Source organism: Notolepis coatsorum (assembly GCF_963971535.1).
Source record: "Notolepis coatsorum genome assembly, chromosome: 11".
Classification (NCBI taxonomy): Eukaryota; Metazoa; Chordata; class Actinopteri; order Aulopiformes; family Paralepididae; genus Notolepis; species Notolepis coatsorum.
The window spans coordinates 32,230,926-32,375,104 of NC_140175.1; the positions used below are offsets into that span (position 1 = coordinate 32,230,926).

The window sequence follows — 144,179 nt, forward strand, 5'->3', positions numbered from 1 at the left end:
TGAGAGATCACCTATGATGGTGCCGTAGTCACATCTGCTGTCTGAAGTCAGGATGTGAGCACAAGTCCAGTAGTAGTTATTACAAAATGAATACAATAAAATATGGATGCTTTAAAGCATCATATTCAGGCAGTACCCACCAACCACGGTATTGACAGTCCTCTAGAGTGGAAAAAATTATGAGGAGGAGCACTTACATTTAAAATGTTTGCATATAGCATTTGGATGATTCATTTTCTGCAAAACTCATTTGATAAAACTTCCCTAATTGCCTAATAGGCCAGTAAAGCTGGATTAGCATACTTACTCCTGGAAACCTTAAATCAGTATAACATTTCTATAAAAATAAAACCTCTAATTCGCCGCATTTATTGCACTTGTATCCATGGCCTGGTGTCCATGTTAGTAGACTCATTTACATGGCACTGTATTCCATCTACACAATATTTGAGAGAGTCTTGGGAGAGAGGTATTCAGGTGGACATTTCAAGGGACAGGGATGAGTGCCTCTGCAGTGTTCACTCTTGCTCCATTAATTCCAGATATCAGTTAATTCAATTTAAGGTGATACTACGTACTATAGACTCCTCTATTCTCCTACTAGACAATTTACCCCTCAGTCTCACCACTCTGTACCAGATGTAAATCTGCTGAGGGCTCACTGGGTCACCTCTTTCAGTTTTGCTCGAAGCTCCAAACAGTTCTGGAGTGAAGTGTTTCAATGTTACTCAGATATTATGACCATGGCCTTCCATAGAGCCAGAAATGGCTATTTTTGGTCACACTGAGATACAGACATGTATGGCATGGTAATCACAAAGAAATACATTTTAATGGTATGGAATAAGGATAGAGAACCACTTTTCCAAACCTGGTAGACATCAATATGCTACATATGGAGAAAATATGTTATACGAGATCGCAGGGAGGCCCAGTAAATTCAAGGACATGTGGCCACCTTTTCTTGACGATATATCTCAAAATTGATACAGACTAGTGGGTGATTTGATAAGACCATGGTTAGCCGTCTTTGACGAGGAAGCGGATAAGTCCGTTTTGAAATCCTTTGGAGGGCTTAAGTAATTGTAGTTGTAGAGTCGATCCTAATCATTTAGAGCGTGAATGTGATGCATCACCTTGGGATACTCAATCTATGCTGTTTAAGAATTAACCTCTTAGTGTGCATGGGCCTGCCGTCGGGCCGCCATGCCCGTGCCAATCATGTAATATACCGTTCGAAACTTGAATTTGCCACCGTTCGAACGCCACCTCACTCGACCAATTCCGTGCCTCGGTTCTCGAGTTACATGACAATATGTCAGGCGAGCGCCTTTTTACAGGCCGCCCATCAAATGACCACGTCTGACTGTATGCGCTGGAGATCTGACCAATCACAGCTGATGGTGAAAATGATTGGTCAGCGTCGTAGCCAACGAGTGTGCGCTTCCAACGATACCACGCGTAGGGGGGGGGGGGGGGGGGGGGTGCGAATAGAGGAAGTAGGTGAAAGTTGACTAGCGAAAATTAGTTGTGACTGAATCTTCAGAACGCACGGAGGTGGATATCCATTTGGATTTGCTCGCTTATTTAGAATTTCCTATACAAGGTTTCTGAACGTATATATATATTTTTTTTGGACCTGTACAACATAAAGGTGCTCCCATAGTCGAGTGGACTGTACACGGACTGGACTCTGCGGAGGTCCACTGGACTCTTTGAGCTTTCATAGTCGAGCGGATCTCCGCGGACCAATTTCCTACATGTCTCGCGCCAGTTTACACCAGTTTACACCTCGCGCCAGTTTGTGTGACACCAAGTGGGCGCCGCAGACGTCCGCGCGTCAGAAAATAGGAGCTTCGCACTTGGACTCTGCTTTGGGTCCGCTTTGAGTACCCTTTGGGTCAGCTTTGAGCCCGCGGGAGTCTGCTCCGTGTACGGTCCCGCTCGACTATGGGAAGGGCTTAAGACTTCAGGCTATGGAACCGCAGTGTTTTCCAGCTCATACCTCTATGCTGGAACTTAAAAACAGGAATCTGGCAACCACTAAAATGTGAGTACACAAGTTCAAGTTCAACTCAAGTTCAAACCTCTGTTACTCTATTTCACTCTATTTCTTTTTTACTCTATCCTTTTTTGCTTTAGTAACTTCAGAATGTTACCTTTCAAAGGAGACCAGGCTCATGCATGTGCTATAAGTATAAAGTATAAAGCTAAGCTTTGCAAAAAAAGTATGCAGTCCTCAAAAACAAAAAGGGCCCCGTTTTGGGGGTGATGCTTAACTCATTGTATGCCAAAAACTAGTATGCTCGTTTTTCAAAGCCAACATTGGCCGCCAAAAACGTAAATACTCAGTTTTTTTTGTGTGATTATTATTATTCTAAACAGTCCGCCAGACATTCTTGTGTGAGCTCTGTGTGAATTGAATTGAAATGACGATCGAATCCCGATAGGTGGCAGTATCGCCTACCTTTTGAACTGGGTTAGTTTACTGTGGGGAAGGGGGTTGCTCACTCACTGCTGGCCAGAGTCGTCATAGCCACTAGCCTGCGGACTGTCTACTCTATGCAATGGTGAGCGAACTATTGGAGATTATTATGAGGACAAAACGATCACACTTATGGATGATAAGGTGCGTTTTCACCAGACTACATTGGACTTAGCACTTCTGGTAAATCATAAAAATACTATAGTCAAACCGGCCGAGCATGCAACATCTGTTCACCGCTCCGCGGTAGTCGCCGACACTAGAGTTGAGAGAACTCCAGACTAGGGACAACTAACGTTCGGCAATGGCGATCGCCTAGACTTCAAATTACTTTATTTTCCTTTCGGAACATCATTTGTGCAGTGGTTAAAAGACAAACATACAGTCACAATACATACTCACCACTATAAAAAAAACACCAGCTTCGTTAAAACTACAGTAAAAAGAACACTATATAAAAAAACACCAACTACATTAAAACTACAGTACTTAAAGCATGATATATTAAAATCCATGCGGAGCAGTTCTATATGTATATAAATAATAAATAATAGTAGTACAGGTGATATATGTCCATCAGGTGGAAGGGGGAGTCTATTTTAAGTACCGTAGTCCAAAGTCCAAAGGGGGGGGGGCAGTCCGGCCTCCACCAGACCTAGGTGTTCAGCAGTCTGATGGAGGTTGGCAACGAAGCTACCTACTGTAAGCCCCTTTTGTTCAATGATGAAGCTCTGTATCGACGGCCTGAGGGCATTAGTTTGTAATGGGTGTGAAGGGTGTGTGTGTTGTCCTCAACTATTTGGGAGGCCTTTTTAACTGTCCGTTTCTTGTGGATGCTGCTGAGTGGCTCCTGGTCCTTCCCAATGATCTTGCCGCTGATCTTAACGACCCTGTAGAGAGGTTTCCGGTTGATGGCACGCATCACTCCAAACCATGATGTAATGTTAAAGGACATTATCGATTCCACAAAGGAGTTGTAGAAAGCCTGCAGGATTGATGGTTGGACCTGAAGCTTCCTCATCTTCGTGAGGAAGAACAGTCTCTGTTGGCACTTAAGAGTGGATGTTATCTGTGTTGGTCTTGAAGGTGAGCTTATGGTCGATGGTGGTGCCAAGATATTTGTACTCCTCAACGCGCTCTATTTTCTGGCCATTAATCTCCAGAGCCGGGGGAGTTGTGGGGTCACGCCTGAAGTCCACCACCATAGACGAGCGAACTATTGGTGTAACTGAGGGGTTACAAAACCCTGACTGTATTAAAGATTGTGATAGATTAAACCACTGCTAGTTATGTACGTAGTATTACTTGCCAGACAGTACATCTAATTATGGCAGACACTCATAATAACACGGCACGGGGACAAAGAAATATCATTGAGGGTATTTATTGTTATGCATCAAATTGTACATATATGAGAATTAGGGTCGCGCTTGTATGGCGAAGAATATGCATAAGTCAGTCAGTAGCAGAAGTCAGTGGGAATAGAATAATTCCTACGATGGGGTACTAGGCTAACGCCGCCTGGCGTAGGATGGCAATTATAGGGGGAAACGCTGGTACCGCTGGAGACAAGGGGGTTCCTCCCAGAGATGTAAGCTCTGGAGGAGAGAGGAATGTTCGGATACTCAGTCTGATCAATTGAAGAAGAAGGGGGTTCACGTACAGAATCCAGTCCTTGTAATCCAAAGCTCAGCATCAAAGCAATAACTGTAATCCAATTGCACGATAGCAATGATGATAGCCAGCTAGCCTCAATCCACGAAGCCAGCCCGAAGTAGGTCCTCACGGTGGTTAAATCCAAACGCCAGTGGAGATTAACGATGCTCTTCTCCAAGGGTAGTACGTTCCACAATCACTATAATCCAACCAATACTGGTTCTGCAATCGCCGCCGTCGGTTCCAATGTGCACATGTCCAGTAGGTTCTCCGACTAGGCCTCCTCGGGTACTGGCACCAATGTATTTAGTCCACGCACCCTGGCTAAGGTCCACTAGCTAAACGAACGAACTGCTGGGTAATGCTACACACGAACGAACTGCTGTTGGCACGATACACAATAATTAACGACTCTTTACTTCACATTAAGCTAAGTCGAACTTGACGTTACTGCATTAAATCTGACACTTTTACTATTCACTTCGCACGTGGTTCTCAACGCTCTGTTAGACGAACTGCTTCTCACTACATTAGAATCACACTGAACTTGATGAACGATGAACAGCTACTGTTCGCACCTGCCGCCGTATATATACTTAAGTGGCGTTCTAGTGCCGAACCTCAGTTCTCGTCTCGAATCAATGCGCCTTCTCCAGGCATGTTGCAACATGCCCGGACTTGCCTTTGAACCTGACTTTAGGGGCTCGCGGTCTGGCGCCGATAGCGTTATCCAATAAGGAAAGCGAATATTACTAGGATTCAAACGCAGGCTTAAAGGGATATAACGTGTATATATAAATAATATACAAGGTATATAAAACAATAAATGTAGATTCTCAGCTTTAATCTGGCCCTTCACAACAATTGGAGATTATTATGAAACGGTGATGATCCATCCATAGCATAAGGTGTGTTTTCACCAGACTATGTTGGATTCTAGTATTTTCAAACAGGCTGTTTGGATGTAACAATAATGTTATCTGTTGGGCACTGCCAGGGCCAACTAACGTTATTTATTGTTCTGACCCAAGACACATCGGAGCAAGAGTGGACAGGGTTTTGGTGGACCTGCTGACAACGGTAATGTCTATTTTACCGAACCCCATCATAAAACATGCCTTTGTAATGATCCCAGCATCAGCAAACGATTCCGGGGACCCCCCCCCATGGTTTGAGAATCATTCTACTATGGTCATGTAACCTTTGACCTGGAAATAATATAGGTGGCAGGCGAGCAATATATTATGCGCACAAAACACGTCATATCTCGCGTTCCAGGAAACAGAACTGGATTATTTTGAAACAGGACGATTTATTGCATGGGATAGCGCAGGAACGAAGGTATGTAGAACTAAACGTTTTTCCCCCCTGTTGGAGTATACATATTTCCTTTCAAATGAGCCATACTATTGTCTCCATAGCTATAATATAGAATATAAGATGGGTCTGCAAACATCGTGAAAATGGTCAAAAAACTTTGGCGCCAGGAAGTACAGATGGAAAAACAGCGTGGCAGTCAAAGAGTTAAGAAGTTAAAAAAAGAATATGTCTAGGACAATTTGAACTCAGAGCACTTCTGCCTTTCTTTAATTTCTCTATATCTTCTCACTTTACCTTCTCCCCCTTGGTCCCATCATCCCCTTCTTCTAGGGGCCGTCCTCAACTGAAGGGATTCTTGGTCGCCTGATGGTCCTGGTACTTTGTACACTGGTTTTGTCGGGACTATGAGGACTGACTTGGCGGCTGTGAAGCGGTCTCCCACATGCAGCCATGCAAAAGGACCCCAGACTTTGGGTTGACTATATATGTACCCATCAGTCTTTAGAAGACACCATACATTTAACATTGGCAGGGGGCACAAAAGAGTGACTGGTCATCTGGGCGGACTGAGACCAAGCAGACCGATTGATTGATTGATTGGGAGGGAAACGCACCCCTTTTTTTGTATTTATTTTATTTGTATTTAATCAATTATTTGTATTTTGTTGCTGTGGAGCATGTCTGATGTGTTGTAGTGGGGAGGTGGGTGGGGGTATTAATTTTCTCAGGTTGTTTTTCCCCGTTTTGTCTGCTCATTGTTGAAACGTTTGAAAATAGTTCATGAGATTTCTTCGTGAGATCGCTTACTAATTAGTTGTACTTCTGGGCCTGTGGCACATAAGTACTTTGGAGGAATGAACGGCACATTTTAATGCCATTACAAGCGAGGGCAGGCACAGAGAGGGAGAGGGAGAGAGAGAGAGAGAGAGAGAGAGAGAGAGAGAGAGAGAGAGAGAGAGAGAGAGAGAGAGAGAGGGAGAGGGAGAGGGAGAGGGAGAGGGAGAGGGAGAGGGAGAGGGAGAGGGAGAGGGAGAGGGAGAGGGAGAGGGAGAGGAGAGAGAGAGAGAGAGAGAGAGAGAGAGAGAGAGAGAGAGAGAGAGAGAGAGAGAGAGAGAGAGAGAGAGGGGGCAAGCTGGCTGACCTCTGGGGATAGGCATTTCTATGGAGAGCACACACACAAACATCTCTCCCTCCCGGCGATGAACGAGAAGTGAATGTGATATATATACGGTATGTAAAAAAAGAAAAAGCAGACCCTCTCCCATCACTCGGTACCGGGCGGAAAGGGCTCGTCTCAATTTTATATGATTAAATATTTTGGATGAACCCAACTTGCTTAGACTCCCTAAAAGCCAAATGGGACGAAGATCTGGGAATTATCATTACAGATGAACAATGGGATCATATATTAGACCTTGTACACACTTCCTCTACTGTATATGTGCAAGACACAGTTTGCTGCAGTGTAGGATCCTGCATAGGGTTCACTACACCAATGCGAGGTTAGCAAACATATACCCGGATAGAACGGATGCGTGTAATAGATGTAAACAATCTCCAGCGGATTATATGCACATGTTTTGGACGTGCCCCAAACTCAGAGTTTTGGACTGCAATATTTGATACACTAAGTAGGGTCGTGGGCGTGACGTTAGACCCTGATCCACTCACTGCCTTTTTCGGTATCCCGAATACCCCTACGATTGCATCTAGGGCTGCAAAACGAGTTGTGGCGTTCACTACCCTCCTCGCTAGGAGACTTATTCTCTTTAAATGGATACACCCTTCCCCACCTACTCACAACAGATGGATACATGAGATACTACATTGCGTTAAGCTTGAGCGAATCAGATTCTCCCTAAAGGGCTCCCTTGAAACATTCCATGTGACCTGGCAACCATTTCTGCAACACATCGATACCCTGACTATCAATGAAGATACTTAGAAAGGATAGAGCTTTACACCTTTAACTGCACTTCCTTATTTTTTATTATTATTTTATTCCTATTTTCTAATTCCCTTCTAATTTTACTAGCGCCATCTCAGAAAATGGTCGCAAAATGTGACTAAAATGGTTGCACTCTGGAGCCCTGCATATAGAATCTGGATCGGTATGTGCATCTGTGAAGTCGCGCCGATATCCGATACGTGAATTACGTCAGTATCGGAACCCGATACGGATATTGGATCAGATCGGTCCCAACTCTTATCTAAAATAGGCAATTTGTCGCATCAAGTTCCAACCATTTGCGAGAAAACTTTGTTGAAGCACTACGGTCTCCGGTACACAAACCTGCCGAATGTAGGTCATCTGGGTGAAGAAGCTATTTCACGATATTGACAATAAATTACCTGCACATAAAAAAAAGAGGGAGGGAGACTTCTTTGTTGGAAAACAGAACCTGATAAGTGTCATTAGATAAAAAGGGTGGCTTTTCATCACAGACAGGAGGATGGGTGAATGGATACTTGCCAGTGGAGAGTGTCTTGTGGCACAGTGCCCACTGACTGCTCTCAGTAAAAGAAGCCTCGTTTGCTGGGGCCTGGCAGACGGTGGGTAGAAAACACTAATTTCCCTGTACGCTTATGGATCAAATCCATTAGGTGCCATTAAAACACCATGTGCCTGGGTGAACAGTCTTTTCCGATTGGCCGGCAAGTGTGCTGTTAAAACCGTTTTTGATGCATGCGTAACTTGCAACAATGACACTGTACTTGAGGCTATGACTGACCATACATGCTTAATGGCCAAATGTTGAGTGGTTCTTTGCCTCCACGTCGTGCCTTAAAACCATTTAATGCACACCTACTCATTGATTATCCCTTACTTAGGGTGCTGTAAGTGTATTTTTGTAAATATTTTTTTTTATAAATAAACATAATAGCTCTATATTCCAACAGCCATCACTGTTTGGTCAATTAACATGGGTCTTCGTTTTGCAGTAAACTGAAAATAAATGTTGTGGCATCCCGTTCCCACTTTATCCAATCAGGAGAGAGAACTCCACACTGCAAAAATGGTCTAACAAAAATAAGAACTAGTTTTAAGCAAATACAAGTAAAATAATCTGCCTGGTGCCAGTGCAGTAAGCAGATTTAGCTTGGCAAGATTTCTTGAAATGAGTCAAACATATCTAGGGTTCTCTCTCCTGATTGGATTAAGTGGGATAACATTTATTTTGTGTTTACTGCAGAGGAGGGACGGGAGACACATGTTACTGACCAAACACTATATATCAGTGATGGCTGTCCGAATGTAGAGCTATTTAAAATATATTTGAACAAAGAAATACCACTTAAAGCACCTTTAATTGAAGCCCTGATAATTGTCAACCTGGATTCCACAATGGATGAATGGAAGATGCAGTTGTCAAGTGAGCTCCAGATTAGAGGCTGACATGTGAGTGGATTTTGACTCCCGCTCATTCCCACTCCCACAGAAATAATCCCATCACATCCCAATCCCAAGTGAGAGTTTCGAAAAATCCCACTCCCACAGAGGACTGATCCCAATCACGTCCCAATCCCGAGCCAAACTTTTATAGAATCCCACTCCCATTTACCAATCCTGCTCCGTTTTTCTTCCTCAGTATAAAATATGCAGTACATGGGTCACATCATATCTGTAAGGCTGTACGGTAACTTTTTTTGCACATAGCACTGGTGCTACAGAGGTTGATAGTTTTGTAGCACAGGCCAAAATCTTGTAGCACAAGTATAAAACGTGTTATATTTGTAACAGTCACAAATGTGCCCATTGTATTTGTGTTATTTAGTTGCAGTGCCATGTTTGGCTGTCATTTTCATGCTGACAAGTTGACGTCACACAGCCAGACATGTTACGTGTAAGGAATTATGGGATTTGGTGTTGGATGTATGGACTCTACTAGGGGTGGGAATCACCAGTTTCATCACGATACGATATCGATTCTTTGGACAACGATACGATATTTGCCGATATCACGTCTGCCACGATACGATACGATGCAGGTGCCTGCAATCGATATGAGATGATATCATAAGCCCATTTAACACAATCAGTAACATTTAGATCAACTCAAAAAAGGTAACGAAAATATTATTTGAAAAAAATTCATTTAGCTCTTCCAGACATTTAAATGAAAAACAATCTATTGTTTCTTAATACAAATATACCTCCTGTTCACTGTAAAGTGCCATGTTTTGATATATTGAGCTTTAAACTTGAAATAACTAAGCTTAATTTTTTGGAACTCACAACACAACCTAAAACCCCTCCCTACCTCCCTCTCCCAAACAGTTCCTAATTTCTTTTATGTTGCATGATGATGTATACATTTATTATGCATTATATTTGTTATGTTTAAATATCAACATCATCTGGCCATCCTCAGTAAATACTATCAAACTCCTTTGACCTCACCTACTTAAAATCATTGATGTAGAGAGAGGGACAGAGAGAGGCTAAGGCTCCCCCGACCCCTCCCTTTCCTCACTGTTTTCTCTGCCTCTGAGCCGGGTTAGCTCAGCTTAGTTACCGGTAGCAGCTAACTAGTTAGTTTTGGTGAGGATGCAAAGCATGTAAGATGCATTGGAAGCGTTGCGGGGAAAAACAGGCAGGGACTTATTTCCTGGTCGCAAAATGAGCACTCTAACATAACTGTGCTGCCGGAGCTGCGCTTGGGAGGAAATGACAGACTTGCCACAGGATTTTCAAAATAAGAGTATCGATATGAACCGAATGTTGTTAGCTGCTGGAGCCATAGATATTATGGCTGGAGCTGCGCTTGGGTGGAAATGAGACCTGCCACAGGATTTTCAAAATAAGAGTATCGATATGGACCGAATGCCTATCGCACGGGTGCTAGTGCAGTAAATTCATTCATCGCACAGACCGATTTTTTCATAGCACGCTGTAAAGCCCTGATGTCTGCCTTAGTTAAATATAAAACCACCAAACATTTACATTAGTGATGCACCGATGTATCACTCCCGTCCAAATCCCGTTGATTTTGTTGTCATAGTTCCCACTCCCTTCTGCTCCCGTTGACTTTTACTCCCGGTCCTGCCCAATCACGGGAAAGAATCAAAGTGAAATTGACTCCCATCCCGTGGGAATCCCGCAGGAATCCCGAAAAGATGTCATCCTCTACTCCAGATCACGAAATGCTTTGAAGAGTCAAAGCCTCTGCTGTGCAGCAGACATAGTACCATCTTATCAAAGAATCCCTTTGAAACAGGTCATCCATATTCAACAGACCCATAAATCAAGAATCCTCGAGTCACTCCATCCCATTTTCAATGCTTTTCTGAGAGCCGTGGACTTTTAAGAAATACGGGAGTAGTTGGAGCTCATCATCAAGGTTAATATTATTGACCCGATGGTTGCACCATCTAAACTCATGATCTTAGAAGCTTGAGAACAGAGCGAACACATTGATGAAAGCTATTGCAATCCAATGCTTACAGCAGTGAAGCTTGCGTGCGTCACAGGTAAAAGTGTGCATAAGGTAAGTAAAGCTATTCCAGTCAGCTGGAGAGCAGTGACTGGGAGTGCAGGAGAGAGGGTTGAGTCGAGTCACAGATAGAGCGGATATGCGCTAGTCCCTGCCTGCGGCATCAACAGGGGAGAAACATTACAAATCCACTCACAAGATTATGGCTGGAAGCAAAATAGAGAAAATCGATTTAGGACAGACTGTGTACAGACAGAGGATAAAAAAAGAAAAGATGAAAAATAAATACATAAAAAAAGATTATGCTCTAAATCCCATGAATTTACATGAAAACTGAAATGGTAATGAAAGTGTGATGAGTCCGATAGTCAGCACTGGCATCAGAGAGGGTAGAGGAGCAAGGGTTAGGGTTAGTTTGATAGTCATCACAGGATTCAGAGAGGGTAGAGGAGCTAGGGTTAGAGCTAGGGTTAGTGTGATCGTCCTCACAGGCATCAGAGGGGGCAGAGAAGCCTAGAATGTAATGCTCAGTTGCTGATTTTGGAGCCAACAGCTATCTCAACTGTAGTTTAATTTGCTAATGGCAATAGTCTTTGCTGGCTAACTTCCTGGGTATGTATATAAGCCATCCCTCGCGGGAGCCGCTAATGATCTGCGAGGATCAATCGGGAACATGAAGGGTCTCACACCCAATAAGGGCACTGGTTTCATCTTAATTATAGACACTACACTAGGTTCCTTTGAAGTCATTGTGTCCTCCTACCAGTCTGGTTCGGCTGGCCGAAGGCCCCGGTGGTCTCGGTGGTGCCGAACGGGTTCTTGTTGGCGGCGTCTTCGCTGGGCTTGCCCCCCAGGCCGCTGAAGAAGCCCCCGCCGGCAGCGGGGCCCGCCGGAGCGGCTGTACCGGCACCAAACAGACCTCCACCAGATGACGGCTGCTGCTGCTGGAGAGACACAGGGATCTTAAGTGTTTTAACGCGTCATTTAACAACACGTTATTAACAGATGTTGCACCGATGGGCTGACGTTACCTGTCCAAAGACACTCCCCCCTCCGGCGGGCTGGCCAAACGCTGGGGCGGCGGGGGAGCAGCCGAAAGCTGTGTGTGAAAAGAGAAACACTGGGGTGAAGATAGAGATGTGTGCGTGTGTGCTATGGTAGTCAATTCTATGGATGGTGCCATGTGTGTGTGTGCTATGGTAGTCAATTCTATGGATGGTGCCATGTGTGTGTGTGCTATGGTAGTCAATTCTATGGATGGTGTCATGTGTGTGTGCTATGGTAGTCAATTCTATGGATGGTGTCGTGTGTGTGTGCCAGGGTTAGAAATTAACTTTTTTTTTCAAGGGCTTTTTTTGCCCCCCTTAATTGATTTTCGGGGGCTTTTTTTTGTATTTCGGGGGCACTGAATTTGTATGATGAAAATTAACATAAGGATTATAAAACATTGTTGACACTTTTTTTTACAGTCTTCGTCCCTATGTTTGATAATGTAATGTTAATGTCTCCATATATAGGGCTCTACGCTAACCTTTTTCCCAAGGAGCACATGTGCTCCTAAATAAAATGTTAATAAAAAAAATCTAAATAAAAATTTAGGAGCACACAAAGAAATTTAGGAGCACAGTGAAAATTGTTCAAGTAACACAGAGTTTATTAACTATTTATCTCATGCATTATTATACTGTGCGTGTGCACACTATGAATTGAAAATGGGGGACCCTGATGTAAACAAGACGAAAGTCTTTCTCTGGTCTGCATCCCCTTAACTTGTGTGTATTGAGCTGTACTGTATTGTACCCATTCTGCAATCTGTTAATAAAGTTTTCAATCAATCAAACGCAAAGGATATCGGTTGTCGAGCTGCTTTTGTATGTTGTATGTTATGATACCAACATTTTGACTTTGATACAGATAGGAAAGGTAAAGGAATATATTATTAGATGACAGAACATTGAAAATTCTTTATACAATTCTTTAATTCATTATGAAATAGAAATTCAGTTTTTGGGTGGAACGTTTGTTGCAAGGAGGGAGGAGGCGGGGACCGCTGGTGTGCACACAACACGGAGAAATGTTCAAGCGTCTAGCTGCTTCGGTGCGTCGTTAACGTTAACGTCGGAAGAAATTCCCCACTAAGCCCTAAATTCAGAGCAGAGCAGTATCCTAATGACTTTTATGCTTCAGTCGATAAGGTGTTTTGCGAATTCTGTCAACATACCGTGGGGACTGGACCCGCAAAAACACGTGCGAATATCACTTCAAAAGCCATGTCAGCCGGATTCCTCTCTTTCTCCTCGTCTCTCTTTTGCTCAAAATGAATGGGCTTCATGGCTGGCTGATTTTTTTGCGTTGTCTGATTCTGAATGTATAACTTGCCTAAGCCGGTACCGTGACTTTGTTTTCGGGCGCTACTGTGATTGGACGTTTATGCGCCTTGTGTAATGTGGGACTATTATAACAGCGGAGCTGTTTTGTAATCGTCACTCGTCTCGAGTAAATGATTTTTCCGGGTGGCGCACACACACATATTATTAGGGGCAAATAACAAGGGAAATGCTCGCACTGTAGATCATATATATAATTAGTAAACTGTCGGGGGCATTTTCTGCCCTCCTTAACTGATATTCGGGGGCATTTTGTCCATTTTCAAGGGCATTTTGCCCCGAGCCCCCGTTAATTTCGAACCCTGGTGTGTGCTATGGTAGTCAATTCTATGGATTGTGCCATGTGTGTGTGTGCTATGGTAGTCAATTCTATGGATGGTGTCATGTGTGTGTGTGCTATGGTAGTCAATTCTATGGATGGTGTCATGTGTGTGTGTGCTATGGTAGTCAATTCTATGGATGGTGTCATATGTGTGTGTGTGCTGTAGTAGTCATTTATATGGATGATGTCATATGTGTGTGTGTGTGTGTGTGTGTGTGTGTGTAGGTGTGTGTGTAGGTGTGTGTGTGTGTGTGTGTGTGTGTGTGTGTGTGTGTGTGTGTGTAGTAGTCATTTCTATGGATGGTGTCATGTGTGTGAGTGTGTGTGTGTGTGTGTGTGTGTGTGGGTGTGTGCGTGTGCTGTAGTAGTCATTTTTATGGATGTGTCATTTCAGTGGCATTACACCAACGTGACGAGAGCTCCATTTCCCTTGCAGGTTCTGGATGGCGGAGCAGAAAGACAGTGAAGCATGAAAACACTAATCCTCATCACTCTGACACTGAGAGTGGACAGACTCTGTACTAGGGCAGTAGGGCTGCACGATTTTGGGAAATAATCGAATTGCGATTTTTCTGACGGATATTGCGATTGCAATTAAATTTGCGATTATAATAATATTTTTTTTTAAGCAGCCCACAGAGGTTTATTGTAAAATGCGGCTTGCATCTGGCCTACGCACTGGGTCGGTTCAGGACACCAAGCCTGAAAATGTTTCTTTTTACCTGGGAATCGATACCGGTACCCAACGGTACCTTTTTTTCTGTACTTTACTCTCCCTCTCTGAAGTCTAAACTTCACAACACACAATCTAAAACCCCTTACCTCCCTCTCCCAAACCGTTCCTACAACAATAACAACAACTTGCAAAGGAGATCTTGTATCTCAATGGGACTTCCTGGTAAAAAAAAAAAAAAATTGCAATTTTTTTAATTTGCTAATTGCATAATTTTAAATTGCAATTTTGATTTAAAATCGATTAATCGTTCAGCCCTACTCTGTACACATTCAGACTCTGTACATCTAGCCTCTCTGTACACATTCAGACTCTGTACGTCAAGCTTCTGTATACGTGTGTGTGTGTGTGTGTGTGTGTGTGTGTGTGTGTGTGTGTGTGTGTGTGTGTGTGTGTGTGTGTGTGTGTGTGTGTGTGTGTGTGTGTGTGTGCGCGCGCACTAAGCCATCTCAGACAGCCAGTCAGTCCTTGGATATCTCTCCCCCAACGGCAGGTTCTTATTTCACTTTCATTCAGCTTCAATTTTGTCTGGCTTGTTCTTAAAATTGCCTGCTTTTAGAGAGCGACTGCATTACAGACAATAAAAATCCCCCAAGCCTCAAGTGCATTCTCTCGTAATAATCAAATGTATATAAGAGTAGCCTTCCTAATGCAATATTAGGACATACTGAACTGACGGTAAAAAGCGTTTGTCTCTGAAAATGTGCACAGGAAATTACCAGACCCCTCCACCCCATAATTACATATTAAATTAGCCTTGCCAAAATCGACACAGAAGCCAGACTGCAAATTAACTTTGAACACAACAGTGATCTAATTGAAGATTAACAGTAAAAAAAAAGAGTGTAGGTACCTAGTACCAAGCCATGAGCAGAGTTTGTGAAATAAAAACACAACAGTGGTTAGGGGCGAGTTGGCATACCTCTGCTCTGCTGACAGTAAGCTGCCCAAAAATACAGGCCTGCCATGGGCTGGACTAAAATTATAACTGAGGAATGAAGCCTGCATATCATAGAGACTCAACAGGAATTTCAGGACTGTTTATAGTAAAACACCTGTTTCTGTTCCAGCCGAGCCGGCTATTGTAAACGTACCGCCGGCATTGTAAATTCAAAACGGCGTCCGCCGCTTATAACAATTCACACAATATCACCGGAGAGGACACGGTACTTGTAACCCGACCGTCCACCCGACCGTCCACTCTTCAAAAACGATTCCCCTCCAACCGGCCCAATAACAAAAGCGGTTGAGGATAGTCGGGCTGACACTTGGAGAGAAGTGGTCCGGAGGGATACGAACGTATAGACACAAAAAAAACAATAGAAGTCCTGATGGTTACGTAAGGACTTGCTCCGGCCGAGTGCCGACACGTTCGTTCGTTAGCCACTTGAGCGTGGAGGAGGAGGGAGCGGGGGACCGAACGGTGCTTGTGAGACGAGCTCGGAGGAACTACCGGTTTATTCCACACTACAGCCATCCAGCGGAAGCTGGCGAGAGCTTGGGAATGGTGATGAAAAATGAAAATCCCCCCCAACAATGTAGTTTTGAGAGGAAGGGAGCCAATGTACTAAATGAGCAGGGTGGAGGGCTCCTCGCTGCTCTTATCTGCCGCGTACTGGCAGGCTAAAGGGCAAAAAAAACTGTTTAAAGCCACTCTGCCTGGCGTCTGCACACACCCGAGTAACACAATACTCTGCCTTACCAACAACAACAACAACAACAACAACAACAACAACAACAACAACAACAACAACAAAAAAATCATTTCCCAGACGTTCCAGCTTAAAAACAACAAGCGTTCTGCCCCTCTGACAAAGAGAAGCAGCCCGGGACCGTCCGCTTTGAGAACCCTCTCATTTGCATTTTACATTCAGTCATAGCCGATGCTTTCATCAAAAGCGACTTACAAATTGTGTACAACAAAATCAGCAGGAAGGGTACACCTCCAACAGCTAAGGGCAACTGCACGGACTACAGCGTATGACGTATATCATGCCAGTTAGGGTACCTTATGTATACTGCAACTGTGTATACTGTATACTTTACTTACTCATAGTATATATTTAGATTCTAGTATTCTATATTTATTGTAATGCATAATATAACTGATGGGGCATACAGACCCTCATCTGCACCTTTGATCCCACTGCCTACTTGCTCATATGCGTATATTCAGAGTTAATTATATTATTTACACAGCCTATTTTTACTTTTCTACTGTACTATATAATTGTATTGCCTGTGTTTATGTCTTCTACTATTACCATGGCCATACCTGTACCCCCCTCCCCTCCCCCATGCTGGTATGATGCCTGAATTTCCCCAAGGGGATCAATAAAGGAATATCTTATCTCTAAGGCTGTCAAAGTTAACGCGTCATTAACAATTCTGTTAACGCCACTATTTTTTTAACGCACGATTAGCGTTAAACAAATAAAATAATATATATATTTTTACTAGACTTCACTCAGGTGTATTATTGATACTCTCATTGATACTGTGTTTGTTTCTGACTCAAAGTGTGTGTGTGTGTGTGTGTGTGTGTGTGTGTGTGTGTGTGTGTGTGTGTGTGTGTGTGTGTGTGTGTGTGTGTGTGTGTGTGTGTGTGTGTGAGAGATAGAGAGAGGGGGGGGTGAGAGATGAGGAAGGGGCAAGAGAGAAAGAGAGCTAGGAGAGTGTGTCTCTCTGTTTTTAACACTGTAAAGTATTTTTGTTTTACACTGTAATGTAATTTTAGCTATCTTAATTGTTAGTTTCATTATGCATTAGAATGTATTATGTAGACTATTCTGTTTTTGTGTTTACATGTGATGTATTGTATATTGTATACATGCGCTTTTATTATGTTCTTGTGTGATGTATCGCACATTTTATTGCTGTCTGATATATTGCAAATGTTATTGCTGTCATCTTGGCCAGGTCTCCCTTGCAAAAGAGATCTTGTATCTCAATGGGACTAAAAATAATAAAATAAAATCAAATAAAATCTCTCACACACACTCTCCCAGCTCTCTTTCTCTCTTGCCCCTTCCTCATCTCTCTCACCCCCCCTCTCTCTCTATCTCTCTCACACACACACTTGTGTGAGTCCTCAGCCCTTGTGTGGGTGAATGTAACAAGTTCCTAACGTTTTCTTTCCCCTATTATTTCATGTACACTTTATTCATTGTTTTAAATTATTATTTTCTTTTAAGTTATTTTGTGCATCACTCTGTTTTGAATTTGATGCAAATTTGCAATGCATGAGGGTCATCCTTTTGTGTTAAATGGCTGCATAAAGCAGGCATTTGTTGACTCTCATGTTGATAAGAGTATTAAAACTCGAAAAAGATCCGTTTAAGGTAGATTTAGAAAAGGAATTAATCGCAAGTTAACTATGGACAATCATGCGATTAATCAGATTAAATATTTTAATCGATTGACAGCACTACTTATCTCATCTTATTGTTCGTCTAGCAATGATGAGTTTGAGTGCTACACACAGAGTGCATCATAGTATAGACTCATTAGCATAGTAGATAGTAGTATATGGGGCGACAGTGGCTCGGGAGGTAGAGCAGTCGTCTGGTAATCCGGAGGTTCCCAGTTCGATTTCCACTCCTCCCGGGCAGTGTGTCGATGTGTCCTTGAGCAAGACACTTACTTAACCCCTATTGCTCCCGATGAGCAGGTTGGCACCTTGCATGGTTGCCTCCGCCATCGGTGTGTGAATGTGTGAGTGAATGGGTAAAATGTGAGGAACAAATTGTAAAGCGTTATAGAAATGCAGCCATTTACCATTTAGTATAGACATAGTACATAATAGTAAGAGACGGTAAGAAGTCTCCTTCTAGGATCTATCATCTATGCCATTGTCTGGCGGCACTCCTGTTAACTGGAGATCAGTGTAATCCAATCCACCCTCAGCCAGAGGTGCTGGACTTGCTGGACACAATGAGTGTGTGACCCAGACAGGGGCTCCCTGGCCCTGACCTCATGAATAGAGTGTCTAATGAGACACGCGAGACAAGGGGGAGCAGTGGGCAGATGCAACAACTTCATTAACCTCCAGGCTAACCCCCTTCTGACTCGAGACTAATAACATTTCCCATCCGGGTGGGTGTAGAGCCACGCTTTGTCCTTGTACAGTCACATCTGAACTCTGTTGGAGTAAGTGTGTGTGTGTGTCTCTCGCTTTCTCCCAGTCCTTCTCATTGTCGTGGGGGGAGACAGAATCACAAAGAGTATAAGGCCTAACAAAATTAATAGTTGGTTTCAGGTTGGTTTGTCAGTTTGGCCATGGGTAGGTAGGGAATTTATTTTATTTAATTTTTTTATTTTATTCTTTCCCACGGCGACTATGGATAGGGAATTTCTTTATTTAATTAAAATGTTCACAACAACATGGATGCATGTACTCTGCCAGCATGTTTAATATCCATAATACTAAATGTTTGACTAAGATTTCTATGAAACTTTATTCTAAAATTTTTTTTTTTTTTTTTTTTTTTTTTTTAAACTCATAAAATATATTGGGTCGCACCTAAATCGGCAGGGTCGGTCGGCAACCTGAAACCAACTATTAATTTTGTTAGGCCTAATAATAATAATACTACTACTACAGTAGCTTAAGCACCAAGTCTATATGGGCAAAAGAGAAAAGAAAAACAGTCAATGTCAGCTGTGAAATTAGGATGAGCTGGCTGGGTCAGTGCGTAGCCTGAGTCCAGTGAGGAGTCAGGACGGTAGGGCTGATACATCCAGATCAGCTGTCCGTCTGAAGCCCACTGTGAGAGTGTGAGGGCTGGTTGGGAATTCAGGGAATCCCTGGGAATGGGAATGGGGCATGTCCCCACCCCACCCCGTTCCCTGCAGAGGCTGCTGCCCCACACCAAGTCTCACTCCTGTCACAACACCTCCACATCCCCCCCCTACTCCCTTCTATCCACTCTACTGCAACATTCACATCCTGTCCTCCCAGGCCAACCCTAAATAGTCTGAGCCACTCCACCAGCTGACCTCTGTAACCCGGGGAGGACACCCAGCTGCTGGACCGTCTGAGACACACTCCCACCCCTCTGACCCAGGCTGAAATACCGCAGCGATGCACCACTCGGGCCTGGTGTTTATGTCCTGCAGTCTTTGCAGCGCATCTTTATGGCCTTCCTGGCTATAAAGTCAAAACCAATACTGCTGAGGTGCACTCTGGGCAAAACAACCCAACTACCAAGGCACGTCAAAGGGCCACACAGTGACTTATACAAGTGGCGTAGGGTCGGGTATTGAGAACAGAGTACCGAGTGGTACAGATTCCAACATGGCTGATACTACCCGGGCAAAATCACACGTGGCACCAAAATCATGAGGATCCAGTGAGAGCCACGGAAAAAGAAGAAATACAATGGCTAGCAGAGCTCTTTATGCCAGCAGAGCTCTTTATGCCAACAGAGCTCTTTATGCCAACAGAGCCCTTTATATGAGCAGAGCTCTTTATACTAGGTCTTATGCTAACGGAGCTCTTTATGCCAGCTGAGCTCTTTATACGAGCAGAGGTCTTTATACTAGCAGAGATCTTTATGCCAGCAGAGATCTTTATGCCAGCAGAGCTCTTTATGCTAGCAGAGCTCTTTATGCTAGCAGAGCTATTTATGCTAGCAGAGCTCTTTATACTAGCAGAGCTCTTTATGCTAGCAGAGATCTTTATACCAGCAGAGCTCTTCATACCAGCAGAGCTCTTTATACGAGCAGAGCTATTTATACCAGCAGAGCTCTTCATACCAGCAGAGCTCTTTATACGAGCAGAGCTATTTATACCAGCAGAGCTCTTTATTCCAGCAGAGCTCTTTATACTAGCAGAGCTCTTTATACCAGCAGAGCTATTTATGCCAGCATAGCTATTTATACTAGCAGAGCTCTTTATACTAGCAGAGCTCTTTATACCGGCAGAGATCTTTATACTAGCAGAGCTCTTTATGCCAGCAGAGCTCTTTATACGAGCAGAGCTATTTATACCAGCAGAGCTCTTTATACTAGCAGAGCTATTTATACTAGCAGAGCTATTTATACTAGCAGAGCTCTTTATACCAGCAGAGCTCTTTATACCAGCAGAGCTCTTTATACCAGCAGAGCTATTTATGCCAGCAGAGCTATTTATGCCAGCAGAGCTATTTATGCCAGCAGAGCTATTTATGCCAGCAGAGCTCTTTATACTAGCAGAGCTCTTTATGCCAGCAGTTTCCAGGGCTCAACTATAAGTACAATCTACTTAGTGATGCATGATATATCGGCCGCCGAAATAATATCGGCCGATATGGCAGTTTTTCTACACATCGATATCGGTCCGATATCAATATGGGTTGATATTAAAAAATATATATGTTTTCTTTTCTTTTTTTAAGATTTTCTTTTCTTTTTACATGTTTTGGCCTTAAATAGTTTAAAAATATCAGTCATTTCTGGGGGGGGGGGGAATAAAAAAAATCGTTTTGGATAATAGCTCTTTATTTGATTATCATAAAAAAGTGTTTTCTATACAGAGATATCGACATCGGTAAATATCGGTATCGGCCAGAACAGCAATATTAACACTTTCAGTGCCGCCATTAACATGGTGAAGCATGGTTAAATGCCACCACCCACTTCAATGATAGCGTTGTGAACGCATAATCTGTTTTAAATTATGGCTGTGTCTAATCTGCCCGTCGCTTATCAATGACTTGTTTGCAGTCAACATCGTCGAAACGGATTGTTTTTTTTTTTAATCGGTTCATTTCCGTTTTATAGCATTTTGAAAAGCCCTTGTTTTCAAGGAAAATATATAGATTCCGTGATAAAAGGCATTTACTCGAATATTCTGGAATACACAAACACGTTGTCATTTTTCGGCCTATTTATGAATCGTTTTCAACTAAACGCTAGATTATCGATAGTATATGTGTACTTATGCACGCTATAGAGGCGGGCTGAAAAATCGATTCTCTCATTTCCTCATCAGCGATCACAGCCACACACACACACGCATAGGGCAAACGCTTATATATAGGTGAAAATAGCTCTGATTATCCTAAGACTGGTAAAATTAATCCCTTACCTGAGATCAGATGTTATCCAAAAAGATTATTCCAATTGCTGATCGCCATTCCAAATATCGATCACGCTTATTGATTACAGTGTTGGGTGCTGTAAATACATAATCCACGCGTTTTCCGGGCCGGCGAGCACAATGGATTCTTCAGTTGGCTTGAGGGAAAAGTTAAATGAGGAAACTGGCCACCCCCCCTTCGTCAGTGTAAAGTAATGGGGTGCAGTTACACAGGGAGAGACGATAGGGGGCGGTATCTTCCCAATTGAGCTCAGAGAGACTCTGCAGCACTAACCCAAGGCTCGATTGATGAAATATGAATTCAAATCGCCAATAAAAATAAAAACGACAAACAAACGCTATATAGCGTCGGGGGCACTCAAAGGTCGGCATGAACTAACGACAAAACGCATCCGTGGCAGGGTTTCCGTTAGAAAAAATTGTTGCCGGCCTCAGTGTCCGGTAGATTTCAATCTACCGGTCAAATGAGAGAAATTCCGGTCAGAGTTTATTGAGCTTAAAAACAATTGATAGGCAAAAGAATGACAACAAAACAAAAGAATGACATCATCAAGGCATGTAGATTTATAATATTTTTACTTAAAACTAGGCTACTTTAGCGTATAAAGTCATTATATTCCAAATAAAATAAGTCCCGAGACTCGTGCTGCTGCCGACTTTAAATCAAATAGGTGTCTGTGGGCAGTCGCCCGACATTAATAAACAACAGTCTGTTATAATCACATTTTTATGAGCTAACGAATTCCGTTATATTGGACATTTGTATTAATTATATCAAGCGAAGAACTGAGAAATTTGGCAGAGAGAGACGGCAACATTATCGTGGGTTTGCGTGACGACTCTCTCTCTCTCCACCTCCCAATGACTTATTTGCGAGAGTATGTCGATGCAGAGCAGCAGATTCAGCTGTTATTGGCTCTTTTCTGGGGACTGCACAGCAGCGCCCCCCAACCAACATTGAATTGCAAATGGCTGAATTGGAGTACTGCTGGAGTACTGCACTGTGCTGCTGCTGCTCCGGCTCTGCAGCTTCACAAAAGTTCGCACACCCAGCACTAAGCTCTCGCTGACAACGTCGTTGTCATTATTAGAAGCAACGATGAAACAAATGTAATGATTGTTTCGTTCATCGCATAGGCTATTTAATTTTAGCCTATTTTAATACAATTCAAATAATCAAATTGTGCTTAGACTCAGGGAATTATTTTCACCGGACATTAAGACCGGAGAGATTAAATATGTCGGACTTCAACAGATTTTGCCGGTCAAACACCAGTAATTACCGGCTAACGGAAACGCTGATCCGTGGCACTCAATGTGTTAATATCGGTTATCGGTATCGGCCACAACTTTCACATCGGTGCACTACTGGAAGAAGTGCAGTGCAGCTATACGTTGGATCCGAGATGCTGGTTTTCAGAGGCAGGTCAGAGGGACCAGAGCGAGAGTTACGGATGGCTCTCTGACAGCAAACAGTATGATATAAAACGGCTGCGCTTGTCCCAATATGCATTATACCGGGACAACATGTTGGATAATAAGTTCATTTTAAGCCTTGGAGAATCATCCCTATATATTAACTAGAATGCTTTTCTGTGTAGTGCCTTCCCATATCATTTGTGGATGTGCTGAGAGAAGGACGGGGGGACCCTACATGTACAAGAAGCATAAAAAGGATATCTGAACGAGGCCCAATAAATCTGTGTTACTGCTGACACATGCGCTGCCTACATCTTATCTTGCTGCCTGCCTTTGCCGTCAGACAGATCTCCACACAGAGGGATTTCTTTAACCTCTACAATACCATCATCCTTTTGTTTTCACATCTACTTTCTCAACATTTAAAGGAAGATTACAATTTTACAATGTTACAGGCAGCAGCTTTAAAGATGCACTATGGAAGATTGGCACCCTGTGGCCATGAGAGGTAACTGCACCTTGTTTAAACATGGAGGATAAGAGAAACTGCAACAAAAAAAAAATTCTTTGGGCACTGGTTTACATTTGTTACAAAGAGAACTGTTACAAAGAGAACTGTAGCCTTTTACAGATCTTGCAGTGCTGGGCAATTTCACCGTTTCATGCATCGCTGTTGGGAGATTTCTCTTGTTCAGCTCAACTCTGCCCTACTCCGTGATTTAACTTGAAAAATAAACAATATCTGTTTTCCACAAAAAAGGTTGCATGGGGCAGGTTTAAGCTAATAAAACCCACGAAAACAAAGATCTGCTAGAAAACACCAAAGCATTAGATCCCCAAACTGATAGTGAATCAGTGTATAGAAAGAGCAACTCAATAAATGGCAGCTAACCGACTTGGCCAGTGGGCATGTGTATCTACAGCGCGTCTCGCCAGCTGCCAGATTCAGTAGATGGGGCTGAATAGGATTAGATTTGTGGCCCATGTTCCATTATGCTAATAGCCTTGATAGATACCTTCCCTAAAGATAGAATTGATCCTGGTTAGGGATGGGTACCTTTCACATTTGAACCGATACGGTACCGGTACCTGTGAATCGATACCGGTACCCAACGGTAGCTTTTTTCTGTACTTTAGTCTCAAGAAATTTAATTTACCTACCTCAGTGAAAAAAAATAATCCAAACTTCAAATAACTACAATTTCGACAGTTTTCGGCTTGCCATTGCTCCGACTGCTTTGTTGTTGAATCAAGTAAAATCCTAGGTAAGCATATAGTGTGTGTGAACGTCGACATGAAAAGAAAAAAGGTAAAAAAAAAAAATGAAAGTTTTTTATTATTTAAAAAAAAAATTGGTATCTCACTTGAATCGATACTCGGTAGTACCGACGCGACGTGTTTCGGTTCGGTACCTCAAAAGTACCAAATTCGGTACCCATCCCTAATCCTGGTGCCATAGAGCCGACACAATAGCATAATCATCCCCGGCAAGGAGAGAAATTAACTTAAAACTGGAGCTTGCCAGGGACAGTTTCACCGGTCAACCCCATTAACACTTTGGGCGCCAGCCGCTTTAGCCATCTTTGTACTCAGTGTGCCACCGCTGTAAAGGATAGGGATTTTCACTGTGCGTCGTGGTGTTTGCAGGGCTATATCTATATTCTATATTATAGCTATGGAGACAATACTATGGCTCATTTGACATTAACTATCCATCGTTCAACATGTGTGAAAAAGAATAAATTTTTTCATGTACCGGTATACGTTTGCGTGTTATACTGTGGTGAATATTGTATAGTTTCAGAGTGATCCTGGCTAATTCCTGAAAACGGCGCTATGGAGCAATATGTGAATTTTGCTAAAAGCATTCGAAATGTTCTGGAAGTTTCAAGAAACCAAGTGTTTTTCAAAATCGTATAAAACGGAAATGAACTGATTAAAAAACAATCCGTTTTCGACACTGTTGACTGCAAACAAGTCATTGATAAGCGACGGCCAGATTAGACACATAGCCATAATTTAAGATGTAGTTTATGCGTTTGCAAATATGAGAGCGCTATCATTGAAGTGGGTGGTGGCACGCAACAAAGTTTTGAGACGGGGAGGCGTGGCATCCAAAGTGTTAAGAGACTAGATTATTATGGATTGTTAGTTTGTCCAAATACGTTTGGTCACTTAAAAAATATAATAAAAAGTGCACATGTAGAAACTGCTGTAATCCCTACACTGTTCACCTGATTTGGAAGTAAATACTCTCAAATTAAAGCTGAAAGCTTTAATTTCAAGTCGATTGTGGTGGTGTACAGAGCCAGAAATGTGGAAATTGTGTCAATGTCAAATAATGTATGTACCCGACATTATATGCAGTGGGGGGGAAAAGATAATTGAACTGAGCTTGTAGGATGTAATCTTTACTCGCACATGTGCTCCTAAATAATCTGATTCGCACACATCTATTGTAGTCGTGAATGTGAGTGAAACGCTCGCCCTGGAATGCCCCGAGGAGACTCCAGTCGCCCACCTACATACTTCAACCTTACTTCACGTCTTCGGCAATGAAACACAGAAGTGCAGAGACGGAGAGGACTACTCACGCTGGGTGGGCTGTCCGAAGGAGAACCCTGTAGACGAAGTCGTGGTGGTGTTGCTCCCAAACGCGGAAACTCCGAATCCGGAGCTCTGCTGTCCAAAGGCAGGGGTGGCGCTTTGCCCAAACACCCCTGTGCCTGTGCAGGTGGCCGTGCTGGCACTGCCGCTGCTGAAGGAGAAGGAGCTGGCGTCGCTGGCGGTGGGCGCTCCGAACATACTGCCCCCTGTGGCGTCACTGCTGGGGCTCGCTCCGAACGCCGACTGGCCAAAGGAGAAGCCAGCGGCCGTGCCAGTGTTGCTGGCGGGCTGTCCGAAGCCACCCACCTGCCCAAATACGGGCTTGCTGAAACCGGTTCCGGCGGGGGCACCGAAGGCACCAAATCCTGAGGCTGCTGGAGCTGAGGCTGCGGGGGCTGAGGGGTCAGCGGAGGGCTGCCCAAATACAGTGCTAGTAGGGGGAGCTGCGGAGGCTGGGACTGCAGCAGGCTCCTGCCCAAAGACAGTGCTAGTAGGGGGAGCTGCGGTGCTAGCGATGGTAGGGGTAGGTGCGGTAGCTGCAGGAGCTACCATATTGATAACCGGTGCGACTACCAGCGGGCTGCCATCTGCGTTAGCAGGGGAAGGCTGTGTGAAGATGGAGCCTGGTTTGTCAGAGCTAGGGGCCTGGTAGGGTGGAGGGGGTGGCTGAGTGGCAGCTTCTGGAGGCGGTGTGGCTGTGGCTGCCTCAGGTGCAAGGGTGGATTCTGGTATGGGGGCAGCAGGTAGCAGGGCTGCTTCGGCTGGTGGGGTGTTGAAGGCGGGAGGGACTGGGGTGGGGGCAGGCGAGGGTGTAGGGGCAGGTGAGGGCGTATAGGCTGGAGGTGTTGGCGCCTTCACTGGGGCTGCTGGTTCTGGGGTGATGGTGTCTGCTATCGAGGCCTCTGGCTCAGCTGTAGCAATGGGACTGACTCTCTCTACGGTGGGTTCAGGGCTGGGTTCTGTTTCAGGGGGTGGGGTAGAGTCCACTGGGGGCGTGGGGGCTTTGGGCTCCTCAGGGGAGTCTAGAGGCGCTGCTAGGAGACTACTGAATGACGAAGGCAAGGCTGACGTAGCTGAACTAGGCTGGGGAATGGAGAAAGCCGGCTTAGCGGTCAATTCCGGAGGTTTGAACACTCCGCCAGAACTCATCGACACTGTCCCCTTGGACAAGTCTGTCACTGTGGAGTCTTCTGCTGGCTTCTGGGCACCAAAGCTAAACTGTGCTGCAGACTTGCCTAAACCAAGCCCTTTAGCTTCGTCATCTCCATGGCCCACGCGTAGTCCGGAGAAACTGCCAAGGGTCTCCCCTCCGATGACTTTGGGGGCCTGGGGCTCCACCCTGAGTGCGGGGGTGGTGGACGAGGGTCTGACAGGTTCCGACGACATGTTGGGTGGTGGGGTGGGGGAGTCGGCGCTCCCTAGGGCAGGGGATGTGGACTTGGGGGTGAAGGAGAAGGACTCGTCCGCTCCTACACCGAAGACCATCTTTCCGCTTATGCCAAAGGAAAATTTACCAGGGTCTTTCACTGGAGGGGGGAAAAAGAGGGAGCCAGAGACGGAAAGAAAGAATTAAAACAACAGATCAGTTATCAGTTTGTTATGCTCACTCTGCTCCCAACTACACTACATCGATATGCCCCATCCGTTACCTTGTGGTGGGTTTCCAGCTCCTTGAGAAACTGAAGTGAAGCTAAACCCAGCAGACCTGCAACACACAACCAGCGCAGAGTAAGAAGCGGAAAAGTGTTATATGACCAAACTATTCAGACATGTTTTCAGAGGCAGTTGAAGTGTTACATGACCAAACTATTCAGACATGTTTTCAGACTCAGGCAGTTTGACGTTATTTAAATCGGAAAACTTCAAAACCCTGGCCAAACAGCAAGCAGTACATACATGTCATTATATCCCTGAACAACGGAGTCAGGGGATATTATGCCACCGCCGCAGACTCTTGGCGTGAGCGCGATAACTAACAGCTTTCATTCAAATCCTTTCAAATGTATGCCACATAAGAGGATGAACCCTATTGATTTTGGTGATCCCATGACCTTTCGTTTTGTGCCACCATCAGGCCAAACTTTCAATCTTCAAATCAGTGTATTTGGTTATAATCTTTTCAATTTATTTTTTGCACATTCCTGACCCCCAGAGCAAGGCGCCTATTGCTTTTGGTGACCCCATGACCTTTCGTCTAGCGACGCCATCAGGCCAAACTTAAAATTTTCAAATTAGACAAGTCATGAAACTGGTGTCATCTTGCCTCATGGTGGGGCGCTATTCTCATAAAACTAAAAGACATGAACTACTCCTCGCAAGCTCGGATTAGGGGCATGGTCAATGGGTGGACTGATAATTTGGGCTGTTCGGGGATGATATACCAGCTGAGCACATGTCTAGTTTCTCCCCAGTGCCTAGATACCATGTCAGACTGCCAAAACAAAGCCAAGACTAGAAAAACAAATTTTCCATAATATGTCCTCCCGTTAAGTCACTTAAGACAGGGGTTTCAGCTGGAAATCACTCAGATGTGAGCCCCGGCTCTACACGGGGGTGCCAGGTCTGAGGCAAGTGATCTCTGCACCATGCAGTGACTCACGCTGCAGCGAAGGAGAATCCTTTACTGGCGCTCTGCTCGGCTGAGCTCGACACGACCGCTGGGGCGTCTCCTTTGGGCGCACCACCTGAGAGAGAGAGATAGGGCGGGAGGAATGGAACGAATGAGACACTCAACTGGGAACCTAGTGGACGTTTGTAATGTAATGATCATATTTTTATACACACACACACACACAATCTTTAAAAAGTGTTGGATTTGTGGTTGAAAAATATAAGTTTTTGGGACTTTAACCATTGTCAATCAGAATAGGATCAAACTTTACTTGAATAGTCTACATCTTACCAGTGTAAGCGTGTATTGTGCGTGTGAACGTTGACATGAACGTGTGGCACACTTCATAGGTTTTGTGGTAAACGAAACGTTGACGCCATCGGACTTAAATTATAATTTCTTTTTAGCAGTACCGAAATGTGGATCTCACGTGAATTGGTACTCGGTAGTACCGACGTGATTCTGTCGGTACCCTTGGGGCGGCGTGGCTCAGGGGTAGAGCGGGTTGTCCAATGATCCAAGGGTTGGTGGTTCGAATCCCGCTCAAGCCCATGTCGATCCCACTGCCGTTGTGTCCTTGGGCAAGACACTTAACCTACTTGCCTCGTATGAATGTGTATGCATGTGAATGAATGTTGGTGGTGGTCGGAGGGGCCGTAGGCGTTGATTATTCGCCACGCTTCCGTGAGTCTGCCTCAGGGCAGCTCTGGCTGCAATTGTAGCTTACCACCACCGGTATGACTGTGTATGAACGAATAATGGACTCTGTGAAGCGCTCTGGGTCAGTGAAGAGCGCTATATAAATCCAAGTCATTATTATTATTATTATTATTAATTCAGTTCGGTTCCCATCCCTAGCGATTATACATGTGCAGGATGTAGTGAGATGTGTATTGGATTACTGTGTGTCGACCTCCGTTGATGAGGGGGCGAGACATGGCAAATACACACAGCTGCCAGGTGGAAATCTCCATCTCTTGATTTTATAAAAATAAATTGCCAATTTGGGTCGCAACCCGTAGTTTGAGAACCGCTGATCTAGAGATTCAACCAACCATCATTAGACCGGCATCCGTAGACTTAGGCCTTGTCCAGACTAAAACTATTTTGATCGGTTTCGTTTTCGTTTTGTTTTAAGGTTTCCGTAAAAACGAAAACGTCTCAAGATAATAAGTGCATGCCACAAATTTACAAAATAAATGTCTTTCCTGTTTCTTTTATTTTGAAAACCGGAAGTGTTATAGTGCCTGTTGCTAGCAGCTTAACTTGTGTCGGCCGGTTCTGTGCTTTTTGAGCTAACGTAACGCCATTAGTTTCCAAAGGAGAGGAGAGAAAGACCGCGGCTCACATGCAGCTCAAACTACCTGTTGGAATAAATTAATTGATTGATGTTTAACTTGTCCCTGTGTGTGTCCAGTCATTTCGACTAGCAAACTGGGTTTTCAGAAAAAGGCCAGCTATGTGACGCTAATCTCTAGTTACCGTAATTCCTCTAATAGTAACCCCGGCTTGTATTTGTTTCAACTGTAGCGGATACCAGGCTTGTATTAGGAGGAGGCATGTATAAGAGAGAGGCCTATATTTCTAATTTTCAAACCGATCATAATGAATAAATCAACATTTTGTGTCAGTTTGAACCCAGTAAAATGTACTGGGTTCATTTATTGAAACCAAGTACTGTATGAAATATGGTAGTAAACAGTGCAATTACAGGTGGTCAAAAAAAGTTAAAGGGGACATGTACTGCTATTCCTAGCACTATTTGGGCAACTTTACACAATTCCTGTTAGTCTATTGAAGACATCTGTAAGGTTTTTTTTTTCCAAAAAATGCATTGTTTTATATTTCTAATCAAGTACTCAAAACCATAATTTTCCAGCTTCAAGATTTCAGGCTGTTATGGCCTGGCTCCGCCCATAAGCACTTTGAGTGACAGTCAGCCCACACAGTCTGCGACTGACAGACAGAGAGAGAGAGAGAGAGAGAGAGAGAGAGAGAGGGGGGGTGGGAGAGAGAGAGAGTGAGAGAGAGGGGGGGGTGGGAGAGAGAGAGAGAGAGCTTCTTCCAGAGCGAAACCCGACACCTCTGCACACACTCCGGAGAGAGAGAGAGAGAGAGAGAGAGAGAGAGAGGGGTGGGAGAGAGAGAGAGAGAGAGAGAGAGAGAGAGCTTCTTCCAGAGCGAAACCCGACACCTCTGCACACACTCCGGAGGGAGAGAGAGAGAGAGAGACAGAGAGGGAGGGGGGGGGGACCCGCCGCGCGGCAGCTTGTGGGCCTCCCTTCCTCCCCTCTCCCGTGTGCCGCGCAGCAGGTCCCCCCCTCCTCGCAGCATGAGGAAGTGGCTTCCACTCGCTGTCTAGTCTAGGTAGAATGGGGGCGGGCATTAGCTCCAACCACAGAGCCAATCACATCACTGTCTGCTACCCAGAGCCCGAATGACGTGACTCAGGCCTTCAAATCAAGATGGCCTAATTTACTGGAGGAGGAAAGGGGCTGAGCTGAATCAGAGCAATCCGCCAATATGGTATTTAGACACTAAAACACATCGATATGAACTCCTATTACTATAATACAATGCTAGAGACTGAAAAATGACATTTATAGTACATGTCCCCTTTAAATAAAGTAAAATAGTGCAATCACAATACTGGTATAATAATAATAATAATAACTTCGTTTTATACAATTCTGAGGTAGGCTTACTCTCTTGGTAAACATTAACACCATACCATTATATGGTATTTACCACTGCTGCACGATTTTGGGAAATAATCTAATTGCGATTATTCTGACAGATATTGCGATTGCGATTTGCGATGCGATTATAACATATTTAAAAAAAAATTTACAAGAAGAATGTTGCTGCTTTCTGTAGTCGGGTCCCAACTGCAAAATTACTGTATTACCCTGTATTATACACTTTTACTATCATGTAGACTATTCTGCTTTGTGTTTACATGTGATGTATTGTATACATGCACATTTATTATGTTCTTGTGTGATGTATCGCACATTTTATTGCTGTGTGATGTATTGCAAATGTTATTGCTGTCATCTTGGCCAGGTCTACCTTGCAAAGGAGATCGTGTATCTCAATGGGACTTCCTGGTTAAAAAAAAAAAGATTTTTTTTTTTTTTTTTTTTAATTGCAGGCTTGGCGATTTGATAATTGCATCATTCCAAATCGCGATTTCGATTAAAAAACGATTAATCGTGCAGCCCTAATTACTGCACAGCAAGGGCTGAGGCCAGCATATAACAACAATAACAAAATATACCCGGCTTGTATTAGGAGGCCGGCTTATAATTGCTTAGCTCAACAGCGCACCCGGTCATTAATAGAGACCCGGTTTTTAATTGAATACCGGTTACTATTAGAGGAATTACGGTAGTATCGTGTATTGCATCAGTGTAATAAGTGTAAGCACAGCAGAGCCCCGCGCCGCTTCAGACAGATAGAGCACAGCATATGTAAAGCTGTAAAAGCCCGATCAAGCTCAATAGCTGTACATGCCATTGTTGTGATGTTTTCACATGCGGGGTAAGGGAGAGGTGGGCTAATGCTTCATCGGTTCAGGAGAAGACGCGTATCGCTTGTAAAGATGGTGACGCAATGGGGGGCGTCTTCAGAATTGCGCACTCTGGGAGCTGGTATCAGAAAGTATCGTCTTCAGGCTGCCAGAACGCAGTTCCGTGTGGCAGAACGGTGCAAACGATCAAATACTTTGCCTAAAACGACCTAAATCGTTTTAGTCTGGACATGGCCTTATTTATTTTTTATTCATAAGGTAATTTTGTGGTACGGCTTTAAGCTTAGCAGCTTGGCCAACAAGCGATCACCGGCCGGCGGCCCCTGTTGACATTCAACTGATAAGACAGTTGACGAGTTACTGACACACTGCTGATAATAGGGAGAGAGTCGAGCTGAAGTGTTACCCAGGAAAGTGGCTGCACTCCAATGTTGATAAACATCTCCGAGGTTAACAACCCTCACAGCCACAAAATACAGCAAATACAATTGATTTAAATTATCATATTTGCCTGTGGTCTAGTGTTGGTCCTTGTATCGTGAGCTCAACCAATCAACTAGAGAACAGAAACATCTCTAGTATTTACATTTCGTATTTATTAAAAAAAATAAAAATCTGGTGGTGGGCCTGCCAAATTGTTTTTGTCTGTATTACGGATTGGGCCTCTAAGTCACAAGAGCATTTAAATACAGGCTTTCCCAAATATGGGAAATTGGGAAGTGATGAAAAATGCTAGATCGGTGCCCTTGAAGATAGTTAATTATGGAGACATTGTGGGAGTATCTCATAACAGAAGATGATACAATATGTGTGAATTTGTATTTATTTATTTATTTGGCAATGTATTGACTTGCTTTCCATCTTGAAAATTCACGCTAGCTGCAAATTTTGTCTTCTATTCATTCCAAACAAAGCGATGTTGCCGCTGGCGAGGTGAAACGCATCACTTCCTGCGTGCCGGGGCGATTTTCCACTCACAACAGCAAATGTCAAAACGGGCATTTATTTATGTGGAAATGTCAAATACGATGATAGTACAGATAACTATAATACGAAACCTAGTGTAAAAGCAAGTATCACAGGCAAACCGTTGAACACGGGATTCCCGAGGAACGTGTAGAGAACGTGTTTATTTCCGTCTCGCGCTACTAGGGCGGGAAGGGGGCAGAAGGGCATATTCCATTCCACTTTGACTATGTGATGCGTGTGTAAAACAACAGTATACTCACCAAACACGAAGCTGCCCTGCTGGGACCCCATGAGGCCCTCTGCGGACACCTTCAGGATGCCTTGGGCTGGATTCTGAGGAGGAGACAGCGGCGGAATAGATTCACTGTCTTATGTCTCTCTAGAGAGGAGCCACGAATACACACAGCGCTTATGTAAGGGAATCCACGAGCACGTCGCTAATTACACACAGGCGACTATATGGGCTACGGTTACTTTTGGTAAAGCTATAGCCTCGTGGAAAGTACGGAGGCCCCGGGCTCGCGCGACTTAGCGAAGACAAAAGAAGTCTGCGCCGCCCTCGTCAATAATGCATGCGATGTGCCGTTCTGCACAACTCTCGTGTTTACCCGTATCCGGATACAATGCAAATTGGGAGTTTCTCTTACAAAACATCTCTCTCTCTCTCTCTCTCTCTCTCTCTCTCTCTCTGCACTTGCGTACGTGTGCGTGTTTGCGAGAGTGCCGTGTGCTCCGGGTCATCCCCCGTAAACTTGAACCTGGGCCTGTGGACATGTGGTGTGGAGGTGTGAGAGAGAGGATCTCCACCCGGTATGAATGCTTTCCCACCCATGTGCCACTTGTAGCGCTCCACTGCAGGGGAACATGGAGGGAGCTGGGGCATTTCTCACCCCCTCTGGTGCCCTGGAGCTCTTTACAGGCAGCCCTCAGACCAGACTGCAAGAACACTGTTCCAATTTGCACAACGTGAGGAATCTCAGGGAATGACAAATAGGTGAGCGTTACAGAACGGACTGGGATATCTCGCCTAGGCCTATTACGGCATATTGTTATGACCCTCGGGTCATTTATTGTGTAATGTGTTGTCATTGTCAATGTTAGTTAACCCGCTCCTCTTCCTTCCCAGTGTGAGTTTTAGTGTGTGTGTGTGTGGGGGGGGGGGGGGGGGGGGGGGATGAGCTGCATGAGTGGGGGTCCTCTGACTGGCTGGAGGACTGATTCACAGATGAGCGGATTGGTCGGGCCAGCAGATTTGTAACACAACTGACTTTGTGTGATGCTGGTAAGCCATGGCTTTCATTTTTGTAGTTAAATAACCTGTGCTGAAATGTTACAGCGATAGTTCAGATTGTGTAATCTTCTCTTTAACCATACAGGATGTAAACAAAACCTTTTTGTGTTTGTATCTGACCTCATGTATCCATCCACATCGTCAAGCAGTGACCGGTAACTGGGAGACCTGAACATGTTGGGCCCAGGTTCCAATATCTCAATCAAAAGTATTAAACTGCTGCAATATGCACCTTTTCTTACAGCGTGGCTTGAGCACCTCTTGCACATTTAAATCCCTCACACCATGCCCATTTGACAATCAAATCAGTGTTGTGTTGTGTTATGTTACTCTCTCTCTCTCGCTCGCTCTCTCAGCACTGCAGGAGATGAGCCCCAGAGATCCCATGTCTCATCACTCACTCAGCCAAGCAAAACCAGGAAGTGTTGCAGCCGGCTGGGTTGCTGGTTTCACCACTATAGGTTTGGATGGATGATTAGATATGGATGGATGGCTGCATATGTGTAAGGATGACTGGCTAAGACCAGTGGATAAGTGTATGGGTGGACAGTTAATGAAAGGGTGGATGAAATAAAACCGAAACCCCACCAATCTTTCGATGGTCTTCTACTATCATGCACTTTTCCACAAAATAATCTTCCTTGCCTATATTACTACCTACAATACTAATATGTCTCTACTACTATGCACTCAACACTGCAGCATCCAAGTTTCAACACTGTTTGGATAAAAGCGTCAGCTAAATGACTAAATGTAAATGTATTCTCTGTGACTAGCGGTGTAGGTGGACAGACTGAGGCTGGATGCATGATGTATGTAAATGACAAAAAAAAATGTGTTTGACTTTTTTGTTTGTTCTTTGTTATTAAATAGTTTTTTATATACATTTATTATTTGAACGGCTTAAGGCTCTATCTGTACTTGATGTTTGTTTTTTATGTTGCATATTTGAAATAAACTTCAATCAATCAATCAATCAATGATGAATGGCGGCCTAATGAGGGCCCTGATAGACAGGTAGTTGGATGGCTGGATGGAGGCCTCATGAGGGCACTGATAGGTAGGTAGGTGGATGGCTGGATGGAGGCCTCATGAGGGCACTGATAGACAGGTAGGTGGATGGCTGGATGGAGGCCTCATGAGGGCCCTGATAGACAGGTAGGTGGATGGCTGGATGGAGGCCTCATGAGGGCCCTGATAGACAGGTAGGTGGATGGCTGGATGGAGGCCTCATGAGGGCACTGATAGACAGGTAGGTGGATGGCTGGATGGAGGCCTCATGAGGGCCCTGATAGACAGGTAGGTGGATGGCTGGATGGAGGCCTCATGAGGGCCCTGATAGACAGGTAGGTGGATGGCTGGATGGAGGCCTCATGAGGGCACTGATAGACAGGTAGGTGGATGGCTGGATGGAGGCCTCATGAGGGCACTGATAGACAGGTAGGTGGATGGATACTCACTCGCTTGGCCTGGTTGGTAGCCACTGTAGCCAGGACCTGCTGGATCACCTGAGCAGCAGGGGCTGGAACTGAGGAGCTGCAGATGAGAGACACACACAGATTAAGGAATGCATACATTTCAAACTACTACTCCTCACCTCCTTCTCCCTTACCCCGACTCTGGAACACCCTCCCTCAGACCATCAGAGACTCCCTCACTCTCCACCTTTAGATCCCGACTCAAAACCCACCCGTTCTCCCAAGCATTCAACCTTGCCTACCCATAACCACCCTCCTTCAACCTACCACCTCCCTTTCCCCGTCCCTACCTTCTCTCCTGCCTCTCCAATTATTAGAAAGACCGACTTGACATCTCAAATAAAAAATAAATCACATGTCAAAATGTACGTTATGAGTCTTATCTGTTGCACCGTGCCAAGCTTAAAACTTCAGGGAGGGGTGTTTTTGGTCAACAGCTAGGCTAGCTGGTCCATATCCGCTTCCGTTCATTTGTGCTAAGCTAGGCTAGCTTGCAGCCGGATCACTTTCTACTGAACGCACAGAGAAGGAAACTGCTATCTATGTTCTTGTCTGACCCCGGAGAAGACGGCAAGCGCATTTCCCATAATGTTGGCGTGTTCCTTCAAAAGGAATTTAGAACTCTTATATAGTTCTATGGTTACCGTTAAAAAGGTGAATGAATGGGTTGGTGTATTGGGGGGGGGGGGGGGGTCCGTATCAAAAGTATAATATCCTCCCGTGGTAGTAATATCAGACCGCTACTGTACGACAGACTGGCAGTGGCAGATATGGATGACTATTCAGAGTCTTGTTAGTCCCCGTTATCAAGATGGCGGCAGAGTGAATCTTCTCAGAGAAACCTCTTCTTAGAGAGACCTTGAGAATACCTCCTCATAAATGCAACTGTGGGTTACATAGCAACCGTTGTTATCTCCTTCTATGATGCTTCTAGTTGTGTGTGTGTGTGTGTGTGTGTGTGTGTGTGTGTGTGTGTGTGTGTGTGTGTGTGTATGTCCATCCGTGGACCCATGGGAGGTTTGCATCAACCCATTATTTACAACCGCATGTGTAAACACAACCCGCTGAGTTATGAAACACACACAATACACAACACACAGTGTGTCTGTGTGGAGACACAAACGATAGCTGAAGCCAGCGATATGTTCTATATGCCTGTGGCCAGTCCACTACTACTATATTCAACCGAGCAGCGACAGCCAGAATTAGGGAGTAGTCAATGGGACAGGATGGGCCAATATTGCCACTGAATGATTATTGTGAATGGGGCTAATTTGGAAAATTGCCCAGGGGGAGGGGGCATTCTGCCCAAATATCAAGCACAATAGTGGAGCGTGGCCTAGCTGGGCAGAAAGAGAGGGAAGGAGGGAGGGAGGGAGGGAAGGGTGTGTGTGATGGTGTGAAGGGGGAAATCCATACCGAGGAAGGTGCTGAGCAGTGAAGGAGGGACGGTGAGACGAGAGACAAGGAGGGAGGGAGAAACAGAGAGATGCCAATAATTTACTGTACATCATCAGAGGGCTAGAGAGAGAGAAGGCCGATAGAGAGAAGGCCGATAGAGAGAAGACAGACAGAAGACAGATGGAGAGAAGACACAGAGAAGACCGATTGAGGGAGGAAAATAAAGAAAATTAAGGGTAGCTATGGTGAGAGGAGATGGTGAGAAAACAAAAGTGACATATGAACAGAAAGAGAGACGGAGCACAAACATGCTGAGGAAGGGGAGAGCGATGGGGGATGGGGGGGAGGGAGAGAGAGACAGGGCTGAGTCCGATTGGATGGATCCTGTGATATATGTATCCATCTTCCTAGGGCTGGGCGATATGGACTCTAAATGATAATGATATTTTTTGGCTATGTTACGATACACGATGTACATCACGATATTTTGACATTTCCTCTAAAGCCCTTAAAAATGCTTGATTTAACCCTTTTTAAAGATTTATTTTTTTAGGCGTTTTATCGCTTTATTTCTACTGGGCAGTCCAGTAGAGAGAGACAGAGGAGGAATGGGAGACAGAGTGGTGGGGGGGGGGGGGGGGAAGACATTCGGCAAATAACGACGGGTTCGGGAATCGTGGAACCGTGACGTCATCTTCAACGCGACAGAGGATTTCGACGCTAGCTATCAAGCTACTGTATGAATCCAGTGCCTTATTAGCTCAATTACGCTAGCTGCAATGCCAACCGTTAGAACGCGAGGCTACTACCAGTTCATCCACATCGGCGCCTCCATATTCCATTGACGTTTCTGAATAAAACATGTAGGGCTAACGTTTAAACTCGCGAAGCTCTCTCCACTTCTCTCACACTCTCGTATCCGCGGCTGTCTCCTCAAAACAAACCTGTGGCGCCGCCTCTCCGTCTCTGGGTGTGTGTGCGCGCGCGTAGGCGTGCGTGTAAGTTGGGGCGAGTGTGTGCAAATTTTTTTCTTTGAGAGGGAGAGACGAGAGACTGAGAGAGTAAAGGCAAGCGCTGCGCCAAAGTAAGTAATCTCAACCGCGGCGGCTTATAAACTGATGTGAGGGATTGTGAGAAACATCACGATGTCCGCGATACGTTTAAAAAGTGTATCGTTTATGAACTGTACCCGATATTTATTTAATATAGTCATATCGCCCACCCCTACATCTTCCATATATCTCGAGTCTCCATTTCACTTTACTGATGACACATGTGTGCACGCACACATTTGAATACTTTATTTGGTTCCACAAATTATATTACATAAACAGGGAATCAAATGTATCAGGGCCAAGCAGCACTGAACACTTAAGGGTACACATAGCACCTCCTTCTCCGCGTGGCTAAGCTGCCAATAATAGCTGAGACAGAGCAATATTTGGCAATTTGTTTGGCTTTTCGTTTAGACATTGCAGCAATTCTCAGACCGCTCATGGTGCATTTATATACATGGCCAAGAGTTCCAAATATAAGTACACTATATCTACACCTGTACCCAAGGCCGGCCATCACATTGAGCAGTGGTTGGTATTTTATATACAGATTGTATTTAGTAAGTAATACCTGCAGTGTTGCTTTGATGGTACATTTCAAAACATTCTCACCAACAGCGGCGTTCTTAAACACTGAGTGTGAGACTGAGTGGTCAGCAAACTCTAAAACAATCTGAGTCCACACCAGTGCCACACACACACACACACACACACACACACACAGGCTGGGCGGTTAATCGATTTTATCGATTAATTCGAATTCATGATTTAGGAAAATTTTCAAAAAATTCTAAATACATTTCAAGAGTCACCTTTTATTTTACAAAAAGTGATGTTTGGTGAAAGTTAGATTTGCACTTTATTAAATTCATTCTTGTTTGATGATCAAGAGGCACCTTTTATTTGTTTTAAGTGAAGTTTGGAGAAAAAGCAAGTTATTGCACTATTAATCCCAATAGGGACATTCATCTTTGTTTGATCAAGAGTAACCTTTTATATATATATATAATTATTTATTTATTTTAAGTGAAGATTGGCGAAAGTTAGGTTTGCACTTCAATCCCAATAGGACAATTCATCTGTTTTTTTTTGTCAAATAAAAACAAAGCCTATTTGAATGAGTTCCTTGGCGTTTCTAGTTTAAGAGAAAAAAATCGATTAAAATCGTAAATCGGATGTGGTGTGATAAAATAGAAATTTTTATTTCTACACCCACCCACCCACACCCCCGGCTTACACGCCCACACACACACACTATTAATTTATGTCTGAAGAATGCCTTGCTAACTGAGCAGCTACCAATAACAGCTGATACTGAACAATACCTTGCCAACTGCTTGGCCCTTCTATTAGTTCAAGTTCTTTAATAGTTGTCATACAGAAGTACAGAATACTTTCATACAAAATGCTTCTTACTGTTACGCTCCAGAGACTGTGCTAGACAAGATAGTATCAAATAACATAATATAGCATGTAATTTAGAAGAAGAAAAATGAGGTCACAGTGTTCGGTATAGACATATGTACAATGTTCTGAGTTACCATATAATATACAATACTATGCAGTGTACTAATGTACAGTACTATCTAGTGCAAAGCAGAAATGGGATGAGGTACAATTTTAGGTACAATTTACAGTAAGGTGTACGAGTTGTAGTGCAATCCTTCATCAATAAATATAAAGTGTGGGGAGTGGGTGCTACAGTGTGTTTGTTTAAAGTGGGTGTGTGCTATAAAGTGTGTGGAGTGGGTGCTACAGTGTGTTTGTTTAAAGTGAGTGTGTGCGTGTGGATGTGTGTGCTATGTGCGTTTGGTGGTTGTTGTTGTGTAGTGTTCATTCATTGTTCGTTTAGCAGCCTGATGGCCTGGGGATAGAAGCTTCTTCTGAGTCTTTCTGTGCTCGCCTTGAGACTCCGGTATCGCTTGCCTGACCGCAGCAGTTCAAAGAGGCAGTTGTTCGGGTGACTGGAGTCTTTAATGATTCTCTTAGCCTTGCCCTTGCAACGCTTGTTGTAAATGTTCTGGAGGGTGGGGAGCCCCCCTCCAATTGTGCGTTCGGCTGAACGTGTCACTCTTTGTAGTCTGCTTCGGTCTTGTGCAGTGCTATTCCCAAACCAGGAGGTGATGTTGCCGGTCAAGATGCTCTCTATTGTACATGAGTAGAAGTTCTTAAGGATCTTCTGACTGACTTGGAACTTCCTTAGGCGCCCGAGGAAGTAGAGGCGTTGTCGTGCCTTCTTCACAACACTGTCAATGTGTGTGGTCCATGTCAAGTCCTCGGCTATGTAGGCTCCGAGGTACTTAAAGCTGTTGACTCTCTCAACCGGTGCCCCGTCGATGCTGAGGGGGCTGTAGTCCTTGACCCCCGACCTCCTGAAGTCCACAATCATCTCCTTTGTTTTGCTGACGTTCAGGGAGAGACTGTTTTCCTGGCACCATCCCGCCAGGACCTTGACCTCTTCCAGGTAGGCCCTCTCGTCGTTGGCAGAGATCAGGCCCACCACCACTGTGTCGTCAGCAAATTTGATGATTGTATTGCTACTCCGCTGAGCCACACAGTCGTGTGTGTACAGGGAGTAGAGGAGGGGACTCAGAACACAGCCCTGGGGGGCCCCTATGTTGAGGGTGATGGATGAGGAGGTGCAGTTGCCTGCTCTCACCACCTGGGGTCTGCCAGTCAGGAAGTCCAAGACCCACTGGCAGAGGTCATAGCCCAAGCCCAGGTCCCTGAGCTTGGCTATGAGTATGGAGGGGACTATGGTATTGAATGCCGAGCTGTAGTCGATGAATAGCATTCTCACATAGTTCCCCTGCCTCTATTAGAGACTAGCCACCCGGAGGCCCCTCACTACCAGCTTGTGTACATGACCTAGGCTACCAAATATAAAAACTACAAGTTTACACTTGTAGCCCAAGTTGCCAACTGTGAAATGGTCTGCACCAGTTTCATCCTCTTGGTTATAAAGGCTTCCTCTAGTCTAGGCTGTAGTCAAAAGTACAACAAACCTCTAGAACAAACACCTCCCTAGGATTTTCATTGACAATAACCACATCAGGGGTGTTAGCCGTGATGTTAGAGAACACTTCTGAAGCAGCACTACACAGATTAAACATGTTGTTAGAGAACACTTCTGAAGCAGCACTTGTTAAGGAAGTTCAGAGTATCGGGGAAGATACTCCAGTCCTTCTACTCAGGAGCTGTAGAGAGCATCTTGACCGGAAACATCACTGCCTGGTATGGGAATAGCACGGCACAGGACAAGAAGGCCCTACAGAGAGTGGTGCGCTCAGCCGAGCGTACCACGGGTATTGCGCTACCTCCCCTGCAGGCTCTATACAACAAGAGGTGCAAATCCAGAGCCTGCAGGATAATGAAAGACCCCCACCACCCCAATAACAGCCTGTTCCAGCTGCTGAGGTCAGGCAGACGCCTGCGAACCCCAGCTACTAGGACGGAGAGGCTTAGGCTAAGCTTCTTCCCCCAGGCCATCAGAGCCTTGAACAATGAACATTGAGAGACACAGAAACTGAACTATCCACACACAAGCACACACTAGCACATACACGACACGCACGCTGAGCACGCTCACACACTAGCAGCCACTTTAACACTCATGCCGCACACACGCACACTTATGGCCAGAGGAAAGGCCACTTAAATTAGTATAACATCAGGAACAGTGTATTGCACTACTAAAGCTACCTAGCATGTCCTATATGCTCTGTAAATACTATGTACAGATACCGAGATGGCACACCATGTACCTGTTTATTGCACTGTTGTTTTTTATTGGATTCTATTATATGTTGTACCACTGTATTTTTATTGGATTCTATTATATGTTGTACCACTGTATTGCACATCGTCGCGGGCAAGACCAGCCGCATTTCATTGTATACCTGTATGCCGTGACAATTAAAACTCTTGACTTGACTTGACTTGACTACACAGATTAAACATGTTGTTAGAGAACACTTCTGAAGCAGCACTACACAGATTAAACATGATGTTAGAGAACTTCTGAATCATCACTACACAGATTAAACATGATGTTAGAGAACTTCTGAATCATCACTACAGATTAAACATGATGTTAGAGAACACTTCTGAAGCAGCACTACACAGATTAAACATGCTGGTGATGTTAGAGGACACTTCTGAAGCAGCACTACACAGATTAAACATGCTGGTGATGTTAGAGGACACTTCTGCATAGGGGTGTAACGATGCATCTATCCTAATGTGACGATTCAACTGCATCGATTTGAAAATGTTAGAATCGATAATAATCGATTAAAAAAAAAAAAAAAAAATGTATTGACCTATAGTCCATTCATGCTGAGTGAATCAGTTCCCCCAGCCACATTTGTGTATACAATTATTTTTGGGGAATTAACTGATTAAATTAATCGAATCGAATCGTGGTCAAATGAAGAGATTTCATGATGCATTGAATCGTAGTGAATCATCATGAACCTGAAGAATCATAATCGAATCTAATCGTTGTGAGGTCATCACTACACAGATTAAACGAGCGAGTGCGTGTTGCCTCTCTCCATGCATGGACCAGTAGTGTCTAGTGCTGATGGTAATTTTAACTAACTGAACTAACTCACATAATGACGCATGTGTTTTAGGCTGATAGTGGGTGTGTTTGGGAGTGTGTGGTTTCAGTTGTGTTTGGCTTCATGCTTTCAGATAATTCCAAATGTCCATGCTTAGTGGCGTTTGTGTGTGTGTGTGTGTGTGTGTGTGTGTGTGTGTGTGTGTGTGTGTGTGTGTGTGTGTGTGCGCGCGTGTACACATGGAGTGCGAGGGCCAAATTAACAAAAGCTCCATGCGACACTGCTGTGCAAAACACCACATGTATGTTGAGCTTCATGGCAGTCGATAAATAAATAACTTGATACAGTGGTTGTTGGAGCTTTTGAAACCTTAAAAAGGTGTCCGACTGAGTTGTTATAAACAACTCACTCTTGTTTATATTCACAATTCCACCCAAATAGACCATTTCCTGTTGTTGTTCTCTAGTCTACAAGCTGAATAAATGTCTTACCTCATATAACCTCATGCAAAGTCGATTTGCAGTTTTCTTTGCTCTCACAATGTTTACATCCCATCTGTGTTAAGTTTCACTTTCAGTTTTGGAGAAGATGTAATGATTTAGAGCTCCTTTGATTGACATGCTCTTAGCTTGTTCTATTTTGAGGTAGATTGTAGACTAATCAATGTGAAGCACAAGGGCATGTTTACACACCTCCAGTGCACTCTTTTTGTGTTTCTCCTACTGTGCGCCATAGAGCCAATTGCAGGACACAAGACCCGCGCTACAGGACACAACACCTGCACTACATCACACAAAACCCTTGCTACAGGACACAACACCCTCGCTACAGGACACAACACCCTCACTACAGGACACAACACCCTCACTACAGGACACAACACCCTCACTACAAGACACAACACCATCACTACAAGACACAACACCCTCACTACAGGACACAACACCCTCACTACAGGACACAACACCCTCACTACAGGACACAACACCCTCACTACAGGACACAACACCCTCACTACAGGACACAACACCCTCACTACAGGACACAACACCCTAACTACAGGACACAACACCCTCACTACAGGACACAACAGGGTAAGAGGGTAGAACAGGTTGATACTGTACAAAACCTTGTGCGGTAATTTTAACTAACTGACCATCACATACGAGAAGATCTGACACCCGTTAGCCATTGATCTGACCAAGCATGTGTTTTAGGCTGATAGTGGGTGTGTTTGGGAGTGTGTGGTTTCAGTTGTGTTTGGCTTCATGCTTTCAGATGATTCCATCTGTCCATACTTAGTGATGCTGGATGTTTTGGACAAATTCTGGTTAGTGGTGTGTGCGTGCGTGTGTGTGTGTAGTTTTCAGTATTCAGAGTAGGGGAGGGGAGGGGAGTGTTGGCCAGAAGTGTTTGATGGTGGTGTGTGTGTGTGTGTCTCCGTCTGCATGTGTAGTTTGAGTGTTCACAGTAGGGGGAGTCATGGCCAGAGTGTTTGGTGGTGACTGACTGTGTGTGCGTGTGTTTGTGCGTGTGTGTGTGTGTGTGTGTGTGTGCGTCTGTCTCCATGTGTCCGCCTGTGTGTCTGTGTGTAGTTTGAGTGTTCACAGTAGGGGGGGGGCGTCATGGCGAGAGGAGTGTTGGTGATGTTGATAACGAGAACTGCATCAGTATGACCAGCGCATGACCACAGGGCCCTGGGCAGATCACATACACACACACGCCTACGCACACACGTCAGCTTGTTAATTTTAGGACTGTTCCTGATTACCATCTTTTAGGCTTCGAAACTAGTAATTTTCATAAAATAATCAAAGCTTCATTCTTCTCTGGAGTTTCAATGCGGTGGGTAAATGAGTTGTCGGGTCGACGGGTTTTCTGAAAGTTCATATGATGTTGTCTGAGAAGGACATTGATATATTCTAAATTAATGTTGGATTCATATTTCTGTAAACAATTTCTAATACTGATGCAGGCATTTGCATAATGATTCTGACATGGAGTACCGTGGCAGCGATGCCAGCATTGGGGTCAGCCCTGGTTCTGTATTGTGCCTAATAGTGCGGTGGCTTAGCAAAAAAATTTGGACGTGCCGGACAAAAGCACCAAATTTTTTCCACGTGTTCCCCATCACCATAGCTTTCATTTTGGGGTAGGGGCCACATCATCATGATGATGGATTTCAAGATGGCTGCCATGTAAAATCAAGGTTCTGCCCATTAATAAATATCTTGGTCCATAGCGGGCTCAATATTTGAGCGAACACAAAAGGTATTGGTATCCCTGTAAACTAGATAAGCTAAGCTTTCCATTGGTACCATTTCCATTAAGCCCAACTGTTGGGAAGGGGGTTTTAATAGGCAATGATTTAAAATGATGTTAAATTTTCGCCTAGAAAAAACTGCCATGCTCATCTTCCAAAAGGTCCCTTGGCTGTTCACATGAATATATCAGAGTGAACATTGGTTTTATAGGTACCCACAAGCCTCTTCTTTCCAGACATACCCACTTTGTCCAACTTGCATGCTATTTGGGGCAATAATCAAGCAGGTTTGTGCATGTGGTACAAATGTGTCGAACATTGGGTTAGGGTTTGTTGTTAGAATGTTGAACATAGAAGAACAATTTTGGTGTCAAACTAGGGCTGGACGGTATGGTCTAAAATTTATATCACGGTATAATTTGAAGCATAGACGGTAACGGTATATATCACGGTATATTAACTTATCTTAAAATGTCTATATAAATGCTTCTGAAGGGGTAAAACACTGTTATTCTGTTACAGCTGCTGAGCTCTATACTATAGCTAATGTCCATCAATATCTTCCTTTTTAATTAAATAGGTTCAAGAATCGAATCAGCATTGTTAGCAGAGAGAGAGAGCGGGAGGGAGGAGGCTGCTAGAGTGGAGCTAACGTTAGCTTGCTGAGGCTAGTACATCGACAGGCTGCTAGTGGAGCCAGCTAAAGTTAGCTTGCTGAGGCTAGTACATCAACAGGCTGCTAGTGGAGCCAGCTAACGTTAGCTTGCTGAGGCTAGTACATCGACAGGCTGCTATAGTGGAGCCAGCTAACGTTAGCTTGCTGAGGCTAGTACAATGGTACATCGACAGTTAACATTACATAAGGTTTTAGCGTGACGTGGGCATTCCAGAATGGCGAGGATGCAAAGCATGTTAGACCATTGGACTCGTCGCAGAGTTTACATTACACATAGAAACTGCGCAACTTGCGAGAGAAGTTGTCACACAGCCTTCAAATGCAGGGTGGAAGAGCTAGTTTGCGTCTGTGTATTATGAAATGACAATTGCGCGTTGACACGCCCACTGCGTGAAGCCTCTGTGCTTTAGGGGCAAATACGAGTGAAATAGTCGCGCCCTGGCTGTGGTTACATGACGTCATTGCTATTTTAGAGCTGCTCTACCGGTTACAAGGTATAGTCAAAATCCATACCATAGCGCAAATTCATACCGTTTATACCGTCCACGGTCCACCCCTATGTCAAACTACACATTTTCTGGGTCAATAAATGTGTTAATGCTATGAAGAATATCCTGGTAGTTTGGTCATTAAGGTGTTGATGACCGGTATAGCCACCGACAGCTGTCATGAGACGTGCACTGAGAGTATGGCCACCGCAGGAATTTTTATGAAACATTCTGATATTTTCGCAGGTCTTGTGCAGTGGTCTCGTGCGTGCCACTGTCAACCAAGCGACCGACAGTGGCACGACTCGAGACGTGCACCGTTTGACAATGATATGCATGCATGCAGCATAATTTGCGAGTGCTCTCGTGAGTCGTGACTGAGAGGATGGCCCGCAGGCTGCAGGAATTTCTATAAACATTCTGATACTTTGATTAGTTAACTATCTATTCCGTTAGTTAACTATGTATTGATAGATAACTTATTACATATTAATATGATATTGTAAGGGGCAGGACCAGATAAGCTTTGCTTCTTTCTGTCCCTTCTCGAACAAAACCATTTGTCTTGAGCTATGTTGATTATTCCCTCCATAGGAAGGAAGCTATATTTAAATGTATTTGTTATTGTTGTTATTATTTTTGTTATTACAAATGTGTGTTTATGGTTGAAAATGTTCGAGATAAATAAAGATCAAATCTAACTGAAGAAGTTATCCCTCTTCTAACAAGAGAGAAAAACGTATAGTTTAGCTTTAAACTATAACGTCATTGCTTATTAGGGATGGGTACCGAATTCGGTACTTTTAAAGGTACTTACCGAAACACATCGGTACTACCGAGTATCGATTCACGTGAGATACCGTAAAAGAAAGAAAAATAATTCTTTTTTTTGCACTTTTTTTATTTATTTTTTTTAACCTTTTTTCTTTTCATGTCAACGTTCACACGCACAATATACGTATCAGGGCCGACGTTCCACTCTACTGGTTAAAGTCGCTTACTCGTGAGTAGTACGTTAGTTGATAAAGAAAAATAAGGTCCACAGCCGCTCTGGTGTAAAACAAAGATATCCAAATGGTTTATTTCTCTTCCACAGCGAAGTCGTTCTTTACAGAAGTGATCCTAAAGCTATTTTCCTAAATATTCACGTCACTACAAGGTAAGAAAACTGTATTTTCCCCATCTCCAAAATCACTGCCGACTTGACACATGAAAATTCCTCCTCACCTGAAAGCCGTAAATCAACTTGCCGGCTCTTTCCACAGCAAAACGGTCGGCAAGGCACCTTGGTTGAGAGATGCAAGCTTCAATCTATGTTGTTTAGTCTATCTGTTCAGTACTGCTCAGCACTCTTTCAAGATGCACAATGAGCTCTTCAGGTTCAAATGTGAATGGTACCCATCCCCCTGCTTATGTCCAGAGATTCCACCTTTGATAACTAAATAATGACACTTGACTTACCTGTTATATTATGTTTTGCCTTTTTAAACATGTCCCTTATCATCACGCTGTCCACAACAGCTGTCACGAGACGCACACTGAGAGCTGGCCAGTATACCGCGGGACCTTTTATGAAACATTCTGATATTTTCGCGGGCACGAGACCACTGCACAAGACCTGCGAAAATATCTCCATGACAGTTAAATACGCCTATACGGGCTAAAGAGTTATGATAATAATATAATAAATGTAACGAGTGATCCTAATAAAATGTCTATTCGATTCATGCATGTCTGACTGTTAAACAAGTAAAAAATTATGTAAATATGTTGTTAGAATGGTACAAATATTCATCTGGTGACATTCTTCATAGCATTAACACATTTATTGACCCAGAAAATGTATAGTTTGACACCAAAATTGATCTTCTATGTTCAATATTCTAACAACAAACCCTAACCCAACATTCACATTTTTGGCAGTTGTTAGAATGTTCGACACATTTGTACCACATGCACAAACCTGCTTGATTATTGCCCCAAATAGCATGCAAGTTGGACAAAGTGGGTATGTCTGGAAAGAAGAGGCTTGTGGGTACCTATAAAACCAATGTGCACTCTGATATATTCAGAGTATCGATTCACGTGAGATACCGTAAAAGAAAGAAAAATTATTCTTTTTTTTTGCACTTTTTTTAATATATTTTTTTAACCATTTTTCTTTTCATGTCAACGTTCACACGCACAATACGTATCAGGGCCGACGTTCCACTCTACTGGTTAAAGTTGCTTACTCGTGAGTAGTACGTTCATTGATAAATAAAAATAAGGTCCACAGCCGCTCCGGTGTAAAACAAAGATATCCAAATGGTTTATTTCTCTTCGACAGCGAAGTCTTTCTTTACAGAAGTGATCCTAAAGCTATTTTCCTAAATATTCACGTCACTACAAGGTAAGAAAACTGTATTTTCCCCTTCTCCAAAATCACCGCAGACTCGACACATGAAAATCCCTCCTCACCTGAAAGCCGTAAATCAACTTGCCGGCTCTTTCCACAGTAAAACGGTCGGGTTTAGTCTATCTGTTCAGTACTGCTGAGCACTGTTTCAAGATGCACAATGAGCTCTTCAGAGAGAATTGTTGAATATATATAGATACACAAATGTTCTAGAATGTTTGATTATGACATCATACTGTGCCATCACAAATGCTCTAGAATGTTCCATTATGACATCATAGTGTGACATCACAAATGTTCTAGAATGTTTGACTATGACATCATACTGTGACATCACGAATGTTCTAGAAGGTTCTATTATGACAAATAATACGGTTCAATGACTATCTAAATCCAATCAATATTCCTAATGCCGTTTCAATGTAAGGTTATAAAAATAAACATATAAACATTCATATAATACAATAACCTAAATATATAGCTTTGGCTCTTCTACAATACACTTACCTAGGATTTGACTTGATTCAACAACAAAGCAGTCGGGGCAATGACAAACCGAAAACGGTCGAAAGTGTAGTTATTTGAAGTTTGGATTTTTTTTTACAACTGAGGTAGGTAGATTACATTTATAGAGACTAAAGTACCGAAAAAGGGTACCGTTGGGTACCGGTACCGTATCGGTTCAAATGTGAACGGTACCCATCCCTATTACTTATGTCCAGAGATTCCACCTTTGATAACTAAAGTAATGACACTTGACTTACCCGTTATATTATGTTTTGCCTTTTTAAACATGTCCCTTATCACGCTGTCCACGACAGCTGTCACGAGACGCGCACTGAGCGCTGGCCAGTATACCGCGGGACCTTTTATGAAACATTCTGATATTTTCGCGGGCACGAGACCACTGCACAAGACCCGCGGAAATATCTCCATAACAGTTAAATACGCCTATACGGGCTAAAGAGTTATGATAATAATAATAAATGTAACGAGTGATCCTAATAAAATTTCTATTCGATTCATGCATGTCTGACTGTTAAACAAGTAAAAGATTATGTAAATATGTTGTTAGAATGGTACAAATATTCATCTGGTGACATTCTTCATAGCATTAACACATTTATTGACCCAGAAAATGTATAGTTTGACACCAAAATTGATCTTCTATGTTCAACATTCTAACAACAAACCCTAACCCAACATTCACATTTTTGGCAGTTGTTAGAATGTTCGACACATTTGTACCACATGCACAAACCTGCGTGATTATTGCCCCAAATAGCATGCAAGTTGGACAAAGTGGGTCTGTCTGGAAAGAAGAGGCTTGTGGGTACCTATAAAACCAATGTTCACTCTGATATATTCATGTGAACAGCCAAGGGACCTTTTGGAAGATGAGCATGGCAGTTTTTTCTAGGCGAAAATGTTAACATAATTTTGAATCATTGCCTATTAAAACCCCCTTCCCAACAGTTGGGCTTAATAAAAATGATACCAATAGAACGCTTAGCTTCTCTAGTTTACAGGGATACCAATACCTTTGTGTTCGCTCAAATATTGAGCCCGCTATGGACCAAGATATTTATTAATGGGCAGAACCTTGATTTTACATGGCGGCCATCTTGAAATCCATCATGATGACTTGGCCCCTACCCCAAAATGAAAGCTATGATGATGAGGAACACGTGGGGAAAATTTGGTGCTTTTGTCCGGCGTGTCCACATCCTTCTCAAATCTGGTGCTAAGCCACCGCACTATAACCAAGATGGCTGGTGCCGACCAGCGGTCATGAGCAGCCGATGCATCCGCCATACGCGGACACTGCGTCTCAGAATGTTTACCAGACATCAAGTACTGAGACTCCATACTCTGACTCAATTCAATTCAGTTTTCCTTTATTTGGTTGCGATAAAAATACTTTTCGGGACCATTTCATGTCCGTTGATGCGAGAACATAATTTGATCTTTATACAACCTTCCCTTTGTGGCGTTGAAAGAAGAAAAACACCAATGGTTACCGTTATCAATGCAATATTGCGTGGGTTAAGTGTTGTGATTAAGTGACATTGTGATTATACGGCATTGACCAATTCCCACGACCCTACAAATCAACAATAAGCAAACAAAAAGACACAGAACCAAATGACTACACTAAGTGTGTGGAGTCGTCCGTTTATACACTGGTGACATCTTTGATGAATGAAGCAAATCTTGTGAACGCCCAAATCTATGCAATAATAACTAAATCTCTCTCTCTCTCCCTCCTCTCCCCCTCTCTCTACCCTCCCTGATAAGAGCTCATCAAGTACACGCTAATGGAAAAAGATATGGATCGACGCGCTACAGAGTTGGAGAGTGCGGTTTAGCCTCAGGCCAGGTCGCTGAGTTTACATACAGTCGTATGAACAGACCAATAGAGAGTCAGATATATAATGTATGTAGAGAGAGCCCAGGGGGGCCGAGTGACTGACTGACAAACACAGAATCAGTCAAGAGTTATAGACAGACGAATTAGTGACAGAAAGGCTGAGGCAGAGAAACATTATGCAGGCCTATATAGACAGTAAGACGTAGGGATGTCCCAATCGGATGATCACGGCATATTTTAATTGATCATTATTGATCGGTATTGAGTATATTAAGCCCAATCAATTTTGTTAAAAGATTTATGAAAACCATTAAGGGAAAACTGTGATGTAGGATATTGTTTTCTACTGAACTATCAATTACCAAGCATAATCTTATATAGATTGATTTTTAATTTTTTTTTTACTAACTTTAATATACTTGCAGTGTCATTGTGCTGCTATATTATCTAGGAAAATACTAATATCGGCTCGGGACTTGGTTTTGGCAGATACTCAATATTAAATGACAGTTGTTTCTCATTTTATTCATTTGGTTTCATTATTGTAGTTAAAGGTTTAGCCATGGAGACTGGTAGCTAAAAGAGCTCTGCTAGCTAAAGGAGCTATTCTGGTCAAAAGAGCTCTGCTAGCTAAAACCGCTCTGCTAGTAAAATTAGCTCTGCTGCCATTTGTTTGAGGACATTGGCTATTTCTTCTTTTCCCCTGGCTGTCTCTGGATCCTCATGATTACGTGTTTCGTTCCTGGTAGTATATCCACCATGTTGGAGCCGGAACCACTCGGTTCTCCATACCCAACCCTAGAGGCGGTGGCCAGTTTAACCACATTATTATGACATTCACTGTGAGGTGTACAATGGTATCAAACAGTATTTTCAGCACAAATTACAATATATAAAGTATGTTATTTAATTCAAAATGGTCCGTTTTCTTTTAATAATGCGGCAAGGAATTTATATATATTCTTTCAACCACAAATATACTGTATTTACATATATATTCATTTGATTTTTTATTTTAATGAATGAATACATTTTTAAAACAATATGTATGTATTGTATATGGTGGACCACGATATGGTTGCATGGATGGATCTACCTCCCAGAGTTTTGCTAAGAGTGGCCATTGGAATGCTAGTGACAACAGGGCCCCCCCTCAGGGATGAGGGGGAAATGCAGCCAGACCGACTGAGTCTTCAATAAAACATCAATGGTAGCCATTGCAATTACCGCCCTGTAGCTCTAGTTATCAAAAACTATGGAACTGAAGTTATCTGTGTGTGTTATCCATCTATTGGCTTAAAAAAAAAAAAATCTAACCCTAACTAACCTTACTGTCATGCACTTGTCCTAATAAACTAACCTACACTGTAACACGCAACACTTTGATGAATATTGTTACTCAGCTGATAGAGTTGTATCCTTCCTGATGACCTGTCGTACAGAACTTGTAAGTCGCTTTGGATAAAAGCGTCAGCTAAATGACTAGATGTAAATGTAAATGTATTGGTTAAAAGTCACTCTTTCATCATGATCTGATTGGACGAGGACTACAAAGCTCACAGCTCTCCGTGAGTCCAACGTGAAGAATGCCAGACGTGAAGTTACAGCAATGTCACATCAGATGAGGACTGGGGTGTCACAGCTATCTCCATGGTATTGGTAACAGACATGTCATTAAAGTGTCTGCTGCAGTGAACACTCCTCCTAGCTCCTCCTAGCTCTGGCTGTCAAATAACACTCAAGTTATCCACTATATTTACTCGAGAATGCCGATTGGCTGAAACCAAAAAGACAACCCACGTCACTTCATGATATGATTGGACGAGGGCAGGCGTCTGTAAAGTAAATTACCTGTTGCCGTGTTGACGACTCCCCCTGGATGTTGTGATCCTCACACATAGTGAATTATTCAGCCTTTAGTTTATTAAAGTTGCATGGGACCAGAGCACTACCTCATAGAGGGACAGAGAGCGGTGTTCAGAGAACTGCTTCATCTCACACACACAGTTCCAACTATGACACACACACACAAGCCTAATCCTGGTTTACAGCCATCTTCCTATAGAAAGAACCTAGTGCAAGCACCGGTGGCTGTAGTGCCCTCCTATGCTAATTGAGAACACAGGCGCCCCCCCCCCCCCCCCCCATGACTATCACACAGCCAGTGAAGCCTGAAATTAAAAGGCCATCCACTAAGGAAGACCTACCGGTACATGGATTAATCTAGGGAGAGCGTAATCAGGCAGAGGCTGCGACGTCACGGCGCTACGAGGTGCCCTATAGAAGAATGGGACATAACACTCTGGATAAAAGCAAGACAAGACTTCTAGTGGACGTTGTAAACTTGTTAAGAAGTTTACCCTTCAAGTGCTTGGGTTAAAGAAAAGAGAAAGAAACAGACACATGCGCACACACACCACATCATGGGTGGTGAAACCGCGAGGAGCTCCTCTCCCCCTGGAGGAGTCACCCTGCCTGGGAGCTCCTCTCCCCCGGCCACGAGCAGCGAGGAGTCCCCCTGCCTGGGAGCTGCTCTACCCCTGGCCACGAGCAGCAAGGAGTCCCCCTGCCTGAGAGCTCCTCTCCCCCGGCCACGAGCAGCGAGGAGTCACCCTGCCTGGGAGCTCCTCTCCCCCGGCCACGAGCAGCGAGGAGTCACCCTGCCTGGGAGCTCCTCTCCCCCGGCCACGAGCAGCGAGGAGTCACCCTGCCTGGGAGCTCCTCTCCCCTGGCCACGAGCAGCGAGGAGTCACCCTGCCTGGGAGCTCCTCTCCCCCGGCCACGAGCAGCGAGGAGTCACCCTGCCTGGGAGCTGCTCTCCCCCGGCCACGAGCAGCGAGGAGTCCCCCTGCCTGGGAGCTCCTCTCCCCCGGCCACGAGCAGCAAGGAGTCACCCTGCCTGGGAGCTCCTCTCCCCCGGCCACAAGCAGCGAGGAGTCACCCTGCCTGGGAGCTCCTCTCCCCCGGCCACGAGCAGCGAGGAGTCATCCTGCCTGGGAGCTGCTCTCCCCCGGCCACGAGCAGCGAGGAGTCACCCTGCCTGGGAGCTCCTCTCCCCTGGCCACGAGCAGCGAGGAGTCACCCTGCCTGGGAGCTCCTCTCCCCCGGCCACGAGCAGCGAGGAGTCACCCTGCCTGGGAGCTGCTCTCCCCCGGCCACAAGCATTGTGTAGATATTGGCGTCTTGTCAAGTGAAAAGGTCAAACTGGCACTGGTATCTTGGCAGTGCCGACGGTAATCCATACTTTAGTCCCAATGCAGTTGAAAGGTGGATGGGCTGCACTGAAGGACAGTGGAACGCCAGGGCCAGCGTTTCCGTTAGCCGGTAATTACCGGTATTTGACCGGCAAAATATGTTGAAGTCCGAATATTTAAATCTCTCCGGTCATAATGTCCGGTGAAAATAATTCCTCTAAGCACAATTTTATTATTTGAATTGTATTAAAATAGGCAAAAATTAAATAGCCTATGCGATGAACGAAACAATCATTACATTTGTTTCATTGTTGCTTCACTCTGATAAAGCGCGGATGGCGCCGCTCAGATGTGAATCTTTTTTTTCTTTCTTTTTTTGAGCCTGTCTGGCCAGCCACCATAACGACAAACAGGTATACGAGCGAGAGAGAGAGATGGCCAAACAAGCTAAACTTAACAAATATTTCATGAAACCAAGCACAAGCAGGTCTAATAATAATGACATTGACAACGAAGATGAGTCTTCTGAACTTGAAGTCACAGAGACCGCCGATGCCGTGGTGGCTCCCGCGGAAAAGAAACAGAAATGTCGAGCGTTCAGGCCCGAGTGGAAAGAAAAATTCTCCTGGCTGAGGTGCGACATTATAATAGTCTAGTAGTCTAGCCTCTATGATGTATGAGAGATAACATTGATTGAACGTACACAAAGTACACTTTATTGATTGAACCACAAAGAGCATCCCCAGTCTGCCGCTACCGTTGCGAGCCTCGCAGACGTCCACCTGTTCCAGTGGGGATCTATCAAAGTCGAACCAACCAGACGACCCCGCTGTTCTCGCAGGTACAAAACGGATAGGCACAACGAGAGACGGGGTGAGTGAGTGTTGACATTTTTTTATCATATGCAACTGTTGGTTGACTGCCGTGTCACATAGTAATGCATATTATTGATTATAACTAAATGTAGGCTATAATGAAATCAACAAATGCGTTACGAGCATGTGGCTCGTCCTCTCTGCATGTGGCGACGAGCTAGCAAACAAGGCAATGTGATGATCAACTACAGTTTGCTGTGTGTGAAGTTGAACATTATGATATGTGTGACGTGTCTGATACAACGAGGTGAAGCGATGTCGACTCGAGATTCATTTGGGGGTGCGTGCGTGTGACAGCTGCTGCAGTGCGAGCCTGCGGGGCGGGAGCTTGATGCTGGATTAGCGTATCGCACTAACTTGGGAGGCGAGAGATAGTAATTTGATTCTGCAAATCAATTTCTCATTCTTCGCTTGATGTAATTAATACAAATGTCCAATATAACGGAATTCGTTAGCTCATAAAAATGTGATTATAACAGACTGCTGTTTAAAACTCTGACCGGAATTTCTCGAATATGTCCGGGGATAGAAATCTTGCAGGACACCCAGACCGGCACGAATATGTTCTAACGGAAACACTGGCCAGGGCAGTAAGTGTAACTGAGCTATCACTCTCTCTTTCTCCCGTGCGGATTACATACTGCCAATGTTTCACATTCTCAACTGAATCAGCCTGAAGATAAAAGATAAAGGGTTGCTATGGCAGGATCAGATGATATAGCTGTCGGAAAAGCCATGAGGCAATCGGTCGGCTCGTTTCGTCAACCAGAGGCCTTCTCGCTGGTTTTCCGTTAGCCTGGCTATGGCAGAGTTTTTGTCTCTTGCCTACTTCTTAAGTCTCAGCTCAAGGCATGGATGTCATTGTGTGAATATTTAATAATACAGTAGGCGAGATGAGCTGAGGAAGGCAAAACAGAAGCTCCCGTCTCGATAAGGAGGAAGAGCAATTTCACTCTTGCATTCAGACAAATATGTCTGAGACAAACCAAAAACTAGAACTGGTATTTGGGGCCAGAAAGAGGTCAATTACTTTCCCCAATACTCGGAGAGCAATGAGCAAACCCGTCCCCAAGAATGACAATTATTCATTATCCTCAGCAGAAGAAAGAAGTTGCTTACTCCTCCTCTGCTTGCACATTCATAACAAGCAGAAACCAATGCGGACAGCACAATTTCTAAGTTGCTCTTGTCCAGAGCTGCGACATTAATGGAGACGTTCTCTTGTTGTCGGGTTTACGGGCGCAGAGGAGACGCAGGTCTACACTAGAGCCATATGAAATCCGTTTAATTATTTTTTCCAAATTCAGTTTTTTTCCATTTTAATATTTCAGAATTCTGTATTTAGCTTTTTACGCTCATTTTACCATCAGAAATTGTGTCTAATAAGTGGGAATGAATAAATGTCCACAATTTAATAAGATATAACACTCCATTTAATGTTTTTAAGTGCTGCAATTGTGATCACCGGGGATCATCGTTAGAGAGCTGGTGTGTTTTGGGAAGCAGTGTTTTTCATTGTTCCCGACATCATTAGTCATTAGGATACTGGTCTGCTCTGAATTTAGGGCTTAGTGCGGAATTTCTTTTTTGACGACGTTAACACCGAAGCAGCCAGACGCTTGGACATTGCTGTGTGTTGTGTGTAACACGCTGTAGCGTCCCCAGTCATGTTTGCTTTGCACCAAACGTTCCATCTTCTCCCGAAAAGGGAATTTCAGTCCAGATTAGGGAAAATTCTGCAATATTCCACATTTTACAGTTGATTCCATATTGGTAAATTCCACGATTCCGTCAACGCGGATTTCATATGGCTCTAGTCTACACCCACTTCCAGGCTTGAGTGCCAACCATCAGCCCAACAGCTGTGGGGAGATGAGGTCCAGGGGTTGAGACTCCCCCCCCCCCCCAAGGGGATAGACATGCTGTGATGAGACCAACCCCCCACCGCAATTCACTTCAGATATACATTTTTTTTTATCCACTTTTTCTCCCATTTTCTATATTTTCTCCCATCCCAATTTCGTATCATCCAATTCAACCCTCCCCTGTCACGGACGCTGTTTCTTGCCTCCCACAAGCCGGCTGCAATGTGGACTAAGTCATACATAGCACAAGTCCCCTCCGGTACTTGAGGTAACAGCAGTCGCATCTTTTCACCTGCGCAGCTCGATCTCTCAGTGGCGAGGAGTAACGCGTGGGAGGCTCACGCTGCCCCCGACACATCCTGATTCTACTGCGCAGGCGCACCAACCGACCTGTAGGAGTCGCTGTCCACAACGCCCGATCCCCACCCATCAGTTTCCCACCCCCTAATACGGCCAATGTGTATTAGTACGGACGACCAGCTAAACTGAAAGCAAATGTGGAGCGCTGGGCTCGAACTGACGAGCCCAGCGTCTCCAGCATTTCGTGGCGAGCGCCTTGCCCACTACGCCACGTAGCCGCCCCTCACTACAGATATTAATATAGACTCTTGCTGGTGGGAGGCTTTGCACAAAAGCTGTGATTCAGATGAACAACTAACACCGGAATACATACAACATATGGGCATATACAATAGTGTACTAACGTGGGGCACACCTCTGGACGGATCTCACACACACACACACACACACACACACACACTGAATGTGGGTATTGAACAAGTTCAATAAGGAACACAAAGAGTGCATCAAACACCATGTCTGATGATAGGCCAATGCAATGCTGTTATTATAGGCTATCAACCGGTTTTAATAAACAAACAGAAACAGTAGCATGTGCATCTTTTAGATCAATTAGGCTATGACAATTAGGCTGCCTCTAAATATAAAAAGGAATGAAATAATAATGGTTTGCTTTAAAAAAATATATATATAGTATTGTACAAAAATAAAATATAATATATATTTTTTTTTTGTAGAATTTTTATTATATTTTTTTTAAGCAAACCAAGGCGCGGGTTAATTCGTTTTTCACGCTCCCTCTGCGGCTCCTACTCCCACCATCCTCTGATCTTTGATACTCGTTGAGCACATTTAGCTTCGCGCTACTTTCAGCCAAAGCAGTCTCCATCTCGAGCTCTTCCTTTTTAGCTTTGAGTTTAGCTTCTTCCAGCGCTAGCTGCTGCGCGGGGACAAGCCGATGTGCGAGCAAATATTATTTTGATTTTCGATTTCCGATTTTCTGACATGAAAATCGAATGTAGGTATGAGATCGAATATTAAAATTTTCGAATATTCGATCCCATCCCTAGCCAGTATCCCGAATATCATTGTCCAGTGTATGCATATAGTTCTGGACGGAGCCAGGTATCAGTACCACACCTGGTCGTATACCACGCACAGCCCTTTCTTGCCGGTGCTTTCATGCGTGAGCCTCAGATCCTGCCGCCTCAGCAGACCACTGTGAGAGAACCCTGACCTCCTCGCTCCTTGGTATGGTGCCGTGTGTGTGTGTGTGTGTGTGTGTGTGTGTGTGTGCCTGTGTGTGTGCATGTGTGAGAGAGAGAGCGCATTATGAGCAAAGCTTAACCCGCCCTCCCACATGCCCCTCGCACAGTGCGGTGTATGAATGTAACACGTCGGTTTTGTAGTTCGGTGCGCTTGCCTGCGTCTTCTTTCGTGCAGGGACAAGCCGATGTGCGTATGCGTGTGTTGTATGTTGTTGGGGTTGTGTGTGTTGTGTGTGTTGTATGTTGTTGGGGTTGTGTGTGTTGTGTGTGTTGTGTGTGTGGTGTGTATGCGTGTAATTGTGTTGTGTGTGTTGTGCGTGTTGTGTGTATGCGTGTGTTGTGCGTGTTGTGTGTATGCGTGTGTATGCGTGTGTTGTGCGTGTTGTGTGTGTTGTGCGTGTGGTGTGTATGCGTGTGTTGTGTGTAAGCGTGTATTGTGCGTGTTGTGTGTATGCGTGTATATGCGTGTGTTGTGCTTGTTGTGTTGTGTGTGTTGTGCGTGTGCGTGGGACCCTTAAGTTCCCCAAGGCCCAGAGCCGTGTCTGTCAGCAGACTCCCAGTACAAAGCAAGGCCAGCAGACTGGAGGCCGTAACCAGACAGATGATCATACATAAGCAAGCTGCTGAATGTGCGGTTTTCTCTCGCCCTCATTGCCCTCAGCGCCCCACAAATAAAATAAAATAAATAAAACATTTCAGTCCAGTAAAGGTAGAGTTACAAAATGTATTATTCTCCCAGCGAATCTCTTAGTTACAACAACAAAAATGTTGGCTGTAGTTTTGGGCAAAAAGGAGTTTGTTTATCGTGGTGACTCGCAGCCCCCTAGTGGTCAGAAAAGTGTTACTGCAGCTTTCATAACTTTGTGCTCTGAAAACGGTGTCATTCTAAGTTCTACACCACCTCCGAATGTGGTCTGACCGATGGGAGCGCAATGCATCCTCAATGCGTCTGGGGTGCGCACCTGTACTTAAGAGCTCGCCACTTGTGATTGGATCACCCAGATGTGATCTTAATGACAGTACTGACCGGGCCTATGGAATTTTAATTTTTTTTGTGCATAGATCACTAGATTTATCAGCTTATAATATGCATTTCACACGCAAACTTCCTGGTTGATAAGGAAGTAACAGAGGCGAAATGGGCTAGTAGCGAATACTTAAGCTACAAAGTGTTCCGACTGCACAATATTGATGCAACTAACATTTGCCGAAGACAGAAAAAAGCTTTTCGTGCATAGACCACCAGATTGATCAACTCCTCATGTGCACTCTGCCCACTGAAGCTCTGTGTTTTTAACACACAGCCTAACGTTAGCTGGTCTTGTTGCTCTCAATAATCCTGCCGCGAGCCCCTGACATAAGCGGTTCTTGGTATTAGACCAGCAAAGAGTCAGTGCCGCTCTCTGGACCCAGTTGTACTGGCAGAGGGCTGGTTCTTTTGCTGTGGAAACGCAAAAGAGGGCAGAACCGGCCCTCCTAACGCCTCGGTGGAAAAGGGGTAAGAGTCACCTTTACAACCTTTACCAGTTCATCCTCTATGGAGCTCAACAATTTACATTATGTGACATTGCAGGGTCACATTCTGACGCCGTTAGAAGTTGTCTCAAGATGTATTGTTTCCGTTTTATTCTCCACCCATTGATCATCCATAGCAACACTACCATCACTTGCATCTAAGAAGGGAGATCCCCCCTTGAACGGCCCTTCTAAGGTTTCTCCCCTCCACATTGCCTGTGGTGCTTTTTTCCTATTGCTAGGTTTTTAGTGAGTTTTTCCTTACCTTCGCTGGGGTATGTCTGGGAGTGTTACATTTTATTTTGGATTTCATGGTGTTTTTGTTTTGTTCTTGATTTATTGTTTTTTTTATTGATTTTTTATTGATCTTTTCCCCCCTCCTTTTTCCTCCGATTTTCTCCCATCCCAATGTTAGTCGTTATGCCAATTCCCAATCCCCTTCCTGGTCGCTGCGCACTTACCCCCCACAGTCGGTCTGGGAGAGTGGAGGCTATCACGTGCTTCCTCCAACACACATCCAGCCAATCAACCGCTTCTTTTCACCTGGCAGCGCGGACTCTCACTGAGAGGGTGTAACGTGTGGAAGGATCACACTACCCTCCTTAGATCCTATCCGCGCTGAGCAGGCGCCCCGACCGAACTGTAGGAGTCGCTGTTTACAACGACCCGGACCCACCCCGCCAGCTTTCCCACCCTCTAATACAGCCAATTGTATTAGTGTGAACGGCCAGCCAAGCTGGTGACAACGCCGGAGCTGTGAGCTGGATTCGAACAGGCGAATCCAGCGTCTCCGGTGTTGGTGACAAACGCAATCTCCGCTACGCCACCTGACCGCCCCTGTTCTTGATTTATTGTGATGTTTCTTCTCGACTTGTTTAAAGAAGACGTGTGCGGCCCATGGGGACATTAACGTGTGTTGTCGGGCCTTACAAATAAATTTTATTTGATAAATAAATTTGATTTGACTTGATTTCTGGCTTTGGGAGATAGTTGTTCATGTTCACAAATATTGATTGGGCAGTCCTAGGAATAACAAATGTACTAATTCATATAAATAAATTACAGAGGTGCATAAATACTCGTACCAGTAAGGGCCTGAGATACCAGGCTAAACTACTCGTACTCTGTATCGATGAAGGATATAACTGAGTACTAGTGCAATGGTATCTAACCATAATGACATGATATGCTTATCTGTCAGTTCCCTGGGTAAAGGTAACTTGGCCTTTGATCAGAGTCAAACTTAAAAATGTTGATGTCTGTATAAAGAACGTTTTCCCACACAATGTTGAACTGAATTGCTGTCAGAATGAGTCACTATAAGTACTTTGCGTTACTCTGTATCGGTGAATCCTCAAAAACAAAGTTATATCGTTAACGTGCACCTCTAATGAATTATATGATTATCATTAGGGATGTCCGATATTATCGGCCGATATCGGCATTAAAATGTGATATCGGAAAATATCGGTATCGGTTTCTATAACCTTTATTTATCCAGGCAAGCAAGTAAGAACAAATTCTGATTTTATTTATTGTCAAAAGTATGCATAATGTTGTGTTAATTCCACAACAAGAGATATGTAATGTTAATTACCTGAAATTATTCCGTTTTTTGGGGGGGAAACCCTGCTTATATTGGTATCGGTTGATATCGGTATGGGAAATTAAGAGTTGGACAATATCGGTATAGGTAAAAAAGCCAATATCGAGCATCCCTAATTATCATTAGGCTATATACAATTCTGAATGGTCCCTTTCTAGAAGCCCCCCGAGCCCGGGGCGTGATATTGATGGAAGTGTACCTCATGACGGTGGAGACAGGCGGGGGAGGACCTCTGTCTCTCAGCTCCTGGACGTTGACCACCTGAGGGACGGTCTTCAGGGTGGACTCAGTCAGGGATGCTGTCGCCAGAACACACACACACACACACACACACACACACACACACACACACACACACACACACACACACACACACACACACACACACACACACACACACACACACACACACACACACACACACACACACACACACACACACACACACACACACACACACACACACACACACACACACACACACACACACACACACACACGTTAGGCAATGTAACAGACTATCTGAATATTCAAATAATCATTGAAGTCCCGTGGTCGATCAACCTTTAAATCTGTCAGGTTGTATTTGAATGTTGTCAATGAAGACCAATTTAAACCCTTTAGTTGAATCAAAGTCCTTAAAACCCAGTGGAACTGCCCATGAGAGCTCTTCTGGTCGGGTAGGACCAGTGATGTGAAATCTTCCCAAATACGTGATTCACATAAGAACCATGTAAAAAGGCTATAGTCTCAGTTCTAGAGCATAAACATGAATGAAACATTTATCTTATCCTCCCTTTTTATTGCAAAAGTTACAAAGTGCAGGTTTAAAAACACAATTTCCGCTACCGCTGAACCGAGAAAGTGGAACTACTGTCGCTGTAAATGCAGCACAGGGACTCAAAGTTCCCCATTTCCAGTTAGTAGTATGCAAACAATTATATCCGTGTCAAAATAATTACAATTTTAAAGTGACGTTAATGCTGCCTGTCTAACATAGAGCCCATGTAGATAGACAGGCATCTTGTACAAGCGATACTGTTACCAAGTGAATTATTATTTTTGTTTGGAACAAACCAAATAATCATTCAGAGATTGATATAAAAGTATTTAGTACATTCCTAATTTGAACATGCGATTAGAGGAATGTTTTAGAAGTTGATACATTGTTTGAATTCTATTAAAAAAATCGATATACTATACCAATTAAAATTTTATTTATCCTTTATTTATCCAGGAATGTCCCATTGAGATACAAGCTCTCTTCAATCAATCAATGACAATGTAGTAGTCACTGGACTAAGAAACAAAGCCATCTGTTCACCATAATCTAAAGGTCTCTGTCTCCCCCTAGTGCCCAACAGTGTACATTACAATGATTCACATTGCACAAAATGGAACATAATGTAAATACAATGTAAGGTACTCCAGAATGTTCACACCTTTCCATAACGTTTGTGTGACTGACTGGTTCATGTTCTTTCTACCTGGTTTCTGATTGGCGATCTGCCTGCGGAGAGCGGCGGTGGCCGCAGCCTGCTGGACGGGGTTGGTGACAGGTGAGGCCTTCTCCGTGGGCGGAGCTCCGTGTTTCACTGTCTTAGTGGCCAGCGCCGTGCTGTCGGCCCCGCCTAGGCTGATCTTATTGGTCGGAACTGGGAGGTACAATACAGTGAGAAATGTTACACGAACGTGATCCATCAGTAAAAACGGCATACAGCGTAAAGATGCACTTCTAACATCTTTGATCAATTGAAAGATCACTTGAAATGGTCGGGGAGGACTCTCTTTACACTCAAGTACATACAATTACATAGATGTTTTTTTTTAAGTCTACATGGTCCTCATGTTAAATTATCCAAAATCATGTAATTTAGCAGACGCTTTTATCCAAAGCGACTTACAAGTTTCGTACAACAGGTTTGCAGGAAGGGTGCAACTCAAGTAACAATGTTCATCAAACAGTGTTGAACTCGGGTGCTACAGTCTCGAGTGCATAGTAGTAAAGACATATTAGCATAGTAGGTAGTAATATAGGCAAGGAAGAGTATATAGTAGCAAAGTGCATAATAGTAAAATACAGTACGAAGGTTAGTTTTATTTTTCTAAAGTTATTTTTAGTAGTTTAGTGCATTTTTGAGTGTAGGTTATGATCGCACGCTGCACCGATTCTAAGTGGTTATGAATTGAAAAGTGCTGGATTCTACGATCGCAGACCTGTAATAACGTTATGTGTAACGGGGAAGCTACGTGGAGCGGGTGTGAGGTGCAACACGTCTACTTACGGAGTGCAGTTAAGAGAATGCTTCCATTATAATCAATGAAAGAAGCTACGCAGGTCACGAAAGCTGCGGGAAGCAAGTGGTCTATTTATTCCCCCTGTACACGCAACAACCTAGTTAGAACTACCGTACATGAAACACCATACTTTCACTTTGGTAGCAGTCTTACCTCTTACCGTATCTAAGGTCATCTACAAGTAAGCTAGCGACCACTGCCGTCCCCGTTGTCCGCTGTCAACAACACCGTTCCTCCCAGGTGTCTCAATAGTGCTGAAGTATAAACAAACTATACAGCAACATTATTATGTCTAATATATTTGTCTGTGTCAACGGTACTTGTTTTTATGAGCTAATGTAGCCATTTTCAAATGATCAGTAAAATATCAATTTCTCGGTTGAGGTGTAGTTTGACCAACTATCAAATTTTCACAGAATGTTTAGAATGCATCTGCATCTTAAAAAATTAAAATAAAAAACCATGTACCGTTGACATTTGAATTGTCTGTTTAGTTGAAATCTGCACAGCAGTAGTTTGTTTGTTTTTACTTATACAGAAGTATGATACTTGGTCCTCAAAATCAATGGAAGTGAATATGAGGCGCCTGTTGGTAGTGGAATGGTAGCGTTGACAGCAGGCGACGGGAACAACAGTGGTCGCTAGCTTACTTGTAGATTACCTTAGATAGAGGCAAGACTGATGACACTTCACAAGTTCTACTAAAGTGAAATATCCCGTTAAAATGGCTTTGCTCCAATGGAACACATTAAACCTTTCAGTGCCACGGACGACATATCTCGTTTTATTAGCCCCCCCACTGAGTGCAGACGATGACAAATATAGTTTTATTAGCGTTCTGAAATCATATTTCATCAAACGAGTCTCCCGTTGGTACACCAGCTCCTACAGGAGCTCAGAATGGAAAAAAGCGCCCCCTATCGTCTATCCCTGTGTAACTGCAGGTCAGTCGCTTAGACTGACCTGGGATCTGTAGATATGTAGAGGCGGAGCCAGCTGGTTCCTTGTGCTGGCAAGAAGTCTGATCAACATGGAAGTCATCGCGGGACGGGAATCAGCCTGGAATATATATTCACAGCAGCCAATACTCAATCAATAAGCGTGATCGATATTTGGAATGGCGATCAGGAATTGGAATGATCTTTTTGGAGAACATCTGATCTGAGGTAAGGAATCTATTTTACCAGTCTTGGGATAATCAGAGTTGTATTCGCTGAGATCTCAGCGTTTGCCCTATGTGTGATGTGTCTGTGTGTGCGCGATCGCTGATGAGGAAATAAGAGAATCGATTTTTCAGCTCGCGTCCATAGCGTGCATACGTACACATATACTATCGATAATCTAGCGTTTATTTGAAAACGATTCATAAATAGGCCGAAAAATGACAACGTTTGTGTATTCTAGAATATTCCAGTAAATGTCTTTTATCATGGAATCTTTATTATTTTCCTTGAAAACGAGGGCTTTTCAAAATACTATAAAACGAAAATGAACCGATAAAAAAACAATCCGCTTCGTCAATGTTGACTGCAAATGAGTCATTGATCAAGCGACGGGCAGATTAGACACAATTTAAAACATAGATTCTGCGTTTTTAAGCTAACATTGAAGTGGATGGTGGCATTCAACGGGTAAATCAAGGTTAAGCAACGGCTCTGAAAGTGTTAAGCATGCCATCATTTTCTCACATAATATGGAGCCATGCCTACTATCCAATATTCAAAATATACACCCTTGTACAACCAAGAGATGGGTTTGTATTATACTTTATAATGCATGCAATTATACTTTAATAAGCTCACTTTTTAAAACTACATCATATATATATATTTTTTTTTTATCTATTTAATACTAAAATATTTGCACTACATACTGTACCTACCTCATTTTAGCATTTTGTACTTCAGGTTGCATATTTTGTATAGTGTTTGGTCTTTATTCTTTTTACTTTTTTTACTGTATGAAGCACAATCTCGGGGGGCTCATACAGAACCAAGCATTCCACTGTAATGTACATGCACCTTATATGTGAAAAATAAAACACTTGAAACTTAATACATGTTCAAAACATGAATTCACCATTGAAAAGTGTGTCTTGTTGCTCTACAACATGGCTCGAATGCGACCGGTGTAGCTGGTCAAAACTAAACGGGCCCCCGTACTCCGACCAGCTTCCGTGAGGCTGAAGTGTAATTATGTGAACAGCGCCGTGCCTCATCCTCACCTGGGCTTGAGAGGGGGCTGAGGCCCAGTCCGAGGCCCAGGCCCGGTTGCACCTTGGTGAACGGAGTGGACTGGATGCTTCCAAAGCCCGGCTGGATGGAGGGGGTCCTGACCACCGTGAGGTGGCGGGGGATGGAGGCCGCCAGGGGCACGACGGGCAGGGGGAGGGGCTCCGGCTCCAGGGACTGGGACAGGGAGGAGGTGGAGCTGACGTCGTCCAGGTCCTCGTAGTATTTAGGGGAGAGGAAGGCCGAGCGGGACAGGTTGGCTGGGAGGGGACAGAGGGGGAGACATCTGGGTGAGCGGCTGACATGCTACGGAAAAGTTGTGCTGCAGATATATATATATATATATATATATATATATATATATATATATATATATATATATATATATTAGGGGTGGGAATCGCCAGAGACCTCACGATACTATCGCGATACTTGCGTCACGATAGTATCATGATACTAAATACATCGCGATACTTCGCGATATTTGCGATTATTTTTATTTTTTATTTTTTATTACCTTTTTTCAACTGCAAAGTAACACTTTGTCAACATGTTTTATCTAATAAAATAAAGTTCAGTCTGTTCATCTCACTTCAATCATTTTTATTGCAGAACATGGTATTTTCTCAAGCAGACAGATGTCAACACTGTAATCTGTGTTGCATGTACCTGACAAACTGAACTGTTTGTATTACAGTCATATTCCAACTTAACTGAATGCACATGTGTGTGTGGACTACTGTACTATTACAGGTATTGAAATGAACAATGCAACTTCCTTATACAAAAAAAAGATAAAAGTTGTTTAGTTTTTTATGAATAATTAAATATAGATACTAGGCGTCCCTGTATCGATACAGTATCGCCACGCAAAGTATTGCGATACTACTACGTATCGATCCCCCCCCCCCCAACCCCCAATATATACACTCGGAAATTAAGGAGATCAGCGAGAGGAGTAGTTGGAGTACCTGGCGCGGTGGAGCGGACAGGAGGCATCTGCCTCTTGGAGAGGAAGCTACGCAGCTGAGACTGTTTCACCGGAGACATCTTGACTGTGAGAGAAACAACAGCAGAGAAACAATAATTAATTATGCAAATTCTATGTCTATTTTGTGTCTACATCACTGCACTTTAGGCTGCAATTTTTTTATGAAAGATGCTATACAAATGTTTATATATATATATATATATATATATATATATATATATATATATATATATATGAATGCAATTTGTGAATAAAATGTCCTTTTTTCATACCTGGAGACTTGGAGGTAGTCTTGGGAGATGCAGTCTCCAGACTGGCTTTCAGCAGTGCATCCCTCAAACTCTCCAACTCGCTGTCCAAACTGCAACACAAAACAAGGGTCATTCCACTCGTCCAAAGCGACACGTAACGTTTCCCTGTGATGTTTGAGGTCGGATCATAAATATCAGATTTTTATGAGATTATATTGTAACGGACCACAGACTGCTGTGCCTCAACACACCCTGACGCTGGTTACACAGGTATAAATGATCATTAGGCTTGGTAACAGTAATGTTGACAGATTGTAATCAACATTATTGATTACTTTCTCCAACTATTTCATGCATTTCACTGCAGCCCCTACGGACGCATTTTGCTAAATATTTTTTTGTATGGGTAAATGCGATTAACACAAACATGTATTAAAACATATTAAAAATGTAATAGACTGAAGACTAAAAATTAAATACAAATACACCACCATGCACCAGGTGTCTCTCTATGTCTAGGGGCCGCAATGATGAGGATACTCAAGGCCTATGGAGTCCCTCCCAATCTTCTCCGGGCGATAGGGACCACCAGACGGCAACAGTGAAGAATTTGACATCCTGGCTGGGGTGATGCAAGGGGACACCCTTGCCCCTTTCCTTTTCGTCATAGTCCTCGACTATGCGCTCAGGAAGGCCATCAGTAGTCCCCGCCGTAGTCCTAACAGACCTGGATTACGTGGACGACATCAGCCTGCTCTCTGACCACGTAGAGCAGGCACAGGAACTCCTCTGCAGAGTGGAGACGGAGTGCGCCAAGGTTGGGCTTAGGCTAAATGCCAAGAAAACCGAGGTCATAATGTATAACATCCTCCCGGATCATCCACCTCTAACGACAACAGGAGGCACTGCTCTAAAGGAAGTCGGTGACTTCAAATACCTGGGCTGGTGGGTCAACTCGTCCGAGCAAGACCTTAAAGTGAGGAAGGCGCTTGCGTGGAGGAGGGCTCTGAACGGCATGACCAGTGTGTGGAAATCCAACCTCCCCCATCAAATCAAGCTCAACTTCTTTCATGCAACAGTTGAGTCTGTCCTTCTGTATGGCAGTGAATGCTGGACCCTGAAGCCCTGCAGAAGTCCCTGGATGGGTGCTACACCAGAATGATGCGTGTGGTGCTCAACATCAATCAACAGGGATGAGCATGTCACTAATGCAAACTTGTATGGGGGGGTGCTAAGGGTGAGCGAGAAAGTGGCAGTCAGGAGAATGAGGCTGGCAGGTCACTGCCAGAGACACCATGAGCTGCCAACCAGCAAACTTGTGCTGTGGGAGCAAACACACGGGCATCACGAGGACGTCCCACATTAAAATATGTGGACGTACTCAGGAGAGATGCGGGAACAGAAAGTACCGGCGAGCTAGCCGGATGCATGGAGGATCGGGATGACTGGAAGCACCGATGGAGGGCCCGTCCGAGGACGACCTAGATAGATAGATCTCCTTTATGCTCATTTATGTAAATGAGAGCTATTTTATTGCACCGCTTTTATTCTGTATACACTTTTTGCACTGCTCTTATTCTGTCTATTTTTATACTCATTCTATGTCTGCACTGTATGCATTGTTTTTATTTAGTCAGAAACCTGCTAATAGTCCTTTATAGATTTGAATCTCAGAAATCTATCTCAATCAGTAAGAAATCTGTAAAAAAAAAAAAAAAAAAAAAAAATTAATATCAATTCTCTGCAATTATGGTATCTTGCCCATCTATAATTATGCCAATTTTATGTTCATTTTATGCCTATGTTTATATTGTGTCTACATCACTGCTGTGAAGCACTTTGTGCTGCAATTCTTGTATGAAAGGTGCGATACAAATAAAGTAGGGATGTCCGATATAATCGGCCTACCGATATTATCGGCCGATATTGGCATTAAAATGTGATATCGGAAATGATCGGATAAAAAAATAAATAAAAAATGTACATTTATTTAACCTTTATTTACCCAGGCAAGCAAGTAAGAACAAATTCTGATTTTATTTATTGTCAAAAGTATGCATAATGTTGCGTTAATTCCACGACAAGAGATATGTAATGTTAATTACCTGAAATTATTCAGTTTTTTGGGGGGGGAAACCGGTATCAGTTGATATCGGTATCGGAAATTAAGAGTTGGACAATATCGGTATAGGTAAAAAAGCCAATATCGAACATCCCTAATATAAAGTTAATATATTATCACTTTGTGCTGCAATTCTTGTATGAAAGGTGGTATACATATAAAGTTAATATATTATCATCATCATCATCACCCCCCCGCCGTCATCTACCCCCTCTACCCACCAGGCAGGTGTGGCCGAGGCTGACCGGCTGTGTAGAGGGGCCGGCGGAGGAGCGGGGGTGGTCCAGACGGAGGTCTTGTTGTAGAGGCGCAGGGAGGTGAGCTCTCGGACCAGCTGGTCCAGGCGGCCCTTCTGCTGGGTGATGATGTCCAGGTTGTTGGCCAGCGTGGTGAACAGAGCCTCACGCCCCGGGACCAACATGAGCCTGATGAGAGGGGGGGAATATTACACATTAATACATCTGCGGCGTTAGTATTATTAGTGTGGTTGCCTAAGGGCGGCCACGCTACTACTATTGCCAATTTAGATAGTGCTTCTATCCAAAGCGCTTTATGACATATTCCACACTAGGGCTGTCCCCGACTAAGGATTTGGATGGTCGACTAGGATTGGCCAAAATTTGCCGTTAGTCGACTATTGGTCGATTTAAAAAAAAATATATATATATATATATATATATATATATATATATATATATATATAATATTAAAAAAAAAATCATCATTCCATTTGGGCTGTGGGGGTGCTTAATGTCTGAAGGAGTCGACTGAAGGCTTCTTGTCCTCTGCAAAAGCATGCAATTGGTCCACTGATGGATACATCTTGATATTTGTCTAGTCTAGTGTGTTCATTAGATGGGTGAAATCCTCTTTCAGTGCCTCTGTGCCTGTTTTCGTAGGCAGTTAGCCTCTGGTATGCGTGCCATTAGCGTTAGCCACGCTTCTAGGCCTCTTTTCTTTTGGAGAGAATGATAAAAAAAATTAAAAATTATATATATATATATTATTTTTTATTATATTCGACTAAGAGGTTGGCCAGTCGACTACGGCTCCTTTCGACCGATTAGTCGACTAATCGATTAATAGGGGTCAGCGGCAGCCCTATTCCACACACACCGACGGCGACCACGGAAGGTGCCAATCTGCTTGTCGGGAGCAGTTAGGGGTTAAAGGAACATTATGGGTCTCCAGAGACAAATTCCCTCTCCGTGCGTTCAGTAGAAAGCTATCCGGCTGGATGGAAGCAGATACGGACCGCTAGCCTACTCCTGGAGGTGTCAACAACAGCTAGGCTAGTACGTATCCACTTCCATTCATTTGTGCACGCGATACATAATTTCCGAGGACCCCTGTTTTCCTACAGTGTGCAGTAGTGCCAGTTTCATCAACGAGTGGACAAAAACTCCACTGCACACCTTTAAGAAGGAGATAAAAAAACAATTCTTACTTCTGCTTCTTCTTCTTCTCCAGGTGGTTCTCCCACTCCACGTCCAGCACATCGTTCACGTCCTCCACAGCAAACTTCACGTACTGGTACAGCCTGCGAATCTCCTGGGCGACGGGACAGAATGTAGCAAGAAGCTTGTCAGCAGGACGCATCATAATTTTTTTTATTTATTTGATGAAATGAATTCAACTACCAAACTACAAGTCGAATGTATACCAATTTTTTTTATTTATTATTATTGATATGAGGTGAACTGAAAATGCATCACTGGTCTCTTTTTCATGATTTTGGAAAAATTTGCCTGCAATACAAGCCAATAAATGGGTGTTACAAAGCACAGCCCAATACCTGATTTGATTTGAAATCTTTATTTCGAACATGTAAATGAATACAAACAAAATAATACCTAATGATAGTTTCCTAATACTAACAATACACAATGACCTTCATACTTGTAAGCATTTTACACCTGCTTTGATGTGGTAATGATATGCAAATTGTATCATTAACATTTCATTAGAAGTTTGTCAGCCAATTCATAGTCGAATGGTGTTCTTAGGGACAAGACAGCCCAGTTAATGATACATAAAAAAATGGCAATTTCATGCGTTTAGCCACCTACTGGATTCATCAATCAATAAATCCGCGGCTCACCTTGCCTATTAAATTCTTAAGCAGCCTGACCTAAGTGGGCTTTCCGACCACCTAAATTAAAATGTGATGTGCCAAGTTTGTCGTGTCTGTACTTTGCACAAGGCAGCAGAATAGGTTCTTTCTTATGAGATCAGATCAGATCAGGTGAATTGGTGCTGTTGCACCACAACTGGACAGAAATTGAGCCAAGGTTCGGAAGAGCAATAATCGAAATTAAATAAACTATAACAATTTTTTTCTTTTTTTAAAGCAATGTGTTCATTTTCACAGAACTGAAAATGTTCTGCGTCTTTTCCTTACCTCAGGCTTCCTAATGGAATCCAAACTCCCTTTATTAGTTTGTAAAGGTTACCGTGTGATCTTAATTCAAAAGTCTATTAAAATCTTCCTAATTACTTAGCTTCTAACCTTGAGCTGCTCCTCGCTGCGGGGGTCCAGGGGCTTCTTGTAGAGCAGCTGCAGGTAGCCTCGGTCTCTGTTGAGCTCACTCTGGGCCTTGGCATCCTCCGCCCCGGCGAAGCCCTCCAGCAAGGTGGTCTTCAGCGTGCCCACGTCTCCGTGGAGAGACTGAGGAATGGGCAGAGATGAGACGGAAGGCAGAGTTGCCGCGGTGATGTGGATTTCCCCCATGACTAATAAACTCATGACGACACCGGTGTTACCAGCGCTTACTTTGATCTGTAACACTCTGCTGTGTCTGCCCATCTAAATTTTTTATTCATTTTCAATGATTAGTATCCATTTGTTGGACAGACAGAGTTGCAATTAGGTTCCAATTTTAAAATAAACCAACAGATAGTAATACTACCTTCAGTCACTTTTCTATCTGTTCATTGACGGGTGGATCAATGTAGCATATTGATCACATACTGCGCAAACATACTTTTGCTGGTCTAGATTGGTCCTCTGAGCTCCTCTCTAGTCAAGCTCTCGCTGTCGCAGGGTTTAATCCAAAATATTTCCATATGTTGTCTCTAGTCTAGAGCCTTCTTTCTCTCCTTCGCGTGAAGTTAAAACTATGTGAAAGTGAAACCTAAAAATAGCTGATGTCTGCACAGACACAGTTTAGAATGTTGTCTGACTTAGACGCTTGATAACACATTTAGTATTGTGCAAATTGGCAATTTTTTTTTTAATGTGAGCATTGAAATTAACCCTTTATCTGCCAGGGATTATTCCGATCTTAATCACCTCTCTGCCACCACTGTAAATCTATGGAGATGTTCCCCTTCTTTGCAGGGCTATAACTAAAATACGGTCTAAAGTATAAATATGTTTTTATCGTTTTCTGCAGCATTCTGCAGAACGTGAGTTATAGCCATAAATACATATATTAGATCATCAAATGTAGTTTGATACCGATTGACGTCAGATTAAAAATTTCAATTGTACAAGGTCCTAAACGTCATGCCTCATCATCTGCTGGTGACCGGAGGGGGGGGGGGGGGGGGGGGGTTTATAAGTCTGTGGCCGACGTTAAATCATTTATGTAGTATGGGTGATACATAGATCAGAGCAGTTTGTATGGACAATAATAATCAAACACGCTGAAACTCACCGCAGCTTCCTCGTAGCGATGGGGGATGCTACTGGAGCAAAAAGATCGTTATTATGGGATGTCGATCTTGTTGGTCCAGTTCCAGGTTGTATAATACTATATACGTCCAAATCATGTTGTTTATCGAGTTATTGGCAACGGATCGCTATCCAGTGTATCAAGCTGGAGTCCCGCGAGCGACAGCGAGTGGCCGGACGAAATATGGGTGAGCACCACTTCCGGCCGCTCACTTCCGGTTTTGGCACCTCGCCGATCGGCCACCAGATGGCGGTCTTGCACCGTTGGAGAGTTGAGAGGAGCTCTACAGCACCCGTCAAGTCTCTGTGGGTGAAATATGATTGCCATGACAGATTTTTGAAATATTGATCTCAAAGACGCTGTACGACGTCATTGGCAGATTACGCATGGCGAGGAATGACGTCTAAACACGTCATTGGCGATTAAAGGGTTAACTAAATGGGTGTTATTTCTATAATATAAAAAAAATGGTGGGGGGCGGTGGACAAGTAATGTAGGAACACTGAGTAACACTGCTATCTACAACTACTGTGGCAAACCTACAGGAAGGCAGTCAATTATGCCGCACGACCGCTTGTGTGAAAGGGTGGACCCACGCAAGTTAACCCGAATGACTGTCCTCCACACAGCCTGGTCAAACATGGTCAATATATGCAAAGAGAGTAGGCCTGGGCGATTGATCGACTTTCAATTCCAATTAAGGTTTTGGCTTCCCACGATCATAAAAACAAGATAATTGAGATAAAACTATTATTGTGCCACATGGCGTGTTGCTCTCATTTTGTGTTGATGCAGCGCAACCCTTCCTTCACAGCGGTGATATCGGAAAATATCGGTATCGGTTTTCAAAAACTACATTTATTATAATTTTTTTTTTTTACATGTATTTAACCTTTATTTACCCAGGCAAGCAAGTAAGAACTAATTCTGATTTTATTTATTGTCAAAAGTATGCATAATGTTGTGTTAATTCCACGACAAGAGATATGTAATGTTAATTACCTGAAATGATTCTGTTTTGGGGGGGGGGGGGGACCCTGCATATATCGGTATTGGAAATTAAGAGTTGGACAATATCGGTATATCGGTAAAAAAGCCAATATCGAACATCCCTAGTATGAATCACTCTTCAGGAAGAAACCTTCCGTCTTGCCTGCTCAGCCAATAGCTGCTTGCTTTACCTCAGTGGTCTCCTTGATCTCCAGCGTGAAGATGTGGAGGTCTTCAGACTCCTTCCGCAGCTCTCTCATCTCCTCGTTGGTGCCCACCCTGAAGTCCGTCCTGCTGCTGCGCACCTTAAGATCATCCAGCTCCCTCTGGAAGTGGGCAATCTGACCACACAAACAGAAAGAAAGAATAAAGTCAAAGGGCATTTCCACCACAGTGGTAAAGTTGTGGGACGTGACTAGTGTTAATCATACCTCAATCTGTTAATCATACCTCAATCTGTTAATCATACCTCAATGTATAATCATACCGTGACTAGTGTTAATCATACCTCAATCTGTTAATCATACCTCAATGTATAATCATACCGTGACTAGTGTTAATCATACCTCAATCTGTTAATTCTACCTCAATGTTTAATCATACCGTGACTAGTGTTAATCATACCTCAATCTGTTAATCATACCTCAATGTTTAATCATACCGTGACTAGTGTTAATCATACGTCAATCTGTTAATCCTACCTCAATGTTTAATCATACCGTGACTAGTGTTAATCATACTGTGACTAGTGTTAATCATACCTCAATCTGTTAATCATACCTCAATGTCTAATCATACTGTGACTAGTGTTAATCATACCTCAATGTCTAATCATACTGTGACTAGTGTTAATCATACCTCAATGTCTAATCATACTGTGACTAGTGTTAATCATACCACAATGTCTAATCATACCGTGACTAGTGTTAATCATACCTCAATCTGTTAATCATACCTCAATGTCTAATCATACTGTGACTAGTGTTAATCATACCTCAATGTCTAATCATACTGTGACTAGTGTTAATCATACCTCAATGTCTAATCATACTGTGACTAGTGTTAATCATACCTCAATCTGTTAATCATACCTCAATGTCTAATCATACCGTGACTAGTGTTAATCATACCTCAATGTTTAATCATACCGTGACTAGTGTTAATCATACCTCAATCTGTAAATCATACCTCAATGTTTAATCATACCGTGACTAGTGTTAATCATACCTCAATCTGTAAATCATACCTCAATGTTTAATCATACCGTGACTAGTGTTAATCATACCTCAATCTGTAAATCATACCTCAATGTCTAATCATACCATGACTAGTGTCAATCACACCTCTTTCAGACCAAAGCAACACCCCGGGTCGGACCTGGGATGACCATCGGCATGTGAAAAGGTACGTTACTGTAGGTTGACCCCACCTATCACTTCTGATCGAGTTCAGGGTTGAAAACGCACTTCTGCTCTGCTCGGTGTGAAAGGTCAGTGCTGTGTCAACAGACCACACCTCCTTGACTTTACATGCTCTGTGAGGCAAGGCGCAAAGAATACAACTGTGGTGTTAGAGGTTGAGACGTAGCAGCTGCGAGCCATAGCAGAGAAAGCGACGAAAGGATCTCTAAACTTGAGAACTCATTGCCATTTGAGGGGAAGAGATCCAGAGGGACATACGAGGGACAGCAGGAGACCCGAGTCATTTACACCAACATCGCTAAAATGACTGGCGGGGAGAGCCGTCGACAGCTCTCATAAACAGATTGTAAATCAAACTTAATCCGCATGATCCGCAATTTTTTTTTCTCTCCATCTATTGCTGTTGTGTTTTTTGCACCATATTGATTGTTGTCAGTCTTGAAAATCCATGCCAAATACTGAATTAGTCCTCTATTAATTTAAATGAAACTGCTGTAGCTGCTGGTGAAATGAAACATCCTATACGACAGATGATTTTCCTGGGAAATGTCCTACCAGACACAACAACTGTTTAAAACAGAAAAGGTAAAAGCCTTATTGTATTATATCAATTGACATAGAACAGCAAAATAGAAATGTATTTACATGAACATTTTCTTTTAGTTTTGTATCCACTTTTTCTCCTTATTTTTCTATTTTTTTCTCCCATCCCAATTTCGCTGTTTCCAATTCTCCCCTCCCCTGTCTTTGAACGTTGCTCGCATATGCCCCCACTGGTCGGTTGTAGGGAGGATAGAAGCCTTGCATCACGTGTCCCCTCCGGTACACGAGGAGGCAGCCTGTCACATCTTTTCACCTGCCAGCGCGGACTCTCATTGGCGAGGTGTAACGTGTGGGAGGCTCACACTACCCCCGCCATTTCCTGTCTCTGCTGTGTAGGCGTCCCCCAATCGACCTGTAGGAGTCGCTGTCCACAACGTCCAGATTACCACCCATCGACTTCCACCCGCTGACTCTGCCAATTGAGCCAGTATGACGGCCGGCCCAAGCCGGAGGCAACGCCGACAGACGGATTCAGACCCCCCCCCCCCCGGCACCGGCTGGTGTGAATGTCCTCGCCACAAGACGGACCAAGCTGCGCACGACGAGCTGTGTCTGAAAGGGGCGTCCGATGACTCACCTCCTCCAGTATGCCAGCCATGATGGGGTCGGAGTCTTTCTTCTGCTGCAGCTGCCTTTCCAGGGCCTTCACATTTAGAGCTGCCTGTGTGTGTGAGGGTGTCATATAGATGCATTACAGCCTGTAGTTCATAAACATTAGAGATCCAATCTGTATTACACAAACAACCTACTTTTCACTTTGTCAACATAATCATCACATTAATTGCTGTGCGGTGCTGTCGACAGTGACAAAAATGCCCCTCATGGGGAAAGTAAAAGGTCTCCACAAAGAAATTACTTAATTTATACTGCCTAAGTAAAAATAAATAATAAAGCATAACCATAAATGTGTTATGCTTAAATATATAATTGTTTTGTGTATAGTGTAATTGCTAATAGTGCAATCTGTTAAGTATGAGTACAGTGAAATGTTGCTTTGACTCTGTACTCCAGCACATTGGGTTATGGAACTAGAATGGCACTCGGAGAGATGCTTACACCAGTGAACCCTTCCTCCCTTCATCGTGGCATCACCTTTATTATTATTTTTTTTACTAGACTTCACTCAGGTGTATTATGTTTGTTTCTGACTCAAAGTGTGTGTGTGTGTGTGTGTGTGTGTGTGTGTGTGTGTGTGTGTGTGTGTGTGTGTGTGTGTGTGTGAGAGAGATAGAGATAGAGAGAGGGGGGGGGGGTGAGAGAGATGAAGGGGCAAGAGAGAAAGAGAGTTGGGAGAGTGTGTGTGTGTGAGAGAGAGAGAGAGGGGGGCGGGGGGGGTCCTCAGCCCTTGTGTGGGTGAATGTAACAAGTTCCTAATGTTTACTCCCCCCTATTATTTCATGCACACTTTATTCATTGTTTTAAATTATTATTTTCTTTTAAGTTATTTTGTGCATCACTCTGTTTTGAATTTGATGCAAATTTGCAATGCATGAGGGTCATCCTTTTGTGTTAAATGGCTGCATAAAGCAGGCATTTGTTGACTCTCATGTTGATAAGAGTATTAAAACTTGGAACTTGAAAAAGATCTGTTTAATATAGATTAAATAAAAAGTAATTAATTTGCGATTAATCGCGAGTTAACTATGGACAACCATGCGATTAATCAGATTAAATATTTTAATCGATTGACAGCACTAATACTGATACAAGCTTGGCAGGGAGTCCTTCAGGTTACAATGGTTCAAATCTCCTATTATGATGACGGGGGAACCGGGTGAGATAAGACTGCAGTTTCTGTGTCACTTTGAAAGATGGTGTCTGCAGCCGATTTGGCGTCTGCTCCTAGGATGAACGTAAATCACAGAGACAAATATTTGAGGGAATTCCGTCTGGGGGTAGAAAGGCCCACAGACGGCACCTCTACGCGTGCTACACAGAGACGTTCTCCGACAGTGCTGTTCATGTTACTGCACCATCTGTGGTTTATACACATGCAGACAGTGATGTTCATGTTACTGCACCATCTGTGGTTTATACACATGCAGACAGTGATGTTCATGTTACTGCACCATCTGTGGTTTATACACATGCAGACAGTGATGTTCATGTTACTGCACCATCTGTGGTTTATACACATGCAGACAGTGATGTTCATGTTACTGCACCATCTGTGGTTTATACACGCAGACACCTCCTCTTTGTGAATTCCCTGTTACCCGCCGGTCACGGTCAAGTCGAAAAGGTGTCCCAAAAGACATTCCTGTCCAGGGAGGAAAATCTTTTTTCTTAAAAGACATTGTAAAACAAAAAATATTTATTTAAAAATTAAAAGATGCTCATGGGAAATTTATTGAAAACACGTGACAGTGTACCGCTCATGGCCAGCAGGGGCTACAATCACACATCGTCATGGACTTCTGGCAGTCAAGGATTTTCAACCAAATATTAAATATGACAAACTAAATATTAAAGTTTGTTAATTTATCCAATTACCTTCTGTTCGCTAAAATGGGGGTACCATGTATAAAATGGGGGTACCATGTGGGGGTACCATAACATTGGCTACACTTCCTACATGGGTCACCTGATAATATGGATATAAACAGACTCAGGTTAAAGCTGAAAGTCTGCACTTTAATCCCAGTCACCGGTTCATTACAAATGTGCTACAGTACAGAGCCAAAAACAACTGAACATGTTTCACTGGACTAAGACTTACAGACTGTACACTGTGCACTATGTGAGGTCCTGACCGTCATGATGCCAGTATGTGTCACCGTCTATGTGTGGGAACATTTCACTGAGGCAATTCCCTCCCGAATTCAACGTACTTGCCGAAGACAAATTAAGTGATTCTGAAATGACTAGCCGCAGAACGCAGTACAACACTCAGAATAGAGAATAGCCATCAGAGTGCAACAGGGTGGGATGATGAATGAGACGGTACCTGTGGAGTGGGAGCACTGGCCTGGGCAGCGGGCTTCTGGACCACAGCAGGGGGGGTGCTGGTTTGGACAGGCCGCACTGGGGCTGAGATGCACAACAACAACAACAAGGGGATCACAAAGCAAACATCAGTTACTTATTGTTCAACAATAATTCTTTGTATTGGAATGAAACGTGGGAATGCTATACTGTTGCAGCGACAGTATCAAAGTATCTACAAAGTGAAGTCTGCTCACTCCGCCATCATCTTGATAACGGCAACAAAAACGAGAATAACAAGATCTGACCCCCTTCTACACAGACTAGAGTCCTTAGTTACCATGGCAACCAATCACTGCAGTTATAATTTTACTCAACATAAAATCATATTCAATTATTTTCTTGGAATATGTTTCATTTGTAGCAAGTGGTTTCGTTGTTGCCGCCATCTTTAGTGTAATGAAGTTACAGAACTCCCCAGAGTGCTCCATCTCTAACGACCCGTTTACCTGGCATGACAGGGGGTTTGGTGAATGCCGGCGGGGGGGCTGTCTGGCAGCTGGGCTCAGGGTAGGCGGGAGGTTTGGGGGTGGAGGAGGCGAATGAGAACGCCTGGGAGGCCGGCACTGGAGTCTCCACTGCTGCGAACCTGCAGAGAATGAAGAGAGAGAGAGAGAAAATGTTTACCATTGTTGCTTGGCACCCAATTGAAATCGACCCACGGTCCAAAAGTGTCCACCATTAACTACAGTTGGTATCTACTGTATCAGGGGCATCTTGTGGGATAAGAGCAAATGAATGACGCTTGGGGACCCATGACCTGAATAGATGGGGCCCTGCCAGCATCAACACAAGGCCTTGAGACATCTTTTTTTATAATTCCTGGCAACCCGATTAATACAGGCAACAGCTGCTAGAGAAACATCAACACCCAGAGACTGACCTCAGCCAAGAGATTAAAGAGTAGTTCTACCACGATCACACACAAACACACCTGTCATTGAGGTTCAGCTTCACAGCCGGCATGGTAGGCTCCGGGGTGCCCCTCAGCACAGTGATGGGGGACGCGGTGGCCAGGCGCTGGGGCGTAACGACCGGAGGAGCCAGAGCCGGGGCTGCCTCCGCCGGAGGTTTGACCGAGCTGAAGGAGAAGGCAGAGGCCGCGGAGGGGGTGTCGGAGGGGGGCTTGGAGGCAAAGGAGAACCCCGCGGAGGAGCCCGGACCGAAGGCCGTGGGGCCCCCCAGGGAGAAGGCGGAGGGCGCCGGGGCCGAGGGGAGGGAAAAGGAGAAGCCAGAGGATAACGAGGAGGGGGCAGGGGCCGGGGGAGCCATGGTGAACGGGGCGGGAGCCGGGGAGGCGGCGAGGGGAGGTGGGGTGGGGGTGTCCGGGGGGCGAAGGGGTGGGAATGCCGCCAGGGCAGGTGGGAGGGAGGCTGCAGGTTTGACAGGTAGAGGAGCCACAGCACCTGTGAACAGAGGAACATTGCTTTTATTACAGCAGTAGTTCTCAAACCCCTAGTTCACAACCCCTAAAAACAGAGGGGTGTCGGTTCACGACCACCCCCTACATAGTCAAGCATGGACGGAATGGTGAACTTTGATTTGATTTGATTAATTTATTAACACAAAGAGTTAAACAAAAGAGGAAAAAAATACATAACCATATTGTGTAGAAGTTTATAAGCCTAGAGGCTTATAGAGAACTTCCCCTGTTTTGTCAAACCAAACATACAAAAATATACATATTATTTAAAAAAAAAATACCAGTAATACATTCAAAACTTTGACACAAAATAATGATTATTATTTACCCTTTCAGGTTGTTTAACTTGATTAATAATAGGAGGGCTTTAGATTTTAAATAGTGCTCATTTCACAGGAAAAATGCATCTGTACAAAATATTATAAACTTGACTTATGTGTGACCCTGCAAAAACATCCACAAAAACATCCCCTTACACCCCCCTGCTTACAATTATATTCAGAATTTAAACTCATCCTCACTAGAAATTACCTTAACATCTGTGTGAGAGCATTGTCTACAAGCACAAATGAGCACAAATACAAGCACAAATAGCTTTCGTCTACCACTGCAAACAATGTTCTTCCAACAAAAGAAAAAACACAGTATAAGCAAAAACTGCCTCATTATAATGTGAGGTTACATTGTGGATGGATGGTTTTTAAGACTACATAAATAAGACAAAATTCATGTTCTCTAGGGCCAGAGAGTTTACAATGCTCTGCATAACATTGAATGTGAATGGGCCCGACAGCGAGAGAGTTACAGAATACAAATATCTTGGCATCTGGCTTGATGAGAGATTTACATTTAAATACCATAGACAATCTTGGCAGTAAACTGCGGCAAGAAATTGGCTCCTTGTACAGGAAGAGAAGCAGCTTCACGATGATCAGCAGAAAGAGGGTCATTGAGTTGAGTCATTGAGTTAATTTGTCTTGGATTATGGAGATGTGATTTATAGACATGCTACTGCCTCCTTTCTTAGGAAGTAGGAGGGCGCTCATCCCGCAGATCTATCACGGTCCACGGATGATAGTTATAGTACTCACTACTCACCATTGTATCCTGTACAATATGGTTGAGTGGTCCTCTCTGGAGGAGAGATGTGATTTGCATGGCATCTATTTCTATATAAAGCCATTGTTGGGAGATCTTCTCCCTTATATCACTTCGCTCCAATGATTGGCTTCACACCCCCAGAGTTTACGCTGAATTTAGGAAATCTGCTTTGAGCTTCTGTGCCCCCGACACGTGAAACGTCCTGAAATCGACCTAAAAACACAATACCTTAGTATCCTTTGGACAGTTTAAATCTTTAATGACCAACCATTACATCCAAGTCTACAGTTGCTTTTAATTGTTTTATTGTGTGCTGTATTTCTCGAGTTGCTCTCAATGATTTGACTGAGTAAAGGTTGAATGAATGGACCCTTCTTTAGTCAACGTCATAACTCGGCTTCCGAGTTAATATTCACTGGCGGTCTTGGGGGGGGGGGGGGGGGGGGGGGTGTCTATTGTGTGGTTTGTTAAAAAAAATTATCTAGTATTGATCTAGTATTTTGTATTTATTTAAGTTTTGGTCTGTATTTTGTGGCAATTCCAGGTGTAGGGGTGGCAGAATAAACAACAAACAGATGGGTTGTAGTTCCCAAAAGCGACAAGTGCGACAAGTGCGTCTGGAAGCGGACGCCCAAATATGGGTAGCGCCCAGCCATTGGGTCGCTACGTAGCGTCCTTCAATCACCAAGCCCCGTGGTGGCTTGGGGTTGTCACAATTTCTTATTATCTTGTCATTATTATTGTTGTCGTTATTGTTGTGTTGCCAAAAAATAAAAATAAAAAATACAAAAATTGATATCCACTGGAAACGTGAAATAGGCTTGTGATTTACTGTGGTCTCAACAGTTCTCTGGTGCAGTGAGCATCAGAGCTGGGTCAGGATCTTTGGTGTTGAATGTCCTTCAACTGGTTAGACTATTATTGCACTACCGTTGTCGAGTGGGAGAGACTCCGGACACATTGTGAATGAAGGTTCTGAGTGGAGACACATAACTAATACAGATACGTGTCCATGCAGGTGTACTGCAGGATACAATCAAGAAATTAACACACATGCTCTGTGGCATGTATTAAACTGCTGAGCAGGCCCTGATGGCCTCAATTCTGGATCAAGATGGCAAGAGGAAAAGATCCAAGTGACTGTGAAAGACTCATTACTGGGGCACGGGTGGCAAGAGCTTCAGTCACAAAGAACATTTCTATAGGGAGTGGTCTCTTGCAGGATGCCCCCCACACTGCTGCTTTCCCTGCCATCATCCTCAAGAACTCTCTTTCTAAAGTAGACCATCGTCTAGCCATCTATGATAAAACTCTGCATGGTTTAATAGATTAGTGTTTTCAGGGCTGTACGCTAAGCTTTTTCACTAGGGGCACAGGTGCCCCTAAATGAAAAATTTAGGGGCACAGAATCTTTTTAGGGGCACTTTTTTTAAATACAAATTTTACCATTATAGTGCAAAAAAATATGTTCCTCCTGCCTCATTACTGTGGTCCTTTTATTTAACATGTAAGTGCTTTTGTTTTCAGGTTTGTATCTTTTATAATGAACCAACTGAAGTATTACCACAGCTGCAAACATTTCTTCTTTCATTGATAACAGTCTATTAACAGTGTTCATTAGGGATGGGTATCGTTAGGATTTTATCTTTCCCCACGGAACACAAGTTACTTAACGTTACACGGGTCGTGCTATCTAACGATAGCCTTTCCGAACGTTTCGTTTTCTCCGCTCTGCTCTGCTTCAGCGCGGACATTACCTCTCAAGTACCCGTATGCATGTGTGAGTGTGAGCGTTTTAGTGTGTAACTAAAACAGCCCCGCTCCTGATCTGGCAGACGGAGAGAGACCGAGGGAGGAAAGATATAGAAACCGGCCAACAAGATTTGCGACGTTTAAATTCATCTGGAAAAAAGGAGTGAAATGCGAATGAGAGGGTTGAAATCCGTACTCGCAAAGGTGTGCCCAAATATTTGTCTCCACTCGCACAGGCCATATATAGGGGCATTTTGCGATAACTTTTTGACTTACCAGCCATTTGGCTGGTAGATTTTAAAAACTACCAGCCAGGCAGATTTTTTACCAGCCAAAAATTATAAATAGCTTTTTAGTATATCGCCATGTGTTATTATTACTATATAATACTCTCATATGCTATTTTCAATTAATATCATAAACAACATAAGGAATATTAGCATAATTATGAGTGGACTGAAGGAATGAGTCAGCGTTAATAGTTTTAAATGCAAATAATTTATTGAAACATAGAAGTGGGGTCGGGACACACACACACTGTTTCAACTCACCACCCCCGCATCATTGTAGTCTAGTCTTCAAACTTCCACTCCTCTCGAAACTTTTTTATATTTGAATATCAACATTATCTGTCCATCCTCAGTAATCCTCAGTTTACTATAATATACTCCTGTCCTGAGTCCTGACTAGTGACTTCATCGTCTTTCCAAACGCACGCACACAGAGAAAGGGAGAGTGCCCCCGCCCCATTTCCCTTTCCCCAGTCCACACTGTTCGCTGTTCTCTATGGATCTGCCTCTGATCAGGATTAGCTTGTTAGCTTACGCTACCGTAACGTTAATTTCAGGCGATGTGGGCATAAAGGAATGGCGACGATGCAAAGCATGCTAGATGCATTTGACCTGTTGTGAGAGAAAAAAAACCACAGACTTATTTCGGGTCGCAAAATAGGCGCACTGCTGTGTAGCCCTGCTCCTCTGCTTGACCGCCCTGCGCCACACAGACATTAGCACGGACTGGGCGGATATGACTCGTCGAGTTGCCACAGGGTTTTTCAAAATAAGAGTATCGATATAAACCGAACGTTGCTAGCTGCCGGAGCCATAGATATTATGACTGGAGCTGCGCTTGGGGCAGAAATGAGACCCGGCACAGGATTTTCAAAATAAGAGTATCGATATGAACTATTTTGTTACACGCCAGGTGGCGGGCAGACCTCTCATTGTTACTCGCCAAACCTTAAATCTGCCCGCGGTTGGCGGGTACTTATTTTGTTCCCTGCGTCGCACTGTACAGCCCTGGTTTTGTGTTGATGTTAGTGAATTAAACGTTTTGCGTGTTGACGTTATGGTTGTTGTGGTTCCTCTCGTGAAACATGCTCATTGCACTGCCCAGCATTAGCGTCCCTCCGGAGCCCAGGATCCAGTCTACTGGCTCCAGATTCTGGGATTCATATCTCTGTCATATAACCCAGTACGAGCTAGTCCCAGTATTCAGTCATATAACCCAGTACGAGCTAGTCCCAGTATCTAGTCATATAACCCAGTACAAGCTAGTCCCAGTATTCAGTCATATAAGCCAGTACGAGCTAGTCCCAGTATCTAGTCATATTATCTAGTCTTATTACATGGCGTTTTCACATTCGCCGAAATGCTTGCTTGTGATTGGTCAATAGCCCCCGACAGCGGTGAATTATTTTTCGATAACCACCGGTGATTATTGTTTTTCGCAGCTGGAGTAATCAAGCCCCACTGAGACACACTGTTTCATTGCAGCCAATCAGACACACCTGCCCGCGATAATAATAATCACTTTATTTGGGCTGACAGAGCCACAGAACAACTGCGATTTGTCAAATGAATTAGGTATATTGTTCGTAAGTTAGCCATGTAATAAGCGGGATAATATATAGCTATACTCGGTCATCATCGCAAAATAATTGACCTTCACTGACGTTTAAAACACCTCGCCGAGGCGGCTCGGTATTTTAAACTCTGTGTCGGTCAATTATTTTGCGACAATGACCTCGTAGCTATACATTATCCCTTACATATAAGCCAGTACGAGCTAGTCCCAGTATCTAGTCATATTACGACTACTTCATCCATTGCCTTCTTTGGTGTACCATTTGTGTCTTCAAATGGTTCTTGCTGCCTGGCCTGCATCTACTGAACACCAGCAGCTGACGGGCAGGCTGCACTGGGTACGTACTTCTGTTTCAACTAACTAAACTAACTAGTCTGATGAAGCTACAGCACCATGCCGGGCTACTACCATAACTGCATGTTATTCAAATCAAAGTACTGGTATAGCGTTGTAGTTTTTGCCAACAGCTGGCATATTGTGCCTCTAAATGCTCTATGCAGGAAAAACCCTGTATTAAGGGTCGATTGTGGATGTACTATACTACGGTATATAAATGTGTGTGGTAAAACCTCCAGACCTGGAGGGGGCGGTCTCTCTCCATCTACGGCCAGGTTGACGGGGGACGTGAACAGCTGCTTGGCCCCGGGGTTGAGGTTGAGCAGGGCGAAGGGACAGAGGACTCCGTCCGTGGACAGGATTAGCATGGTGGGAGCCGGGGGCAGCGTCTTCTCCTCCGCTGGGGGGAGGGGCAGGGGTGAGAGGGGAAAGATGGGGTTAGAGAGGCGGGGTCAAAGGTGACATCACATGTACAGTTGAATAAAAGATAAACACGCTCACAAACAAACACACGCTTACTGCTGTGCGCCCAGACACCCCCGCACAGAATCCATCACACCACAATGTATTCTACAGTGCCTGTGTTTGTTTGTGGCAAGTTTATACAAATTTAAATACAGAAATTTTAACAATAACATAATTTGTACTGAATCCAAAAAAGGCATGGTTTTTGCCCAAAACCACATAGCATAAATCGGGTGGTTCCATTGAAGCCCTTTCATTAGGATATCTTGAGGTCCGAGGTCAACATGCTCATGCCCATTTTATTTTTACTTTAGAGCACGATTTACCCCCTTTTCCGGTGAGCTGGCGTGACGTGGCTGGTTCCGTGGCTCTGACTCCTCCCAGTCTCTAGTTTCCTATGCTACCACTGTCTTTGCTCTAACAAATAAATGTAATAGATTTTTTATTCAGCCTATTAGTAGTAGTAGTTTATTCAGTCATCACACAATACAATATACACAATAATTTAACAATCTTTGATTCAGGCAGTGACTGAAAAGGTACAGACTGAAGCATAATGATTATATATGCCCGTCCTATATTCTTAACAAAATTAAGACTCAAACAGCATTCTAAAAGAAAATAACAAAAAAAGTATTCACATTTGTAATCTTCAAAAATAGCTATACAAACATTTTCTTAAAAACCAAAAGCGAATTACTCATTCTTAAATGTATATCAGCATTGTTCCACAAGTTAACACCAACAATAGAAATACACCTCCTTTTAATGCCTTTCTTAGCTTTTTGAACAGTAAATTTACAAATGTCAAATTACATTTTCATATTCGCCGAAATGCTTGCTTGTGATTGGTCAATAGCGCTCGTCAGAGGTCCGTTATTACTCGATAACGGACCTCTGCCGAACAATAATGGCCGCTGTGTGCAATCAAGGCCACTGACACACTGCATCAGTGCAGCCAATCAGACACACCTGCCGGCTGCACTGACAGCGGAGTGTGTGTGACGATGACAGCGGAGCCAGAACAGAACTGCGTCTGCATTTGATCTCGTCTTGTCGATGTAAAATGAATTAGGTATATTGTTAGTAAGTTAGCCATGTAATAAGCGGGATAATGTATAGCTATACTCGATCATTGTCGCAAAATAATTTACCTTCACTGACGTTTAAAACACCTCGGCGAGGCGCCTCTATTTTAAACTCCGTGTCGGTCAATTATTTTGCGACAATGACCTCGTAGCTATACATTATCCCTTACACTTACATAACCTTAACCACACTGTTACCTTAAACTAACCAGAACAACTTTGAGAACTAGCTTATGTTTCGAGAAGCTACATAACCTCAAGTTCCCGAAAACAAAAAAGTGTAAGATCACCTAGTATAGGAGAGAAAGAAAAACAAGCACGACATCGTGCAGCTCCACGGCGCATGTGTCCGACAAAAGGTCCTTGCCAGATCATCCATGACGGAGTGCAATTTGTCTGTGAATGAATGAGTGATGTGTGATCACAGTCCCTGCTCACCATGGGAGGAACATACAGTGACTAATGTAGTCATGACACAAGAGAGAGAGAGAGAGAGAGAGAGAGAGAGAGAGAGAGAGAGAGAGAGAGAGAGAGAGAGAGAGAGAGAGAGAGAGAGAGAGAGAGGCAAAGTAAAGCTCATCAGCATTCTGCTAACATTACATTATTGTCTGGGCTTTTGTGTTTGCTGTGGTCCTCAACTGGTATGTCTGACTCATTCTAATGCGTGGGCCGCCTGCACACATAACAATTCTCTCTCCATGTACATCCCCATACCTGCCACCTGCCCCCTTCTCTCTCTCTCTCTCCCTCCCAATGGTTCACTTCAGACAATGGGTTTTATCATAATACAATCATGTCCAAATGCTGCTCAAATTGTCGGTTCTGCTTGCCAGGGAGAGTGGGGGGGGGGGGGGGGGGGAGAGATGAGAGCAGACAGGAAACAACAGCCAGGGGACCGTCTGGCGCCGACCGGGCCAGGCTCGGAGACGATGCGGCTGAGACGGGCAGCTTATCACTATTCTTTTCACACGCTCCGATGGAGCACTGCGGCAGGGTTTGCTCTGCGCACTAAGTAACCTGATGGATTTCAGCTTTTGTCTGATCACTAAAGGAGGCTCGGAGATAAAGCGACACTGAGACGGGGTGGCTTATCGCTATTCTTTTAGCACGCTCCGACGGAGCACTGCGGCGGGGTTTGCCGCGCGCATTAAGTAAGTGATGGATTTCAGTGTTCGTCTGATCACTAAGGGAGGCGTCGGGCATAGCAATGTTGCAGAGGAAGCGGAAAGTTTCATAGGGGTTGTGTAAATAAATCGAATGAAAAAATGGTTTGTGTAAACTGCCACAGCAACACTGCTTCTTCTAGTTCAATCCCCCCAAAACAGCTGATGCGACCTTTTAATTGCTTGAATAGACAATGCCTGCCCCGCCCTTCTCACAACTTGACTGGTGTAAACTCTCCTCTTCATTCTGTATTATAAGTAAGGTGCTTAATTCCCCTGCTGACTTCTAGGAAATTAGTTATTTTTTTGTTGATATTATTTAGCTTTATCGCCATTTTTATGGGGAACTGTATGAACCCTTGTGTGACTCTTGACAGGAAAACAGCACAGCACGCTGAGAGAGAGACCAGAGGGGATCAGAGCACAGAGACCACCACGGGGCTGAACGTACATATTTGGATCTCCTCATGGCTGGTGTAGTCGATGGCCAGGCCCAGGGGCAGGGTGTCGTCGTTGGACTGGGACACCGGCAGCTCCGCCCTGCTGGCATCCTCCAGGATCCACAGCTCCCAGTTGGTCTAAACAGCATCAAATACACAGACATAAAGGACTGCATGGCAAGTCTTGAAATCTTTCTCATTTTGAGTGGGTTGTAAAGGTATATGACACTTAAAACAGGCCAACATTATGGGAAATGCACTTAACCATCTTCTAGAGTCAGACAAGAAGATGGATATACATTTCCTCCCTGTGCGTTCAGCAGAAAGCTATCCGGCTGCAAGTTAGCCTAGCTTAGCACAAATTAATGGACGCAGATACAAACCACTAGCCTAGCTTAAAACTCGGGAGGTGTTTTTGGCTAGCTGGTCCCTATTCACTTCCATTAACGCACAGAGAGGAAATTGGTATCAATCTACTCTGGAAGAAGACGTTAAGCGCATTTCCCATAATGTTGGCGTGTTCCTTTAACGTTGACTAGAACTAGTCTGATGTGATGTGAAATATATATAGCTACAATGTATATTATAAAGAAAATATAATATACATTGTGCAAAAATCTTTTCATGATATTCATGTTTCACTTGCAGATTTGCATGGACCTTCAACTTAAAAAATGCACGGTCATCAATCTGAAAATGAGGTGATTTTTCTTCATTCCTATGAAGTTGAGTCTTTGGAGACAAGCAGCAACATATGCAAACTCAGAGTAGTTAGTAAGGCTACAGTAAGGCTACAGTTAGCCATGTGTTCAGGTACCTTGTCCTCTTGCTTAGCAATGACACTGACTTCAATGGAAGCTGCTGATGCTGCAAAAACAACGTCCCTAGGTGAAAAAAGAAAAGAAAAAGTTAAACCAGTGGTCAGACACAAGGGCTTACAGGACATGAGATATATCAAAACATTAGGACTGTAAAACAACAGATAATTATGAGTGTGGAAATCCAACCGCGTCCATCTGTAAAATCGAAATTGAGATGAATCAATTTATATACCCAATGCCATTGTCATAACTTTGTGCAAAGTTTTAATTAACACTTTGATTGCCTAAGGCTAAATTCATGATATACCATCCGTTGCCAGCTCTATTTAACATGGATAAGTTCCCCTTCTTTGCAGAGCTATAACTTTTTAAATTCTATTGCCAGATTGCCATTATTAGGGCCCATTCAAGGTCCTATATGTATTGTTCATTGTGTAGCAACGTTAAACTTTTTCATTCACATATTCATAGTAAAATATGGTCTAAACTTTAGACCATATTTTACTATGAATATGTGAATGAAAAAGTATAAGTATGTTTTCATCTCTTTCTGCAGCTTTCTCCAGAACGTGATTTATAGCCCCAAATGCATTATATTGATGATGAAATACAGTTTGGTAGGAATCTGTGCGAGATCAAAAATTTCAATTGGACGTACTTCTAGAAGTTTCTACGTATCATCTGATGTTGACCGGATGGGCGGGGGATCGTTTATAATTCCGTGGGTGATATGATCATCAGAGCAGTTTATATCGAACACGTTCAAAAATAACGCTGAAATTACCGTATCTTCCTCGCGCCGTTGGGCGATGAGCGTGGAACAGACATTTTCCTATTATGGGATATAGAAATATCGGGTCCATTTCCAGCTTGTATAATAGTATATATGTCCAAATCATGTTGTTTATCGAGTTATTCGCAACGGATCGCTATGTATTGTGACGAGCTAGAGTGCCGGAACCTATAGCGAGTGCCCGGAAGTAATATGGGTGAATAGCACATCGTCCAAGTAACATCCTCTTTGGCGATTGCGCCGATCGGCCACCAGATGGCGCTCTTGAGCCGCTAGAGGGTTCTGTGGGGCTTTTTGGTGGGTCTCAGGCCAGCGGATGGGAAATATGAATCCGATCACAGATTTTTGAAATATTGATATCAAAGACGAGTTACGGCGTCTTCGGCAACTTGAGCATGGCGGGGAAGGACGCCTAAAAGCGTCTTCCGGCAATCAAAGTGTTAAGATAACGCTGCAGAATAAAAAAAAATAAAAAAATAAAAATCTTTTCACTAAACAACTAGGAGTATATCAATGGGAGAGCTTAATGTGTGCGGAGGTTCACGCCATCACCCCCAGAACAGGCGCCCGACCAACCAGTAGAGTCGCTGTTGAAGGCATTACAGAGCAAAGGGGAACCTATCCGAACAAAACTTGCTTCATCAACAAAAATAACTCCATGTTAACGTTTAGCAAAGGCTGTTCACCCTCCTCTCATCATCAAGATTAATCCTGTGCCGGCGGATGGGAACAAATGGCAAAATCGGCTTGAACTCTGAAAAGAGTATCAAACTAGAAAATAATATTGTAATTATAGATCTGAATATTGAAATGATGGTACTCCGTCATCAACTTTTCACACGTCTTGCAAATAAACTATTAATGGCAGAGTTCAGCTACATATAAGTGGCGTAAAAAGAGTAGGATATTTCCTTTGAAAATGTTGTGGAACAGATGTATTACATTTCCTGAAATGGTACTTAAAGCACTTAAAAGTCAAGATGAGATAAGATATTGCTTTATTGAGTTATTGCCGCGCTCACCAGTCCTCTATGTGGGACAGGAAGTAGTGGTGCTGCCTCTCGGCGCAGGTGCCGTACACCGGGTCGTTGAAGTTCAGGTATCTCTCCTCCCTCTTCTCCTCCTTTTTCTGTCAAACGAAACGGGCTCTTTGTCAAATTCATTCACTGCAGATTAGGGATGGGTACCGAATTCGGTACTTTTGAGGTACCGAACCGAAACACGTCGGTACTACCGAGTATCGAATCAAGTGAGATAAAAAAAAAAAAAAAATCTTTTTAATTTTTTTTATGTCAACGATCACATGCACAATATATGCTTACCTAGGATTTGACTTGATTCAACAACAAAGCAGTCGGAGCAATGACAAGCCGAACACTGTCGAAATTGTAGTTATTTGAAGTTTGGATATTTTATTTTTTTACGACTGAGGTAGGTAAATAAAATTTCTTGAGACTAAAGTACCGAAAAAAGGTACCATTGGGTACCGGTATCGATTCACAGGTACCGGTACCGATATCGGTTAAAATGTGAAAGGTACCCATCCCTACCGCAGATTGATGAGACAGAGCGGCTGACTGTAAAAGGAGCCTATTTCAGCCACTTACTTGAACAAAACCCCTCGACTGAAAAAAAAGAACCCCATCGTCATCAAGTATGTGTGCACTGAAAAATACAGTGCCGAATGTTGATTCAGATCAAAGAAGGCACAATTTATTTATCCATCTCTTGCCTCCAGCGATACCGGAGTCTCATGGCAAGCACAGAAAGACTCAGAAGAAGCTTCTATCCCCAGGCCATCAGGTTGCTCAACGAACAATAACACTATACAACAACCATCAAATGCACACACTCACTTTAAACAAACAACACACTGCAGCACCCACTCTACACACTTTAGAACACCTAGACACACTTTATATTTATTGGCAAAGAATTTGCACTACAACCCATACCTCAGGACACCTTACTGTAAATTGTAAATTGCACCTAAATTGTACCTCATCCCATTTCTGCTCTGCACTATATAGTATATTGTATATTAGTATATTGCATAGTATATTGTATGGTAACTCAGTTACTGCTATCCTGCATTGAACATTGTACATATGTACATACTGAACACGTGTGTCTACGTACGTGACTTCTATTTTTTTACTTACTTGCTATACTTATTTTATTTCATACTTATCTTTTGTCTAGCACAGTCTCTGGAGCGTAACAGAAAGAAGCATTTTGTATAAAAGTATTCTGTACTTCTGTATGACAACTATTAAAGAAACTTGAACCTAAAAAGGTTTTTGGTTAAAAGGGCTAGTTCCGAATTTTTTACCCCTAGCCCTATTTCCTAGTGAACAATGATCGATCGGTAAAATCCTTTCTCAGCACAATCCATGCCGACGCGGATGGGATATAAACATTGCGCGAGCAAGGAAAACTGAGAAAACGGACGTTTGCAAAAGTTATATGAGGTAGGAAATGTGTTCAGCTTGTGAACTATATTAGAACAACAATAGAACATTTTCTATTTGGGTGGAAATGTGAATATAAACATCATTTACGAGGAGATTTGGTTGGAAACCATTAACACAGGGTGCCAAGTGAGACTGTCTAGGACTTTAGTCTTAACTCAATCAGCGCCGGAAGCCTAGAGCATCTTTGTTCCTACCACGCCAACGCTCTAAAAGATAGGAATAAGTGGCGGTGTTTGCAGGGCTATATTATATTCTATATTATAGCTATGGATACAATACTATGGCCCATTTGACATCACCCATCAATCGTTCAATATGTGAAAAATTATTTAGAAAATGGTCAATACGTTCGCATGTTATACCGTGGTGAATATGAGTATAGTTTTAGAGTGGTCCTGTCTAATCCCAGAAAACGACGATATGCAGCAAAACGCGAATTTCACTAAAAACGTTGCCGTTTCTCGCCTGGACACGCTACTATTTCCAAATCAAATATATATAATAGGTATTATGTTTCATCATGAATGCATGAAAGGGGGGGGGGGGGGTAGTTTTTTGATGCTTTGATCGTAACCCTCTACACTTGTGATGCCATTCCATTATCTCCAAGATAGGCATCTATGAAATGCTCATCCATTTGTCTACCTGCATTTATACGAAGATTCTTACAACTATTGCCATTGGTGCTATACGTAGATGGGGGAGAAATAGGATATTGACGTAATTTTTTTTAAACATTGGGCCTCATTTATCAAGCAAAATAGTGAAATATTTGTATGGAGAGCTTTTTAAAATATAAACAAACTCAATTCCACTTAAAATTATATTATAACGAGTCTTTGGAAACAATCTGCATGCATATTTTCTGTTAAAAGTAAATTGCGACACTGTAAACTTTCAACACATATACGGAAATATTGACAAATGAGGCCCATTGACTGTACAATTGCTGATGAGAATAGTCATTGGGTGTAACTGAGCGAGTGAAAGATTATAGATAGCATAGCAGAGGTTTTCTAGGTTGGCTGTAGGATGTACTCACAGGAATGGAGATCACCACTAGATCAGGGGGCGTCTCGGGGGACCCGTCAGCAGCCGCGTACGCCACCGCAAACATATAGGTACTCAGCCACAGCACGTCCAGAACTAGGACCCGAGGAAAGGAGGGGGTTACGGAGGGAAGGGAGTCATCTCAAGTCATGAGGTCCTCGTGCAAGAACCTTCTCTTCAATTTCTCTTATACTTCTCTAAAATATGCTCTTGAGAGAAGTGCTATGAGAAATCAACAAGTCAAGTGTGCCTTTATAGACCCGTTCGCCGTATATACATCAGACTCTGTGTGCAGGCGCATCACCAGGGCAGAAAGGAACATAATCCTGGTCAGAACAACGGGGCAGACTACAAAATTTGCATTTGTTAGCCATGCTAGCGATCTAAACAATCAATCCATGCCAAAGCTAGATATGTAAAAGGTGAAAGACTCACTCTTTTGGCAAAATGACATCCAGCCGTTTTTGTTTGAAACAACTTTTAGTGAGTGCCATGGTTTCTCCATAGAGCCCTGTCGTATTCTTTTAGCACAGCAGCTCGCAGGTCCGGGGCAACTTAGTCACGTGACTCAGTTGGTATTGCTGGCTCGAACACGGTATGTTTGTAAACAGCGAACAGGTCTATTGATCCCCTTGGGGAAATTAAGGCGTCATAGCAGCATAGGGGACGGGGGAGGGGAGGTACAGGCAGGAAAAAGATAATAATAGAACGTTGGATTTAAGAAGTGTTCTTAACCCACCGAATTGTTCTTAGGCACATACAAATGCCAGATGTTCTTGAATTAAATGCACATGGCCGAGCATTTTTCAATTAGCATAATGAATGCCCCAAAATGACCATATAAGGAGAGTTGAAGCGACATAGAAGAGGAATTCTCACGGCTGGGTGGCGCAGCGGACATTGCGCTCATCACCAACGCAAGATACACCGGGTTCGACTCCGGCTGTCGGCGTTGCCTCCGGCTTGGGCCAGCTGTCATACTAACTCAATTGGCAGAGTTAGCGGGTGGAAGTCGATGGGTGGTAATCTGGACGTTGTGGACAGCGACTCCTACGGGTCGGTTGGGGGACGCCTGCACAGCATAGACAGGAAATGGCGGGGGCAGTGTGAACCTCCCACACGTTACACCTCGCCAATGAGAGTCGGCGCTGGCAGATGAAAAGATGTGACAGGCTGCCTCCTCGTGTACCGGAGGGGACACGTGATGCAGGGCTTCTATCCTCCCTACAACCGGCCAGTGGGGGGCATATGCGAGCAATGTTCAAGACAGGGGAGGGGAGAATTGGCACACTGGAATTGGGATGGGTGAAAAATAGAAAAAGAGGAGAAAAAGTGGATAAAAAATACAAGTGCTATTGTGCGGTGCTACTGAGCGTCAACAGTGACATCAAAGGACCGGCAAAATTACAGGACTGGTCAAATAAAAAAAAATCCGACATGATACTGCACTCCATGAGATGTATGCAAATACCAGTTGATCATAATAGCAAGAGGAGGGGTACAGAATGAAGTCTCCATCTATGAAATGGATTAAAGAATTGGCAATAGGCTATAACAAGAGGACAGTGATCAAAGCCAACTTATACAATAGAATCACTAGCCTATATTATGCCTTTTTTGTTTGCATCACTAACATAATCTAAATAGAGTACCGATATGCATTATATCCATTTGAATGTAATGTAATTTTTTTTTTTTATTATAACATGTTATTGTCATAAAACTTTTTAAACATTTAAACCAAAGCACAAATCCTAAATAAAATGCCACAAAATTGTTTAAATTGTTGGTATGCACAAGTGTAAGCTCCTATCTGTGCATCTGCATGGCTCTTGCATGAGGCCCGGTGATATTGAACAAGGATAAAGGGGACTGAGCGCAAACGATTAAATGACGAGTAAAAAAAAAAAGAAAAAAAAAGAAGAAAAAAAAAACCAAAAGCTCAATTAAGAGGTCCTGGATTAATAAAAGCTTTTTTAAGTACATTAAACCGTCTACACACTGTGCGGTTACAGTCTCACCTTTGACAGGATTGTCGGAGCTATAGAAGTTTGGGCAGGGAATCACTTTCTTCTCTTGCAGTGCCTATTCAGCAGAGGGGAGAGACAGTCGTGGGAATTCATGCAGACAACATTGTCACAGAGAAATGGGTTTCTCCATTTCCTATTGTAGAGAATTAATTAAACTTACCGGAGTATATTGGCTGACTGTGGCATTCATTTTCCCAGCAGCCACTTGCTTCCCTTTGGGACTCCAGCAAACTGCAAGAGGCAAGGAGTAATACATTAGAAAAGTTTTGCATAATGCAAAAAATGGAAATACGAGCAGTTCCTAATTCCATTTCCTGGAAACGTACCCGATAAGTTATGAAACAAACCAAAAAAACAGGAATGAAATGGTATTTAATCTTCCCCCAGACGGCAAAATACCCCCGAGTCTTGAAGACGTCAGGCAGAAAATGGTTATAGAGGACGTCTCACTCACTGCATGTTATCCCGTTGGAGGCAGGTAGCTGAGCCAGCAGCGTGACGCCGCCCGCCACGTCCAAAACCATCAGGCTGCCGTCCGACAGACAGGCGGCCAACATGGACGCCTGCACGGGGTTCCACTTCAGGTCCTGCACACAGGTGCCCGCGTTCACTGCTGGCCGGAAGGCTGCGAATGCGATCTTCTGCTGCCTGGCCTGGTGGTGGTGGTGGAGCACAAACAGGAAGGGGTCAGAGGCAATCAGCCAGTCGTTTTTCATCAGCGTGTTCCCATGTAAATGGTAAATGGTGCATTTATATAGCACTTTTATCCAAAGCGCTTTACAATTTGTTCCTCACATTTGACCGATTCACTCACACATTCACACACCGATGGCGGAGGCAACCATGTAAACCTGCTCAGCGGGAGCAGTTAGGGGTTAAATGTCTTGCTCAAGGACACTTCGACATGGTGCCCGGGAGCGGGAATCGAACCGGGAACCTCCGGATTACCAGATGACTGCTCTACCTCCCGAGCCACTGTCGCCCTTGTGTGGTATGAAAAACTCCTAGTAACTTTAGTTACATGTACAAGGGTTTAGTTACATGTAGTGGAGTAAAGAAAAGGTCATTTTCAGGGCGGCCGGGTAGCACAGCGGACTAAACGTCTGTCCCACTGCAGAGACACTGGTATCGAATCCAATTGTCAGCAGTGCCTCAAGGCTTGGCCGGTCGTCATACTCATCAGTGGGTGGGAGGTAATCTGGTCGTTGTAAACAGCGACTCCTACAGGTCGGTCAGGGCGCCTGCACAGCGAGGAAGGGAGATGGTGAGGGTAGTGTGACCTCCCACACGTTACACCTCACCAATGAGAGTCCTCACTGGCGGGTGAAAAGAGGCTGCTGGCTGTCTCCTATGTATCAGAGGAAGCATGTGATAGACTTCAGGGCTCCCTAGACCGACCAGTGGGAGGCACATGCGCGCAATGACCAGGAAGGGGAGGGGGGAATTGGCATAACGACTAAATTGGGATGGGAGGAAAATACAGAAAATAGGAGGAGAAAAAGTGGATAATGTGCTCTATAAATAAAGTGGATTGGATTAATTAATTAAATTAATAATGAGTCGGGAGCTGCGCTGCCAAACACCAATGGTTGTTTGTGAGGTGTTGGCTGACGAAGCATCCGTTTTCACACAACTTGGTAACACAACATTAGCCATAGCATAGGCATAGCTTTATTAATGTGTTGTGTGGCGTCGTGTACAACGATACTTGCATGTTTCAAGTGATTTGACAAACTCGTTGTAGAGTTGTGATATGCCAATTTCTTGTGGCATATCTGGCACTCTGCTTTTTGGGTGTCGTCTTTGCATAAAAGTGTAACCACACGGCACACGCCTGAGGACTTCTTAGACATGTCTGCTGCACATGTCCTTGTTGTATTCAACACAGAGAGGAGTTAGTGAGGAATCTCCACGTGCTTGTTGTTGTAGTTAACAAAGAGAGGCGGAGTTAATGAGGCATATGACGTTCATTGCATTGGAGGCGCAAGATTTTGCAGGTGGGAGGGGGAGGGGAAAAAAAAAAACAAATTTATATTCGAATTTTATTTTCCCGTTCGAATCCCGTGCCCATCGAACGAAGCTTCGAACTATTTAAGACAGCCCTACGATCTTTTATCTGTCATTTTTATGTAACTTGTTTTAATTGACAATTTATATATATTTTACGTAGGGCATAGGGGTGCAACAATCACCTTCATGTAAAACGGCACAGTAAGGATACATTTGCTTAGAATTTGCAATTTTCAAGGTTTTATGGTTGCACCCACCTGCATATTACCAAAAACCAGAAGGTGCTTACATAAGAAAACACAGACAGTAGGGGTGCACCAGTCATAATGTGACTGCAGTCAACCATAATTAGATGACTGGTGCATTGGGTATTACCGTCTGTTGAAAGCACAAATTCAACCCTACAGTAGCAAACTTTGACATGCTGTACTATTTATTTACTAGTTATGACGGTCAGTTGATTTTTCAAATTCAGATTCAAATTAAGAGTCATCTCCCAAAACAATACTGAGGCTCCGCTCCCCCTCTCATCATTCACATAAAGACAGCAGCAGTCCCACTTCCTGCTGAGCCTGCACCGCTCCACTTCCTGCTGCACCGCTCCACTTCCTGCTGCACCGCTCCACTTCCTGCTGCACCTGAACAACTCCACTTCCTGCCAAGCCTGCACCACTCCTCACTGCTCCACTTCCTGCTGAGTAAACTCCCAACCCCACCCACTGGTGACACACAGTAAACTCACAACCCCACCCACTGGTGACACACAGTAAACTCACAACCCCACCCACTGGTGACACACAGTAAACTCACAACCCCACCCGCTGGTGACACACAGTAAACTCACAACCCCACCCGCTGGTGACACACAGTAAACTCACAACCCCACCCACTGGTGACACACAGTAAACTCACAACCCCACCCACTGGTGACACAGTAAACTCACAACCCCACCCACTGGTGACACACAGTAAACTCACAACCCCACCCGCTGGTGACACACAGTAAACTCCCAACCCCACCCACTGGTGACACACAGTAAACTCACAACCCCACCCACTGGTGACCACAGTAAACCTCACAACCCCACCCACTGGTGACACACAGTAAACTCCCAACCCCACCCACTGGTGACACACAGTAAACCTCACAACCCCACCCACTGGTGACACACAGTAAACTCACAACCCCACCCACTGGTGACCACAGTAAACCTCACAACCCCACCCACTGGTGACCACAGTAAACCTCACAACCTGTGGGAAGCACTGAACCTCAGGTGCGGGAGACGGGATACAGGATAGTCTGATGAAAGCTCTCACCACATTGACGAAAGTACGGACGTCGTAAAAGGCCAGCGACAGCCCGGCCTCCTGGGACATCCCACACGCCGACAGAGTGAGCTCATCGGCGCTGAGGGCCAGGTTGTGCAGGGGTAGCTCCACGGGCACCTCCACCATCGCTGCTATACCCTCCACTGTATAGGGCGGAGGGGAGAGCAGGAAAGGGTTCAGTTACAGCAGGAGAGGTGAAAGCAGGAATAATAGTGTAGTATGTACCAAATTGAAACGTCAACAATGTGTTAAACAGAATGAAGTACTTAAAAGGGGAATTGCACCCATTTTAAGAATTCACACACAAGAAGTTCACTCTCGTCCAAAAGCTAGAAATCAAAGAGAGAACCCTCCAATCTGTGATGTCAAATCTCTGGGGTAAGTCGATAAGATAATGAATGTGGCTCTGGCTTTATGGAGGCCATAATATGTTTGTGTGTGGGCTCTTAAACTCAAATGATGTTTGTATTGTAGCTTTGCTAGATGGTCTGAACCAGAATTAAGTCATCATTTGAGTGTATGAGCTCACACAAAAGTTTTATTACCTCATAAAGTCAGAGCCCCATTCATTATTTATGGAACCGCCCCAGACTTTACATCTCAAATACATGACTGATTAGAGGATTTTTCTCTGATTTGTAGATTTAGGAGAGAGTGGTGCGTGTTGACTAAACTATCCTGCGGCACAGAAAAAATATGTGAAGGTGACATTATTTTAAAGTGATTTTTCCCTTAGGTAGAGCTTGTCAAAATTCAGCAGTCTTACCGTCATCTAAACGCGTCTAGCTAATTTTGACAAGTTTTACTGAAGTGAAACATCCCTTTATCCTTTAAAGGCTGCTCTTTTAGAGTCTCTCATACCTATTTCGTTGGAGTTGCCTTCGACTTTGTCCGCGGCCAGGATGTCCCTTGTCCAGAAGACTTTGAGTGTTCTGTCTTGGCCAACGAATGTTAGTCCAAATTTGTTGGAGAGGGCAAGGAGACTACATCTGTCTTTTGGCAAGTCTTCGGGAGAGTCAAAAACTCGCGTTTTCTTCATCTGACGAAACTGAAAATCCTAATAATGAAAAGAAATGAAAGAGGTGTAAGATGTTTTGAGATGTGTTCATTTGGTCGATTTTCTCTTAAACATTTGCATATGAGCCACTGTTTTTAGCTGCGACCAAGCAGCTAGTGTTAGTCAGTCGGTCTGCCTGTCATTTAAAAAAGTGTTGTTTGTCACGATAGAGTACATGATGGAGACATGCAATGATAGTCATGTTTCAATTCATCACAACAAATATCACACCAATTGGTCTGATTGTGAGACTATAATTCAAGGTAAAAATATCCAACTTTGAAAGGTCTTTGTTTGTACACATAGCAACCTAGCAGCAATGTTGTTAATGTTGTTGTTATGGTGTCCATTGTCCACCATATTGGACTTTACACTATTATTATAAAAAAATAATTTTATAAATAACCTTAGTATTTATTTATAAACCTTAGTATAAATAACCCCATAGTACTCCTAGGTTGTCATACTGGATACCCACAGCTCCTGCTAAACCAATTCAAAGTCAACGAGGCCTCTGCCGGTGTCATGAAATATCTCTCCAGAGTGAAATATCTTCAGACTGTGTCAAATGAATGTGATGCTATTCTTTATCTAGCAGCGAAGAGCAAAGAGGGGGACAGAAAACAGCAACAACCCCTGAATTAAATATCTTCCAATGAATTGTTGATCTAGCAGCAAAGAGCTTATAGGGGGGGGGAAACCTGCAACAACCCCTGATTGAGACACTATATATTTAAACAGATTTTTGATAACGTCTACTCCTGAGCTAGTAGCGTTTGATGGTAGCCTTCAATAATGTATACAGCCTAGGGCTATGTTTGAAGGGTGCCTTCTCCAGGCTGTATAGCCTACTTTATCTGTAGTAACTATTTGATAACCCTGGTGATATATGCTGGCTCTCGCTGCTAGGGATGGGTACCGAATCCGGTACTTTTAAGGGTACCAACCGAATCACGTCGGTACTACCGAGTACCGATTCACATGAGATCCACCGGTGGCACATTTCGGTACTGAAAAAAAGAAAATGTATTTTTTATATTTTTTTTAAGTCCGATGACGTCAACGTTTCGTTTACCGCGAAACTAAACCTATAAAGTGTGCCGCACGTTCACTCGCACTGAATTTTTTTTTTTACAACTGAGGTAGGTAGATTCCATTTGTAGAGACTAAAGTACCAAAAACATTTACCGTTGGGTACCGGTACCCAACCCTACTCGCTGCCCATCTATCTACAGGTTGGATTGTGGTGGCCATTGGGGGCCATGTGGTAGGTAGGGTATGTAGCATTGGCATTGACAATACCTGGAGCTCTCATTTTAACCATTTCCTCCTGCACCCTGAGCAGCATAGATGTGTGGCAAGGGGATTGGGTTTCTTCATTGAGCGCTTATCCTTATCCTTATCATTATCATTATGTTTTATTATAAATACTAGGGGGGATTGGGTTTGGGGCAGAGTGAAGCCTGGTCTGGCTCTTGATGGTGGTCCTCCTGGGTATTGGGTCACCACCCTCCTCTCTTCCCTCTTCTCAGTCCTCTGAATAAAGTGTATTGTGTTTTATTATAAATAAAGTAGTAGCTATTTACAATACAACGTTTTGGGATGATTTTTTTCTGGTGATTCGGTGTAAGGACGTAGCCTACTCTTTTTCTACTGCAAAATAAAAGTGTTTTGTACTAGCCTAATACTAAGCAATGTGTCATTTTGTCATGGATATTTAATACTTTCTTTGGCTGCTGTATTTGTACACTTGCATTTTGGAATAATTTGATTTTGCACTGTCTGAAGATATTTCACTCAGAAGAAATTTCACAACACCGGTCTGTGTAAACCATGACATAGTAAACGCTGAAGCCTATGCATTGTGGAGTAGATTGCAGCATATATCAGGGCTTGCAACTAACCAGACCTGCGGGTGTCCACTCCAGTATGAAGAAAATAATGGATTGTGCTAGCCCCTAAATCAAGACAACCACATCACTATTGACCATTTGGATGGACGCTTACAGAGTTGTCTCTACGCAGCCATCGTTGTTTTGTGGAGAGCATGCTAAACCAAATCTCATCTCAATCTTGAATTAGACTCTGCATGTACTTTGCATTAGGGCTGGGTGATAAAACGTTAATTATCACGATATATTTTAATAATCGATATCGATCGATAAAAGAAAATATCAATAATTTTATTTTTTTTGTGACCTACAACAGGGCAGCTTTAAAACCAGAGACAGTGGACAGACTTGTATTTCTTGCCTGCAACTTAAAGTAATGGCTTTGCTTGTCCAAAAGACAATACTGACCAAATTGAGATTTATTATTTTTGCTTTCTAATTTAAAATACAGTTAGTAGGCTATGTGTGCTAGCAGAGCTAGTCTCCAGTCACGAGTCACGGTGCACATGTGCGGTGGTTTGTCCACCAAAAAAGCGCCAAAAGATAGAAAAGAAACTAGCAGAGCCAAAACTGTTCAACTCCCCTGGAGCCACAGCCAGCAGAGAAGCTTGTTTACTTTCGCTTTCAAACCAGCTGCAGCCTGAGAACTGGAGTGTGAGGGGCTGTAACACTAAAGATGGCAGCAACGACAAAGAATTTCTGCAAAATAAACATACATTTGTTGTTTAAATAAAAATAAAAATATTAAAAAAATAAATTTAAAAAATAAATTATGTAATACTGATAAAAATATCGATAATTATCAATATTGAGTCATATGATAACATTATCATATCGTTATTGTGATAAACATTTTGGCCATATCGCCCAGCCCTACTTTGCATATTGTGTTTTTTTATTGTCGCAATCAATGTGACCGCGGCGTAACGGTACAGCTCCACCAGGTCCGGGATGGATGCCAGCGCAGCGGTTTCTATTAATTTCATATGGAGAGCAGAGAAGCAGGCAAGTAGTGCATTATGGTAGCGCTGTGGCATGGGATTGCACTGCATGGTCTACATGTTAAAAATAATAGCTCTACATTCCAACAGCCATCATTGACATAGTGTTTGATCAGTGACATTAGTCTCCCAGTCCCTCCACTCTGCAGAGAACAGAAAATACATTTAGTTGGTATCCCATTCCCATTTTATCCAATCAGGAGAGAGAACACTGAAACACTGAAAAAATGTTATGACAAAAATAAGAAATAAAAACAAATTTTAAGAAAAGATGTGAATTAGACAAGTAAAATAATCTGCCGATGCAGTAAGCAAATATGAGTTACGCCTCCGCACTTTTAAGCTATGCTACTTTGGGTTACGCCGCTTTTCTCTCCTGCATAGACCACTGCACTTCCGTGTTACATTGAGCTCATGGGAGAGAGAGCGGGGGGAGAAAATGAATGTGGATGAGAGGCTTGACGTAAGTGGTTGTACTAGCTACGGCTGTGCTGGAGACATGATCCAATAGACTTTTATATGCCCGAGTCTCCAGACCAATCCCAAATCGATCAGAACTTTCTCGGCCGAGCTATGGTCACTTTTTCAGTCTACTCCCCATGCGCAGATTGCCAAAGGAGTCTGAAGGAATTGGAATGTTCCATCAGAGGGGGGAAGCTTGTGCTGGGAATGTGAGCGGCAATCGGAGCATCATTACATACCTAAAATGAAAGAAGATAAGAAACTATGCCTAAAAATTGCACTTGTAAGCAGCCGGCAAGGTACTGATATAGCTAGCCTTTTTTAAAGTATCGTAACCTGCTGCTCACATTCCCACCTCTGATGGAACATTCCAACGTGGCTCCCCATCCTTCAGACTCATTTGGCAATCTGAGCACGGGGAGTAGGTGCTGAAAAAGTGACTATAGCTCGGCAGAGAAAGTTCCGGTCGACTTGGGATTGGTCTCTCCATGTTCAGGAGACTCAGGCGTATACAAGTCTATTGGATCATGTCTCCACCACCCCCACAACCACTTACGTCAAGGCTCTCATCCACATTCATTCATTTTCTACCCGCTCTCTCTCCCATGATTTCAGAATACCGGAAATGTTGCAATGGTCTATTCGCCGGTCTTGGAATAAAGTTAAAATGTTCCTACTTTATGCTAATTAATAGGTCCATCCAGCGGCGCGTGCATTGCTTAGCTCACAATACTTAGACTGTCAAACTAGGCAATGTAGTTCAAAAATGATTCAGCAGTGCCATTGCAAACCTCCCACTCAAAATGTTGCCAAACACATTATTTAGTAAACCCTCATTTGGTGGGAAAAAGAACAGATCCGCCATGATTGTTCAAAGCCTCACAGCCTGCAAAGAAGAGAACCAAGGACCGCACTGATTGGTTGAAATGAGAAGAGTCTGTTGCTAGGGTGACCCATCAAACGGATGGAGCGGCACGTCCCCTAGCGTCCTCGCCTGACCTGTTGGATGGAGCTGCAGTACCGTAGGCTGCGGCTACATTGATAGAAATATGACATTAGGTATTACGGTCAGTTTGTTTCTAATTGTATTTATTAAAGGCTAACGTGACCATGATTTTTGCAGAAACAACATATTTGCGGATGGTAAACGTATCCCGTCAGTTTCAAACGTTCACCCTCTCAAACCTGGCGGCGGGGACGGACACAGCGTCAACGCTGTCCAGCAAATGAATGAATGAATGAAAACTTTATTTAACAGATTGCAGAATGGGTACAATACAGTACGGCTCAATACACACAATTGTTAAGGGGATGGAGACCAGAGAAAGACGTCTGTCTTGTTTACATCAGGGTCCCCCATTTTCAATTCATAGTGACATTTATGACATATACACAACATATATGACATCATGACATTTATGGCATAGGAGGGACATACATGACATACAGGTATATAGTACTGTTACATGTGTGACATATACGATATGCAAATATACAGTACTGTTACCAATAGGTCCTGACAGAGTATATACATATGATGGGGAGGATACTGTACATTAGGAGGGGGTGGTGGGTGGGAGAGAAATATACATACAAACGGATACTCATCATTGATGAAAACCGAACACATACATCCAAATTGCCAATAACAGTTGTCTCGATTAGGAAACAGGACTGCTGAAAATGTACTCAGTATCAGTCGTTAGGTAGTCAGTATCATCATTAATTACTAGGGAATAGTGGTCAGATATCTCCTCCTGACAGTAACTTAAAGTTATATTGGATAACATTACGCAAAATACTACGAAGGCTCAATGGGTTGCTTACGTACAAAGTCACATAATAATTGTAGCACAATAAAGTACCATTAGTCCATTAGTTAACACAGCAGGCAATTAAATCTAAATTGACCATGGCAACTGGCGTGCTAGTACCAACTCATTAGCTTGCTGCTAATGTAAACAATGTGAAACGTTAGTCTGCGAAACATTGTTCATTCGCTGTTTAATGGGCTGGCTTTTACATTTTTAGATACGTTTATCAAATCAAACTGTCACTGTGTTATAGCTAACTTAGCCAACGAGTTAGCAGTGGTCCAGCAAGGGATCCCTCAGCAACACCGGCTAACAGTTCAACCGAGGTTAGCTTCACGCTACATGCTAATCTGCTGCTCATACCTTCATTTCCCTCTCGGGGGGAGAGTCCGGGTCGTCACTCATTTTGAAGCTGTGGTTGTTGATTAGATACTCAGTCTATACACACCCTGGGATACTTGTTGTTATTATTATATAACTAACGGCAAATAACTGTTCAGTTGAACCGAAAGGAAAACATGCCGCGCTTGGCTTCGGCAAGTGACGCAGATAAAGGAGAACAAGTCAATTCCAGAGCAATAGATGGCAAGGCCAATAGGCTATATCTGCAGAGCCGCAAGCCCAATGGCTCTGCAGATATACCCTACTTGGCAAGGGCCTCAACGTGGGCCTCGTTATCATCAACTTGCATAACTAAATCAGAAATAAGCCTACTGATTATAGTGTTTGTATCCTATATATAACGAGAATCCTTTTGCATGCATATATTACACTGAGTCAAGTGAATGTTATATGGCCAGTCCACTCATGAATCCTAGATTTGAGTGCCATTTATACTGCATAATCAATAAATAAAAAAATGCCACCCTATTAACATTAACATGAGACGTCTGTGCATTATCTACTTTAATAATACTATTTTTTTGGAGAGTTTGTGTCTTTTACTCTGACCTGGTAATGTGTAACTTTGTTGTTTAATTATTTTAGAAATAGCTTATTATTGAGTGAACCAGGATGTGTTTGTTACAATGACATCACCTATTTTCACCTTTTTCTAAATAAAATAATAATGTATGGCAGTATGCTTTGGTAGAAAATAGTTCCTACATGAAACTGCTCACAACAAGCTCTGTGAATTATCTTGAGTAACCAGGTCATGATTTCTGGAAAGAGACGTTTTTTTTCCTTCTTTTTTAAAATTAACTTTTTTAAACCAAGGGTCATTCAGTTCCATTGTATTGTGAGAGAGATCTCTACGGCAGATATCTCCAAAACTATCTGGATGGATAGATAGCATTCCGGATAGATAGTACACATATTTAGAATGTATCGTGTAAAAAGGTTGAAGCCTTGCAGTGGTAGTCCTTTGGTGTAAACTCTAAGTTAAATACCCTCTACTGCCCACTTTGACAACCTAAGATGGCTTAGAGTAGATGACAGAGTACAGAAACTTGCAATGGGCCTGGTCTACAAGATACACTACACGACTAAGGTACCCATGTACATGTCAAAATACTTCCCAAAGGTCAGTGAATACCACGACCACAACACCAGAGGGAGCTCCACAAATCATGTCAAACCCAGATTCGCCTCAAACAAGGGACTAAACGCGTGATTTTTAAACGTAGCCTATGTGTGCGAAGACGCTCTCTGATTGGCTAGCCGCGTACAGCGAAGACCCTCCAAAATTAACCCGCCCAAGTGTCATGGAGAGGGACCCTGTCGGCCACCCGCCCCCTGCGGACGGGTGTCCCCCAGGGCTCGGTTTTAGGACCCCTTCTCTTCTCCCTCTACACTAAATCACTGGGTAACATTATCACGTCTCATGGCTTCTCCTACCATTGTTATGCCGACGATACTCAACTCTTCCTCTCCTTCCCTCCCTCAGATATCCACGTCTCTGAGCGGATCTCGGCCTGTCTGTCCGACATCTCCGCCTGGATGACGTCCAACCACCTCAAACTGAACCTAAGCAAAACAGAATTGCTCCACCTGCCGGCCAAATCCTCCCCCCTAACCGACCTTTCAATCACAGTCGAGAATGCAGCTGTGACTGCGTCCCCGACCGCCAAGAACCTTGGTGTTGTCCTCGACGACCAGTTGAACTTCTCTGCTCACATCGCAGCGACGACCAGAACCTGCCGATTCCTCCTGAGCAACGTCAGAAGGATCCGCCCCTTCCTGACAAAAGAAGCCACCCAACTCCTCGTCCAATCAACAGTCATCTCCCGCCTCGACTACTGCAATGCACTGCTCGCTGGCCTCCCGGCCACCGCCACCAAGCCTCTTCAACTCATTCAGAACGCAGCGGCCCTCCTGATCTCAAACCTACCGAAGTCGGCCCATGTCACCCCACTTCTTAGGGACCTGCACTGGCTCCCCATTGCTGCACGAATCCGCTTCAAGGCCCTCGACCTAGCATACCGGGCGGCAAAGGGAACCGCTCCCGCCTACCTCCGGTCAATGGTCTCTAACTACACACCCTCAAGACCCCTACGCTCTGCATCTTCTGGCCGCCTCAGACCTACTCCTATCCAAGCTCCGGGAGGGTCATCAAAGAGAAGTCGCCTATTCTCAGTCCTTGCCCCACAATGGTGGAATGAACTACCCACCCCAGTTAGGACAGCCGAATCACGTCCAATCTTTCGCCGTCGACTAAAGACGCACTTCTTCAACCATTATCTGAATTTTTTTTTAAAACGACAAAAAAAAAAATCTAACCCTAACTAACCGTACTGTCATGCACTTGTCCTAATAAACTAACCTACACTGTAGCACTCAACACTTTGATGAACATTGTTGCTCAGCTGATAGAGTTGTGCCCTTCCTGATGGCTTGTCGTACAGAACTTGTAAGTCGCTTTGGATAAAAGCGTCAGCTAAATGACTAAATGTAAATGTAAATGTAAATGCTGATTGGTCCTTGTGCAAGACTAAGCGGGGATCTTTGATTAAACACCTGCTATCAGAAGAATAGACAGTCAGAGTGACAAGCTACAGAAGATGGCCACAAACGATAGTATGAAGTACGGAATATTTCATTGCCCCGGAATACTTTTTTTTTTTTTTTACTTTAACTTTTTAGTACTTAAGTACATTTAAAAGTAGAAACTTTTTGACTTTTACTCAAGTGTGTTTTTAGCCAGATACTCTGACTTTTACTTGAGTAAGATTTTGAGACGGTACCCATACTTTCACTTAAATATAGTTTCTGGGTACTTTTTACACCCCTGGAGTAATATAGCTAAGGTAGATTAGTGGAAAAGAGTATAAAAGCAAAAGACAGTGGAAGTATGAATTTCTTCTTTTTTCCCCTCCGTCATCATTTCAGATATTGATTGAAGAAGTGTGTTTTTAGTCGACAGCGAAAGATTGGTTGGGTTTCGGCTATACTATAACTGTGGTGGGATGTTTGTTCCACCAGACGTAGGGATATCACTGCCTGCCTTCCCACTGGGCTGCGGGGTCCGATCAGCAGTGGGATACTGGGCCACCAGCCCAGCAGTCACATTCCGCTTCCTGCCTCCAGTGGTCTCATGACTGACGACCTCAGGACCATCCTTGATACCCATGCTTTATATACAGAGATCAAAAGCATGGACGGGTCCATCGATGTGGAGTATGAGCTGCTAGACCCCTCTGGCAGTCTCACTCCCCTCAAGGACTTGGGCAAGGTCTCAATTCCGCCTTTCCGCCAGATCCCCATCCTCTTTCCTGGAGGAAATTGAGATGGATGAAAGTCATCATCATCTTCGTTTTACATCCCTATTTTCCCACTACAGTGAGGTGCCGCAGATTATTCCCAGGTGCCTTCACCTGTTATGTCCTCTTTGTGTGCTTTCTATCTATCTGAAACATACAGAGGACTTGGTCCCAAGAAGAGGGTCTCGTGTATTATTGGGTTAGGACTAGGGATGCTCGATATTGGCTTTTTTTACCGATACCGATATACAGATATTGTCCAACTCTTAATTTCCAATACCAATATCAACTGATATCAACCGATACCGATATATGCAAGGTTTCCCCCCCCCAAAAAAACGGAATAATTTCAGGTAATTAACATTACTTATTACATGGCGTTTTCACATTCGCCGAAATGCTTGCTTGTGATTGGTCAATAGCGCGCATCAGAGGTCCGATATTACCCGATAACGGACCTCTGTGGAACAATAATGACCGCTGTGCGCAGCTGTGCGCAATCAAGCCCACTGACATCAGTGCAATCAGACACTGCCGGCTGCCGGGGAAGCTGCCGGCGATGACAGGGCGGAGCGACGAGCCGAGCCAGAACCAGTGTTGCGAGTCGATGTAAAATGAATTAGGTATATTGTTAGTAAGTTAGCCATGTAATAAGCGGGATAATGTATATGTTACGAAGGATCAGATTAAACCGAATATATATATTTATTGATTGATATATATTGCATAATATTTGTATATCGTTTGATATCCCTTGTGTATTCCTTGTACATATACACGGAATATCCCTTTAGCCTAGTACAGACCATAATATTTCGTTCTCCTATTGGACAGCGGTCCCTTAGGCGCCATTGCCATACCTCCAAGGTCTGGTTCAAAGTCACCGCCAAAGACTTGCCTGGACATGAACGGTTCTGCGCAAGGATATGAGACAGGAATAAAGCTGGTACTAGTTTGTTCACCTAACGTATAAATACGGCGCAGGTGAATACAGAAGTAGAGTTACCCAATAAGTTGAAGCCTCACCCACGATACAACGTGCGGTGAAGTATGGCCTGTTTGGCCCCAAATAGAGCATTGAGACCGCGTGCGAATTAATAACTGAAGTATCAGAGTTTAACGCTGTACCGTCGAGTTCGACCTATTCTATTAATTCAGTAATAGTCTATTTATGTATAGTGTATCGTGCGGCTACCGTTCTACAGTGACCAGCATCACCAACGTTTCCTCGTACCAGCTAGTGTGCTTATCCAGGCTGGGCTGCTTACCCTGGCGCTTTCACCCGAGGAGCCCTAGACGAGGACCGTGTGGATCATGTACACTGGATAACCTACCGACGACTGCATAGCCCTTTTCGGCTGGATTATATTTGCTTTTGGTCCTGTAATTGATGGAGCGGAGAATCGCCTACACCCACAATTGTGTGGGATTTACCCTGTGAGGAGCCACGTCGAGCCCGCCTCTCAGAAGCCTGAGGCCGGCTAGCTTTCTTCCATGCAGAGCTGCATGCTACGGAGAACAGCTGTATTCGTCTGCGGATCAAGAGATTATTGCACCGTCTCCTGTACTTGGAGTCTCTTTATCATCGTTGACCCAGACTCTACTACCGACAAATCCTCTCCCCTTGCTGGCTTACGACCGGAGGGACCCTACCAGTATCTCCCGCTATCTTACCAGAGTACCATAGATATAATTCCTAAGATTCAGGTTGTATTATTATCTCCTGCGAAATATGAGAATGGACATACGTTATTGATTTGCCTACGCACATTCCTTTGCCTTATAAGCGCATCCAAAGTAAAGTTTATTATGTACTATCATTGCCTAAAATAGATCGCCCGCAGCGTAGACGGCAGACACCTCAGTACTTAGAGGATTACGTTGCCAGTATACTACCTAGCTTTCTACAGACGTTAAACGCGGAAAAAGTAGATAGTAAAATTATGTCCGACCCTACCGACCAGGCTACCCCGCCAGTAGAGACCCTAGTGGGTTCTAACGTAACTGACCAAGCTCACGGTGGGGACCAGGAGGGACCTGACATGACTTTACCCCCCGCCAAGACCGAAGAAGTAGTCCCCGGAGAGCTCCAGGATAAAGAAAGCCCTCCAGGGATGGAACCCGACCCACCACAAGAAGGGACGCGCACCCCGGAGATGGATCTCCTCGATACGCCACAAGAGAACGGATCTCCAACGAGTACTACCAGGAGCAGATCACCTCAACCAGCGTCTTCCCCCAGCGAGGCGGACAAGATGCTGGCGCAGGCCTTCATCGCCAGCCTGGCAGCCTCAACCGAGCGCGATCGACTCCAAGCACAGACGCTTAGCGAGCGCGAACATTCTTCCATGGAAAGAGAACGCCTTCAAGCGCAGCAACGGAGTGACGAAGACCGCATACGCCTAGAGATTAGACGCCTCCAGACGGAAGAGAATATGGGAAGAGACCGCGCCGAAGCCCAGCGCGCCGCCGCCGAAGCCCAGCGCGCCGCCGCCGGTGCCCAACGAGAAGCAGAGCGCGACCTCGCTCTCACCAAGCGTGAAGCCGAGCGCGACCGATTACAAGCGCAGATAATGGAGCAGCTGATTACCAGGGCAACCCCCCCTCCCTCCGCACGGGGCTCCAGGGCCTCGTCAAGACAAGGGTCAAGGGCACCCTCCCCTACCCGATCAAGCGACCCTGAGCCCGACCACCAGAGAGAGCCTATACCCCTCTCCGAACCCCTTCCCCGACCGGTCCAAGCGAGACCCAGCTACAGGGAAGAACCGGTCTATACCGCGGAGAGGCTAAATAGACGACTACAGGATCTAGATGACCTGCCAGAGGAAGAAGAAGAGGGAGAGGAGGAGAGTCAAGCCCAACAGCATCACAGTACTCCACAGGACCAGGAGGTCCAGTACAGCCCAGACTTTACCCCCGCGGCTCTGCGCTACAGACCCCCGACTCAATTCACGGGTGAGCTTGACTCACGACCAGCCCCGAGGAACAGCACCTGGGTACGCGGGCCTTGGTACCCAGCAGGTACCAGCCCACCACGACATGTAAGAGGAGACTCGCCTAGGAGGCCTCTCCTCCAACGCTCACCGATGTGCCAGCCATCCATGGCATCGTACCTTGGCACACCGACGTTCCCGGACTTCACACACGAGAACAGAGCACAGTACACAGAGCTACGAATGTGCTTAGAGACAATGATGTCCGATGTAGCTGATGAACCGTACAAATATGCTATCCTACTCAAGCACCTCAAGGTGCCCCGAGCGCACAATATAGCGCTGGCATATTCCACCTCTACTACCCCATACACCGCGGCTCTAGCAGCACTCGACCAAAGATATGGACGCATATGGGACTACGTAATACAAGAGATAAGGAATATTGACCGTCTACCCCCAGCCACAGACAATCGTTCACTAGATGACCTGTCTATCAAGGTACAATCCCTGGTAGGGATGCTGGGGGCGCAAAAGGAAAAGGGTATGTACGAACTGCACGCAAACTCTAATGTCGAGAGGATTTTAGAGAAGCTTCCGCCCGCCCGACAAGAGCGCTTCAGGCGGCAAAGAGACCACCGTGATCCTAACGGTCCCGAGCCATCCCTCCTAGACCTAGCCGACTTCCTGGCGAGAGAAGTCAACAGCCTACGGTTGGATACGTTCGTGCGGAGCACACCAAGCTCCAGAGAGGGACCTAGGAGAGCAAACGATGGCCGCAGACTGGTGACCGTCATGCACCAAGCAGAATCAGTACCGAGCAACAAGAACCACAGTACCCCCTCGATGAAAGAGAAGTGGAAGATGGTGTGCCCGTACTGCGAAAAGGAACACTGGCTGTCACACTGTGACACGTTCAAGAAGATGACCGCCGACGAGGTGAGTCAATGGATAAAGTCCAACCGACGCTGTTACCGATGTGCGCGCAGTCACATGGCAGCCGATTGCCGCTTAAAGAAGAGGTGTAGTCGGTGTGACGGAGCCCACTTGGACGTCCTACATGACAGTAACAGAAGAAAGCCTGCACCCTCAAGCAGCACAAAGGCAAGTGTTATGTACATTGACCCCGCCAGCAGCGGGGACGCCCGGGTGCTCTTGAAGGTGGTCCGTGTAACATTGAGTTACCAAGACAAGGTCATGGACACCTACGCCGTCCTTGACGACGGGTCAGAGAAGACCCTTCTCCTCGCGTCCGCTGCGGCCCAGCTGGGGCTGCGGGGGAGCGAAGAAACGATGACGATTCGGACAATAAGAAGAGACCTAAAGACGATAAAGGGCGAGAATGTCTCCTTCACTATCGCAGCAAGCGGGCAGCCAGAGAGACGGTATAGGATCACTAACGCTTTCACCAGCCAAGACATAGGCCTGTCGCAGTACACCTACCCCATCGCCAAGCTGATGGATAAATATGTGCACCTGCGTCAACTACCTATACCGCTCATAGACGGTGCCACCCCGACCCTGCTGATAGGATCCGACCATGCACACCTCATCGTCCCGATGGACCGGGTCCACACTGGGCCCAGAGGCTGTCCTGCAGCAGTCAAGACCCGCCTAGGATGGACACTACAAGGCCCCCTCGCTAGGTCTCCTAACCGAACAGCAGCCACTAGCTGCCTCCACTCCAGAGTGACAGAAGAAGACACCACCCTCCTACAGCATGTCGAGAGGCTATGGACACTAGAGACAATGCCCTTTAAGAACGAAAAGAAAGACATTCGTTCCAAGGAAGACATTTATGCTATAGCCCTCCTCGAGCGGGGGACAAAGAGAGTCAAAGTCAACGGAGTGATGAGATACGCAACTCCACTCCTGAGGCGAGAGGGTATGCCTACCTTCCACGCCCCAAAAGAAGCGACGGAGCGGTATCTATTGAACACAGAGCGGCGTCTAGCCAGAGACCCCGCTCAAGAGACTGTGTACCGCGCTGAGATTGACAAGCTAATCACAGCGGGACACATAAAGAAAATTGACATTAAAGAGGCCGATCAGACGAACGAATCATGGTACGTGCCGCACCACAAAGTCCACCACAACGGCAAGGATCGTATTGTGTTTAACTGCAGCTACCAGATCGGATCACAAAATCTGAATAAAGAGCTCTTGCCCGGCCCAACACTCGGCCCCTCTCTACTAGGCGTGTTACTACGTTTCCGCCAAGACAAGGTGGCCATCAGCGGCGACATCAAAGGGATGTTCCTGCAGGTGCGACTAGTGGAGGAGGACAAGCCCCTGCTGCGGTTTTTATGGAAAGAGAGGATCGGGGACGAGCAACCATCCATCTATCAATGGGAAGTCCTCCCTTTCGGAACCACATGCAGCCCATGCTGTGCTACGTTTGCACTGCAAAAACACGTCGCAGAGGACCCAGCAGCTGATGAAGAGGTCCGACAAAGTGTAGGAAATTGTTTCTACGTGGACAACTGTCTGCAAAGTGTCTCGACGCCAGAAGAAGCCGAGGCCCTCCTACTCAAGCTCCGCGCCTCCCTGATCTCCGGCAGTAGGCCAGCAGCGACCCTCAAGTATTGCGCAGCCTCTCCCCCGAGCACAAGGCAGCAAGCAGCGAGACCTGGATAGCGACCATCCCAGGAGAAGCGCAAGAAATGACATTAGGACTAGTCTGGCGCTTCAAAACAGACTCGCTCCATTATAAACACACACCCCTGACCAAGGAGCAGGGAAGGTCGACTGCACTACCGACCACAAGACGGAGTGTATACAGAACACTCGCCAGACAATATGACCCGTTGGGATGTATTCTACCTTACACCACCAGGGCAAAGATGATTGTAAGAGCGTTATGGGACAAGGACCAGGGCTGGGACGACCCCATACCCAAACACCTTGCCTCCACATGGAGAGAGTGGGAGACAGAACTCAGCTCACTCCCAGGTGTCAACATACGCCGCAGCTACTTCCCACCCACAGTGAGGCCGGAGACGTGCCAGATGGACCTGCACGTCTTCAGCGACGCCTCCGAAGTAGCCTACGGTTCGGTGGCCTACTTGCGTGCCCCGAGACGAGGGAGGAGAAATACATACTGCCTTCCTCCTGGCTCGCTCAAGAATAGCCCCCCGCAAGCAACAATCTATCCCGCGTCTAGAGCTCTGCGCAGCCCTAGCAGGAGCGCACACTCGCCACGTTAATCCAACGTGAACTCACCATCCCGGTGCAAAGAACAATCTTGTGGTCAGACTCCATGACCGTACTCACATGGATCCAGTCTGATTCGTGTAGATGCAAGGTCTTCGTGGGAGTCAGAATCACAGAGATCCAAGATTTAACAGAAGCAGCAAGCTGGAGGTATGTGGACACAAAACACAACCCAGCTGACGTCATCACCCGGGGAATGTCCCTGGATGACCTCACCCGTCACAATCTATATAGTGACGGGCCCGAATTCCTCAAGCTCCCGGAAGAAGAGTGGCCTACACCCACCCCACGGGAGGCGAGTGAAGAGGAGGCAGAGAACAAGAAATCTACGTTCTGTGGGTTGACACACACACTCGTCCCCACAGACCCCAACATAGACGACTGCCTCACCCTTGAGAGTGCGCAGCTAAAGACATTCCTGTGGCACCACCCAGAGGTTCAGCCCACTACTGACATTACTGCAGCTAACTACGAAGAAGCAGAACTTCTTCTGCTACAGCGAGCCCAGAGAGACTCGTTCCCCGACGAGCTAGACTGTCTACAGGGATCAAAGCCAGTCCCGTCAGACAGCAGATTGCTCCACTTAGCCCCTGAGAGCGACGCCCATAATCTCATCAGAGTGGGTGGTCGTCTGAGGAGAGCCCCAGACTTACCGGATGACGTCAAGTACCCGATAGTCTTAAACAGCCGACACAAGGTCACAGAGCTTATCATAAAGAAATACGACGAGGACGTGCACCACGCCGGGGCAGAGAGAGTCTTTGCTGAGATCAGACGTCGTTATTGGATACGGCAAGGGAGAGAAGCAGTACAACGCTTCCAGCGGACTTGTCTAGACTGTCGTAAATGGCGAGCACAGCCCAGTATACCCCGGATGGCTGACCTACCCCCCTGTCGCCTCCGACTCGGCGACAAGCCTTTTCACTCCACCGGTATGGACTGTTTCGGCCCGCTGTATGTAAAGAAAGGAAGAGGGACCGAGAAGCGGTGGGGTATTGTATTCAAATGCATGACCACCCGAGCGATACACATAGAACTCCTTCCAACCATGAGCACAGACTCATTCCTTATGGCCTTCCGAAGATTAACATCGCGGAAAGGGAAACCGTCTATATTATTGTCTGATCACGGGACAAACTTCAAAGGCGGAGAAAGAGAGCTGAGAGAGAGCTTCCAAGCTATGGGCCCAGAACTTAAGACCCACCTCGTTCCATACCAGATTGATTTCCAGTTTAATCCCCCGAATGCACCTCACTTCGGTGGAACTTGGGAACGAGAAGTACGTTCAATAAAGACAGCCCTGTACGCCGTGCTTGGGGCCCAGACCGTGGCGGAGGAAGTCCTAACGACAGTCCTCACGGAGATCGAGGGAGTATTGAACTCAAAGCCCCTCGGTTACGTCTCAAGTGATGTAGCAGATGTCGACCCAGTCACCCACAACACTCTCTTGATGGGGCGGCTGGACCCCGCGCTACCACAGACAGTGTACAGGCCTGAAGAAGCGAACGGCCGAAGAATGTGGAGTTACAGTCAAGTATTGGCTGACAAGTTTTGGAACAGTTTCCTACTCCACTATCTACCGTCTCTACAGACCCGCCAGAAATGGGTGAAAGAAAGAGACAATTTGACAGAAGGAACAGTCGTCATGATTATCGACCAGTCACTACCCCGAGCTATGTGGCCGGCCGGCCGCGTAAGCAAAGTGATCACCGGTGCCGACGGAAAGGTCAGAGCGGCAGAAGTGCTCGTCCAAGGGCGGATATACACCCGGCCCGTGGCGAGGCTAATAGAGTTGCCAAGGCTCCCTGACACTATTGATGACGACCATGACCCCCTGACTTTGTGAACTGCCTACCCTCACAACAGACATTGAGTAGTGGACAGTGCGGTTAATCTGTCTCTGCTTATCTAATTAGGTGGGACTAATTAGGAGGCGGCTGTTACGAAGGATCAGATTAAACCGAATATATATATTTATTGATTGATATATATTGCATAATATTTGTATATCGTTTGATATCCCTTGTGTATTCCTTGTACATATACACGGAATATCCCTTTAGCCTAGTACAGACCATAATATTTCGTTCTCCTATTGGACAGCGGCCCCTTAGGCGCCATTGCCATACCTCCAAGGTCTGGTTCAAAGTCACCGCCAAAGTCACTTGCCTGGACATGAACGGTTCTGCGCAAGGATATGAGACAGGAATAAAGCTGGTACTAGTTTGTTCACCTAACGTATAAATACGGCGCAGGTGAATACAGAAGTAGAGTTACCCAATAAGTTGAAGCCTCACCCACGATACAACGTGCGGTGAAGTATGGCCTGTTTGGCCCCAAATAGAGCATTGAGACCGCGTGCGAATTAATAACTGAAGTATCAGAGTTTAACGCTGTACCGTCGAGTTCAACCTATTCTATTAATTCAGTAATAGTCTATTTATGTATAGTGTATCGTGCGGCTACCGTTCTACAGTGACCAGCATCACCAACGTTTCCTCGTACCAGCTAGTGTGCTTATCCAGGCTGGGCTGCTTACCCTGGCGCTTTCACCCGAGGAGCCCTAGACGAGGACCGTGTGGATCATGTACATTGGATAACCTACCGACGACTGCATAGCCCTTTTCGGCTGGATTATATTTGCTTTTGGTCCTGTAATTGATGGAGCGGAGAATCGCCTACACCCACAATTGTGTGGGATTTACCCTGTGAGGAGCCACGTCGAGCCCGCCTCTCAGAAGCCTGAGGCCGGCTAGCTTTCTTCCATGCGGAGCTGCATGCTACGGAGAACAGCTGTATTCGTCTGCGGATCAAGAGATTATTGCACCGTCTCCTGTACTTGGAGTCTCTTTATCATCGTTGACCCAGACTCTACTACCGACAAATCCTCTCCCCTTGCTGGCTTACGACCGGAGGGACCCTACCAGTATCTCCCGCTATCTTACCAGAGTACCATAGATATAATTCCTAAGATTCAGGTTGTATTATTATCTCCTGCGTAATATGAGAATGGACATACGTTATTGATTTGCCTACGCACATTCCTTTGCCTTATAAGCGCATCCAAAGTAAAGTATATTATGTACTATCATTGCTGCTAATAAATACTTAAACCCAGTTTTGTGTGGAACCGAGTCATTGTGGGAAGTGTTCATCATAAGATACCTGTGTACTGTATGGCCAGTAGTAATGCACATAAGACAGTAGTGGTTTAATGATACCATACTTATTAATACAGTCAGGGAATTGTACCCCTCAGTTACAGTATAGCTATACTCGATCATTGTCGCAAAATAATTGACCTTCACTGACGTTTAAAACACCTCGCCGAGGCGGCTCGGTATTTTAAAGGGGAACTATCTTATAAATGGCCTTTTTGAGTGTTTAGCATTGTTTCCTAGCTATGTGAACTTATATTAATATGATCTATGTCTCAAAATTCTCATATTGGCGCATTCTTCCAATTCTCCTCTCACAATATTCACCCTCACTGAACTGAGTCGTTTGAAAATGTGCCTATATGTGATGTCATATAGTCACCGCTGCATGTTAATGTTCAGGCGAACACGACGCTCAGCAGGCCCGGCGCAGTGGTTTAGGAGCCCAGGCTCAAAACAGCTCGAGATCTTGAGGTAGAAAAATGCTGTTTTTGAGGACTTGATTAGAAATACAAAACAATGAATAAAAAAAATATATATATTACAGAGGTGTTCCATAGACTCACAGGAATTGTGTAAAAGTGCCCAAATAGTGAAAGAAATAGTAAAATAGTTCCCCTTTAAACTCTGTGTCGGTCAATTATTTTGCGACAATGACCTCGTACATTACTGTTATGGTTTGTAACCGACCCCAATCGCACAACACAAGACAGGTATGATGGTTTGCCAAGAAACAGATATTTATTTAGAACAGGGAAAAAGGGCACTGTCCCTTTAAGGGAGAAAACACAAGACACTGGAATAACACAAGAGGGGAAGGTAAAGTGCCTTTAAGAGGTGGGCAGGTAAAGGGAACACTATGGGAAGGTTAAGGGAACGCCTTGGGAAGGTTAAGGGAACGCCTTGGGAAGGTTAAGGGAACGCCTTGGGAAGGTTAAGGGAACGCCTTGGGACAGAGGACTAGGGACTAGGAGAGCTAGGGATAGAGGACTAGGGACTAGGAGAGCTAGGGATAGAGGACTAGGGACTAGGAGAACTAGGGATAGAGGACTAGGGACAAGGAGAAACTAGGGAACAGGTTCTGGGGAACAGAGGGCCAGGTTCTGGTGACAGAGGGAACAGAGGCCCGCGGAGGCGGGCTGGGGACAGGGAGGAACTGGGGACTGGTGGGAAAACATCTGGGCCGCTCTGCAGAACAGAGGAGAGGGTTAATATGCAAAGGGAAAAAACAGAGCAGATGCAGAACAGTCCAAATAACAAAGTAACAAAGTAAATACTATCTTCGTGTGAACAAACACACAGTGGGAGATGGAATGTCCAAAATAATATCCACGAGAGAACAAAACAGAGTGGGAGATGAAATGTCCAAACTAATAACTAAGTGAGAACTAAAGGAGGCAATACGCTGGGGAACAGCAGCGGGACGAGGGCAAGGGGCATTACGCTGAGTGAGTGACATCACAATCAAAACTCACCCAGGCGTATGCGTAAAGGTACAGGGACAGCAGCGGGAACGGGGGCAAAAAGCATTACGCTGAGTGAGTGACATCACAATCAAAACTCACCCAGGCGTATGCGTAAAGGTACAGGGACAGCAGCGGGAACGGGGGCAAAAAGCATTACGCTGAGTGAGTGACATCACAATCAAAACTCACCCAGGCGTATGCGTAAAGGTACAGGGACAGCAACGGGAACGGGGGCAAAAAGCATTACGCTGAGTGAGTGACATCACAATCAAAACTCACCCAGGCGTATGCGTAAAGGTACAGGGACAGCAACGGGGCGAGGGCATCGCCACCGGGTGGCTGGCTGTCCGAGCCGAGGAACAGAGCGCTGGAACAGCGGCGGTGACGAGGGCATCGTCCACCGGGTAGCCGCTGTCGGAGCCGAGGAACAGAGTGCTGGAACAGTGGCGGTGACGAGGGCATCGTCCACCGGGTAGCCGCTGTCGGAGCCGAGGAACAGAGTGCGCGCCACACCTTGGTGTGCGCGTCGGAACAGGGAGCTGGAACAGTGGCGGTGGCGAGGATGTCGTCCACCGGGTAGCCACTGTCGGAGCCGAGGAACAGAGTGCGCGCCACACCTTGGTGTGCGCGTCGGAACAGGGAGCTGGAACAGTGGCGGTGGCGAGGATGTCGTCCACCGGGTAGCCACTGTCGGAGCCGAGGAACAGAGTGCGCGCCACACCTTGGTGTGCGCGTCGGAACAGTGGCGGTGGCGAGGGCGTCGTCCACCGGGTAGCCGCTGTCGGAGCCGAGGAACAGAGTGCGCGCCACACCTTGGTGTGCGCGTCGGAACAGAGAGACGCCTCGGGGTGCGTCTGCGAGGAGGAGTGTGCCAAGCACGAAGGTTTGGAAGATGCGCGTCGGCGCGCTGAGGTCTGGAGAGCGTGCCAAGCTCGAAGGTCTGGAAGATGCGCGTCTGTGCGCTGGTACGGAGGAGCGTGCCAAGCTCGAAGGTCTGGAAGATGCGCGTCAGTGCGCTGGTACGGAGGAGCGTGCCAAGCTCGAAGGTCTGGAAGATGCGCATCAGTGGGCTGGTACGGAGGAGCGTGCCAAGCTCGAAGGTCTGGAAGATGCGCGTCTGTGCGCTGGTACGGAGGAGCGTGCCAAGCTCGAAGGTCTGAAGTGGAACACTGGAATACCTCCCGTAGAGGATTAGAGAGCGCAGTACAGTGTCTCCCTCCAGGCAAACGGCGGCAGGTGGCGAAGGCTTGAGCGCATCTGGCGCGCTGGTCTGGAGTGGAACACTGGAATACCTCCCGTAGAGAATTAGAGAGCGCAGTACAATGTCTCCCTCCAGGCAAACGGCGACAGGTGGCCAAGGCCCTTGAAGATGCGCGTTGCGCGCTGGTGACTGGAGAGCTTGCCAAGCCCGAGGGTCCGGGAGATGCGCGTTGGTCTAGATGTGCGTCAGGACGAACAGCTGCGCTGGGGTCTGCAGTGGAACGCTGGGGTGCCTCCCGTGGAAGTTACAGGGAGCGCAGAACAGTCTCCTCCACAGGCTACGGCGACAGCAGACGAAGGCTGGAGCAAACATCTCAAGGCTGGAGAGATCCATCTTACAGCATTGGTAGACCAGAGGATCTCCCGAAAAAGTCTAGATGTTAGAGAATATGACTCAGCATGAATACAACACGACCCCACGCCAAAACGAGGGGAAGCGCCCTGGTATTTAAAGCCCACAGGGGGACTAATTAGCCTGCCATCACAGGTGCGAGAGATAATAGAATATCAAACAGGTGTGGCCACTAAGGGTAAGGAACGAGAGGGTGGGGGCTAGAGAGAGTGAGTAGGGAATTCCTAACAGTAGGCTTAAAGAAGACAGAGAAAAGGTAGTGAGCAGCGGGCAAAACCTCACAGTACCCCCCCCTCAACGGGAGCCACCCGGCGACCCAAAACAAATACAGACAGAGTGGCAGGGGGCAAAACAAGAGGTACTGGCCAAGCCAGCAGGGGAAGCCACCACAAGAGTGGGGCTAGCAAAAGAAACAGGGTCGCCGAGGGGTAACTAGGGTAGCAGAGGGGCAACTGGTCTAGAGGAACTGGGTCTAGAGAACTAGTCTAGCGAACTGGGCAAGAGAACTGGTCTAGAGAACTGGTCTAGAGGAACTGGTCTAGAGGAACTGGGTCTAGAGAACTGGTCTAGAGCAACTGGTCTAGAGGAACTGAGGGGCAAGCAGGGTAGCTAAGGGGTAACCATGGAAGCACCGGGAAAGGGCTAGCAGAGGGAAGGTTAGCTGCCAGGGCACTGATAGCTACAGGGCCTATGCTAGCTGTACTGCTACATCAACATAGAGGCTGCGCAAGCTGCCGGAGCCAGGCTAGCAGAGGGAAAGGGTAGCTGCCAGGGCACTGATAGCTACAGGGCCTATGCTAGCTGTACTGCTACATCAACATAGAGGCTGCGCTAGCTGCCGGAGCTAGGCTGGCAGACAGGGCTGGACCAGCATGAGAGCACAAGCTAGCTGGAAGGACAGTCCTAGCTGTGTGAGAAAAACTGACCTTGCTAGCTGAAAGGGCAGTCCTAGCAGTGGGATAAACTACACAAAAAAAAGTGGAGGCCATGCAGAGGGACCGGGTTAGCTGCTTGGGCCTGGCTAGCTACAGGGCCTATGCCAGCAGCAAGGGCTGCATAAACATAGAGGCTGTGCTAGCAGCCGGGGCTAAGCTAGCAGACAGGGGCTCTGCTGAGGGACTGGGTTAGCTGCCAGGGCATGGCTAGCTACAGGGGGGTCAAACAGGGCAAAACGGGAAGCAAACAGGGGAGCTAACCGGGGAGACTAACAAGCTAAACAGGGGAGTAACAGGCTAACAAGGGAGCTAAACAGGACTAACAAGGAAGCTAAACTGGGCTAACAGGGAAGCTAACAGGGCTAACAGGGGAGCTAGAGGGAAGACTAACAAGCTAACAGGGGAGCTAGAGGGAACAAAAAAAAAAAAAGGCAAACTCAACATACACAGTCTGTGCTGGCTGGGGTCGTCGATTTGGTGGGGTCGTACTGTTATGGTTTGTAACCGACCCCAATCGCACAACACAAGACAGGTATGATGGTTTGCCAAGAAACAGATATTTATTTAGAACAGGGAAAAAGGGCACTGTCCCTTTAAGGGAGAAAACACAAGACACTGGAATAACACAAGAGGGGAAGGTAAAGTGCCTTTAAGAGGTGGGCAGGTAAAGGGAACACTATGGGAAGGTTAAGGGAACGCCTTGGGAAGGTTAAGGGAACGCCTTGGGAAGGTTAAGGGAACGCCTTGGGAAGGTTAAGGGAACGCCTTGGGACAGAGGACTAGGGACTAGGAGAGCTAGGGATAGAGGACTAGGGACTAGGAGAGCTAGGGATAGAGGACTAGGGACTAGGAGAACTAGGGATAGAGGACTAGGGACAAGGAGAAACTAGGGAACAGGTTCTGGGGAACAGAGGGCCAGGTTCTGGTGACAGAGGGAACAGAGGCCCGCGGAGGCGGGCTGGGGACAGGGAGGAACTGGGGACTGGTGGGAAAACATCTGGGCCGCTCTGCAGAACAGAGGAGAGGGTTAATATGCAAAGGGAAAAAACAGAGCAGATGCAGAACAGTCCAAATAACAAAGTAACAAAGTAAATACTATCTTCGTGTGAACAAACACACAGTGGGAGATGGAATGTCCAAAATAATATCCACGAGAGAACAAAACAGAGTGGGAGATGAAATGTCCAAACTAATAACTAAGTGAGAACTAAAGGAGGCAATACGCTGGGGAACAGCAGCGGGACGAGGGCAAGGGGCATTACGCTGAGTGAGTGACATCACAATCAAAACTCACCCAGGCGTATGCGTAAAGGTACAGGGACAGCAGCGGGAACGGGGGCAAAAAGCATTACGCTGAGTGAGTGACATCACAATCAAAACTCACCCAGGCGTATGCGTAAAGGTACAGGGACAGCAGCGGGAACGGGGGCAAAAAGCATTACGCTGAGTGAGTGACATCACAATCAAAACTCACCCAGGCGTATGCGTAAAGGTACAGGGACAGCAACGGGAACGGGGGCAAAAAGCATTACGCTGAGTGAGTGACATCACAATCAAAACTCACCCAGGCGTATGCGTAAAGGTACAGGGACAGCAACGGGGCGAGGGCATCGCCACCGGGTGGCTGGCTGTCCGAGCCGAGGAACAGAGCGCTGGAACAGCGGCGGTGACGAGGGCATCGTCCACCGGGTAGCCGCTGTCGGAGCCGAGGAACAGAGTGCTGGAACAGTGGCGGTGACGAGGGCATCGTCCACCGGGTAGCCGCTGTCGGAGCCGAGGAACAGAGTGCGCGCCACACCTTGGTGTGCGCGTCGGAACAGGGAGCTGGAACAGTGGCGGTGGCGAGGATGTCGTCCACCGGGTAGCCACTGTCGGAGCCGAGGAACAGAGTGCGCGCCACACCTTGGTGTGCGCGTCGGAACAGGGAGCTGGAACAGTGGCGGTGGCGAGGATGTCGTCCACCGGGTAGCCACTGTCGGAGCCGAGGAACAGAGTGCGCGCCACACCTTGGTGTGCGCGTCGGAACAGTGGCGGTGGCGAGGGCGTCGTCCACCGGGTAGCCGCTGTCGGAGCCGAGGAACAGAGTGCGCGCCACACCTTGGTGTGCGCGTCGGAACAGAGAGACGCCTCGGGGTGCGTCTGCGAGGAGGAGTGTGCCAAGCACGAAGGTCTGGAAGATGCGCGTCGGCGCGCTGAGGTCTGGAGAGCGTGCCAAGCTCGAAGGTCTGGAAGATGCGCGTCTGTGCGCTGGTACGGAGGAGCGTGCCAAGCTCGAAGGTCTGGAAGATGCGCGTCAGTGCGCTGGTACGGAGGAGCGTGCCAAGCTCGAAGGTCTGGAAGATGCGCATCAGTGCGCTGGTACGGAGGAGCGTGCCAAGCTCGAAGGTCTGGAAGATGCGCGTCTGTGCGCTGGTACGGAGGAGCGTGCCAAGCTCGAAGGTCTGAAGTGGAACACTGGAATACCTCCCGTAGAGGATTAGAGAGCGCAGTACAGTGTCTCCCTCCAGGCAAACGGCGGCAGGTGGCGAAGGCTTGAGCGCATCTGGCGCGCTGGTCTGGAGTGGAACACTGGAATACCTCCCGTAGAGAATTAGAGAGCGCAGTACAATGTCTCCCTCCAGGCAAACGTCGACAGGTGGCCAAGGCCCTTGAAGATGCGCGTTGCGCGCTGGTGACTGGAGAGCTTGCCAAGCCCGAGGGTCCGGGAGATGCGCGTTGGTCTAGATGTGCGTCAGGACGAACAGCTGCGCTGGGGTCTGCAGTGGAACGCTGGGGTGCCTCCCGTGGAAGTTACAGGGAGCGCAGAACAGTCTCCTCCACAGGCTACGGCGACAGCAGACGAAGGCTGGAGCAAACATCTCAAGGCTGGAGAGATCCATCTTACAGCATTGGTAGACCAGAGGATCTCCCGAAAAAGTCTAGATGTTAGAGAATATGACTCAGCATGAATACAACACGACCCCACGCCAAAACGAGGGGAAGCGCCCTGGTATTTAAAGCCCACAGGGGGACTAATTAGCCTGCCATCACAGGTGCGAGAGATAATAGAATATCAAACAGGTGTGGCCACTAAGGGTAAGGAACGAGAGGGTGGGGGCTAGAGAGAGTGAGTAGGGAATTCCTAACAGTAGGCTTAAAGAAGACAGAGAAAAGGTAGTGAGCAGCGGGCAAAACCTCACAATTACATTACATACATTATCCCTTACATATCTCTTGTCGTGGAATTAACACAACATTATGCATACTTTTGACAATAAATAAAATCAGAATCTGTTCTTACTTGCTTGCCTGGTTAAATAAAGGTTAAATAAATGTAAAAAAATAAATAAAAAAATTAAATAAAAATTTTGTTTTGAAAACCGATACCGATATTTTCCGATATCACATTTTAATGCCAATATCGGCCGATAATATCGGTAGGCCGATAATATCGGACATCCCTAGTTAGGACATTTACTGTACATTTACAGGGGCCAGTTTCGAATTGCAGTCTCCCGTAGGTGCTCTTTGAGAGTGGTTTTGAAAGTGGGTAGTGATTCACATTCCTTTACAGCTTTGGGTAGGGCGTTCCAGATTGATGTGGCATAATTGCTAAACGTGTTTAGTCCCTTGTTTGAGCCGAATCTGGGTTTAACATGATTTGTGGAGCTCCCTCTGGTGTTGTGGTCGTGGTATTCACTGACCTTTGGGAAGTATTTTGACATGTACATGGGTACCTTAGTCGTGTAGTGTATCTTGTAGACCAGGCCCATTGCAAGTTGCTGTACTCTGTCGTCTACTCTAAGCCATCATCCTAGGTAGTCAAAGTGGGCAGGGGTGAGGTGGGTTCTAGGAGTAAGGTCAAGTAGTAGTCTGACCAGTTTGTTTTGTGATGTTTGTAATCTTGTTTTTAGCGCATTTGAGGTGCTTTGGTACCATGAGGTGCAAGCATAGTCGTAGTACCCTTGAATGAGTGCTCCTGCCAGTCTTCAGGGTATTCTTGTTTACCAGAGAGGAGATCCGGTACAACAATCTAGTTCGTTGGTTGACTTTTTTTATTACATTGGATGCCATTTTGTCACAGGAAAGATTTGCCTCTAGGATGGAACCTAGGTATGTAATTATTCTTTTTATTATTGTTGTGAAGGGCCAGATTAAACCGAATATATATATTTATTTATATATATATATTTAATTGTATTTGTATATTCTCTAATATTCCTTGATATCCCTTGTATATTCCTTGTACAATATGCATTGAATATCCATTCTAGAATACTGAACATCCCATAATAGTCTCCATTCTACTATTGGTCGAGACCTTGGTGCCAGGCTGCCATACCCCTCAGACCCAGTTCAAACGTACCGCTCCACATGTACGAACAAGTCCTAGTTCCGCGTAGGAATCTGACTACCGCACCACTAATGGGACTATTTGTTCATAGTGCGTATATATACTGCGCTACTAAAGTAGGACTTCCTTTTCAGTCCAGTTTCTTACCCTCCAATAGAGTCACAGACGTAAAGCCTCCCTGCGACGCCACGTGTGGGAGTAAGGCCAAGTTCGCCTACCATCGGTATTGAGACATCGTGTATATTAATATTTGAATAGTCATATTTGGCACTATATCGTCGAGTTGGACGTAGTCTATTAAGCTAATAATAGTCTGTTAATATATAGTGCTTCGTGCGGTGAGAATACTACCGTAGTCAGTACCCCATCGTTTCGGGCAGAGAACTGGCTGCTTATCCAGGGTGGTTGACCCCACGTGAAGCTGCACCCGAGGAGCCCCAGAGCCGACGAGCGAGTGGACCTGTATACCGGATTATTCTACCGACGACAGCCCGCCTTCCCAGGCACGGATTATGCTTTGTATACGTTGATTATTCCATGGATAAAGACCCCCGACACTGCCGTGTGTTGGAACCCCCCCCCCCCCCTGGAGAGGACGCAAGGTGAGGAGACGCTCTGCAAGACGAGGTCGCTTCACGTCTCTCCCCCGTGGACCGGAGAGAAGCCGGCCCACAAAGAGTCCACCTGCTTTCATCTGTGGTCCAAGGATCGCCGGCGCATTGAACGGCACTACAGTGGGTTCACCTGGGATACCCTTGGCCGGATGAGGCAGCCGGATTCTACCCCCCCCCCCTCCTACTCCTGTCGGCTTACAAGCGACCGGATTAACCCCCCCTAGCGTATCCAGTATATAATCATTAAAGTATCATTGCTGTTATTCCTTAAACTATTCCAGGTCGTATATGTACCACCTGCGCCTTCAGAGATTGGACATTCTCTATTGATATACCGACGAATACTCTTGCCATAAAAGTGCATACTAATTCCATTCATAAATGTGATTGATTTGATTAAGTGCTTGCTCTACACACCATCGCTGTGTAGAAATAAAGACCTATTTCTAATTCGTACATTTGTGTTGGATCCGTTTCATCTACGTGACAGTGTTCATCATAATATATTTATGCCGTGTACTGGGTGGCCGAATATTAAGTACAAAGGTAGTGGTAGTAAGTATCATATCTAGTAATACAGTCAGGGAATTGTACCCCTCAGTTACAATTGGTCCTTCGAGCCGGAGGGTAATTAGTGTAATATTAATATAGTGTTATTAATATTGAAATGGCCTATGATGAACACTCCACGAAACGATCCTCCTAACCAACGCCCGCAGCGCGAACGACGGCTCCCTCAGTACTTAGAGGCTTACGCTGTCAGTCAACAACCTAGTCTTCTACTAACAGTAAACGCGGTAAAACTAGAAAGTAAAAGTATGTCTAACCCCAACGCCCAGACTACCCCGACCATAGAGGCCCCTACGGGCTCTAATGTAACTGACCAAGTTCACGGTGGGGACCAGTGGGAACCAGACATGACTTCACACCCGGCCAGTACTGAAGAAGTAGTCCCCGATGAGTCCCGGGAGGAATACAACGCTACCGAGAGAGAACTCGGCACGGAAGAAGACGGGGAGAGCACCGTGGAGATAGAGCTCCAAGGCTCCGCAAGGAGTACCCCGAGGGAAGGCTCCCCTATACAACCGCCTTCCCCCAGCGAGGCAGAGAGGACCCTACAGCAGGCCTTCCTCATCAGCCTGAACGCCGCTGCTGAACGCGACCGACTGCAGATCTAGCAGCGGAGCGAAGAAGAGCATATACGTCTAGAAATAAGACGCATTCAGAGGGAAGAGAATGTGGCCCGAGACCGAGCAGACAGCCAGCAAGCGCAACTAATAGAACAGCTGATCAGACGGACAACACCCCCTCCCTCCGCCAGAGGCTCCAGGAACTCATCTAGACACACCTCCAGGGCGGCATCCCCTAGCCGAGTAAACAACCCTGAACTTGACCAACAGACGAGGTCTATACCCCCCACAGACCACCTCCCCCCACCGGTCCAAGCGAGACCTAGCAACCGGGAAGGAGCAGCATATCCTGTGGAGAGGCTAAACCAGAGACTACAAGCACTGGATGACCTAACTGAAGACGAAGAGGAAGAGGAGGAGAACCACGCCCGACGACAGCACAGTACTCTACCGGACCAGGAGGTCCGGTACAGCCCAGGCTATACTCCCGCGGAGCTGCGCTACAGACCCCCGACTCTATACCCGGGTGAGCACGACGCACGACCCGCACCGAGGAACAGCACCTGGACAAGCGGGCCATGGTACACTGCCGGTACCAGCCCATACCAAGGAGCGGGAGGAGACTCGCCTAGGAGGCCTCTCCCCCAACGCTCGCCGATGTATCCACAGTCAGCGTCATACATTGGCACGCCTATGGTACCCGACTTCACCCAAGAGAACCGGGCCCAGTATACAGAACTCCGCATGTGTCTGGAGACCATGTTGGTGGATGTATTGGATGAACGCCATAAATACGCCATCCTACTGAAGCACTTAAAGGTACCCCGCGCACATAATATAGCGCTCGCCTACGCGACTTCCACCACCCCATACACAGCAGCGCTGGTAGCATTGGACCAGAGGTATGGGCGCATATGGGATTACGTGATCCAGGAGATCCGACACATCGACCGCTTACCCCCAGCAATAGACAATCGAGCACTGGACGACCTGTCCATCAGAGTGCAGTCCCTGGTAGGGATGTTGGGAGCGCAGAGAGAGAAGGGGAGGCATGAACTTTACGCCAACTCAAATGTGGAAAGGATCTTGGAGAAGCTGCCGCCCGCTCGACAGGAGCGTTTTAGGCGACAGAGGGACCACCGAGACCCGAATGGCCCCGAACCGAACCTCCTCGATCTAGCAGACTTCCTGGCGAGAGAAGTCAGCAGCCTACGGCTAGATACATTCGGACGGAGCACCCCTGGCTCCAGAGAAGGAACCAGACGACTAAATGATGGAAGAAGATCGGTGACTGTGATGCACCAATCGGAGTCAGTACCGAGCAGCAGGAGCCACAGTACCCCCTCCAGAACGGAGAAGTGGAAGATAGTGTGCCCCTACTGTGAGAAAGAACACTGGCTAGCGCAATGTGACTCCTTCCCCAAGCTGAACGCGGAGGAAGCAAGTCAATGGATAAAGTCCAACAAGCGCTGTTTTCGCTGTGCGCGCTCACACATGGCAGCCGAATGCCGCTTAAAGAAAAGGTGCACCAAGTGCGATGGAGCCCATCTGGACATACTTCACGACAGTAACAGACGGCGCCCTTCACCCGCACCATCCAGCAGCAAAGCGAGCGTCATGTACATCGATCCCGCCAGCAGCAGTGGAGCCCGAGTACTCCTAAAAGTAGTGCGTGTGACACTAAGCTACCAGAATAAAGTCCTGGACACTTACGCCGTCCTCGATGACGGGTCAGAGAAGACCCTTCTGCTCGCCTCCGCTGCGGCCCAGCTAGGGCTGCGGGGAAGCGAAACCCAAATGACAATTCGGACAATAAGACAAGATTTGAAGACGATAAAGGGCGAGAATGTCTCATTCTCTATCGCAGCAAGCGGCCAGCCTGAGCGACGGTACCAGATTACAGACGCTTTCACCAGCCAAGAAATAGGACTGTCGCGGTACACATACCCCGTCGCCAAGCTGATGGAGAAATATGCACATCTGCGCAAGTTACCGATCCCGCTCATAGACAATGCTATGCCGACCCTGTTGATAGGTTCCGACCATGCAGACCTCATTGTCCCGATAGACCGGGTTCATACCGGACCCCGAGGCTGTCCTGCAGCAGTCGAGACCCGTTTGGGATGGACTCTCCAAGGCCCGCTCGCCAAATCTCTCAACCGAAGTACAGCCACTAGATGTCTCCACTCCCGAGCCACAGAGGGAGAAACCACACTCCTGCAACACGTAGAGCGGCTATGGACCTTGGAACAAATGCCCTTTAAGAACGGAAAGAAAGACATTCGCTCTAAAGATGACATTTACGCCATTCACCTCCTCGAGACAGGGACCAAGAGAGTCCCGGTCAACGGCGTGTTGAGATACGCCACGCCACTCCTGCGGCGAGAAGGAATGCCTACTTTCCACGCCAAGACAGACGCCACAGAACGGTACCTGCTGAACACGGAGCGGCGCTTAGCCAAGAACCCCGCCCAAGAGAGTGTATACCGCGCTGAGATTGAGAAGCTCATCACAGCGGGACACGTCACAAAGATGGACATTAAAGAGGCTGACCAGACCACTGAATCGTGGTACGTGCCTCACCACAAGGTCCATCACAACGGTAAAGACCGCATAGTATTTAACTGCAGCTACCAGATCGGATCCCAAAATCTGAATAAAGAGTTACTGCCCGGTCCCACACTCGGCCCCTCCCTACTCTGCGTTCTACTCCGCTTCCGCCAGGAAAAGGTGGCCATCAGCGGGGACATTAAAGGAATGTTCCTGCAGGTGAGACTAGTAGAGGCGGACAAGCCCCTGTTACGGTTCCTATGGAGAGAGAAGCCAGGAGATGAGCACCCAGCCATCTACCAATGGGAAGTCCTCCCCTTCGGAACGACGTGCAGCCCCTGCTGTGCTACATTTGCACTACAGAAACATGTAGCAGAGGACCCAGCAGCGGACGAAGAGGTCCGACACAGCGTAAAGAACAGCTTCTACGTAGACAACTGTCTACAAAGCCTTTCAACCCAGGAAGAAGCCGAGGCTCTCCTGATTAAACTCCGCGCCTCATTGATCAAAGGCGGCTTTGATCTCAGGCAGTGGGCCAGCAGCGATCCGCAAGTACTGCGCAGCCTCTCCTCCGAGGACAAGGCAGCCAGCAGCGAGACCTGGATGGCTACAATCCCGGGAGAAGCCCAGGAGATGACCCTGGGATCGGTGTGGCGATTCAAAACAGATTCGCTTCACTACAGACACAAGCCCCTGACTACGGAGCAGGGAAGGCCGGCGGCGGCGCCGACCACCAGACGGAGTGTGTACACAACACTCGCCCGACAATATGACCCGCTAGGATGTATTCTACCGTACACCACCAGGGCAAAAATGATTGTACGAGCATTGTGGGACAAGGACCAGGGCTGGGACGACCCCATTCCCGCACACCTTGCATCCACCTGGAGAGAGTGGGAGATGGAGCTCCACTCACTCCCAGGCGTTAATATGCGCCGAAGCTACTTCCCACCCACGGTGAGGCCAGAGACATGTAAAATGGACTTACACGTCTTCAGTGACGCCTCAGAGGTCGCATACGGATCAGTAGCCTACTTGCGGGCCCAAGAGAAGGGGGGAGAGATCTACACAGCATTTGTCCTCGCCCGCTCGAGAATAGCCCCACGCAAGCAACAATCTATCCCACGTCTAGAGCTCTGCGCAGCCCTAGCCGGAGCGCACCTAGCCACGCTCATCCAACGTGAGCTCACCATACCGGTGTCTAGAACAATCCTGTGGTCAGATTCCACGACGGTACTCGCCTGGATCAAATCGGACTCATGCAAGTACAAAGTCTTCGTGGGAGTCAGAGTCACCGAGATTCAAGACTTAACCGAAGAGTTAACCGGAGAAACAGAGTGGCGCTACGTTGATACAAAACAGAACCCAGCTGACGTCATCACCCGGGGGATGCCCCTGGATGACCTCACCCGTCGCAATGTCTACAGTGACGGCCCCGCATTCCTAAGACTCCCGGAAGGACAGTGGCCCATGCCTATCCCGAGGGAAGCAAGTCCAGAGGAGGTGGAAAATAAGAAGTCTGTGTTCTGTGGATTGAGCACCGTAGCCTCCACCGACCCTAACATAGACGATTGCACGTCCATAGAGAGTGCACAACAAAGAACATTCCTGCGGTACCACCCGGAGTGCAAGTCCCCCGCTGATATGTCAGCAGCTAACTACGAGGAAGCAGAATTGCTTCTACTGCAGCGAGCCCAGAGAGACAATTTGACAGAAGGAACAGTCGTCATGATTATTGATCAATCACTGCCCAGAGCTATGTGGCCGGCCGGCCGCGTAAGCAAAGTGATCACCGGTGCCGACGGCAAGGTCCGAGCAGTTGAAGTGCTTGTCCAGGGTCGCACTTACACCCGTCCCGTGGCGAGGCTCATAGAACTGCCCCGACTCCCAGACACAATCGATGATGACCATGACCCTATAACCCTATGACTTTGTGAAGTTGACTGACCCCTACAGCAAACCCTTATGTGTAAATAGACAACGCGATTAATCTGTCTCTGTTTAACTGATTAGGTCTGGGACCAATCAGGGGGTGGCTGTTGTGAAGGGCCAGATTAAACCGAATATATATATTTATTTATATATATATATTTAATTGTATTTGTATATTCTCTAATATTCCTTGATATCCCTTGTATATTCCTTGTACAATATGCATTGAATATCCATTCTAGCCTACTGAACATCCCATAATAGTCTCCATTCTACTATTGGTCGAGACCTTGGTGCCAGGCTGCCATACCCCTCAGACCCAGTTCAAACGTACCGCTCCACATGTACGAACAAGTCCTAGTTCCGCGTAGGAATCTGACTACCGCACCACTAATGGGACTATTTGTTCATAGTGCGTATATATACTGCGCTACTAAAGTAGGACTTCCTTTTCAGTCCAGTTTCTTACCCTCCAATAGAGTCACAGACGTAAAGCCTCCCCGCGACGCCACGTGTGGGAGTAAGGCCAAGTTCGCCTACCATCGGTATTGAGACATCGTGTATATTAATATTTGAATAGTCATATTTGGCACTATATCGTCGAGTTGGACGTAGTCTATTAAGCTAATAATAGTCTGTTAATATATAGTGCTTCGTGCGGTGAGAATACTACCGTAGTCAGTACCCCATCGTTTCGGGCAGAGAACTGGCTGCTTATCCAGGGTGGTTGACCCCACGTGAAGCTGCACCCGAGGAGCCCCAGAGCCGACGAGCGAGTGGACCTGTATACCGGATTATTCTACCGACGACAGCCCGCCTTCCCAGGCACGGATTATGCTTTGTATACGTTGATTATTCCATGGATAAAGACCCCCGACACTGCCGTGTGTTGGAACCCCCCCCCCCTGGAGAGGACGCAAGGTGAGGAGACGCTCTGCAAGACGAGGTCGCTTCACGTCTCTCCCCCGTGGACCGGAGAGAAGCCGGCCCACAAAGAGTCCACCTGCTTTCATCTGTGGTCCAAGGATCGCCGGCGCATTGAACGGCACTACAGTGGGTTCACCTGGGATACCCTTGGCCGGATGAGGCAGCCGGATTCTACCCCCCCCCCCTCCTACTCCTGTCGGCTTACAAGCGACCGGATTAACCCCCCCTAGCGTATCCAGTATATAATCATTAAAGTATCATTGCTGTTATTCCTTAAACTATTCCAGGTCGTATATGTACCACCTGCGCCTTCAGAGATTGGACATTCTCTATTGATATACCGACGAATACTCTTGCCATAAAAGTGCATACTAATTCCATTCATAAATGTGATTGATTTGATTAAGTGCTTGCTCTACACACCATCGCTGTGTAGAAATAAAGACCTATTTCTAATTCGTACATTTGTGTTGGATCCGTTTCATCTACGTGACAGTGTTCATCATAATATATTTATGCCGTGTACTGGGTGGCCGAATATTAAGTACAAAGGTAGTGGTAGTAAGTATCATATCTAGTAATACAGTCAGGGAATTGTACCCCTCAGTTACAATTATCTTTTTTCCCCCTCCTTTTTTTCCGATTTTTCTGCCATCCCACTGTTAGTCGTTATGCCAATTCCCAACCCCCTTCCTGGTTGTTGCGCACCCCCCCCCCCCCCCCTACTGTTGGTCCGGGAGGCCGGAGACTGTCACATGCTTTCCTCCGACACATGTGCAGCCAGCCGGCAGCCAGCCTGGCAGCGCAGATTCTCACCGGGAGAGTGTAACGTGTGGAAGGTCACACTACCTTTCTCCAGATCCTACCCTCGCTGTGCAGGCGCCCCGACCGAACTGTAGGGGTCACTGTCCACAACGGCCAGGACCCACCCACGGCTTCCCTCCCCCTAACTCAGCCAAACGAGTTAGTATAGCGATCAGCCCAAGCCAAGGCAATGCTGACTCTCCGGGAGTCGAGACCGCAGCCTCTTGCATTGGTGACGAGCACAATCTCCGCTACGCCACCTGACTGCCCCTAGGTATGTAATTTCATCTTTCCTTGTGACAATATTGTCACCCACTGTAACTGAGAAGCCGTCGGTCTTGCTGTGTTTGTTATTTGATCCGAAGAGAATGGACTCTGTTTTGCCCATGTGTAATGATAGTTTGTTATCAGCGAGCCAGGTGCAGATTCTGCCGAGTTCTGAGCTGAGGGTTTTTTCAAACTGTAACTTGTTCTTGTCAGAGACCAGCAGGGCTGAGTCGTCCGCGAACAAGAACAAGTTGCAGTCACAAGCTGATGACATGTCATTTGCATGAATTAGGAACAGTAGCGGTCCTAGTATGCTTCCTTGTGGAACACCACAGCTCACTGTTCATTTTCATTTTGAATGAAATAGGGCCATGACAACTGTATTACAAGATATACAGGTAGACATAAAAAAAATAAACGTTGTCACATTGTACATGTAATTTGTACTGGAAAACCATATCGTATTGTGATATATTTTTGGCATATTGCCTAGCCCTATCATAAATTATTGAATATTTTCTTTGCAAATATAACAATTACGATTTAAAGAATATTTTAACCAGGGAATACAAAAGTGAGTATAAAAGAATACAAAATATAGTTTTATTTAATGTATTCCTGATTAAACTTGAGTGAGCAGTGCGGGGGACACGATGAAATTGCCCTACTGCAAGCAAAGTGCTAAAAGTGCATACAGTTCCATGATGGTTCCATCATTCGTTTGAATGTTTATGTTGTATAGTTGCCTCAATGAAAGTCAATGAAATACAAACAGAAGACGGACTAGAAAGGCAGTCTCATGGTGGAGTAAGGAGTTTTATTAGAAAGCAGACTTTTCTGTATTGCATTTGAAAGAAATCTGTTACTTTTGAACAACACAACTGAAACTGGCGGTGGGACATAACATGATGGGAATGAAGATTATTTAAAGATTATTTTCCTTGCTTTTATGCAACATCAAAAGTGGCAACTTGCGTTTCTCTTGTATATATTATCGATGCTCGATTCAGAAGGCGCATAAACATTTTAACAACTTCCGTTGGAAATATAAAGCAGACTCTCTCCAAAATGTTTTCAACACTTGAGACTCTCCCCACGTCCTGGTTTGCATGGTCTGAGCCCTGTAGAAAGTTCAAAATCATTCTCACTATCGTGATTAAAATAATATCGGTTGCACGCTTTGATCCTCCCTCCGTTCCCCCTGTGCACCTGAATCCACAGAGAGGTTACCCCTAACCCCCCCCCCCTTAAAAAAAAAAGAAGAAAACACTGACTCAGGACCAGTTTGAGTCCAGTGTTCGACCAGAACATTTACAAATGTATCTGGTCCATTTCCTGGGCATGCAGGAGACACCTCTGTTCACTCATAATAACACAAAGGGGCTGCTGTTGACCACGACCCTGTCCCTCCGTTCTGGAGTAGTAAGCTAGCAAAAGACCAATAGCAAGCTTGAAAAATTACAAGGCAAGTAGCAGGAGCCCAGCGATTCATGACAGCTCTCCCATAGTGCACTTTGGGTCTTCTCCCCCTTCTGATTGTCAGCGCTCTGAGCACATGGCTGTGAAGGTTGCCCCCCCCTCCCCACAACCCTCAGTCACTCTTGATATTTATTTATTTATTTATTCTTTTTTTTCTTCTAAAGTGCTGGCATTAACGTTCAAAGACACACACACACACACACAGACTTAATTTTTTCTTAGTGCAGTTATTTTCCGAGTCTGCCTATAGGGTTCTTCTCATGCACACTTGGCTGTGTAGTCAGTCTTTTTAAGATTCCTCTCACAGTCTCTACTCAAACTGTTGTTATTACAATTGGTTCAAGTTGATGCAAACATTCCGCAGAGGGGCCCGGGTGTGTACTGATAAGATAAAATGCAAATTGTATTCTTTGCAAGACTCCACACACTGCTTGCTTAGCAAAACAGCCACAGTCTATTATTCAGTACAAAATATACATGGTGTTTACAGATCATGAATCTCCAGTGGGTTAGGACGAGTGTGAGTGGCATGCATTGTTTTACACTGTGTTTCTCTCTGAACCAAGGATCTGTGGTTTTTGAAATAGATTGGACCATACTGTAAAACCATTATTATGGGAGGGCCAATAGGATTTTAACCTCTTCGCACAAGCCTGAAGAAAACAACATTCCACTGGCGTTACAGCAATAGGGATCTGAGCACTATGGAAGTGGGTCGAAAATCGAGTAATAAAAGTACTTGGTTAAAGAGAAAATTCCAAGACAGGGTCTTGTAAGCTCGCTAAGTAATGTACAATCCCACCATATGCCACACTCCCTCTCTCTCTCTGGCTCATTAGTCACACCATCCATTAGTGAGTATTTTTCCACAGCCCAGTTTTCTGTGAGGAAAGCGACATCTTTAGCTAGTGTGTGTGTGTGTGTGTGTGTATATTTTGCTATAGAAGAGGTCTCAATTTTCAATAAAAACAACTTAAAGTAAACATTGTGAATTAGTACATCATATTACACATATATTACAGACAGCATTTTCTTTTCTATTTGCCACCACAATCAGAGCTCACCATCTTTTAAGGACTAGCCAAGACATTCTCTGAGAATCACTCAGTTTCTAGTGCAACATCATTCATTTTCAAATTCACCCTGTACAAGAAAAAAAAATGACCCTAGGAAGAAGAAAAAAGGTTTTTGAAAAGATTGTTTTTTCTTTCTTTTTTCGGCTAGTACTAAATCAGACAGAGAACCAAGTTGATGCAGTAAGGCAGGAAAACAGTGATCAAGCCAGTTCAAACCAGATGTAGGGTTAAAAGGTTAATAAAAACAAGTAGAATTTACAAAAACTTGGGTTCTTTTAAGTCTTGAATTTTAGTTCAAGACTGACACACTTGTGTATGTTGCACCTTTCATTAAAAAAAAAAAAAAAAAAAAAAACACAACCTTCTCTACCATGGCATGACCACTGATACATGTACATTAAATGTACATCATTCAGCTAACCAAGCAGGTTGACCGACTTCAACTTGTTAATACAGTTTTTCTTTTCTTTTAGTGGATCTGTCAGAATCTCCGGACCGATCCAGATGTGGCAATGCAAGAGATCACGTTTTGTTCATGTTGCTGAGTTGGGAGTAATGCCTGATTACATCTTAATTAAATTGATTACAAATCAGCCTGATTAGCCACAAAATGCTAACCTGCTACTCTTGTGGGAAAGCCTCGTTGCGCATGCCAGGGAAGCAAAATGCAGAATATCTTTCTTTGTTCAGTTATCATAGAAACCGGGTGATAAAAGAAATTATAATACAATGAAAATACTTTCGTGTCACAAACTTGGCAACCGACACTTTTAGAGGAGACAATTGGCTCCGTGGAGACGATATCAAGCAGTAGGATTTTAGTATCGCACAAATGGCCTGATTCTACGAGTCATTTTGTCATGTCGATGCCTGAACACAAACAAATTGGCATCGCACCACATAATCCCATCCACACAGTCTAGATTAAGGCACTGATTCTCACCCCTTATATCACAGCAGGGGATAATAACAAGTCCAATCCTAGGTCTACCACTGCCTTCTACCTGGAGCTTGTTTTCTTTTTGCATTTCCCTTACAGATTAAGTGCTAGTCATGTAAAATAAAAATTTCTCATATCTTCACACAAGTCATTGTAGTTGTATTGTCTATGGGAATATAAAATAAAAACATTCAGGGTTTACTACAGTGCGACAGAGTACATGCATCTGAATGATGCTGTAGATTTTGGACTAAATTAAAAATACAAATCAAGTCCAGTTGTGTCGACCTACCCTGGCGTGTTATTACAATGTATAGTAGAAAACCAGACACAGGATATTGTCAGAAAAGCTAAGCAAATAACTTTCACTTTGATTCATTCATTGATCTAATTTATTTATTTATCAGTTAACCCTTAACCCAATTCAGCTCCTTGGTATTTACTGTAGTTGGAACAAGATAACAAAAAGGCCTCAACCTTAGGCTAGTTCAACTATGTATTTGTATTTGCTCCTTCTTGCCCCATCCTCACATATTATGCCTTTGCAGCATCTCAAAACTTAAAAATCACCACAGCTCCAGGTAAAAGCGAGGCCCAACCTCACAGTCCAGTCCACTAAGTGCTATTCATCCGGCCCTCTTTTCATCGAAACGTTACTCTGTACTTGACCTTACTCAGTCGAGGCTATACCCCCACGGAAGCAGTGCTACAGTTTTACATTCACTCCCCCAAAAGCCCTGTTTTCCATGGTAGATCACATTTCTTCAAGAAATACTCTTGTAAACTTTTTTTCCCTCAATCTTTACCTAGTGCAATTATAACCCTGTGTTCCTTTATAAAGGGCGTATTTAAAGCTTCCCACAAAATAAACCACAAAGAGGATAGATGGAATACAGGCATAGATCAACTGGCCAAACTTTTTAAATGGCACAACAGTAAAGTAGGCCTGTTCAAATTTTATATGGGGTATGTATTTGTTTGCCTTGTAAACCAGATAAATGCATTTGTTGCTTTGCTGTTAGTTCTCTATTCTACCAACATTTTCAGCACAAAAGCCTCTCTGATAAATCCTTTTTTGTACTGTACATCAAGTACTGTAGTACTGTTTTTCAGATTTCAAATACAGTTAATGGACATACAATATTTTCATCTTCACAGCCACATCATAAAGAGCTAAGCTTTTTCAAAACGCTGGTTGCTTAAAGCTGCAATAATTATTTTCTGACCACACCAAGGAGCCATTGTAAACAAACAACATACTCCTTTTCTCCCAAAACGAAACGTAACTAAGATATTCACTCAAATTAATAATCGTTTTCATGTATGGATGACTAGATTTAAACTACAATACATACAACTTTCTCTTTGGGGATTTCCTGGTTGTTAAACAAGGTGGATAAATACTTACATACAAACATAATATTGTTCTGATGTAAAGATTTGCTGAATTAAAAAAAAAGTTTTAAATGCATAGGTTTATGGAAATAGGCGGAGCTAAAGCACGGGCCAGGTTTTGTCAACAAAGAAAATAAATGATGGAATAACAACAGACTGGTGGCGCAGAGTTGATTGAGTTGAGCAGGACACCATGGCTCAACGAGACCTTCTGATAGCAAGTCACAAGTGGTCATAAGAAGTTTTGAAATTGGGAAAAATACTGTCAGAAAACAATGATTGCAGCTTTAAACACACTTTGGGGCATTGATCAGTCATTCTTTGAGAACAACCACATTTTGACAGTCTCGTGTGATTACGTTTGACGCTTTGATCATTTATCAGGGAAACCAGAATTAAGGACATACAACAATGCTATCTGTGTCTTTTCAAACCCTAATGCTCGAAAGCAACAAAGAAATGCTGTTTAGACGAACATCCCTATGTATGGCAGAAAGAGTGAAAACAGATATCATATCAAAACAAGAAAAATGTGTGCGACAAAAAAAATACAGGTTCATGTCGCTGTGCAACATCTCATGCCCACCCCCCCCCCCCCAACAATAGAGGAACAGTCATCGACAGAGACTGCTTGTTCAACCCAAGTCCACAGTCCTCCAATCACAGAATTCGCTGGGGAAGATGAAGAGGGGGGGGGGGGGCTAATTTCAGTCAGTTCTTGAGAACAGTCACGGCTAGCCAGACTCCTTAAGCCTCCCATCCTATCACAACTTCAAGTGCAAATGCGATAAGCCAGCAGAAATTGCTCTTATTAGTTTTCATTTAATAATTTACAAAAATGACAAAAAAAAAAACTAAAACAAAAACAAAAATGGCAAAGGTCAGAGGATGGAAGCAGGGCTCTGCAGTCTTAGTGCAGATCACTCCACCACGCCCAGGTTGAAACAAGTCCCCCCCTCTCTCAGGCACCGTGCTCTGTACAGAAACAAGTCCCCCTCTCTCTCAGGCACCGTGCTCTGTACAGAAACAAGTCCCCCCCTCTCTCAGGCACCGTGCTCTGTACAGAAACAAGTCCCCCCCTCTCTCAGGCACCGTGCTCTGTACAGAAACAAGTCCCCCTCTCTCTCAGGCACCGTGCTCTGTACAGAAACAAGTCCCCCCCTCTCTCAGGCACCGTGCTCTGTACAGAAACAAGTCCCCCTCTCTCTCAGGCACCGTGCTCTGTACAGAAACAAGTCCCCCCCTCTCTCAGGCACCGTGCTCTGTACAGAAACAAGTCCCCCTCTCTCTCAGGCACCGTGCTCTGTACAGAAACAAGTCCCCCTCTCTCTCAGGCACCGTGCTCTGTACAGAAACAAGTCCCCCCCTCTCTCAGGCACCGTGCTCTGTACAGAAACAAGTCCCCCTCTCTCTCAGGCACCGTGCTCTGTACAGAAACAAGTCCCCCTCTCTCTCAGGCACCGTGCTCTGTACAGAAACAAGTCCCCCTCTCTCTCAGGCACCGTGCTGTACAGTAGTAGTGCACACATTACTATGTAGTGCGCTTCCTCTCACTGTGTGTCCTCCTCGAAGGGGGGGGGGGGGGCAACAAAATTATATTTATAAGTCCAGTTGATACTGGGTCAAACCCAGGTCAGAACGGGTCAGTGCCGGGTCACGCTGGGGGGTAAACCTAGGTCAGGTTTGAGGGTGGCTCTCAATCAGAAATGGGGAAAAACAAAAGTCTCTCCTTTCTTTTTGTGTAGTTAACGGTATAACTTCAGACGACGGCAGCTGTTCTCTTTTCTAGGGGTCTCTTGCGGGATGTAAGTGGCTCTATTGTTGCTGTTGTTGTTGTCTTTTTTCTTCTTCTCTGGATTCATTTCGCATGCAAGCTCTGTGTTAGTGCGTGCTCCAATTCCCGTCAATGGTGTCTCCGTCTCCTCGAGTCTCTGTCTTCTAAGAGTTGTTGCAAGCAGGTTTGTCAGTTATTTTTTTATACATGGGTGCAGATATTAAAGGTTAAGATCACAAGTTTGGGGGAAAAGGGACGTGTATGTGTGCGTGTGTGCATGTATGTTTGTGTGTGTGTGTGTGTGTGCGTGTGTGTGTGTGTGTGTGTGTGTGCATGTGTGTATGTGTGTGTGTGTGTGTGTGTGTGTGTATGTGCATGTGTGTGTGTGTCCATATCCGAGCAGATACAGACATCACATTGATTATCTTTAGAATCTAACATGTCATGGGGCAAATATCCATAGACAAACAACTCCTTCATGTATTTTAGATTTCTTGTTGAATTGCGGAGAAAACCACTATCCTTAAGCAACAATGAGCAGATGATGAGTTCATCGTCTCCATCATAAAATAATCACATGCCCCTTTCACAGAACATTAAATCGCTTTGGCCGATTCGGTGTGCCGCTCTGATTGGCCCGTGGTAATACGCCATCCCTTTTCTCTGAAATCCAAGTTATAGTTTAGAAGCCTTCAAGCCAGAGGGGGGAACATGTACTGTACAGTGCAAAAAAATAAACATTTGATTTTGAGCATCAAAAGAGTGTTTGACCAGAGACGTATGGGTTGCGTTTGGGTTGTTGCGTCCTGGCCCAGCTGCATGCATAGTACTAAGGAGTAGATTATAAGCTTAGCCTCATAAGTCTAGCCCTACTTAAACCCTGACCTTAAATTCACTGGAGACCTTATGCTGAAATCCTTAACTTGAATGTAGTTGGGGGGGGGGGGGGGGGGGTTGCTAATATCATCGATTTTCAAATTAATAGGGAGATTTGTCTTTGCCACAAACGGAAAACTTGGTTTTGTGAAGTTCAATAAACCGCAGGTTAGAATGAATTTATGAAATAATTTAACCTAGCCTGGGACATTTTAGATAGCTACATAGAAAATGTCTTAACATGGAAGATATGACCAGTCTGTGACACAGTGCAAGCCATTTCACTTCCTAGAGTTATTTGGGGTTATTGTCTCTCGAATATGTTTTTATTTTAATTTTATTTGAGCATGTTGACATATAGACATGTACATGAACACATATATCCATACAAATATACATGCAATTAGATTGCAATATGCTCTTTTTCCTTTTCTTTGAACATATGTATATAAAATAACAGTAATAACAAAAAATGGAGAAAAAAATACACATATTATATAAAATATATATATAATAAAATACAAAATAAAATAAATAAAACACCCTATAATTTCTAATCCCTTAACGCTATCCATGACACCCTTCTGTCAGTTCACTACTTTGTTGGCGTAAAGGGGAGAATGCAAATTTTAGGTCACAGGTATAATTTAATTACCAAACCTCGTCAAAATACGGGAGCTTGTAATGTGTTTGTAAGGTCACTAAGCCACATTCCTTGTAGTGGGGACTTCTTTATTGTTCCAATGTATGCTTCTTTGCCATGATGAGACTATAGGATAGAAAACACTTGCATTTATAACATCATCAGATATTCCTAGAACAATAATGAGTGGGTTCTGGTTCTAACTGGAGTTAGTTTAGAAGTATTTTAGATATTCATTTGAAAATGTATCCAATAGGTCTATATAGCTGTGCAGTAGTCTGTCGTGTGCAGAGAGGCATCTGTAGAGGACATCTCAGGGTATATTCTGTGTAGCCTCTCCTTTTATTTTTAAATTGGATCGAACAGTGCCTTGCATTATTAGAACATCAACGGATGCGCTCCAAGATTTCCTCCTACAGAATGTCAGAGAATTCAATGCCCATTTATTTCTCCCATTTAGTTTTTATTAAGAGTGGAATCAACTGGACTGATAGATTGTAAGTTGTCATATTACGTACATAAGTACTGTATATACATTTTTCTGAGCATGATGCCAGATGGAGGCATCCATCAAGACTGGAGCCTCTAAAAGTCTCAACATTTTGCAGATGTTTTCTTACATAGTCTCTTATTTGCAAGAGACAGCAAATGTGCCTTCAATGTACACGTCTCCTATTGTATGGATGCCTGCCTTTTTCCAGAGTTTAAACATATTATCGAGGTTACATGTGGCACAAAAGTAGGTTTTCCAGCAATAGTTATAGTTTAATAGTTTCAGATTAAAATGTGATTAAATTAGTTTCCAAATATGCAGGGTACTGTGAATCACCACATTGCAATTATAGAAATAACTTTCGACAGTGTAAGGTGTCAGAAGGATGCTATCTATAGAGTAAGGCTAACATGCCTCCTGTTCCATTTCAAGTGCTAAGCCGCCTTCCCTCCTAGATTTGCAAAAGCGTGTCTTGCCAATTCTAAGCGTTTTATAGTTGAGTCTATAATTGTTTAAAGAAGGATTTGCCAAGAAACATTGGGATATTCTGAAATAAATACAATCATTGGGACAAAAATACCGTTTTAATAGCATTAACTCTGCCAAGTAATGGTATTGGAAGGGTCTGAATTGTTCTAAAAGGGAGAGTCTGTAACCAAGAAATATTCTGTACACATATGGGCATTCGTTTGCTTTTACTTCAATGTATCCTATATCTAGAGACGGTCCCAAATGAATACATTTTTTGGAGTATCTTCGGAATAGTAACTTGTGACTGCATGATACCATATATAACAGAACATCATCAGCATATAATAATATC

At 44.9% G+C, this 144,179-nt stretch overlaps 1 protein-coding gene across 1 annotated transcript; it reads right to left on the reverse strand.

Annotated features, from left to right (window-relative positions):
• Window positions 1-3,537: 3,537 nt before the first annotated feature.
• Window positions 3,538-105,624, reverse strand: nup214 (nucleoporin 214; the record flags this gene model as incomplete). The annotated part of the gene is made up of 32 exons (XM_084324896.1): window positions 105,469-105,624; window positions 99,741-99,936; window positions 98,868-99,022; window positions 95,992-96,190; window positions 95,698-95,768; window positions 95,529-95,592; window positions 93,500-93,603; window positions 91,006-91,112; window positions 89,187-89,253; window positions 88,381-88,507; window positions 85,455-85,613; window positions 79,670-80,141; window positions 79,185-79,324; window positions 78,698-78,780; window positions 76,328-76,411; window positions 73,918-74,067; window positions 71,569-71,727; window positions 70,507-70,610; window positions 69,281-69,484; window positions 66,959-67,047; window positions 66,667-66,750; window positions 65,689-65,955; window positions 62,654-62,821; window positions 61,366-61,465; window positions 35,309-35,384; window positions 32,818-32,890; window positions 28,045-28,129; window positions 27,095-27,150; window positions 25,433-26,971; window positions 11,928-11,995; window positions 11,660-11,840; window positions 3,538-3,701 (listed from the first exon to the last, which is right to left on the reverse strand). Exons 1-32 carry the CDS (start codon window positions 105,508-105,510, stop codon window positions 3,538-3,540), a joined length of 5,637 nt encoding a protein of 1,878 aa, XP_084181022.1. The 5' UTR covers window positions 105,511-105,624.
• Window positions 105,625-144,179: the final 38,555 nt, after the last annotated feature.